The sequence below is a fragment of the Crassostrea angulata genome, chromosome 8, assembly GCF_025612915.1.
Source record: "Crassostrea angulata isolate pt1a10 chromosome 8, ASM2561291v2, whole genome shotgun sequence".
NCBI lineage: Eukaryota > Metazoa > Mollusca > Bivalvia > Ostreida > Ostreidae > Magallana > Magallana angulata.
In genome coordinates this window covers 2,078,699-2,215,729 of record NC_069118.1, presented here as the reverse complement: position 1 = coordinate 2,215,729, position 137,031 = coordinate 2,078,699, and the positions used below count along the sequence as shown (strand labels likewise).

Below are 137,031 nucleotides of genomic sequence, written 5' to 3'. Positions count from 1 at the left end.
CAGTAACTACTTAGTATCTTGTTAATACCTAATCATTGAATATTTTTATTTTCAGTTTTATCCCACATAAAGATATCTCTTAAAATATTTCAGCACAGTGAAATGTTCTGACCTTGTCATTTCATTGTTTTAAATTAACATTAATGGTATCCAAATACATTTAATTGATTTATAAGGATAAAAAATTACAATACAAAATTCACAATCTAGACCATTTTAATACCTTAATTTATTGAAAAGCATATATTAAGCAGGAAACAATACTTTTCAAGATACAGTAAAAGGCTAGCCATACATTAGATGGTTTTCAAGCTACAGTAAAAGGCTTGCCATACAATTAGATGGTGTTTGGAAATTCTTTATTGCACAATTTTATCAAAAACTAAAAATACTGATTCCTTGACAGCTTCTTCACAACTGTCATTTCCACTTGAACATCTTGGCCTCTCAAATAAGTTAGCTATTCTCCTTGATGACTCAATATTTCATGATTGTCTCATGGCTTTGAAGAGCTTTGAAGAAACTGGATACTCTTTCTTGGAATTGAAGTTGAGTAAATCTGTCTTTGTCTGGATAACTGTCTTTAATACTACCACTACATATCTGGCTAACCGGCTTCACTACAGACGTCCTCATATTATTCGTTGCCACAGCAATAGGACTGTACTTTGAATCCTGGAAAGAGGACCTAAAATGATTTATGAATATAAAATATAATATACCAATACAAAACTTGATAAAGATCTGATCTAAATAATATACAATGTATGTTTGGAGGGGGGTGTGATCAGAACTTTTTAAAGTTTTTACGTTGATTATGACTAGAGAAAAATTACAGAGTGGGTCTATACATCCCTTCCCTGCTCGATCAGCAACTAAAGTTAAGAAATATCAAATTTCATTATGATATAGGTGTTAGTAAAAGAGGGACAGAAATGAAGAGGTGATAAAGGGAAAGTAAATATACCCTTGTTAAATCGAAGCGACAGGAATGCCAGAATGATGAAGGCTACAGAGAGAATGGCCGTGAGATTGTAGGGCTGTATCCTCCGGAACAACAGGGCACTCAGGCGTCTGATGTAGGCCCACACTCCCTCTGACTCACCTATCAATTTAATTAAATTAACAGTACAAGTATTCAAACATTAACTGCTTCAAGAACAAGTTTTACTGTCTTCATTAAATTATACAACACTGAACAGCAGACACGCCTTCCCCTGATTTTTATATTTTTTTTCCTCTTAAGGCTTTGTTTTCTGTAAAAATTTCAATAGTTTGCCTTCTTGCCTTTAAAAATCGAAGGCAAAGGAGATTGTTGTAAATGCAAGCATTCTCTATACCTCTGAACAATCAAAATCCAAAACTTTGCTTTATAAACTTCTTTATGATACCTTTGTTGTCGGATATACATATTGTATGTACATACATATTGTAAGCAAAGACTAATTGATATAAACTTTTACAAATAATTCAAATTAATTACGGAGTTTTTTAGTTCATATTAATACAGATAATAATAAACCAAATGACATACACATACCTTCATCGGACTCTGAAATGGGTAGTCTCTTTACAGGTAAAGGTGACTTATCATCGTCTTCGTTAGTGCTAGTCTTTATTTCTTTCTCTATGACCACAGCATAATCCTTAAGATACATGCAACTTAATATTATAATAATAATATTGATCTACCCAACAAGTAGAGAAAATACTTCTTGTTTTTTAAAGGGGCATGGTCACGATTTTGGTCAAATTTTATTTTTCTGTTTTTATTATTTACAATGCTTTATGAATGCATTTCTAATAATCAAATGAAATTTGGGTGCCCGTCGATGAGTTTTAAGCAAGATACAGGGCTCACAATTCTTCGTCATGTAAACAAGGCTTGTGCCCTGTTTTTGTTTACATAGGTTCAATATACCAGTAAAAAATCTTTTTCAAGATGATTTGTCTATATTCTTATTCTTTTTAAGCATAAATAAACAGTGCGTAACCATAAACACATTCAATGTAGGTCTAAAACTGGAATTTTCACCTCAACATTCAAAATGTAAACAAAAGCTTTGTTTACATAGCGAGGAATTGTAAGCTCTGAAACTCGCTTATAACTCAACAAATGACACTCAAATTTTGGTTGCCAAATAAAAATGCCTTACTGAAGCATTATATACATTAAAATCGAAAAAATAATTTTTGACCAAAATCGTGACCATGCCCCTTTAACATTCAAGCATCTTTCAAAATTAGCAGATTTTTAGTTAAAAATTGATTAAATTTCATAACTAAATATGTCAAAATTCTTAATACTTCATTTCTTCTGTTTGATAAAATTTGAAAATAAAAGTTTTATAAAAGTTTTTTTTTTTTTAAAAATGATAAAACCTTGAACCCCTTCTCTAATCAAAGCACAGTAGATTTGATAATAGTTGATAAACTAAGTAATAATCTAAACTCTCTTAAGTCTCAATTCCAAAATCTATAGTAACAAACAGTATGTAAGCCATTTAAAAGGAATGTCATACAGGTTACATATTTGTGATACAAACCTGCATCATAAGCTGCCTCTGGGTAGCATCCAAACCGAGACAGGTGTCTAGAAAAGCTGGAACTAAACTGTGCAGTTTCCATGGAAACATCACACGCTGCACATAGATATCTACAATGTGCGGATACTCTGCGTCTGTATAGTTGTCACGGTTACGGAGCCAGATATTGGCAAGGGCCTGGCATTGTGGGTAATCTTGAAGTTTTGCAAAAAGCAGTAAGCTGTAATAATGATTACATCTACATCAATATTTCAATGTCATTGATATGAGTATAACCATGTAAATTAAAGACAATAATGTTACTGAGAGAGAGAGAGAGAGAGTTACATATTACATGTATAGACATCTTGTGAAAATATAAAATGTAATATTTTTCTGGGTATATTATCAAAAATATTAATTGTTAAAGAATGTTTCCAATTAAAAACAAATAAAAATTCTGATTTATTGATTTACTGTACTTGTATTTATAATCTTAACTGAGATTCAGCGCACTTAATGAATGGACCAACACCTTGACCATGTTCATACCTGTCCTGAGATTCTGTTACATAGAACATTTTATGTCATTATCAAGATATATTGTATGTCAAATTAAGTCAAGCTAAATCTCTGATGAGATTACTTGTAAACAATGTAGTTTGACAGTCTTCTGTATCTAATATCGGAGACCAAAATTATCTTTATGTACACTGGTATGCCACCATACATGTAGCACACAGCTTGTTCCACCCACCATAACTGGACAATAGCTGCTGGGGAATGTTCTATATCCCCATACACCTTCTGTACAAACGGCAGCACTTCTTGCCATGTGTTCCTCTCAGCGTGGGCCTGCACAGCGAGGACACACAGCTGTTCTGTGAACTCCTTGGAACTGTAGAATTTGAAACAAGAAATGTCATTTTAGCGCTGACAAAACAGCAAGTACAGTACTTGGGTCATTACATATCAACGATTAGCATACATATATTACTCTTCATAAGTGTCGAAGTGACTTTTTATCTGTGACAAAAATGTGCCTATATACTTATAAAAGAACAAACTGATGTGTTTTCTGCCAACAATTCAAAATGGGGAGGGATAACGTTATGTACCTGAAATTCTCACGATCTGTGCATAATTTAACTTGACTTAACCCGTTTTCACAATGTTCAATACATGCATCAAAATTTTTAAACAATAAGGCAGCAGTTGCGTTATCTAAGTGTTGCTTGAGCGTCGGCTGAACAGTTGAAAATCCTGTTTCAGCATATTCTTTTGGACGTGGAACTTCCTTAGACGCCATGTTTTGATCATGTGACCTAATTTTAATCAACTGTTGTATTATCGATTTTAGCGGAGCTTTTTCCAGGAATGGTGATTATATCATAGAAACATAAAAGAAGTCATCGTAAAAAAGGCATCAAGCAAACGTTTTAAGTTCAGAAAAATTATTTACTTTTATTGCAAGGATATAAAGAAAATTAAAATCAAAATTCTTATCCCGTGATAGCTCAGTTGGTAGAGCGGAGGACTGTAGCGGTATATTGACGTAGATATCCTTAGGTCGGTGGTTCAAATCCGCCTCGCGGGATGATTATTTTTGCAATTTTCTGAGTAACTACACAAGGACGTGTCTGGAGTGAAAATGTAAGCATTAGGTGTATGTTATTCAAAGGGGCATGTTCAAGATTTTGATGGAAATTATTTTTCCGATTTTAATGTTTACACAAGGCATTTATAATAGGCAACCAAAGTCCGACCGTCATTCCTTGAGTCATAAGCGAGTTACAGAGCTCTCAATTCTCAATTCTGACACTCAAAGTTCATTTGACCATTAGAAATGTATTCCTACGGCATTGTAAATAATAAATCAGGAAAAAAGAATTTGACCAAAATTATGCCTCTTTAACAAGTTAACTACAGAAAAATGGTCTTTTGTTAAATCATACTGTCTGTTATCCATTTATTGCACATAATGATGTTTTCTGATTGATCTCATCCAACAGTTTAGATGTCCACTGGCATCAAAATTTCTCATATATATCAAGAGATCGTTCAGCAACACGGAGAAGGCTTACAAAGTTACACAGGCATTGCATGCTGCCTAATTCATTTATGTAAATATATATTTGCATAATAACATATGTTTAAATCAAATCAAAACAAGAAGTTTACGATGCATTACTTTCCCCCTACTGTGCACCTGTGCATGTGCTATGATTTCTCACTGTTCATATACTTAGAAATATAAAATTTATCTACCAGAAAGGTGTTTAGACAACCTTTAAAGGTCACAACGACGAGACCAAATTAAAGCTGGTGTCAGACTGAGCTTCCTACGTGTAAAGGTCGTACTGTTAATCAAAGAATGGGGGCGTTTAACATCCCCATCCACCATTTCTCACTCCGTGTATTGTTAATTAGTGAATTTTAAATACATCAAATATATCTATACAACTATATAAGAATGCGCAATTTCTTTCATTTACCTTTTCACGCTGGGATTACTTAATTTAATCCATAATCTATAATTTTATGACGCATACTATATTTCCGATCCCCTTGTTTTGTAGACATAATAAGAGCACTTTTTTTAAAGGAAAAATTCAATTATTCGTATTACTGATTTATTAAAATAGAGTCGCAAACAATGATCTTTTAATCCAAAAAAAACATTCATTGATATTGTCAAATATCACATCTTCATTAATATGTGTTTTGGTACCCGTGTAAGGAATTACGCGCTTTTGAATCTTTGAAGTTTTTGTGTTTTTTATTAATATCAAGAAAATTTCTTTTTGATATTTACATCTTTTATCAATATAACCTTACACGTAAGAATGTTTTGCAATAATAAATATAACCCAAATCGTTGACGTCGAAAATGCAGGTATGAATTGTTATATGAAAACCACCGATAGACACTCAAAGAATAAGACTTTAATGGCTTCCATTTGTTATATATATTTTGAATGCAGGAATTTGACAGGCCTTCAGCTTGTTCTTTTAGTTAATGAGACGGTGTGCATGTCTGTCAGTTTCGTAATATGGCCATTACATGTATCTACATACATCCACTCGTTTCTCCTGGTCTACATTTACTCACACTTAAAAGTATGTTTATTTAGTAGATACAGCTGTATCAATCTATATGCACCCGTAAAAGCTAAATGAAATCAGCTGGTCAGCACACCTTCCTTTAAAAGAAATGAAATTGTTATTTTTTTTTTATAAAGAAAAGATTTGGAGAGAGAGAGAGAGAGAGAGAGAGAGACCACAATTACGCTACACTTTTGTTTCCATGTTTCGATCATCCAGTGATGGAATTACAGGTGTTACATAATCACATTAGATCACGGTAGACAATCCCGTGTCAGGTTATATAGTCGCCGGGGATCGATGGGGTACAGCGGACCGGGACACAGAGAGGGGGAGGGTACCCGGGAGGAGCCGATTTGTTGATACGTCACTATTGATCTCCGGATTCTGCCAGAAAATGGCAGTTCCACGCCGCCTTACTGCGCGCGTACACGGCTAGTGGATCAAGGCTGTCGTTAGTACGCCCCGAATACAGTGCTTCCAGGAACCGGACAGACTTCTGGTGAATGTGATTACAGCTTGTACCACGGAGAGTACGGGAAACATGGCAGAGGAAACTCCGGAGTCCAGGCTGTCCAAAAACGTCGTCATAGCGTACGACGGGAGCGAGCACGCGAAAAATGCCGTCAAATGTGAGTACTTTTTGAAACACTTTATAAATAGAACCCATGCATAAATATACACTACTTGCGTTACTATGGATATAAGGTATTACAGAATTGTAGTAGACATATGATATACGTTAAAGAATGCAACATTTGACAATATGTTTGAATTTTTTATAGTCATATTTAAAACGAAATTCTAAATGCTGTACTTTAAACGAGGGTATACTAGAAAATAATCAAAAATTTGTTCTCTCTCTTATAACTTTTATAATTGCGTTAGCTAATGTTATTTACTATTTAAACAACCGCAATATAGAATCAGGAAGCCACTCAATAAACCACTCAATAAAACCAACACGGGGCATTAACCCCGAGAAATCTAAGAACACGGAACATCCCGCCCGACCAATAGTGTGTGAATGATACAAATTAAAAGGCCATTTAGCAGCACGCGAGCGAAAAAGGCTTAAATTCTTCCCAGCTAGATAATGAAATAGCTTTGGTTGAATTTTGATGTTCTCAATAAATAAACCAAATAATGATAGCTTCCATGTTGCGCACTTTTCCCCCTTCTCTTTGTTTCCATGTTTGAGAGCAGGGCAGTGTTAGAAAATCGATGAAGAGGAGGCTGTTGATAACAATGTTGGTTGACGATTCTGCCAGGAGAAATATTTATGGAATCTCAAGACAAGCTTTCATTTCAGTATGAAAGTCATACTTTATCACTTGTTAGTATACCCCCACGTGACGAAGGTACCTCATCGGAACTATCGATTTTCTGCAGCTGTGAATTAAATTGTGGATTATGAGCTATAAGCGCGATGCTTATATACATTATAGTCATATATACATCGATACTTTATACCAAAGCCACGTCTAACGATGTTTGCAACGGATCCAGTCTGTATTAATCAAATCATACACATCGAATAACCATAAACAGATCGCGAATCCACGTGGGTTGGTACTAGAATATAGAATCTAATTGCACGCGTCGAATATACAAGGTGATTTATCTAAACACATTTAAGAGACATATGAAACCTTTTATCCTATTAAATCTACACACCCGGTAAATGACAGCATCCTCATATGATACATCTGATTTGAGTGTGTATTTGGATCGAACCAATCAGATACAGAACAGATTATATATATATATATATATATATATATATATATATATATATATATATATATATATATATATATATATATATATATATATATATATATATATATATATATATATATATATAAAACTACTTCTAAATTGAATCAAATACTTAAAATTAGGAGCGTATCAGACTTAATTCATATTATATATAGATATTAGATTTAAGTCTAGCTATTCAATTTCTGATTTAAAAAACCCCAAATAAACAACATTAGTTTTTCGCCAATTATTCAGCCATGCATTATTTATTACTAATATCCTACTTTCTTGTGAATATATTAAAACAGGTTTTATGAGCTACTTGATAAATGCCCTATCTAATTCATTTCGGAATTCCAATACCCCCTTTTTGATGGGGCCATCATTACGATCATATGAAAGCATTTCACCCTTAATACTCCATGTTCTCGAGAGAAATTAGCAGATCTCTGTATAGGGTAAGCTCAGAGGAATATGCGAAGGAATGGTCTTTTTATGAATAATAAATATAGGACCAAACACGGCGGAGCCCAGTAATCCGCAATCAATTGTAAGCCAGCGTAAGACGGCAGTAAGATGTTACAGACATTGAGGGGACGCGGAGACTAGAAAACCGAGACATCGCGGTGACATCGAGGTATACGCTAGAGTTAAAAGTGCTTCTTACATTTCCGCTGCATTTGCGAAACAAATAAGGAAAACAAAGTAGTGAGACATCTTAAGGGGGTTGACTATTTGTGAGGTGATTTATTGTTTGACCAATAAAGTTACGTTGCTGATCACGTGTCAGTTGTTACTTGTATCTGTAATGATAATGTCTTAATTATTCTTATAAAAATGTTCCCGCTATTCAGTACATGTATTTGAAAACTTAAAAAAAATGTTTGCCTCTTATGAATACAAACTCTACTTATAACTGAGCCTTGACCCGAGTTGACTCGCGTTTCAACACTGTGTGAGTATTTTTGAAGGGTTGGATTCAAAGTTTACAATGCTAATGACTAAGTCTGAAATATTTCATTTTTGTTCCTAGCAGGTAACATTTTGCTTTTAAAAAACATATTTTGAATACATTTTATGCATTCAATCAATTAAAGTAAACATTGTCGCAATTTTATAAAGAACCCATTTACGTAGCGGATTCATCAATCAAAAATTGTGTAGAGGTCCGCGCCACATAACAATCATTCTGAACGAAAAATTGCATATGACCATTGTATTAAATATATGCTAGCCCCTCCCCAACCTAAACTTCCTCATTCTATTTATTTCGTATTAAAACATTACGGACAGAATCTGCCAGAAATGCATGGAACAAAAAGTATTGTTCTCTGCAAATTCGCCAAATCTTCCACGCTCTAGATTGTAAAAAACGTATTTTTGCGTCTTATCTATAAGTCAATCTGCATATTCCAAAATGAAGATGACTTTAAAGAGATTTATCTGACGGAGGAAACCCGCTCGTGTCTTCCTTGAGATAATACAGATAGGTAATCGCGAACAGTAAAATAAACTTCACTGCTAACCCAAGAATCAGCGGCTTTCCGGGAAGTTCGCTTAATTAACATTTCAAGTATCAGGAAACAAAGAAAATTAAAAACGACAGAAGATTATCTAACATGTTTGGCTTCGACAAAACTATTTCGAAATGTTATTTTTAGCATTGATTTTGCGATATGTTGGACCGCGTGACATACAATGTAGCAGCTGCAGAGCTGTGGCTTGTTGTATGAAATTGTGCCCTAACCATTTGTATATGTATATTATATATATACAATAAAATACTATCAAATACAAAATCAAAGCTGTAGCTCTACAGAAAAAAACCCAGATTGACAGACGGTACGTACGAACATATTTGCCTAGAACTTGAATTCAGGGAAATTTCTACTGAGTCTATTTGGAAGTCCAAAACTAGCGCAAACTTTGGGCGCCATAAAACTCAAAGATTTTCAAGCATTTGCGGAATTCTAGTGGAATGGCTTGTTAATCCAATATTTTCTCGTTCAGCTACAGTTCAGTTCTGCAGCTATAAGCTGAGAATATTACAACTGATGGATGAGTATTACATACAATGTAGTACAACTGATTGGGGGGTGGGGGGGGGTGTCAGATAAAGCATAGGTGATAGAAGGGTCTGGAATAGTACCACTTTCATACGCCATCATTATGACGGAAAACATTCTGCTGCATGGGAAGTTCGAGATTCTGTGGTCTCATCATTGTTCACTGAAAACCAATTTCCCTGAATTTTGTTGGTGATTTGATCCACGAAATTAAATGTTCATTGAAGTGCAATGCCAAATTAAACATTGTATTGGTATGCTCAGTGGCCACAATCTGACGTTTTCTTAGAACAGTGTTTTACAAAATCAACAACGAAATCGATGCACAAGAATATCAATGAAACCACGATGATTAAACTGATCAGAGGTTTTGACATAGCGCAAACAAAATGAAATAGAAAACGTCAAAACCACCTGAAACACTCACAGACCAATCACCTACACACCCAGGATGGGTTCTTTGATCAAGGCTAGGAAACGCTGAAAATAGATAGCAAAAATAAAAAAGTTAAGTAAAATAAATATACAGTCGCCGACTTGTTTGATACCATATACCCCCCCCCCTTTAAAAAAATCGCGTTTTGTTTGTTCTCCCAAAAAACCTCTTGTTTGATACCACATACCCCCCTACCTTTAAAAAAATCGCGTTTTGTTTGTTCTCCCAAAAACCTCTTGTTTGATACCACATACCCCCCTACCTTTAAAAAAATCGCGTTTTGTTTGTTCTCCCAAAAAACCTCTTGTTTGATACCACATACCCCCCTACCTTTAAAAAAATCGCGTTTTGTTTGTTCTCCCAAAAACCTCTTTCCGTTTTTTTTTTTTAACTTTCAACACAATATCTTTCATCATTTTTATTTCTTTAAACTATAGTAAGTGAAAACGATAAGGATGTAACAGAAAGAAATTCCTCCCCACGGACACAATTTATTACCCGGCATATCAGGCACTTAGCATAGGGGGGGGGGGGGGGGGGGGCAGGGAGGCCCTTTTTTGGAAAGTTGGTGGGTTTTTTTTGCTTGTCAAGATATTTTGGATGAGTCTGACCCCTCCCCCAACTTTCAAAAACCATGCTACATGCCTGCATATATCTCTGTTGGGTCATCAGCGCGACCAAGAGAAGCCGTACGTCTTACAATAACATTGTTACAGCCGTACCTCTTACAATAACATCGTTACAGCGTGTCGTAATTACCGTGTGTTTATACCTATACATAACCCACAAGTCCAGTAGGTCTAAATCTGCTGAACACGTAACATCACGTGCACCAGACACGCAACCAGAGCTAATTACCAAGATATAGGCATACCCAGAGAGCTGTCTTACGTGTTAGTATAGGAAGGAGCTCGCGTTATGTGTCTGACAAACCAGAATATATAGCTTTCAAGAAACATAAACACGTAATCAAGTAGCGTGATTTAGCGGTAACATTATTTTCACGTTTTTGGCGTTCTTTTGTGCAGTCACGTCAATCAGCGAGGCTTTAAAAAAAATTACGATAAAGGCACTCGCAATTCAGCGTAAAGGCAATCAATAAATGTTATATGCACATGAAAGATTTTGAAAAGTAAAAGAAAACATAATATTTTGAAAGAAGAGAAATTTAAAGAATGAAAAACTCAGATATATGTTGATTTTTGTACATGTTTTTTTTTATTTTATCTTATTTATTTTTTATTTGCTATATTTCAAACTGCGAAACAATTAATGGAAAGGCAAGAGATTCTTGATGCATTGTTTAAACGAATAGCACGTGGAACCTAAGATGATTTCAAACAAGATAACTAGCAAGCTTGCAGAACAGGAGAATGGGATGCTGATTTTATGATATAAGAACTCAGAGAGCGCGGCATGTTTTATGTATCAGGGTTCCCCATTACTACGTGACGAAGTACGCACTAAACAGAGAGCTCTCCACTGTGGAAGGTCCCCGGCATGTGTATAAATATAAGACCGGTTGTTGAGATTCAGGAGATAAACTCGCGACTCTGACATACAGACAGGCGAAGTTTGTTTCAACAGTTTATACCAAGCAACACAACGAACGTGTAAACCACCGAAAGATTCTTGTAAATGTTTCAGCATTTCCAATTAATGATGTCTCTGCATTTCCAGTTAATGGACGGGGTGTGGTTGGGGGTGGGGGTGGTTGTTGCCAAGGTATTTTTTTTTTCAAAGTTTGAACTTCTTAAATAAAAATGAATAGTTTCTATGTTCTATGCTTATATTTTTAAAAATCTTGAAGGAAACCATATACTGAGTATCGAACTCAGTAGATTTTTTTTTAAAAGAATAACACAAAAACATCAGGAGTTAAATATTAAAGTTCTTCAAATTTTTCCAATGAATTTGGCAGAAATCATTTTTTGATAAATACTTTTATTACAACCTTATACTTTCGTCGGGAATTCAATTAATCTTAGAATACTTTCAAGGACTTGCTTAATTTTTTAAATAAATGGTTACAATTTATGACTTGTATTCTATCAATGACGTAATTTGAATTCCTTGTCAATTTTCTTTGCAATGGATATTCTTAAACTGCATTGTATTTTTTTACAATACCGGTTTTTATGGGTTTTAGAACAACCTTATCTCGCTGTTACTGTTTTATTCAGCAGTTTTCAACAATTTTTCAAACTTTAAGAAAAATGATTAAATTTGTCTTTAAACAAATTCTATTATAAGCATTAAATGATGCAGGAATGATTGTCGTCAGAAAAGCAAACAAATTAAAGGGACATTCAAATGTGTGTTTTATTTTTGTCTGCTCACCTGATGACAGGTTTGACGTAAAGACGTCAGAAATGAATCCTTTAGTGCATGTATTTATAGAAATGGCTGTAAGTCGGAGCTTCTTACTTTTACATAAGTTATATTTATATTTCTAGTTTACGCCGAGAAATTGCACATGCCAGGTGATCACGTGTTTCTGGTCTACAGTGTAGAGGTCAGTGACGTCATTCAACAAGGTAAAGTACAATCAGGTATAAAGCTAACCACAGGTACGGTATCCAGTGTCACGTGGTCCTGTTGTCATGTCTACATATCACGTGTCGTTTGATGTCTCGTCGTGTGGTTGTTTTATCTTTAAATTTAACCTTTTATCAATCCAAGGTTCATTTTCCTACCTGCTTAAAAATGATATATGAATAACAAGAAAGTTTCGGGATTTTCATTTAAAACTCATCAAGTTAAATGTTAGTTTATTAGGAAAGAAAGGGAACTGAAAAATACGTTGGTCAACTTATTATTTTTAATTAGGCCACGGAAAATTCCAGAATGACAATTTGCACATTTTACTAGTATCTAATGAGCTTGCTTTTGCAATCCAAATCTGTTTGATTATCTCAACTCAAATGCTTCAAAGTATTCGACCTACTCGCCAAAAAAAATATATAAAAAAAATAAATAAATAAAAAAACTTTTGGCACTTTCTACCAAACTAACAGCCATTGTTTACCTTCTGTCCTGTCATTGATTTGATATTTTATGTACTAATTTTGAAAATAAAATGCCACGCTGAGCTTTCTCCTTTCAGAATTTCTAATCTTGTTAATATCAAAAACATACTAGTAACTTTGTTAAGTTTGTTTGACATACAGGATTTTTCTTATGTTGTCCACCCAGTTTTACAAAATTTGTGTATTTGAAGCACCTTTTTCCATGGATCCGGAAGTGTTTAAAGATCTTGTTCAGAAAGAGGTGAAACGTATACAGGGAGAACTGATAGAGTTCGCCAAATATCTCAGGGCTATGAAGGTAAGGAGAAATTGATATAACATTCGTTTAAAAGGTAAGGGGAAATTGAAATTTAAGAGATGAGCTTTTAGTACACTATTAAGAGAAAAGGAAAAAAAAAAGTGATAGTAAGAGATCTATGGTGGCATATCTCTGCCCCTTGTGTGCAAGTTATTTTTCTTTCCAATATGTTGACATGCAAGATAAATATGTTGACATGCAAGAAAGTTTTGTCAACATGCAACATAACTATGTTGACATGCAAGAAAATTGCTATCAAATGAGAATTATAAAAAATTTCAAATATCGCCAACATGTGACATCAAATATGCTAAATGCAATTTATTTATGTCGACATGCAACTTATTTATGTTAACATGCAGTTTAGTTATGTTCACATGCTACTTATTTATGTCAACATGCAACTTAGTTATGTTCACAAGTAAGATAAATATGTTGAAATGCAACTTATAAGTTGCATTTCAACATAACTAAGTTGCATGTCAACATAAATATGTTGCATGTCACCAATTTATCTTATCTTAAAAATTTATTTAAAAGCAATTTTCTTGCATGTCAACATAGATATGTTGCATGTTAACCTAATTAAGTTGCATGTCTACATAAATAAGTTGCATGTCGACATAAATAAGTTGCATGTCAACATAAAGAAATTGCAAGTTAACATAAATAAGTTGCATGTCAACATATTTATCTTGCATATTAACATAAATAAGTTGCATGTCGACATAAATAAGTAGCATCTAGCATCTTGGATGTCACATGTGGACGAATATTAGATTTTTTGAGATATTATAAAAAATTTATTTGATAGCAATTTTCTTGCATGTCAACATAGATATGCTGCATGTTGACATAACTATCTTGCATGTCAACATATTTATCTTGCATGTCGACATATTTAATAGAAAAATAATTTGCACATAAGGGACAGAGATATGCCACCATAGAAATCAGAAGAACTTATCCTCTTAGAGATAAATAGAAATGTTAGTACATGTGTATAATAAAGAGAAATGAAAATAGATTAACTTTATGAAACTAAATAGGAAACGGTTAACTGTACGCGATAATAATACACCTCATATACCGATAGTTTATGAAAATAAAATGGATGATAATGCCGGATCACTACGGCATTTAAAAACATTAAATAAGCAACTAATAAATAAAGACATTATATTGGACAAGTCCATCTTTGACGACAACGAGAAAACCCCTTCGTGGAAAGGTCTTTTTTATGTATATGGTTTTAATTTGAGAAATTGATTCAAGATTTCCCAGATAAGAGGTTAAATCAAAAGATCAATGTCGGATGAACAGTTAGATGTGTATAGTCCGGGGGATGGGGTTTAGAGGGTATTATATACAATCGAAAAGTTTATGTCATCAGACATCGATAGTTACATTTGCATGAAACGACCATATTTTATAGGATACTTTGTTTACATTAAAAGCAATAAAATGCGTTTTATTATATAGAAATATGAACAACATAAATACATGCTAAGTACTTGATAATCTATCTTGATCAACATTCAACACATTTAGTTTTGTAAAAAAAAAAAGGTGGATGGGGTTATTTTTGAATTAAACTACAGTAAAACACGCTTATAACGAAGTCCCAGGGATGGGCAATTGTACTTCGTTGTAAGCGTAATTCGTTATATCCGTCAAGTTTACAACATAAAATAAAGTCACGGGGAATGAAAATCACTTCGCTGTAAGCGTCAATTCATTATAAGCGTGTTCGCTATAACCGCGTTTTATGTGAATTAAGTTTTTCGTCATGTATTTAACTTTTAATCTCGTCCCCAAGACAGCGGTGAATGTTAACCACTCACGTTTTTATCTTTTTCGACGCGCTGTTCTATTTCTGAAAAAAATAATAAACCAACACCCGATATCTAAAGAAAACTGGATGCGCCTAGAATTCAAATCTTACAATAATATCCTCTGTTTAAAGTTGAGCTAATTGATGCTGTGGGCAACTTCATAATCTTATCTTCAAATGATATATATGCATCAATTAATATGTCAGTTATTTATTATAACGTTAAAAAAATATACACGCCTAGGTAACAAAGAACTGTGAACGCTTACGCCCGTTTCTCGCCTACATTTTACATCCAAATATTTCGGAATTTCTGTCAGATATTGAAAAACTAAGTTTTCTACTAAAAAGTATAATCAAATCCTAATCAATTTATATCAAAACAAAATTTGTAATAAAATTATTTATTTTTAAACAAAAGTTTTGCTAACGCGGGGTCTGAAAAAATTTCATTGAAATCGATCTCTATGAGTGAGGAAAATTTTATTTAGCGGCAAATATGTGCATAAAATCTTCATGATAACATATTTACGATATGTATTAAAGTAAAATTTCATTTTAATTCATATCTGTTAATTAGTTTTCGAAAATTTACAAAGCAAAATTCTTTTTTTGGAATGTATTTCGGTCTGTAGACATATGTCCCGCCCCCCCCCCCCCCCCCCCCCCCCCGTGAAAGAACAAACCCTTTGGTGAAAATATGCTAAATAACAATAATTAAAACCCACCAAAAGGAATTTTTGTTTCACGGGGGGAAAAGATGTTTTAAAAAACATTTCCGTTTTCCTTTATTTTCTATTATGAAATGAGCTATTTTAACCCAAAATGCAAAGTTATCTCGCTTTGTTTGACCAAATCATTTATATTTAATAAAAATATACAAAAATGTTTACATTATTATAAAATATTAACTTTAATTAGACAACTTTAAAGAAAATAACTTTTAGTTAGGCGGCTAGACAATGCTATCGTTCGCAGTCCTTTGTGTTTGTGGTTACACAGCAGCATGAGGGAATACGATGCTTGGGATCAATCGACAGCTAAACTTAATCACCTATATCATTTAAACAACTTTCTATTGTTTTTGTAAATTAGAAATGAGTGATTTGACAAATTGCAACATTACTAAACAATCTTAGAATGTATCTTTTCTGTTAATGATTATACAATAAGACATTTCTAATGGTAATTAAAATGCGCATCATTTTAGCTAACTACACAGTACCAAATTTTAGCTGGACTCTCTATAACAATAGCTCTGAAATCCTTGCAACCCTTTATCCACTCTACACATTATCCTAAATAGAAAAAAAATGGGCATATACTATTCAAAACTAAGTACTTAATTTAATACATTATACAGCAAACTATCATCCTAAAATACATGTGCTAGTATATGTAAATTAATGATTTATCGGCACAGAACCTTAGTCTTAGCTTGCACAGTATATTCTACACCCGACGTTCATGCTTTTTTTGATAAACGTGTTTTTATTGCATATTCCTACACATCTCTTTCCTTGGGTACTGGCCAATTGTGAAAGTATCTTGATCGGACGTAAATCAAACCCTACAACAACAACAACAACAACAACGAGATATAAGAAAAATAACAAAAAATCAGCCATTCCTCAGTAAAACAGAACACAGTGTCTACTCAACAGTGCTATAGACTCTTTCAATTCTGCAGAAATCGGACACTGTCTTTTACTAGTATTCAGCGGAGAATATCGACCCAATTCGTTTCTTTGTTTGAGAAACAGATTGTTGCTGTCACAAGCTTTTTCGTACTCCATTACACTACATTATCATTTATCACTTTTATTGGCAACAGTCTGTTTAAGCGGGGCTCTAACAATTTAATCGATACTTTATATTTTTCACAGAGAACGTGATTATTAGTTTTCTGAAACTGTTAACTTCTCACTTGTCTGTTTTCCAGTCTCGCATGAGATTCCAATACACAAGCGCTGTAGATATACGGTTATAATACCTTTGCAGTGTACGATACATGCAAATATTCGGTTACAATACCCTGCGGTGTAACGTAAGACATGTAGATATTCAATTCAATACCCTAGCAGTGTAAGATACATGTGATTATTTGTTTACAATAATTGAATACCTTAGAATGTAGAATGCATGTAGATATTCGGTTACAATGATCTAGCAGTGTAAGATAAATGTAGATATTCGGTGACAATACCCTTGCAGTGTAGGAAACACGTAAATGTTCGGTTAAAGTACCCTAGCAGTGTAAGATACTTGTAGATATTTTGTTATATTTACATTTTCCAGTGTCTATGCCTATGATAACATTACGTATTGATTTTGTACTATATAACTCATAAAGCCAAATTGAGGCGCCAGCGGGGCTTGCTTATGCATATTTAAACAGTTAATCGTACGATGATTTAAAATTATATAAATATAAGTAATAAGGAATCATTCTTTGAATATTATGAAGTAATAATTTCGGTCGAGCCGTGATCAAATCTATCATAAAGCCCTTCGGGCTTTATTGGATTTGATCACGCCCCGACCAAAATTATCACCTCATAATACTCAAAGAATGATTCCTTATTCCTTATATAATACCCTAGCAATGTAAGATACATGTAGATATTCCGTTACAATACCCTAGCAGTGTAAGATACTTTAGATAATAGGTACTCGCAAAAACTTTCGACCATAAATATAATTATCATAATTGTGAATGAAAAGTGATAGAATACGAACCATAATATCACGTGACCTGTTGTATGACGCAACAAGATTTAAAACATTTTAACAAGACCTTGTTCTTTCGGTAGGATGTAATTTTCTTTTTCTTCTTGCATCAAATTAAGTTAAAATGATGCTGGTTTAAAGTGAAATATATATACACAGATTTCATGGTCGTAGCTTTAAAGCCAGACAAATCTCGTTAATTTCAAAGAACCATCTTAGCGTAGTGTTCAGCAATGAAATAGACAGACCTACGTCACATTTCTGTTTGACACAACTATCCAAAATTCAAAATGGTTCTAAATATCATTACTGTCGGTAAAATTGATATTTTGTGTATACCTATTGTAGCTAGAGGGTACAGTGAAGAGCACGCATGCTCAGAAACCAGGCGAGGGGATACTAAACATTGCAAAGGAAGTGAACGCCTCCCTGATCATCACCGGAAGTAGAGGACAGAGCAAGTTGCGCAGAACATTCCTAGGCAGTGTGAGCGATTACGTCATGCATCACTCTCCCGTTCCAGTTTTAGTTTGTAGAAGAGAAAATTGATGGCAACACATGTACGAAATTATTATTTATAAAATTTAAAAATGCAATCAAAACTAGAATCAGGAATGTGTTCATATTTGTCCGGAAATTTGTACAATGAAATGAAATAAATATATTGATGTGTATTTGTAAGTGAATGTTTTTGTTGCTTTGCTTGTACATTTACAATAAAAATGTTCATGTGTAGTTATAAATAGTTTTGGATCAATTTAAGAAATGGGTGCTTTCTTTGTTGGTTGGCTATTGTTAATTGTAGTAATTACATTTCAAAAAATCAATCAAATGGACATAATGGGATTTAAGTGCGCGAAAAAAGTCAAATCAATCGTTTTGCTAAATAACAATTCGAAACGTAATACGAGTGCTCATTTAGTCATAATTTTATTTTGCAGTTGCATGGTGTCTTTATCCAGTGTATACCGGTTAATATGTGAGCAACATTGAACAATTGGTTTTATCATATGATTGACCAATTACTTGCTTTCTGATTGATATAATAAAATAATTTTTGCTGTTTTTTCGATCAATACTATGATAAGTCTCGGTGAATATTGTACTTCTGGGGAAGCTAGGTAATCGTATTGTACTTAAAACAGCAAAAGTTGTATGTTCTTGCGATATCCAACGGATGCTTGAACGTTCAACTTGACTCTTAAAGAACTATTATTCTTCACCTTTTTGGATAGCTGTATCAAATTAGAATCGTGTCCTAGTTTCGATAATAATAATCTCTAACCCAAACAGGATTGTTGCTGAAACCTCAAAACATTAAGTACTAACAAGATGAAAATGGCTCTTCTTAATGAAAATGTTCGAACAAAAGGGTTTTTTCCAATGAAGATGTATGTCATAGTATATCATAAATAGAAAAAAAAATCTGAATGAGAATCAAAATTGATAAAATTAAATTCTCTGATTTTTTTGACGAGTGAGAAGCTGCTACTAACCTAGGGTTTGATTTACAGAAATAAGGTGAGAACGCTGAGCAGGATACCGACGCTTGTTATTTCCTTTTTTGAGTTTGACCTGGAATGTTAAATACGATTAAATCTCAGATTTCTTGTTCGTCATTCTATTTGAGTAGAACAACCACAGAAGGATCACAACATATGTACCGAGTGTAACTGTGAACCCTCCATTGGAAACATGGCGACGATTGGGCACAATAATAACCAATGGAAGCTCAACTTGATCTGTCTGCTCCAAATCTCACGATATCTGTTTCTGTTGATATATCAAAACAGAATAAGATCAGAGAATTTAAAAAAAAAATATGTTAGAAATGATCCGCTTGACATTTGTACACGATTAAGGTACCGGGTATCTCACTACATCAAGGATGATACTTTTCATGACACTACGTCACAATATGGCGATTTAACTGTTTTGTGAAAATATTTTTTCGAACAATTTGATTGAATATCATCATAGCGTAGTGGTTAGCGTATCGCAGAATTCGAGCTGAAGTCCGCCTGAGGCTTTTGTCGTTATTTATAAAATTAATTTTTAGAAAGTCATGTTTTAAAATACAAATTGCTTATTCTTTGAATATTTGAGTTACTTTTTATGCATAATACTATCTTTCATGATAACATCCTTTTCTGCTTGTTTGAGAAAAAAATGTTTTAAGGTGTAGGGACCCACCTTAAACGTTCACAGATCGTTGTGTCAAATTAACGGTTACATTTTGGATGTCCTCAGAACATTAAGTAATACTATAAAAAACAACAGAAATAACGGTTGCATTCCTGATATCCTCGAGTCATTTAACATCCTCAAGTCATTTAACATCCTCATGTCATTTAACATCAAATACAACAGAAATAACTGTTACCTTTTGGAGGTCCTCAGATCAATAAATGTAAAAATAAAAAAAACCCACCCCAAAATAACAGATATATTTTGATATCCTCAGACCATTGAACGTCAAAGACAAAAAAACAAAACAGTAGTCGTATTCTGGACGTCGAGTGTAGAAGAAATAACTGTTATTGTTCGGCGTCCTTAGATCATTGTGCCTCAGAATACAAACAATTGTGTTTTAAAGGAGTACATATTAAATTTTGTTAATTTTGGCTGTCAGAATATCAATACTTTAAGTCAATCAAATAATTCCCGTAATATTTATCTATCAGTGCATTTAGCCAGCTTTCTCTGAGCAGGGTTAAAATTTTAACAAAATATCTGATTAATTTATCAGAAATCAAAATTTTGCTTTCATGGATATCAGAAACCGCGTGTCTTGACTTTGGTTTGTCTGAATGAAATATCAGAGAAAATAACTTGAGTCATGCCGTATTCGGGGTTTCTTCATTTGGAAAAAAGTATTATGTTTACTTTGTTATTTAGATTCATTCATGTGAGTTATTTGTTGCCCTGATGGATGCTGTTGAAATTTTCGAGTTATTGCACTTGGATCACATACCGTTAAAGCGGATCGCCCACCCACAACCCAACGTAAAACAATCTCCACACTCTACTATTTGAGATTTTACAACGTCTCCATATGGAGATCTTACAAGTTTTTTTTACATTGCTAGAGAGAGAGAGAGAGAGAGAGAGAGAGAGAGAGAGAGAGAGAGAGAGAGAGAGAGAGAGAGAGATCTTGTGCAATGATCCTATATTGTACAATGTTTAAGGTAGTTTCAAATTGATAGTCAATGATTAATTCACGTAGACAAGCTCAGACAACAGGAATCTTTGAGTATATCCCCGGAAACAAATAAGCTTCTTTGAACAGTATTTGATGTGTTGTTGAACGTGTAGTAAAATACGAAAATTATACCGCGCCAGGAAGTGACGTGAAAAAGTGACGCCTAGGAAACGGTGACAGAACCGCACAATGAATACATACATAAATACAAAATTAAGTAAACAAAAAAAACCCCCAAAACAAAACAACACAAAACAAACCAAAAACAAACAAACACACAAATAACAAATAACCATAATTCATAATTTCGGAAATTTTCGAAAGTTTGGCGAATATTAGGGTCTTCTACGCGCAATATTTACTAACTTCTCCAATCTGGAGCAAGCTCTTTGATCTGTTGAGACGTTTTGGTGGACTGTATGCGTGTCGTGTCTTTGGGTTCTGAAACTTTCTATAATACTTGATAGAATGAATACTTCTTTAGAGCGTGTTAGAGTTCGGGTTTGTCTTCAGGGATTCTGAATTGCAAACTATTTCAGTCTTGTAGTGTGATATATACGTGAACGTTTTTGAATGATTGAAAAATGATGCGAGGTGTTCCGAGACACTTCTGATTTGAGAGAAGACGTCAGTTTTTTCAGATTTCGTGTATTTATATAAATCATCGTAAAAATTATTTATTCCTTATTGGCAATTTAAATGGGCAAATAGAGATTGGGAGAAATGCCCCCCCCCCCCCCATCCCTTTATATTGATTTCAATTGTACATGTACATCTTTGACAAGTTTTGTGTGTTTGCTAAATATCGTCAAAAAGTGGCGGAAACAGTAACCTGGGACTGACTTTCAGCAAATTCTAGATCCGGTTCCTGTTCTTGCTGTTACCGTCTCCTTCCTCTGAAGAAACACCCATCGAACACGTCTGGAATGGTTGGACTGCAAACTTGTGTCTGTCGGTGGACACTCACATCATATACTTATCTAGTGTTATAGCATAATGAACGTGTATACTACCTGTGGTATCCAAGGTTTCTATATTTATAGTTCACATCAAAACAAGAGGCTGTGTTTATATACTTATTAACGCTACCATAAAAGTGACAGTGACGTCAATACTAAATACCATAGATCGGAAACTGAACTTACCGTTTTATATGATGATGCGTTTCGCATATTCTGCAACTTTACTTGTTAGTCATGATATTGAATGATTATTGCATAAAGATAGTACATGCATTAGATATACCTTTAATCTGGATATATAAATACCAAAATCAATAAAAGACAGTAATTAATTGTAATGATAAATGTTGTGCTTTGGTTTTCAGGGTTTTGTTCGATTTGATTTTTGTGGAGGCAATGGTTTTTGCGTACTATCGTGGTTATACAGTAATTATCTTGTTGCTGATAAATTTAACACACTGGGGTTCGTCGAATTTTGTAACAAGGTCACCCAAGAAAGTATTTTTGTTGTAACTATTTTGATTTCATGATCCGCAACTTCAAAGATTTTCTATAAACAGATATACATATATACTTGTAAATCATGGAATGATGCTCAAAGTCGTCATGAATGAAAAAGCCGCTTGACTGACGACTTCAAAATGATCGTTATAGTATGTGACTATATACGCGCACTCCTCAACCCACCCACCCTCGAGGTGACCTACTTAACCACCACACACTTCATGCAATATCGTGTGTCAAAATAGATATCAGTGAAATTGAAAGCGAAACTTGGATTTCAATGAATAAGAGGCTTTGTAGCAATGAGTCAATGTACGGTGTATTGGGGGAGGGGGCCATCAGGGTACTCGGTGCAGCTGGACCCACACACTACGATGTATTGGGGGTGGGGCCATCAGGGCACTCGGTGCAGCTGGACCCGCACTATAAGTCAATGTACGGAAATTGGGTTCCTTATCAAGGGTGGAAAAGAAAGCTTATTCAAGTTTTAATGTTGATTCCATGATATACTTCAGAAATCTATTTGAGTGGGATGAGCGTTTACTTTTTTTGACGAACAACGGTTTAATCCTATATAACGCCACTTGTTTGTAAGTATTATAATGATAGATGAGAACTGAAAGAAAGCATGCAAAGTCATAAACTTTTGTGACGAATACGCAATCATACATGACTGTGTATTATTATTTTTGTCAACAACCTGCAACATTTTAGCGTATTTTCTTGGTAGTGTGGGAATTTTAACATGGGTGTTTTTGATAAAAGTTATTCCTAAGAAATACACACTTAGTACTTAGTATTACTCATCTTCAATCTGTTCTGATTCAATTCGCTCCTGTTTAAACCAACATCTACACGTCTTGAGTAACTGGAAAAGAAGTTAGAAAAGAAATGACAGAAAACAAATACATAGACTTGTTCATATATATTGTATAAATATATATCATTATGATACTTAATCTCGTATATGTAAATAATTTGAAACTCATATAATCCCCGCATCACGAAAGTCAACTCAAACGTATTAAAGGGACTTGGACACGATTTGTGATCAAAAATTTTATTTTTTGTGTATAAAATGGTTTACTGGTGCATTTAAATGATTGACCAAAATATTGAATGTTAAAATCAAGTTACGGGCGAGATACAGAGGTAAGAATCGGTTGTTATGTAAACAAAGCTCGAGTCTTATAGTTGTTTACAAAAAATGTAATGTAGAGAATTACCATTTCTTAGACAAAATGACATGTAAAAACAATTTAAACTAATTCAATATCTTTATAAATACTATTATCAACAAAAGAAAGATACATTTGATTGAAACTTACACTAATACAACGCATATGTAAAAATGACAATATTCGAGCTTTGTTTACAAAACAAAGAATTACGAACTCTGTAACTTGCTTATAACTTGATATTTGACTTTCAAATTTTGACATAGCATTATTAACTTCTATTTTTATCAGCATAAACATTGAAAATGGAAAAATAAGATTTGAAAATTTTAAGTCAAATCGTGTCCAAGTCCCTTTAAGACTGTAGCGTCTAATCAATTAACTTAATTTTTAAATCTATTTAACTGAAGTCCGTACCTAGTGTCTGCACCAGTGGCGGTTCCAGGATTTAGTGTTGATACCGGTGTGTATATATATATATATATATATATATATATATATATATATATATATATATATATATATATATATATATATATATATATATATATCTTCTTAAGACACCCACAGGGAAAATTCTGGATTCGTTCATGATCGATTGAAATGTTTATTTTAATAAACTTGCAAAAGGTATAAAGCTTATGCAAAATATTCAATGTGCGGCCTTTTTTCGTAAAACTACCGTAACATACACAGTACATTGTACGCTGACTGGTGCCGGGTTTAATTGAAAAATAACCTTTTCAAACTTTTGTCTGATATTATACAATATTACTTGAATTGACTAATTCTAGCTCACAATTTGATTTGCAAGAGCAAATTAGATTACTTCTGGATAATTGATTTAATGGATAGCATAAAAAGTATTACAAAGGGACCAGTACACCAGAGGAACACCTAGTCATTTATTTAAACTTTACTTCCCTTTTTTGAGGATAAAGTCTTTAATTACATTATTTATCATATTATAAATCATTTCAGTTAATTTATTCGCTCCAAACAATTTTAAACATGTGGTACATGAGGGCAGATATAACATTACAATATACCTATGAATCGGGCCAGAGGTACAAAAAAACCCCAAAAAACCAACACACACATATATAAGGATTATAAAAGAGTTATTTAAGTTGAAACTCATGGTGGACCATCCGACTGACAGACTACAGACTACTTCGTAATACAAATACAAATATATTGCCTGTGTAATTATTTAAACAATAAAATGCTTTCTTTGGTGATTCATACGGGTCATTGTATTGTTTATTACCAAGAACCATACGATTCAGAGGTTTAACATATAAACATAAGTAAAGTACACAAACATATGGTGACATTTAAAAAAACCCAAAAAAAACAAACCAAAAAAACAAACAAACCAAAAAAACAAAAACAACAACAACAACAACAACAACAACAACATTATAATCTTGTGTTAGACCGCGTGTGCACATAGCAGTGTGCAAAATGTACATGACAAAAAACAGGATAATGAAGAGTATAACAAAAACAATAATTATAATTTTATTGTAATTTTGAGTATTTACATAGGTATTTTCCCAAATTGCACAATTCTTTGATATTCTTTGTTGAAAGTAATTGAATAAGTTTAAAGATAGAAGGCTTTTCATAATAATATTTTTTTAATACAACTTTCTTATTTCCTTATAAAATGGACATAATAAAATCAAATGAAACACATCTTCAATCTGTGATAGTGAACATAGTTTACAAACTCTCTCATTTCTATGGATATTATAAAATCTGCCACGCTCAATCTCGAGTTGATGAAGGGATAAATGGTATTTACTTATAAATTGTACATATACAGTTGGTATTGGTTTTGTTAAATATTCGTGTACTTCACAATTATTACATAAGTGCTTATATATTATACATTTGGGAGAATTTTCAAAGTAGCCATGACCTTCTTGTATAAACATATCGGTCAACCTCTGCTTCACTTCGAGTAGGAATACATGTTCATTAAATTGTTCTTTACAGTTCCATATATATATATACAAAACCTAAATTGTTTATCAATTGTTTTATGCTTGAGAGCCAACAATTAGAGGCTAACTGTGTTTCACATTCATTTACCATATCTTGGTATATATTGCTTAAAATACAATTATCACTATTCTTTAATTTTATCCAATATTTCAACATTTTATATATTTTCTATCCAACAGCAGTGGTTTACGCCCCAATTCAAAATATACCATCATTGATGTAACACTTTTCTTAACACATAATAATTTCTTACAAAAATCTAAATGTATACTTTCTAATTCACTTGCTGGGTGCTGTCCCCATAATTCACAACCATAATGTACTATGCTACCAATATATGTATCAAACAGTGACAATTTTGTATTTCGTGAAGGTGGCGACATTGCAGAATCAAAGTACATTACCCTCATTAGCAGGTTATTTATTTATCTATTTAATTGTTTTATGCAGTGATCGCTACCTTCATAACCTGTATGAACCACAAGCATTTTATTGTTCAGATAATTACACAGGCAATATTTCTGTCTTTGTACAACGATGTATCATCTTAGGTTGCTGAAGGTCTCAACCAATCGATTAAAGGAGCGTGTAGATTTCAGTCCTGTCAGTTTTTTACAGAGCTATGAATGTACAATCAATTTCCGTAAGATATAGGGAATTATATTTGGTGGATGTAAATATAATGTTTTGAATTTATTTCGCTATTACATGGTTTAATAAAATCAGGTGAACACGTATGCATGATTATCCGGTATAACGTTGATGTACGTAAGTTCAGTAATACATTTGTAAAAATTACGGGCTTCCATCCTTCCAATGTATGCATACAGGCCAGTTCTTAGTGGTATTTAAAGTGTGTGGGGGCAGGGTTGGGAGTTGGAGGGGGTGCGGTATTTCTACTTTTTTCTTTTAAAATTATTGTTTGTCATGTTGGAAATATCAAGATTCAGAAACACTCCAGTTTTACTGCATTGCTGCTTCGAATAGGGTAAATATTTACCTTCATTAAATGCAGATTAGTCGCCACCAAACGAAGATATCAATTTTACGTTCTTTTTGTGATAAAGAACACAAATATTCATAAAATATGCTTGTGGACGGTCGAGGGGGATTATATTTGTTCTCGGCTCGTAAACAAGTTGACGGAGTGTCAACAGATTATTTTGATAGGATCTTATACATATGACGTATATAACCTGTTTACTGTCAACGCGTCATAAAAATAGGTCAAAATGTACATAATGTTATCTGACTACTAGAGATGTATCACCGGCTTCTATAGTTTATTCATTACTTCCGGTTTTTTTTTTTAAGATGTAATGAGGTAACTGGTAATAATTAAATGTTCATTGTTTCACTGAATTAAGGAGAAATTTGACATATTCGCTCATTAGCCCGTGTTAATAGGCCATCTTGTCAAACCTATGACACAGGTGAAATAAAAATGAAATTAGCAAAGACAGTATTAGCCGGTTATGAAAATAAATCTCGTGGTATTGTTTTTCTTTGTGTGTATGTGTATACATGTGTGATTTCATGTGTTTATTTGACATCAAAGTAAAGACTGATATGTTCGTGAAAACATGGGTTATCTCTTGACAGTCATAAGTTTACAAATATTTTGGGTGTAGTTTTTTGGGGTTTTTTTAAATATGTTTTGACATCCAAGTAAAGTTTGGTATGTCATTAATATCATTCCGCATTTCTCCTCATTAGAACGAGTAAATAAAAAGTATAGGTTAGATGCTATTTCTCTAAATTGTCTATATAGAAAAAAAGGAAGAAAACAGTTCTTTTAAAAGATTTTATCACGGATAACAATATAGAAAATATAACAACAACTTTGTGCGTGCGCTAGATGCACACCACAGCTCAACATAAAAAAAGGAATTGTGACGACTTAGAATGTACACATTGAAAGACGATGGCTTCATATACAATATATAAATAACAGACAATATCAGGGACTTTTCGTGAATGAGAGTAAAAGGTAGCACCATTCAGTAACAACAACTTTAACAGTCAGTATGTACCCAGTGTTACTTGGAGTACTCTTGTTGCGCAGCGACGTCTCGATCCGAGATCTAGTAAAATAATCAATGGCCTTTATATATACTCATGTATGTATATTATGTTCTGTCGCGATAAATCACTCTCTCCGACCAGGAAATGGATTGGAAAAATCGACCAATCACCGCCCAGTTCACAATCTCGTTTTCCACAATTAAATAACTATATCCAATACAGATCCGAGGATTGCGCGGCTCTTCACCGGTGCCAGGCACAAATCCGCTCCAATGTTTTCATAGAAATCAAATCAGGAACGGTTAAAGATTCCGGAAGGTCATTTTTGATGGAGATTCCTTGTGGGACAAAAGCGATAAATTGTTTTCGGATTGAACTGAGAAATGGTCGGGATTTTCTGCCCAGTAGTAACCGTTGCCGTTGTCACTCGGGAACATGTGCATTTTTTGCATGGATGAGGTGATCTGGGACTCCCAGTCTGTCCTTCTGTAAGGTTCAGAGCCTGGGGAGTAAAGAAATAAAAAAATTAGTTTTCTTAAAATCAAATAAATAGCCGAATAATTGTATGAATGAGTGAATCAATGATTCAGATAATCAAATAATTAAAAGAATTCCAAAAAAATATAATAAATAATTTTTTTAAAGTACATGCATATTGGGGAAATTTTTGACAAATTGCGAAAATACTTACGGATTTTGTTGACAGCTGAGATGTATCTGACGATCTCGGTGTGGCCCCTGCTTTGGGCGTCTTCCAGAGGTGTCCTGCATTTATTGTTGACCACCCTGAGGGAGGCACCCCCCTCCACCAGTAGCTGGACGATCAGGGAGTAGCCGCGGTACGCCGCTAGGTGGCACGGTGTGTCCCCACTCTTGGTTTGCTGGTTCACGTTAGCTCCGAACTTCATCAACAATCTGTAAAACAAGAACAACAACTGTTAAGGAGAGTCTTAAATTCATTTACATTTTGCATTAGCCTATTTACATTTTCAGTTCCCACTTGCTAAATTTTAACAATTAAAATATTTGCAGAAAATTCATAAAATTTTGATGTGATTAAGGAGATGAATAATTCGATAGCAATATCAAAATTAATAAATGCAAACAATAATTTCAATGAAATTAATAAATCATAAAAAAAAAAATCTTGTCATATTTTGTTTCAAATAAGCAAGCATGGAAAAGAACTCACTGTGCAACATCGAACTGGTCATTGTCACAGGCTGCATGTAGGGGGGAGCCCCTCCAGGCGGTGAGGGTGTTGGGGTTAGCCCCTTGTTCCAGGAGGGACCGGGCCAGCTCTAAATACCCCAGGCAGCAGGCCCAGTACAGTGCAGTCCCATCATTTCTGGCCGTCTGCGAGTTCAAACATGTAAATTTCCTCTGTGCTAATAATTTTTTGGCGAGTGTAACATCCCCACTTCGAATTGCTTCAATTAATGATATAGCCATTTCGCTCTCTCTCGTTCTTTTACTACAATGTAAACTATTCGTACCGGCTTTTAGGTATACTTATATATCGTGGTAGGCGGGGACTCGCTTTACGATATTCATTCGTTGTACCTTTGTCCAATGAAAAGCGAGGAAATCTGGGTCACAGATATAGAATGTCAATACGCCGTAATACACAAGACACCTCTTACAAGTGAGAGGACGGCATAATACAAACCTCTCAGCTCTTGTGGTAAAATGCATAATTGAACAAATAGTCCTCCAATGTATCAACATAGGCGCGAAAGGTCGGCAATTCAACTTCCATAAGGTACAAAGTATATATATATAATTATATATGACCGTGATTCCCGACTCTACGTGTTTGATCTGACGTAGAATATTCCAGAGTCCTCCTGGGTTTCCATGTACTGACAAAAACGTTAATAGTATGCAAATTAGTCCAGAAATGCTGCTTTTAAGAAATCATAATAAATCATCGGTCCGTGGTTAAGTGTTTATTTGTAGATCCACTCAGATTTGTGAATGAAATCAACAGTGACAGAAAGAAAAATGCTAGTACCTTGCTGAATAATCACTTTGAAAAAAAAAACCCTGGTCTTTAAATAAAAATAATTTATTTTGTTTTCACGGGTGTTTATATAAATTAATTAATATCATATCTGGAATAACATCAAGTATAAAAAAAATACCCAGAATCGATAATAGAAATATTTGATAATATAGAATTATTTTAAGAGATCCATATATTTCATAGAATACATTGATTTTATCGATCTGATTAAAATAAGATCTTGGTTACCCTCCGACATTCCTCTGATAGTCGCTGTACAGCGAATTTGTTGGAGCGGATCAAAGATCTGATTTAATCAGATTGGGATTGTATGTTCTTATTCTTACTCCGTTGCACACGATTTAACTTGAACAGAGTTGTATGGGACAAATATTAATGTTAAAAAAGAAAAAAAAAGTATTTTTTACAACTAAGAATGATTAGGGTTTAGATACATGAATTCCATGTAAAATTGATATAGGGCAAAATTTTGACTTAATGAAGAATTTTTAGGTGGATTTCAAAGTTTCTGCAATTCGATAAAATTTCAGATTTTGTTTTCAATAATAACTTCATTTAGGAAGGGAAAAAAACACCCTCTTCGTGTTAAAAGCATCGCAGATCTAAAACTATCAATGATAATTTGTTGAGAAAGTGTCTTGTTTTCCAAACATAATTGATGTCGCTGTCGGCGCTCTTTTGTCACAGAATGCTACTTCCTGGATGTTCAGCGAACGGACTGTGTCTGCCATCACCAACGAGAGAGAGAGAGAGAGAGAGAGAGAGAGAGAGAGGCAGACGACCAGCGATCGATTTCCCGCCATAAATTCCCGTTCTCTTTACAACACGGAAGAAAAGAACTATTGATTTAGCTGTGTGATATAATCATCAAGTTGTTTGTTTATACCGGAGTCGTTTGATTAGAAATGATTGCTTCGCACTTTCCTAAAATACGGTAAGACATAGGTTGAGATAGAAAACTTTGGACTTGTGCGGTTCTTTTGATCACGTGTCGTTTAAAGGTGAATTAAACTATTGGGGTCCCTTAGTTCAAAACTATCCGACGCGGTATGTAGAGGACGAGCCTCCAATGGAAACATTGGCTGCAATCAGATACTTCTTGGAAATGTCCTCGCTCGTGTCAATCAGTCCTTGTTCACCGCGGCCCCTCTTCCTGGTCAGTTTCGGATTTGAGGATTACACGGCATACTGACTCTGTAAGCTAAGTTTGGTTTCGGGAAAATGTATGCACTATATATACTGCAGTCTATTTAAAACTCTTACTGTTTATGAAAATACACCGCTCAAATACTTTCAGGATAAACAGCTGTTTTAAAACTTTATAAACTTTTATATAATTGGAAGATATTCTGGTCAACCCTTTAGCAAGGGATTAACGATTATGGGTGGTAAATTTCTCAGATAAATGAAAGTGACTTTTGTATTGAACAATGAAAAAAAATGCTTGAGGAACATGCGACGTGTAATAGCTTGATATGACTGGAGACTTTCAACCAGCCTCTTCTATTGATTTAGACTGTCATATTGTACATGTTTGCAGTTCTATTTATTTAGACTATCATTTTTTTTAAATATATGCACATGCACTTCTATTCATTAAACCTGATTACAGTACGTGCATTTATGATTTGCTTGTCTTTATCAGTATCCATTCACACGCGTCAATGCAGGGTTCCGATTGGTAATGAAGGTATAATGAAATCAAAATACACTTGTTAGTGAACTCATTAAAAATGAACTTTTTATACACGTTTCATAAATCATGCATAACAGATGATCATGACAGTTCATAGTGTCGACAATAAATTAATTTTTATAATTACGAAATGCATGGATAGAGGAATATCGATGTACCAACACAGGGACAGTAGTTAACCATTCGATAGGTGTACGGCCAGACAGACACGCTGATAACAGAGAGACAAACGATAAATACTGCTTAACAATTAGTATTTCTCCGTAACCAAGTTGTGTCTCATCAGCATTTTATTTTTTATTAATCAACAATTGTCGAAACCTATTTTAGCTCACGGAACAGATCACATTTAAATGTTGTCACCCAGCTTTTCACTGCCTGCAATATGGTACATGGCTTCCCGTAAACATAGTCACGTGATCAGCTATGTTCCAACCACGGATCGGTTTCCGTGTGGTATCGGGAAACGAAACCCAAAAATTGTAGGACTGTTTTATCAGCTGACGGCGAAACCAAAAGCTTTTAGGGCAGTTTTAACAACAGACGGTCCGTGCGTTTATTTTCATTTTTGTATGATGTGTGCATTCAGGAATAATTCATCTGTGATGACAATTAAAACTATATTTAATAGAAAACTATATCCCGACAACCCTTTTTATTTGAAACCAATTTATTCTGTACACTGATCCAAAATAGCGAAGTTATGAAATGTCAAGTTAGCTTATTGGCGCAATAGAACCCCAATCGGTTCGGATGACAAATCTACATCCTCCTAATTATAATACACTCATCAATTTGTTAAGCTGCCGGTAAACTGCCATTCGAATAAAAAAGACTGGAAACTCCAAGATGAGATATTTCGCATTTTTGAATTTTTTTAGGTTTTGTATAACTTTTTCCATGAACGAATAAATAAAAAAGGTTTGTTTTAAAAAGTTTTAAAAAAGTATACTCATTTACGACTTTCCTCTCGTTTTTAATCTTTTTTGATTTAGATTTAGATTATCAGATAATTGTTCAAATAGAAAAAAATTGTCAAAACACCCCCTCCCTTAAAAAAAAAAAAATTGCCTAAACCGTTCTTTACGAATTCCATTCATACAAATAAAAATGTGGTTGCGCGATAAAATACAGTGGTCATATTGGCGTATTTGTTTATTTGATCTACCGGAAAGAGGGGTTTTTTTTTTTGCTGAAGACAACGCTCATCATATAGCTCCGCAAGGATTTGTTCTAAACACGAACGTCGATCATCAGATTTTTTTGCTTGCCAGACTTTCAATGGAAAGTCAAAGGAAGAGACATTCGATTAGTACATGCCATAAAATTGAAATTATTCTAACACCATCACTTATCAATGCGTACTATGAACCGCAATTGAAATCATCGACTCATTAGTTTCACGTATAAGTTTCAGTGTTCTCCTTATGGAATATAATGCAGAGATATATAAATTATTATTAGGTTTTGAGGTTTAATTGTTATCTAACATTTCATGGACTTTATCGAATCTGCTGAACAAATTATCAGATAGTATGATTTAGTTCTATTTTGTGAATTTGGGATCGCCAGTTTTCCCAGTAAGACGTACGGTGGCTTTACCAGGAATTAAAATGTCGCCAGTCTACAGCCACAGGTACTTTGTGATCCAAATATAATGAAACTTTTATTGACTATAGCGTGGTCTCATATACTGGTATTTCAAAGCAATTTGAAAAACAATGAGTAGATATGACCCGTTTACACTCGTTATTTGTGAGCATAAAGGGATAAATATTCATGCTTATCCATCAATCAAGGGCATCATGTAGCACATACAATGAAAAAAAAACCCAATAATAATACATGTAATATAACCATGATTGCAACACAAGACGACATTTGTCTCTGCAGTCATTGTTGATAATATTCGATTAGACGTTACTTGTTAATGTAGACCAGGAAAAGTCCTCTGAAATCGTAACATTTAACAGCCTTATTTGCAGTGCTCTGCTTAGCACGCTTGTAGCCTTGGGTAGGGCCAGTATGACCACATAGTAAAAATGTCTGTACGTTCACAGTCGCGAGAGACGAACTAAATACCTTATTATTATGTCCAAAATATCCTGTTCTTAAATTGTGAAATCTACTGCTCACGGGGCAGGGGTTCAGTTTTTTTAAGGGGGGGGGGGGGTTAGATTAAATAAAAGATTGCAAAAGCAGTTAATATACATGTAGCTGTGGATCTCTAGCTCTACATGGCAATCTGGGTTGACATATCAAAGGCGTCGGAACCGGTGGGTGGGTGGGTGGGGGGCTAGGGGGTTCAGCCCCCCCCACTTTTTCTCGCAGCAAAGAAAATTGCTCCTAAATATACCTTAAAAAGATTGAAATATTATGAGTGATATTGAAAATTGTCATAGTGGGTATACTAGCCGCCCCCTATCCCCCCCCCCCCCCCCGCCATGGATTAGGATTTTCATGATTTTGGGAATTCTTGTCAAGATTTTTGACGATTAGTCTAGCCGCCCCCCCCCTTTCAATTTGCTTCCGCCACCTCAGCATATCGTACCGTTCAGCTACAGAAATGGTGCAATTTACGGCGCACAAGCCAGCGTATGATTTTTATGCGCGATATGTTGCAAGTGTTTAATGGAACTCCATAGCTCTACGGCCCGTCAACTCGAAATATCCCGTAGTTTATTTACATTGTAACATTGACATTTTGAAAAATGACAGTTGCTGAATCAAAGATAATCTTATAACACGTTCAGTGCCCACAAAAGAAATACAACTATTTAAATTTTACTGTATCAATCGTTTAATTTTTTATTAATTGGCGATACCAGCTTAATTTTCTTTCGAATTTTTTTTTACAATATATTTTTCTGTGTACATGTATATTTATGTGTACATGTATATTTTCATGATTTTTTTAAAAATCGAAAATCTTTGGTATCTTTTTTTATGTTAAGGAAAGCTGAAATTCTCCAGTGGGACATAAATAACATTTAAAAAATGCACCAAAAAATTTGATCTCACTGACATTATTTAACGTCCTTCTCTAGTTATTCCTGGATTTTTTCTTGCCATTCCGTTCTATAAATACACATATACTGCGATGTTCAAGTGAAATTGATTTGAATGCCGGGAATTGACTAGCTATAGACAACAACCAATATATTCCTTATACAGTATCGATTGATCTGTTTATATTATTTCTGATAAGTAAATCTAAAAAAGCCCTCGTGTGTTTTATCAAGTATTTATTTTGAGCCTGAATGACAGGTGTACTTTAAAATTACCTACATGTTCGCCCTTACCTGTGGTCTACAGGTAACGTGAGGTGTTCGCGGTCGGAGAATATTCTGTACTTTTCTTTTTCTGTGTCAGATTTTAGTATAAAATTTTAACCTTGCTTCTTGACCCCATTAAAACAACTCTCTTAATATTTTTTAATGCCCAATGTAATTCAATCTTCATCAAGCGAAGTTAGGGTGGTGGTGGTGGGCGATACAGGAGTACACGAGCGCAGGGGGGGGGGGGGGGGGGGATTGCATTGGCATTCATTTCACATTTCTACCACCTTTTGAAGAAAAAAATATTATTTCAACATAAATTAGATATCATAACAATATAAATGTAATTTATAAATTATAGCCAAGGATAGTTCATTAAAGTGTAAACGAAAGGAAAATATTAAGTCAGAAGAAATGCACTACATCCAGGATGTAAATAAGGGGCAGTACTAGTGTACTAACATGAGTAAAAACTATACACACTTTATGACCCGGATCATAGAATGCTAGTACTGTATTATAGGGGAAAACAACGAATAACTTACTTCCTTTTAAGCTTTCACAAAACGTAAGATGATGAAGAAGAGACATTGTTCACCATTGCTATCTCGCGGCGGTGTGCACTAACTCGCATCGCATTCATGATAAGACAACCCTACCCCCCCCCCCCCCCCACCCCCACCCCGCGGACTTGGAGACGTATGGAATCCATAAATCTATAAAATGTAATTTGAAATAGGAACGGACTCCACAACTTGGTAAAAGTTTTTTGACAAGTGCAAGGTAGATAGAAAGAGGCCAGCCACATCCCTATTCTTACAAAGTAGATTTATCCTGCCGAGAGACAAGTCATAAGTTTTAGTATTTTGTTCTAACCCCCCCCCCCCCTAAAAAAAAATAAATTAAAAAGTGATGGCAGGCATGCTCAGATCCAATCCGAATGACTATGTTTAATAATGCCCCCTCCAAACACTTGTCTTAAAATGAGTTAATAACAACAGCAATTTGTGCTTCTGCCTAACGGAAAGTAATATGACTTAACTTAATTCGTTATTTTCCCTTTTTTACGATTTCAACGTTGATATTTATACTGTGTTAACAGTGTAAAAATCTTTTTGTTCAAGTAAATTTTACACAAAAGTATATAACATGTACATATTGATTAGCTTACAACTGCGGTCTGTTCCCCCCCCCCCCCCCCTAAATCTTTTTGCATGTGTGACTTGAGCACTTAACCAACGTCGCTTACAAACTACAATGTGTACGTGACATTTATCTGTTATATAAATTCCTCATTACCACTTTTCTACCCAGATTTTAATGCCCGTCGATTGCATCATCAATTAATGCTTTTTAAATTTTTTAACCCCATTTTACAACGCCCACTGCACGGGTATTTCCCCGCGGAGTTGAGCTCCTTTTGGTCTCTTTACCTGTGCAGTCGACATGGTGCATTGAGGCATTGCGCAACCCGTCACTCACGATATCTCTGAATACACACTGCCTACAGAGGTTCAGCTCCATTGATCATACGCCCACTGGCATGGTTTCATTCACGAATTGGTGCAGAAAACTCGTCCGATTTCGTAATACGAGCTTTGAAATCAGCGGTTTTTGCCCTCGTTACACATTTCTTAAGGAATAGGTGGTTTTCTGGTGTGGAGGTTGATTCCTGATCCATGTACTAGTCATTTCCGATGAGCTGTCATTCTTTGGTTCTCATTGTTTACGATAGAGCTCGCATTCTCTCTCTCTCTCTCTCTCTCTCTCTCTCTCTCTCTCTCTCTCTCTCTCTCTCTCTTCATTCGCATAATTAAGAAACCATTGAACTGTTTCAAATCAAATTAGTTTTGAAAGGTTAAATAGAAAGATAAAATTTGATTAACTTGTTAAATCTAAAATATGAAATACGAAATACCCAGTCACAAAGGTTTATACAGGGCATTAGATTCATAACACTAACTTATTTTGTTATGTATATTTATATATTCAGAATTGGTTTTTGAGAAATATTTTTGGTTATTTTTTACAGTAATAATTACATTACGCATGCGTGAACATGTAGGGCAGTGATTTTTTCTGGCAGAGAGATTCTACCAAAAATACAGAATACAATGGACTTAGTGTGAAAAATCTTAGCTAAACATATGTAAGTACACTTTGATAGTGGTTTGTGGACAAATTGTCGTTATTTCATAAATCTGATTGATGATATTCTAAATCCTGAGTCCTGAGTTCAGTGCGCTTGGTCAGTACAACGGTAAACAACAGTGAACATAACTCATCTATACAACTTTGTAACTTACTAGTGTACACGTTAAGCGCCCAATGCTTTAAATGCCTGAGACAAAGAAACGTCCTCTTGATACAATGGAAACAGGTGAAAATTCCAGTGAGTCAAAAGGGGAACACGAGAAAGTACACGATTTTCAGATCAGGGACATTATGAATGGCATCGCTAACATTCAAAATACCTTAGCTAATTTTATGTTACGATTAGATAGCCAAGGACGACACATAGATGAAATAACGAAAGAAATAAGATCGAAAGATGGAATAAATGACAGATTAGAGTGTGTACAAGAACAAGCAAATGACACTTTATACACAATTACAGAGGTTGACCAAAAACAAAAAAAAATGGAACGAGAGATGGCAATGTTAAGAGACTATGTCGTTCGACTAGAATCCCAAGTAAATACCCAAAATTCTCAGATTCTAGAACTGCAATCACGATCGATGGAAAACAATGTTATAGTTAACGGTGTAGAAGAAAAGGCTCCCGAAAAGACAAATCCTGAGAAATTACCATTGATTTTGAAAAATGTATTTATACAAGATATGGGAATAGACGAAACGGTGGTAAATAATCTGCGCATCGAGAAACTGCACAGAATGGGAAGCTTTGATTCCCGCAGAAAATTCCCTAGACCTATACTTATCCAGTTTGCCGACAAACAAAGTAAAGATACAGTTATGAAAAACATAAAAGTTCTGAAGGAAAACAAATCAAGTATCCGCGTTGCACAGCAACTTCCTGAAGAAATGCGCGAAAAAAGGAAACAGCTTTACAATATACAGCAAAAGTATGCAGAGCGCAACATAGACACCAGAATAAAAGGAGACAAATTAGTATTCACCAAGAGTAACTCGGTATATAGGGACAAACTTGGACCCAGACCCACCGCCGATGAAGTTATTTCAGGGGAAGAGGTAAAAACCGTGTTCAGTGCTGGTAACTCTGTAGAAGATAACGGGAACCGCTTCACCGGTCACGCCACCGACGCCACATCGTACAAACAGGTCAGACGATCATTGGTCGAAGTCATGAGACTGGAAGGAGTACCGAGTGCTACCCATAACGTGTACGCCTACCGATTCGAAGGACAAGACGGCGCGATCCACGAAGGTTCGAACGATGATGGGGAGCATGGAGCAGGTAGACAACTATTACGAACACTGGTCGATAACGAAATAAAAAACGCGCTAGTTGTCGTATCGAGATGGTACAGTGGAAACAAACTGGGACCTCGTCGTTTCACCCACATATGCGATGTTGGACTCAGTGCTGTGAAAAACTTGCTCAACAAAGGCTGAATATAAACCCGAACGTGACATGCTCACTGTTTTTGTGTTAAACCATTCCCAGTTAAACGGTTAATTTTTCTTAAAAACGCTATAATGTTGTATCTGTTTATGAAGATGTAGGTAATTACTAAGTGCACGGAAACTTAAGCCTTTTTCTATATATGAAATGTGAAGTACCTCATATGTGTTCCTTTTTTCTCATTAGCTTTGTTTTTTGGTTTTTTTTTTCATAAATTTATTTATTTATATATTTATTTTATATATCACCCAAATTTTTCGTCTTTACCGAACCTACTGAGATTTACAATTCCTGGGTTCATCAGTATATGTACTTCGTGTCTACTATGTGCCCGAAAAGTTCGGCTTTTTTTTCGATATACGGTGCACGAATATTTCAATCATAATATTGTTTTATTTTATTTTTTTATTTTCTTTCCTAATTTGTTATTAATGATCTTCTTGTAAACCAGTTCATCTTTTTTACTTTATTTATTTTGAATAAGTTATACAGTATTCCGGAATTTATTTATCCACTACGCTGGAGCATTGAGTTTTTGATGTTACGTAGCATGGGTTTATATCCGGTTACGAATATTGATATTCATGGAAATGGTTTCTGTAGAAGGTAGTAATGTTTCCTTATTTCTTGTCTTTTTTTCCCCACAAAACACAGTAGGGGGCTAAACGTACTCTCTTTAATGTCAAAATTTTCTCGTTGTCCTGTATCTTACCCAAGAAAATTCAATTTACTGTTGTAAATATCCCGAGTTAAGCTATACACGAAAGAAGCACTTTTAAAAAGGGATCATACAGCAAATTAAATAATATATCTTTTTTATTTTAGACATATGAGCGTGCCTATGGCATCACCTACACCCGAACTGAATCTAGTTGTTATATAACGATACTTTTATTTCAAATTGATTACTATGATCAATACAGTGGTTTTTGGGGGGTTAATCTCGACGCCAATTTCACCAAGACATGCCTGCACTTTTTTTTCCATATGACTTTTCATTAGTTAATATCTTTCTTCTCTTCTTCCACACTGGGGCAATGATTATAGTTAAATCCAATGGACAACAAGGATCTTGATTATGGTTTAAGTTTTATATTCATATATGAACAATGCCCCAAACCTTTTCCTTGCTCTCTCCCCTTCATGTACTCTCTCTCTCTCTCTCTCTCTCTCTCTCTCTCTCTCTCTCTCAAAATTTACTTTCACTACATAAGAACTGTATAATATAGAATAATCATATACTTAGAAGCTTTTCAAGAAATTTATATAAATACATGTACAAGATAAGTCATGTATGTATGTATATATGTTGTGAAAGTGAAAAACTCAATAAAAAAAAAAAAAAAAAAAAAAAAAAAAAAAAAAAATAATTACATTTACAACAAAATAATAAAATTGAAATTAACTTACTCTGTTATTTATATCCAGAGTGATCAACTACATGTATTTTGAGATAATTTGTAAATTTATAGCTTAAAGGAGCATAGTCACGATTTGGGTCAAAAATTGTTTTTCGATTTTAATGTTTACACAATGCTTCAGTTCAGTAAGGCATTTTTAATAGACAACCAAATTTTGAATATCATTCATTGAGTTATAAGCGACTCACAGAGCTTACAATTCTTTGCAACGTAAACAAAGCCTTTGTTTATGTTTTGAATGTAAAGTGAAAATTCCAGTTTTAGACCTAAAATGAATGTTGTTAAAGTTAGGAACTGTTTATTTATGCTTAAAATTAATAAGAAGATAGGCAAAACAGCTTGAAAAAAAATTGTTTTTTACTGGTATATTTATTCTATGTAAACAAAAACGAACACGAGCCTTGTTTACATGACAAAGAATCGTGAACCTTGTATCTTGCTTATAACTTTACGACTGGCTCTCAAATTTCATTTGATCATTAGAAATGGATTTCTAAAGCATTGCATATAATAAAACAGAAAAGTAGAATTAGACCAAAATCGTGACAATGCCCCTTTAATAACTGTATTGAAAACGAATGTATTTCTTTTGTATCAAAAACGAACAAATCACATTTGATTGGGAAATATCTTGTTTTTAATTTTAAACTAAACATTCTGAACCAAAAGATGCTCAATTTATTTACGATATGTTATTTTTTAGATATGAAAGTTTAATGAATAAACCACTGTTTTGACCTGACATCAATCCGTCATAACGTTGAGTCAAGACTAATTAGGTTAACAGAGGAAAGTAATTAGAACGCCATTGGTCCGGGCTCACTTGGTGTAGGGCGTGGCACGAAAAGTCGACAGATTTAATGGATGGCAGCGCAGTCTCATGTCAGTTTAAGGGATCACTTCCTTCGAACAATTTTAATTTTCGGTACGCAACATAATATAACATCGGTAATAATTTACTTGTACGATGATACCCTTGCAATAAAGTAATTCATAGGTTGATGAACAATAAAATAAAATGGTGTGAGGAATAATTCCGATTAAAATGTCAGAGGCGTAGGAACCTCGGGGGGGGGGGGGGGGGCACTTTTTTGGCAACAAGATTTCTGATAAGTCTAGCCCCCTCCCCCCATTTTAATTTGCTTCCGACACCGCTGAATATGACTGTGAGGTACTCATTAACAGACTGTTTCTGGAATGCTAGTGAGTACAGTGCTTGTAAGAAGTCATTATCAATATGTATTACTACATGTACTAGTAGATTGTCTATTCTCGGCGCGTCCACATAAATGACGATGTGTATAAAGGATTCTCAAATTGATATGCTTGCATGTACATAAACAGAGAGTATTATTGTTATAAGTAATCAGACAAAATAATGATTTCACTCGGTCTCTGATTAAAAAAAACTTAAAACAAAATCAAGTGTAAAAATAAATGTTAGCAGAAACTAGGGTCATTGATAATTAAGTTACCGGAAACCACATATCAAAAAGTTTTTAGAAACAAAATCAGACGGAACGTCACCGGAAGTGTAAAGTAATTCCAAGCCGTTACTTAATCATTATCCGGATTCCAGAGAGAAATCAAACGATGTCTGAAATCTGCCATTGAGTGAGTTAAGCATCAATTAAAGAAGACGCTCAACAATATACATTATCTGCGTCCCGTGACATTTCATTTTCGTTGGCAAGCAGTCGTAGTTTTAGTTCAACTTCCTGAATTAAGTCACACACATATTCTCTATCTAGTATTGTCTAGGACACTTCATACAATTTTTATGAATGGCTCCTGTCGATCATATTTGATTTGATAAGAAACATCCGGCAAATTTAAATATTTTCGCGTTTTGTTTTTTTACTACGTGACAACTTCATATAAATATTTAGTTACATGTTTAGTACTAAGAAGTATTTTTTTTAAATATGCATTTGCCTGGGGATGTTAACATTTTGTTTATTTACATGTATAATGACGTAAGTTCTCTTGGATTATCACGATTTGTCTTGACGAAGAGTTACATACGATACCAACCAAGAACCCATCTAAATAAAAATAAAGAGGAAAAAATGGGGATGGATAGGCCACACTCTCCGTAAACCATAGAAAACATCACAAGACAGGCACTGGACTGGAATCCTCGGGAAAAGCGGAAGGTGGGGAGATCTAGGCAAACCTGGAGAACATCGGTGGAGTCAGGGGCAGAAGAGGTAGGATTAACCTGAGCCCAGTTAAAGAAAACAGTCTACTGGCAAGGAGAGGTTGCGGCCCTATGTTCCCCAAGGAGCGATAAGTCAAGTATATACGATACACGTATGATACTTTGGACTCGCAAGTAAATCAGATATCATTATTAAATTGTAAATATACCGTATATCGCCCCATTTCTTCAAATCTCGAATTATTCAAAATGAAGAGAATGCCAACAGTTTCCTAACATATGAAAATTCGAATTATATGATATACTTTGTAATTATTATAAACGGTGGGTTAAAAATAATAAATTTTAAGTCGTAATTTCTTTAAACATTTGGAGTAAGATGCAAGAACACATATTCCTTTTAACGGAATGATGGGCATGTGATATCAGAAGTCAGTATGAACTATTTTTATGTTATACAAAAAGTAAAACATGCACTACAAAGGATCAACCGTGCTGCTTTCCGAAATAGCAAAGATAAATTCACTTTTAACGTTTAGTTTGTTAGGTGTACTTCCGGACGAAATTCTTACGCATGGAAAGAAAAGCTATATAACTTTTTGAATCTCAAGTCAAATACATCAAACTATTGTTCCTGAGTTATAAAACTATTATTTAAAGATTAACACGAAGTTGAAACTGCCTTAGTTAACAAAGTAGTGCGAAGCGTATTGTGTGTGCCGGATACCTCACAAGGTCACAACCAACGCCGAACATAATAAGGAGGTGTTACCGTGTTCGTAACTTTTTATTACACGTCTGTAACTGTTGATTTTATTTTTTGTATAGAAATAAGCAATTAGCATGATCAGAATCATGAGAATGAAATATACATGTATACCGGTACTCCAGCTAATTCAGATATTTTCGCGACACCTTTGATTTGTACAATATTAAAGAAATTGTGTTCATCTACTACATAGACTGCTTGGCCTTGACCTGCTTTATGTCACTGACGACCCGGTCTGGTTATAAAGAAATCAATGCCTTCAGTTTACTATAAATATGTATGACAAAGAAACCCTCTTTGTTTCGTTACCAGTGACATCTATGTACGGTCATTGTTTATGATCGACGGTTTATATTGGTTTGAGGGAACAACCTAGATAAGCTGGTAAAAAAAAAAGGGAGCTATTCGTGAGTACACACAACAGCCCACCATATAAGTATATCAAACCTTCAATTTAAGAAAAAATATGTTTGACCTTAAAAAAAAATGTTGTTGTTCAGACAATCAGTATAATTTTGATGTTCCTTGGGAGAATGTTTGGCATTCAAGATTCCATTTAAAGGTTTCAAAAACATGTTACAATATGCTTATCTATTGAAAAATAAAATATGATTCAATAAAAAAAAATGTTTACATTATCTTGAAAAATATCCCAGATTCGCGAAAAAAAAAACAAAGCCCCATTTGCAACAACTACTGCATTATATGAAATATGACATCTTTTTTCTCTTGCCTTCCTTATCAAAAACCTGCATGTACAAGGTATCATCCTATAAGAGTAACTGTCATCTTTATATCCTATAACAGATGCTACAAACAAAGCGTCCTTGAACTTTGTCGTGTAGAGTTGATACTGCTCAATGATCTCTGCCTTCAACGATACAAGGAAACACAAAAGGCACATAATATCATTGATCATAAAAACAGCCAATCCTACGATATACTTATATCATCTAAAGCCGATTAATTACGCTCAATACATGTATCACTAGAGATATAACAACTCTACTCTTTCGTACCGTCCTGCTTTCAAATATGTAATACGACCTAAAGTGGTTTCCTCTCTAAATAGACAAGATACGTTGGAGTATTAAAAGCAATCTCTTCTGAGAAAAGTTGCAAAGAGTAATATCATCATGAAGACCATGCCCTTGTAGTATATTTACAATAAAAAAAAAATTAAAAAAAATTCCCAAACAATCAGCAAGGTTCTCTGAGAAATGTTGGCAAAGAACGAACTTTTCTGGGCTGTGACCGCAAAAACTACGCTTAATCTAGATTGTAATCTTAATGTAGATGACATGAAACAAACATACATCTATCCCATTCTTAGCGTTTAGATTTGGAACAATGAAAGACATTTTTAAAGTCAATAAAACAAAGTATTTAAAAAAATATTTAAATTAGTATTTATTTACTTTGTTTCAAAAAGTAATCCAAAATATAAAACACATCGATCCAAAGTGTTGTTAAAGAGAGTTCAAATAATGTTAGTAATCGGGGTCAAGTTTGAAGCAAGAAATTATAACAAATGGTGTAAAACATAGTTTTTACAAAATTACTACGCAAATCAGTCATTTTGGTTACAAATTTGGCATCTGTTACCATGGTAACAGAATGTGCTGAGAAAAAATGATGTCATACATTTTATACATATTTCAATCTCAAATGATACAATATGACAAGTTTGAGATATGCTGTGGTCATTCTATTTTGAATGTGTGTGATTTATACAGAAAACTGGTTTCAAAAGACAAAATAAGCAAGATTTTGGAACATTTACAAAAAATGTCTCTCTGTAAATCAAACTTTGTGAAGAAGGTATTCCATGGGTATATATGTTTACCTCATTAGCAAGCATTGACAAGTTAAAAGGGCATGGTCACGATTTTGGTCAAAAATTATTTTTCTAATTTTTATGTTTACAATGCTTTAGTTAGCAACCAGAATTTGAGTGTCATTCGCTGAGTTATAAGCGAGTTACAGAGCTTACAATTCTTTGCAATGTAAACAAAACGTTTGTTTACATTATGAATGTTGCAGTGAAAATTTCAGTTTTAGACTTAAAATGAATGTGTTAAACGTTAAAAACAATTTATTTATGCTTAAAATGAATAAGGAGATAGACTAATTAGCTTAAAAAAGATTTTTATTACCGGTATATTGAACGTATGTAAACAAAAACAGGGCACGAACCTTGTTTACATGACAAAGAATTGTGAGCGCTGTATCTTGCTTAAAGCTCTACAACTTGCCCTCAATTTTTTTTTTAATCATTAGAAATGCATTTCTAAAGCATTTTAAATAATAAAAACAGAAAATAAAATTTGGCCAAAATCGTGAACATGCCCCTTTAAAGGAAGAAAAACGTTTAGAAAAAAACATTTAAAGAATACAATTATCATCAAGCCCAACTCAACAATAACAATTTTTTAAGTATACGGAAGCTGCCCAAGTACAACCCATTCGCAAACTGCTTAATACTTCCGGAGGAAAAGAATGAGCATATTTTTTTATCCGTCAGTGCCTTCAATTGAAATTAAGACCATTCGATTTGAGATTTCGTGTTTAGATTCACTTGTGACAGGCGGCGTTTTCCGACGCAGAGCTAATTACTGTGTGCCCTGTTAATGAACCGCATGACGGAAATGACTGCACTGTTGTTTGTCGTTTTTAAAATAAGCGAACGAATGTTAAGTATTCGTTGGCACGTTGATAATCTGCATTAGAACATAAATGATCTTCAATCGTTAAAAATTATAACAATAAAAGGACTACTTTACATGTTTTAAACATTGTTTGAAACCTTTTATTTTCATCTTAGAGTGTGTACCTGCTTGTAAAATCTAAAAACAAGGATGAATGATATTTGTCCAGATATATCATCTCAGCAGGTTAGATTAAGACACATGTCGAGCCTGTTGTTAGCTTTGGTAGTAGATCTTCTCCAAAACATTCAATTTGTTCCCTTCTTCGGATGATATAAGCCAAATTCAACATCAATTCGTAGATGTTTCACTCCTATAAGTTTGATATAATTGCATGAGAGAAAGACTAATCCAATTAAAACATTTTAGCAAAAAATATATAGTAATTAATAATAGGTATCCAAAATCATGACTTGGATATTGCATTTTCATATGAATTATTCAACAAATTCTACACAATTTGGATTAGGCAAGTCTCATAGTGTCGATTGAAGACATTGTTATGGTCCAAAAAACTTAAATCTAAATACCCATCTGGGAATTATTGACATATACATGTACATCATCCGAACAAAGGCTAGTATCATGGACTCCCAGATTCATAATTCCTGTTAGATTGGGCCAACAAATACTTGGGAATGAAACCCGCATGTCAGCTTAAAAACCTGATTCAAAAGTTTAACCTTGTCTTTCAACCTTTAAATATTGATTTGAAACAAAGCAGTGAAACAAGTCATGAATAATGAAACCATCGATGCACTATCAGTGGAATGCTTGTTCGAATAAGTCAGAGCTACTTAAAAAAAAATGTCTAAATGATCATTTGCATAACTCTTAAAAATGTTTAGTTGCTCGACAAATGCAATCAATTAAAATAAAGGAACTGACCAGATGTTATGATAAATTGATCATTGTTTTGTAAGATCAAGGGAATATCTTGTTGATAATGCAGATTTAACTGAATAGTAGTGCCCTTTACAAAAATTTAGATTATTGGGAATCAAAATTTGTACATGACAAATGTACAAATTTTGATTCCCAGTGCTCTAAATTTTTGTAAAGGAGAGTAGTATTAATTTTTTTAATAGACTTCAATTCATAGTACATGAACATTCTGATTTGCGCTAAACATAAAGTATATTTTTATTGATTTGAGCAAATCAATGATTTGTATGTGTAAAACCAATCTAATTAAAATTCCATGCTTAGATCATAATTAGGTATCTAATTTTTATTAGATTGGTATATGTTTGTCATAATATTTCTAAAAGATGGCCGATATTAAGTTTTTTGCATGCTACAGCGATAAATTTGTGGAGAAATGTATGCTATTGTTTTTGCTAACGTCAAAGTTACATATGCATCGTAAAACATTCATTGGAGAATAATAATGAGAAGACACAAGAAGGCCTTTTGCCAGTCAGTCGACTCAATAGTAAAAGTATCGTCTTGGAAAGGGATTAAAAAAAAACCAAGCATGTTATTCAGTTCCATTTTATCCCTAAAACATTCAGTCACTCAGAAGAATTTCATTTTTGAAAGTTTAAAGTAAATTAAAAGACGTACATGTAGATTTTTCTTTCTATCTAAATCACTACCTTACTCTCTCTTTTGTTAATTTGTTTCACTATTTCCACCGTGCCATGACAATTTCATACACGTGAAGAAATGGCAGAACACCAGTGTTCGCTACCAATAGTCACGTTGGACGATAATTGTGTGATTTCTTATTTACAAATGTCTGCATCCCACGTATATAATCTATCAACGAAGAGGTCTTCATCGCTTGATTATCCGACAACGTGGGATGTAAATGCTGTTGGTGCATATAACCAAATGTTTTATTGAGATGATCACACAGGACTTATCAATTTTCTATACTTTACTCTGTTTATTACACAGGCATCTGACTATATAAATTCTTGTTATAATAAAAGTAAATACCCTATATTTACTAATATTAGGTATAGAGTATTTATTTTTATTATGGCAAAAATGCATAATAATATCAGGTATAGGGTATTTTTAACCGGGTTTTCCAACGGAAAAATCCGGTTATTAAAATGGTGAAAATGGCGGGCGGGCGGGCGGCTGCCAAAAGGGTACCCTCATTGTACGGATAAGTCCTCCTACAGTTTTCAAGATAAGTTGTTCTTTTGCAGATCAATTGTACATATATAAGAGGTGTGCATATTACTAGGATTTTGATTTCCGATAATTTATGAAAAAAATATAAGCTTTTGAACTTAGTCATTTTTTGGCAAAATATTGCATATAGGGTACCCTCATTGTACGAATAACTCCTCCTACAGTTTTCAAGATAAGTTGTTCTTTTGCAGATCAATTGTACATATATCAGAGGTGTGCATATTGCTAGGATTTTGATTTCCGATAATTTATGAAAAAAATACCAGCTTTTGAACTTAGTCATTTTTGGGCAAAATATTACCACCTGAAGTTAATAAAAATGTTGATAATTGCCAATTATTACCACCCAATAATAGTAATATAACGTGAAGAAATGGCAGAACACCAATGTTCGCTACCAATCGTCACATTGGACGATAATTGTGTGATTTCTTATTTACAAATATCTGCATCCCACGTATATAATCTATCAACGAAGAGGTCTTCATCGCTTGATAATCCGACAACGTGGGATGTAAATGCTGTTGGTGCATATAACCGAATGTCTTATTGAAATGATCACACAGGACACACTTAACAGTTTTCTATACTTTACTCTGTTTATTACACAGGCATCTGACTTTATAAATTCTTGTTATAATAAAAGTAAATACCCTATACTTACTAATATTAGGAATAGAGTACATGTATTTATTTTTATTATGGCAAAAATGCCTAATAATATTAGGTATAGGGTATTTTATTTTTGTTATGACAAAAATTTAAAACGTCAGGTGCCTGTGGTGTATTACTTTTTATTGTACACTCTGGTAAACTGCAAAGCTTAAAGAAATATTGAATGACAACGAATTAAAAACGATGGCAAGATTTCATTTAATTATGTACTAGACCTGTCTGGAAAGGAACCTGCCGAACAAATAAAACAAGAAAAAAATTATATTTATCAAATAACAGTGTTATAAAAACCAAAAATACCACCTGAAGTTAATAAAAATGTTAATAATTGCCAATTGTTACCACCCAATAATAGTGTGTGTGTATATATATATATATAGAGAGAGAGAGAGAGAGAGAGAGAGAGAGAGAGAGAGAGAGAGAGAGAGAGAGAGAGAGAGTACAAACAGGGGCTAAATAAGATAAAAGACTTATTAGGCATTGTAAACAAATTGATGCTTAATAACACCTTGGTGCATTTTAAGTTACTTGGCGAACAAATAAATCAAGAAAAATATATTTATCCAATAACAGTGTTAAAAAATAAAAAATACCACCTTAATTTAATAAATAGAATGTTGATAATTGACAATTATTACCACCCAATAATAGTATTGTAGGACACAAACAGGGACTAAATAAAAGACTTATTTATTAGACGTTGTAAACATCTTAGGTAATATCTGAAACGCTGGGGAGAATTTGCGGTAGAAAACCATGGACTTACAATGATTGGTACTTTAATAAATTAAATTAATAATAATTCATCGATACCTTTATTTTGATGTAATTTACTGAGTTCTTAATAAACATATTGATGCAATATGACCTTTTACAATTTGTTTTGTAATAGATGATAATATATTTTGAGAAACGTGACGGCAATGGTGACTTTTGTATAGGAGTGTTCTTCCCCGTCGATTGTTATTTGTTTTGTTAACGTCTAACATCAACTGTTCCAGACCGCTACAATTTTACCTTAATATTTAAGACTTTAACTATAGGAAGGGAGATCCCCTATAGTTTTAAAACTATTGATTGCACATTTACCTGGAAGTACTAATATGACTGATGGATAGAAAGTCAATAATCAGGTCTGGCTAAAAATTTTAAAATATAATATAACTGGTAAACAGATTAGTAAACATAAGTAAAGAATTAAGTAGAAAACAAAGCCAAATGAATCGGAGATAGAATTTGAATATTATCCTATAGCTTCGTACACAGCTCTTCATTTAAAGGAGATTTATAAAGTCCAAATGTGGTCATGACCTTCGAGTTCTTTAAGGAAATTAAGAAGAAAAAGAAATTAAAGCATTGTTTGTACTTCAAGATAAATATACAGTGTTTATTCCTAAAAGAAATACTGCCGATGCGCAAATTAAACATGCAGTTAGATATTTTATTTTTTTAACACAAAGGAGTGCTGACATGATGAGCTTATTATATGACTACTTTACTTTAACACGCATCCAACCCTTTTAAGGAACTAATTTTATTTGTAAAGGTAAACTATATCAATAAAACACTTTTATTAATGTTTCTTGATGCAATTGATTGTTCATATTTTACTTTTAGGGATGGTTCATTCAGTAAACAACTTTATTATTCACTGTATAAACCTATAAAGAACGTTTTAGAAAATTGATTGGTTACTCTGTTCTGCATTAAATTCTCTTAAATATTTTATTCTTTTTTCTCGCATAGAATTATAACATATTGTTTACGAAATTCGTCATGAAATAAACTGTTCATGATTATGATAATTGAGTTAACTATGAAGTGTACATATAGATGAAAATATGTTTACGTCAAAATACACAAAGGAAGAAAGCATATAAGGTTAAAGAAAATGTACCCAATGGCAAAGGAAAAAAAATCGATGACTCTAAATGAGTTTGAGTAAATATGATGTATCGATATTGAGAATATAACTCTTTGGTGAATTCATATAAACAGATAGGGCAAAGTTGTCTTGTATTGGAACTAATTTAGAACGAGACTTGCAACTCTGAATTTGATGCATTAGCTTCCCATTAAGTGGATTTTATATGCAAAAGAGCACACGGCGGTGCAACCGGTCAGCAGAGGATGCTCACTCCTCCTAGGCACCTGATCTTACCTCTATCCTTTTGGAGGTCGGTGTTGCTCTGCCTTCAATTTGTGTATTTATTGAATACAGGAATGTATTTCGTTTTATGGATTTTTGAGATGGTTGACGGTTTGTTATTGTCATTTTTTCATGCATTAATTCCTGTTTTATTTCTTATACTACACTTCAGACGATCTTATTCATTTGTGTAAATTTTTTCTAATCTGACATAATGTCTTTAAACATCATTTGTCCACTAAAGTTCTCGTGTCTATACACTACCGGGACTCTAGTGACGTCATAAGTTATGAATTAGTATTGTGCACTGTTGCTTGTATAATAATGTTCTCCCTTGATTGACAGTGACTTTTGTGCAACAGTAAGACTATATGCGTCTTTTCATTAGCCTGTCTAGACGATGTAAAGGGAAACTACCGCAATTGAAAATCTATTCATTACTTGGCAAGATAAAGAAGGTATGGATAAAAAGGAAGGGAATATTTGTGAAATAACACAGCGTATTGTTTACTTTGTTATCAAGATTAAACGCAGTGTACAAAATATTAAAAAGTTACACAAATTCCCGCTGTGTTGAAACAAGGGGAATTTGTACCAATTATTTGGTAAGTTTAATAGCAAGCTCAGCAAAAAACAACATGAGGTAAAATGAATACTCTTATGAGGGTTCGAGAGTCGTGGCCATTTTTATACGGTATTGGTCTCCTTAAGAAGAGAGTGTTATCTAAAAATATAGAAAACACCCAAATTTAGAAAATAAAAAGAATATTTTGCTTAACTGAATAATATGTTTTAGCTATACTGCAAGTCATACCCTAAACTTTTGGTCAGATCTGATAGTTAATCTGTTGACTATGATCTGATAGTTAATCTGTTGACTATGATCTGATAGTTAATCTGTTGACTATGATCTGATAGTTAATCTGTTGACTATGATCTGATAGTTAATCTGTTGACTATGATCTGATAGTTAATCTGTTGACTGTGCAGCCTCTTTAACAAAAACAAAATAATGAGCTCATGCGTTAGCAACACAGAGTAAGAAAAAAAATGACTGCAACACAGCATGAATAATCACATGCATAGTAAAATTATCATTTATTACAAGGACAAGAGATGCGTGGCCATTTGTAAGCTATAATTTAACATCCTTAATTAAGACAACGAGCTCCTTAAAAAGATAAAGAAAAAATGTTCAAAATAATTATACTGGCGTGCGACCAGTTCTTGCCGAGTGCCATTTCTCTCACCAGTACATTGTGACGTCATATCGTCATATTCGTAATATAATTTTATGTGTTGATAAAATGACGTCACAGTGTACTGGCGAAAATTGGTCACCACTAAAGCTAAAATATACGGATGTTTTCTTTACTTGATAATAGTTTATGATTACAGATATCATCGTTTAGGCATTGTAATGGTTGACCTGTTGACCACCTAGCCGTCTTTTATAACTAGCAGTTAAAGAATTGTGTTCCAAGATCAATAGGACAAAACATCTGTAGCAATCTCAGCAGCACAAACAATATTGTCAATAAACACGAGCAGCATAAAAAAGAATAATGAGTTATTCTTGAATGGCTAGAGTTGGGTCAACTTCAAAACAAAGATTGGTTCCTTGTAAGGTCGCGATTCATCACTTGTCATATCCACGTCAGCAACGTATAAATAAACACCTTAATCAACAATACGTGAACCTGTACTACTGTTAACCTGTGTCACTTGTGTTACATAAAGAGCACCATTCGCTCACGACCTTAACTGTTTCTTCCTAAATGAGACGAATATATGAATTCCGGTTTATGGAATTTATCATCCAATAAGAACATATCAAAACTTTGAAAATGAGAGACCTTGAATTGTTATAAAGGATACATCTATTTTTTTCCTTGCAAAAATATGTCATGTTTGTAAATATTTTGAATATAGCGGATGATAATCAAATTAACAACGAAAAATGTAGTCATGATTACTAATATCTTATTAAAAATAAAATAATAAACTCTTTACCTTGTAAGTATACTGGCACCAAAGTCGCATTTTTGCATTCGTTGAATGTCAATATAAGTTAATTTTAACAATTCTAAGAAATAGCTTCAAATTGAAAACTAATAATTCTTAAGTGACATATATTTGACATGTAAATGTAAAGTTCCGATTTACTTCGAGAATATTTTTTTATTTTTTTTTAATTTTCTATAGGATATAAGTATCTTAGATATTTTTTTCTTTGGGGAAAATTTGTATTTATCTAAGCAATATAAAGAATGTATGATGTGAAATATTTTGTAAACTGTGACAAAACGCTGACAAAGAGTAAACTTTTCTATTATTGACGTCTTTGAGCCTTCAATTCTTTAGTCGTTCAATTTCTGTCCCAATCAAAAGTTCTAGTTCTGTCTTATTCTAATCAGGTGTTTGCATTAACGATATGAGACCAATAAATATCATAGGCGAGAAAACGCTGAAGATCTGATAAAGATTGGACTGAGATGATAGATTACGCACACTGAAAAAAACCCAAATAAAATTCATATAGCAATCATAGAATCTACATGTGAGATGAAAAAGTACAATTAACTCTGACGCAGTTTTTCTAATTTAATGAGATTTATGACCTCTTCTAGAATAGGTTGCGCCTGCCTTTCTCGGCGTTTGCCTTTGTTTTTATTTCTTGTTTTTTATTTTTGATCAAACCAAAGTGATATACCTCTACGTTTCTGTTTTTGAAAATGTTTTGCAGAAGTGTGTTTTTTGGTCAGACAGATACCATAGACACTGAGTGATTATTTTAGTATCTTTTTGAAAATGTATCAACGATCAACGATATCCGGTTAATAACAAACATTCTTATCCATAACAAAAGTTTGTTAAATGAAACTACATGGCAAGCATTTTTATTCAATTTATGTTTTTCAAAAAAAAAAAAGATTTTTATCGATGGAAAGTAAGGAGAGTCTCCTAAAGAACTTAAGTTCAAAATTTCAAAAAAATCAAAAAGAGATTTGAACACCAAAACACGCATGGACTATATCTACAATTTTTGTGAAGTGGCAATGGAATACAAACCTTACACTATAATACCTAACACTAGTGATTGGCTATCACAGGCTATTATGACGTTATACTACATCTCTTTTAATTTACACCTACACACATAATGCAGCCTGTCATTCCACTCAATGCGTTTGGCAAGACGTTCTTGTGCCCCAGTTTAAATTGAGTCAATGTTTGACAACGATCCTAATCTGCACGTTCTATATTCGTAATCGCTTTTATTTTTGGTTTTAAATGTCCGTAATATTTATACAGTCATTTCAGCATGAGCATGATTCAAGGCCGGTTAACTTATTCCAATGACGAAAGACGTTTATATCTATAGATATTTAAACCGTGATTTCAAACAAGATAATCATGTTATTCAAGGATTTTTTAAAATGATTGCTCAGATGATCATTAGTCAAACTTTTTTGACCTATTTGTGTTACTTAAAAAGCTATATTCTTATCGTGATATGAATGTTATTTACGATTATTTTAAACTATGTTTTTGAATTTTGTGCTTTGACGTAAGAAATCACTTAGATTAAGGTCCATAAATAAATTTTATTAATAAAATCATTGGTGTTATAGAATATGTTGAAAGCAAATAACAAAATTCTGATAAAATATTAGAAGCAATAAATATAAAATTATTCTAAAATAATAACCATACACGCAAAACTCAAAATTTATTATATATATATTATTAGTTATGTAAAATTAATGATGTTTGAATTGATCCGGATGAAGCTGTCTATTCCTTAACAATGTCTATAAATAGTTTCTGGGGAGTGTTTTGCAGTTAATTGTGATGCACTGCTTACAATTGTCGCCCGTCGTCTTGCAGATGAAAGCCTAAAGCACAATTTGGATTGCAAATTTAAATTTTGATTTTTTTCCAATTTTTTTTATTTTAGAAATGTTCATGTAAAAAATTGTATGATATTATAATAGCTGATGTAATATCTTCCATGGGCTGATTAATATGTTGATTAAGTAGCTTTTGCTTTTCCCCGCGGGGACACGTGTCAAATCTCCATTATCGACAGTGATGGGGGTGTCCCCCTTGGACTCCTGGGTTTGAGTGACCCCCTTGCGCTTACATGTGTGCCAGCGAAAGAAATTGACGAAAAGTTGTTACAACGTTTTGTCAAAAGTAGTAAAACAAATAAAGTCAAGTTTTTAAGATTTCAATTAATGATATTTCAACAATATTGCTTCACCTTTTATTCGACTAATCAAGTTGATATAAGAAAATTACTGTCCCCCATTATTGTAGATAAAAATCCTATTTAAATCAAGAATCAGATTTAATTAACATTGACTTTCTAATTTTTGACACGATTTCACAGGTGTTTAATGGCGACGATGGGCTGTACTGTTCAATGATTTGTCAAAAACAGAACCACAGCATGGTCTCATTCACGAGTCAGATGAATGTAGAACAAACAGTCCGTTTTACTGGAAGGAGATTCGTCGATTGATATTTTGTATTGCTTCAACAATGTTCAACTCTTTGTAAAGGGCAAGTAGACGAATTAAACGTCTGCTTTGTTCTAGTAGCAATACATACACAATTCTATTTTGTCGTAGATCAGGCAATAAATAACGCATTAACAAGCATAAATTATCGTTCTCTCCTACTTTTACAGGTAATAATTGGTGAAGAGATTTTAAGACAGAATTTGGCCCAGGTGAAACCACAACTTAATCTTTTTCCCACCTCTAGGGATGATTGATGACACTAGCAATAGTCAGCTCAGGAAACCACTGATGTTACTAAAACCATCACCAACGAGAACTCGAACCTTCTCATTCATACATGTTATAAAAACAGTTTTTATTTTCATTCGCAGTTAGTTCCAGAATTATTTTGAATTTGTGTCCCGTCTATAGTTTGATAATCTTTTTAAGCACCCATTGTACATTTGCACCAGTTCGAATCTTTTAACGACACCTCACGCGAGAAGCTATTGTTGAACTGTTCAAACATCACTGAACGTGCCTGATAAACGTTGTTTGTAAATGCTACATGTTGGCGTCAGTGTCTTAATAAAACAATATATATTTTTGAAAGTAAAATTGCTTGGTATAACATTTAATAGTCTGTAATACATATAATTAAAAGCCTAAAAGCATGTGTCTCCTATAGACAAATGTTTCTGAAGTCTGTGGTAGATATTGAACTATAGCGATGCATTTCTAATTACTTCTACAATATATATCCGAGAATCTTTAAAAGGCATATGTCTCTTGGCATACACATGTATTTACTATTCAGCAGTCCATGTTTACATAAAATATGATTGATCTAAATCAGGATTCAAATGATTTATAAAATTATGCTGAACATTATCTTCGCAAAACAATATTAAGCAACTAACAAATCGGATGTAAATAATTTATTCATGCAAGTATCATTTCTCCCCCTTTTATACTGGGTATGGGTTTGTGGGTTACTTTACATCGTTCGTTTTCTTTTATTATATATGAAAAAATCCTCTTTTCAATAATATGAATGTACGGTATCCTGTCGTGTTAAGTCATGTAAGAAAAGCAAACAACATAAACACACTTTTCATATTTGAAAAGAGGTAGCTGGTTTTTCTAATTGGAGGGAAAATGGAGTTGTTTAAAATTTTAATTAAACGTAAATGTACATAATTCAAAGTTGAATTTTCGACCTTGAAACGAAGTTAAGTTATATAAGCCATGCTTTCATTGCTGAATGCGAGCTGTACAAATCATGCTTTCAATTCTGAATGTGAACTATCAAATTCAGGCTTTCGATGCTGAATATGACCGATAAAAGTCACGCCTTAGATGCTGTAAAAGCGTTCGGATCTGTATGTGACCTATATACTATGACTGATTGAACATGTTAATCAAGTTTTTATAGCAGGTTGTATCTCAGTCACCTCGTTGGTGGATGTGTAGGGTAAAGTTTTACATACGATCACTCTTAGAGATAACTTGTACAGTAGTCCATGAAAATAATATGACGTCAAAAATTGGTTATGCTCTTGTGCAGATTAAAGATATGCCAACGCGTTCAATTTCTTAGAGAAAGTGTAGTTATTTCCGTCATTTGGGTCATAAAAATGAAAACACAATTGTTTGATATCAGACAATAGCCTCTGTCACAAATAGGTCTGAAAAAGAAATCTCAAATCGAACTTTCTTTAATTTGAATAAAAACTTTTTTATTCCACCGGAAGTGTTAAAGTGTATTTAAATAAAATGTACTCCAGTGTTTCTTGTTACCTTGATGTGGCTTGAGTTGAACAATAGGGATAACATTTAAGTAGAAGAGGGCAAAAGATAACAACATCTACCTTAAAGATTTTAAAATAATTCTCCAAATACTTGATATCCTTAAATCAAACTGATTTTTACCAAATATTAATGAATCTTTAATCAGATAAAAGTTTGTAGCGATTTTATGAAATCATCTTAATCAATTTCCATTTACATAATGATTTAAAGGGTTGGATGGGTAACAAATTACCCATCAGATTTAAATTCTATTTGGGATATACTTTTTAAAGCTATAAGCTATCATTAAGTAAAAAATCTGTACATTAAGTTTAAAGCAATATGACCTGCAATTTTCATGTTGAAATTTTTTTTTAAGAAAATGTGTTTTTCTTATTTCTTCTTGAATTCTTTCAAATACAGATAGATTTAAGAGTCAATAAATGGACAATTTATAAAAAAAAGATTTTAACTGCAAACTTTGAGTTCTGGATGGGAGTAAATTTTTGGTTGTTTTAGTTGTAGCTAACAATGATGCGAGGTATGTGTAGTGTCTGCTGTTGCTCGCCACAACGGTCACATCGTAAAACATATTACCTCAGTATACATTACAAAGCACCCTTTAGCACGCTCATTTGATTAGTTATTGATAAACAAAACTTTTAACTTCAGATGAACTGACGTATTCATTATACTTTGGCCTGCTTCAGATAGCATACGTGTTTCATGCGATTGGCTACATTATGCTCAATGAAATTTTGTCTATCAGTTTTCCTGTTAGTTACATTAAATATTATCAGTTGTGTAAGAGAGAGTTCAAGATTACATAATGTTTATTGCACGTATTTTGGGGTTTTGTGCTGATGGTGACACTGATCGGCTAATTTACTAAGAACCCGAAAGAAACAAAGTTATAGACAAGATTTGAACTGTAGCATTTTCACCTGTACGTTTCTTTAACAAATTACTTACTTTTGATTTTGAACACTATTCGTTATTACCTCTTAACATTGCATACAATTCCTTGAATTGTGTTCTATATTTCCGAAAAAAGTTAACATAATTTAAGTACAGGTAAAATAGGCAAGGTCATATAACAAGTCTCAGCTCTCGAATTTAAACAGCGTTTTGCGTAATAACCCGGAGAAGGCCAAATTTAATGATATCTTAAATAACGTAAATTTCATTCTAAAAATATCAATGTAACATACATGTATTAACAATGCTAAAACTATAGGTCGGCAGTAAATACTATATTTGTCAAAAATGGACTTTTCTCGATAAAGGCAATTAATCTATTATTGCACAAAAATGATGTATATAAATTGAGTATATTCCTGTATATTGATGGATTCTTTGTTTCGTTACAAGCTATTCTAGGTCGATCCTTGTCCACTTATAAATATGACCGTCCTTAACAATGGACAAATATAAATGTGGCTTGTAAGAAAACAAAGGCGATCTTCTTGGCGATACTTGTGTGTGGTGAACTGAAGACACAAAGCTCTAAATAATCAGTGACGACGTCTTAAGGGAATCTATTACTGCTTGGCCTTGACCGATAGCCCAAAACCTGACAAATTATAACACATTGATAAATATGACTGTAAACACGAGGAAAAGTTTAAAGTAACAGAACTTCGACAATAAGCAGCTGCTTAAACTATTTGTAATAAAAGATAACACATGGTTTTAAAATTTACGGACTCACAGCTATTACTATAATATATTGATTATTGAATATTTTCTGACTAATATATGCTAAATGAACAACTTAAAAAAATGTTTGCTTATCCTTATCTAGGAGAAGACCAAACTTAGATTTTAACAGACTCTGATCTTTTTTAAGAACAGTTAAGGGGACATTGGAATTTCATTGACAATATATGGTACTTAATACTGCGGATCATGACAACCTTCATGATGTAGTTTCGATGAGGAAAAGAATCAGTATTCTTTAAAAGATATCACATATTTAGTTTTTATGTATGTGTGTGTGTTTAAAATCAGTATTCTATAGAAGATATCACATGTTTAGTTTTTATGTGTGTGTGTGTGTGTGTATGTGTGTGTGTAGAGGGGTGGGAGGGAGGGGGATGAGAAAGGCTGTTGAGACTAAAACGTTCTTGGAATCCAGTTTAATAAAGAATATTACAACAGCCATAATATCTATTCAGTCAAGCACACAAATTTTGTCGTTTTAACAGTATTGATGAATAAAAACCATCACATACAAATGTAAAATCTTAAACGGAATGTAGAAACATTGTAACTGTGCCTCATTTTCGGGTTTATCCAATTCTACATCACAAAAACTGTCATTTGTTTTTAATTTGCCCTTGCAGTCTTAAATTAACGCTTGCCTTTTCGATGTTACCCTAGTATTGGTTTGATATTACAATTACTACAATACTGTTCCAGTGCTTAATATCCGTCAAAATCGTATCGTCATAGGTAAAACAATGATTAATTGCTAACTAATACAATTGAGATATTATGCTTTAGTCAGATAAATGCTTTATATATTTCCGTTTGAAAATATTTCTAATAGTTTTTCTTCCATACAGAATTGTAAACGTCATGTATCCAACACACATCAATCAAACAAACTTTTGATTATTTTTAGAATTATAAATGACACCGTTTACGGTAAAAGTCTTTAAATAAACACAAAATTAAACTTTTATTTAATGTTACGACAAGGTTTTAAAGCATTTGTAAGAAAATAAATAATGATAACTTTCTATCATAATTTTTCTACAACTTATTTCAGAGTTTTTTACAACTACTTTGAGAGTACTACGAAATCAGCTTTCTTATCTTTGTTTTAAAAGCTACAACTGTTAAAGTTTAAGAATTATGACGCGGTAATGTAAATCTGTTCAAGATATGTATATTCAGCTACATTAGTTTTGTTTTTTATGAATAGCACTTTCTATTAACCTTATGTTGTATTTATGTAATGGTCTGCGATAATGTGATGTAAATGTGTCAAGGTCGCATCAAAACTTTGACTTGTGTATATTTTCATTTCATGACTTTTATTACACTTTTAAAATTGTTCTAATTAGCAAACAGGGATATCACATATTCAAAATTGTGTTGATGTTGTTTTTTTCCAACGTTATTTTAAAAAAATGACAAAGGAAAGTGCTCCTTCCATATTAATAAAGAGAGGAAATGAGTGAAACTTTAAGTATGATTAGTTCATATCTACACAATAACGGAAAGGAACAGTGATGGGATGAAGAGGTAACCATTGACACCAGTAGGAAGGGAAGAAATCGTATTTGCATTATTGAAGGATCTACAATCGCAAATTTAATTGCTTATTTGTATTTTACAAAAACTACACTATGCACATTTTTAGAATATTACGAATTTTGAATGAAGATCAATCATTTTTGTTATGTAAACATTGACTGCTGAATAGTTATTGCGAAAGACCGATAATTATGCTTCACATTTTTTTTTGCTTACAAATATATGTCCATAAGAACACATGTCTATTAAAGACTTATTGGACTTATTGTAACTATAATAAGAGTTTTATGTATGCATGTAAGAGTCCAATTTCCACCAGAGACTAACGTCTACAGAAACATTTGTCTATAAGGGAGACATGCTTATTGAAACTTAAGACTTTTGGAGTCTTTTAGAGACACATATCTATTTTAGAGTGATATCCATAAAATATTATAAAGCTGTTAATCAAATTTAACATTTATAAAAATCCTTATACAAAGCAACTTTTTCTTTAGACACTGACGTCAAGATGTATCATTTAGAAAACACTCACAAGACACAGGCTGTTATGTTATGGATACCATTAAACAAAAAATTCTCACGTGGTGAGCGCTAAATGGGGTGAGTGCCTTTTAAAGGTAAGAAATGTTAACAGACCTGGTGCAAATTAGTATTGAATGATTTGAAAATTATAGATATATAGATACAGGATACAAAGTCAACATGATTCTAGAAACAACTACGAATTAACACAAAACCCGTTGCTAAAACAAGGCTCGAGTTTTCTTTGGTAATGGTTCTGGTAATATCAGCGGTTTCCTGAGTTTGCTTTTGCTGTAGTCTTCAATCATCCCAAAAAATATAAAGAAGATCAAATTGTGATTATATCTGAGTTAAATCCTGTCTAAAAACCTGTTATCTTCAATTATTATCTGTGAACATTGGATAGAATGATGATTTATGTTAGTTATCCCACTATTTATTGCAAGCATCACTACAAAAAAACAGAAATTGTTTGTATCGTTACATAAAGACAATGTAAACATTTAATTCGTCAACTAGCCCTTACATGATGTTATTTAGCATTATTTAAACAATAAGAAATATCTTTTTCCTTTCATTTGAACAAAAACTTAAGTAATCAAAGGTAGTTTAATTTATTTCTAAGTATTTGTAAGAATCTGTTCTAAATGGCGTAGTAATTATGCTATACCCCGGGATTATTATAAAATATAAGAAAAAGTTATAAATATAATGTACACTCAACTCCATATTTTGTACCTGTGTGGAGTCTGACTTTTCCCCCATTAGTCACACTAGACTATTGATTCACCCGCCGAACAAGTGTGCCATACAACTTTGTTATAAGATATTGCTAAGCTGTGTACAACTTTGACAAGATCATTTCAGACCCCATCGTATCGCCTAATCTATATACATATATAAAAAAGAATGTTGAAATGAGTCTTAATGGTTAATACAATGCTATGTTTTATATTTTGCTTCGAGAAATATGTTTTCTTCTAAATTCTTAACGTGGTAGTTAATAAACATTTTGATTCAATGAATTAAATTCATTTGTATTATGTTGTCGGTCTATCTGATGCAATATGAATGTTATTATGAACACACCCCACTTTTAAATAAAATGTACATTACCTCTAAATTTTATATGGTTCAGCGTCACACAGAAACTTAACATTTTTTGCTCTGGCTGAACTAAGTTAATATTTCAGTCAAGTTTAGAAAATAAACACTTATTTAAAGTAACAAAAAATAAATTATAGAAAGTTTATCTCGTTTAAAGACGAGCAATCTTTTTCAACCTTGATAAACGTGATCATTAGGTTTTATCAGTATATTGTAAATATGTGATATATAAGGCATAGGCGTCGGAACCGGGGGGGCTAGGGGGGGCTTAGCCCCCCCACTTTTTTTGCCAAGTTATACCTAACCATTAGAAACATAGCATGATAGAGAGTTCAGCCCCCCACTTTTTCTCGCAGGAAAGATTATTGTTCCTGAATTTAGCTTGAAAGATTGAGAAGTTAGATTCAGAAGGATACTAGCCCCCCCCCCCCCCCCCCCCCCCCCACGGATTAGGAATTTAATGATTTTGGAAGGGAAAAAAATATGGGTAAGGAATTTTTTTTATTGGAAGCATAGGTATACTCCCCCCCCCCCCCCCCCCGGATTAGGATTTCCATGATTTTGGAAGAAGAAAAAATATGGGTAAGAAATTTTTTTTTTTGAAGCATAGGTACAGTACCGTCAACGCGGATCCCGTATTTGACCGCGCTCCCCCCGCGGTTATTTAATCCTTTCCGCGTTACACCATCGCGGTTAATTCATCGCGGTCCTCGCTGCAGCCATGTTTTAACCGCGGCGGTGTGACCTACCGTTGAACAAGGTGATCGGAGATTTTTACCTGTATGCTATTAGACAATAAGACGGCCACCTAACACTGAGAGTCATTCTATACTGGCCATGTCTGATGTATTGTTTTCATTTCACATATTAAAATGATTACGTATTTTAATGCACGTTTTCAAAACTCCTTATCGATTATTTTAGAGATGTTTTAATTAAATAATCATCTGCACCCGTAATAATTTTCATGTAACTGTTGATATACCTATTATTTCAAAAATATTTAATCATTTTTATAATGTAATCTACATGACGGAGAGGGTTAGAACTATAAAATATTATTTTTCGATTTTTTAATGATTTTAAACATTTCCGACTACAAAAATGTTTCCAAATCAGTTTGTAGCTCGTTTTACGGCACTCTCTCGATGCTCAAGACAATTAATCTAGTCCGTGACAGGCACATGCTACACGGAGAACGTTAACCTACGGTCAACGGCATGATATGAAAATTTTACTCAACCCTTAAAATACTAAATTATATTGACATAATTTTATGTGAGTTCAATATGAAGCTACAACACAAATGTACATGTAGTATCAGCTGCGAATACCGTTTTTCGTAACCGCCCCCTCCACCTCTTCAACGTTTTAATGACTGTGAAAGTACATGTAAATTGTAATTGACTTTAGTCCCAATTGTTTAACACAAAGGTGTGAAACCATCGCATTGACGGGAAATCACTCTACGCTTGAATGCACAGAATACACTGGTACATGTATATGAGACAGGCGGATAATCCGTGTAACGAGAGACAATCGGGAATTTCATTTGTTTTTCAAACAATTTTACTAACAGTAATAACAATAAATAGTTATTCATTTTACTGTTATCTGTTTAACTGTTAAACGTGTTTAAGATGCACCCCTCCGCAAAAAAAACTAAAACCTTCAATATAGACTAAGAGAGAGAGAGAGAGAGAGAGAGAGAGAGAGAGAGAGAGAGAGAGACTGTCGATACTCAAGACAATTAACCTAGTCCGTGACAAGCACACGCTACGCGGTGTACGTATACCATACGATCAACGGCAAACTATGAAAATTTTACTTTACCCTTAAAATATAAAAAGATATTGATATCATTTTGTGTGTGTTGAATATGAAGCTACTACACATATGTCGTATCTGTAGCGAATAATAACGTTTTTTGTACCCCCTTTACAACGTTTTAATGACTGTCAAAGTTAACTGTATTTGTCCCAATTGTTTTACACAAAGGTGTGAAACCATCGCACTGACAGGAAATCACTCTTCGCTTGAACGCACAGAATTCACGGGTATGAGGCAGGTGGATATTCCTTGCAACAAGTGACAACCAGGAATTCCTCCCGTATATCAAACAATTTATCTAACAGTTACAATAAAGAATTGTTTCATTTTACTGCCTTCTTAAAATGTAAAAGGTGTTTAACATGTCTCTTCCCCCGAAAAGAAAGAGAGAGAGAGAGAGAGAGAGAGATAAATAATTAGTTTTCTTTTTAATTATGATGTATACGAACTAAACTTCACAAACACGGTGTCAAGCATTAAATTAAACATCATAAACAGTGTTAAATACTATATTGTAAGACGAACTTCTTTTTTTCCTTTACCTGAAGACTAATAGAACGAAACTGTATTCCTTTATCAAGGAAGAAGCACGTGGTGCAGCTCGCGGGCTGATTTGATTGACAGGTGAAGCACGTTGCATATTGGATTCAATCACAATGTCTTTTATGAATACTAAACTTAGAACATTTTTATATTATTATATCTCAATTAAATGCAGTGGCGTCGTGAGGGGGGGGGGGGGCTAAAGAGCATTACTCTCTCTCTCTCTCTCTCTCTCTCTCTCTGGCTCACACACACACACACATAAAGATTGTAGATAAACTCAAGATCGGCGACACTCAATCAACTTGATCAAGAAACCTCCTCTGTAAGATAGGTGTACGGTTAGACGAAGCCGTACGCAATTTGGAGATTTTCTTTTGTCATAAATAGGTGTGAAAACCCCTAGAGCATGTCGTTTTCTACCCTAGGTTTGTGAATCACTATACACAGGAAATGATCGCGACTTATAATTAATATACACAATGAAGGAAATGTGTACAAAAATAGGTGGCATTTGAATTTTTTTTTAAAGTAACTCAAGATGTATGCATTTAATAACATGTACAACTTCCCATGTTGTTTTGTGATGTAACAACCTCATTCCATTTCTTGTAAAGAAATGTCTATCTTCACGCACACCAGAACCCCTAGCCATTGTTTTATGAAAATCACAGAATATACGTGTATATACACTGTATCTTTTCAGGACACACTTTGTTTAAAACTTAATAAAACCCATGCGATGTGAAGAATCATACAATTTTAATTATGAGTACCTTTTTCCTTTGTGTTTTAATTAGGAAAACTGATTTTTCTTTGAACATTTAATTGTGAGCAGGTGTTTTTATAAGGCTACAACTAGTCGGTCTACAGAGCTGGTTGAAATCAATTTTCCTAACAAGATATAAAATTTTTATCAAAATAATGACGCTTGTTACAGCAATTATAAAGTGATTTTCCGTAATATGAGCGATTAAGCCACTTTTAAAATTTGAATGAATTTTTAACGGTTTCATAGGATAAAATGATATTGAAAAATATACGTACCTGAATATTCATAAAGTAAAATATTTAATTTAAGTAAATAAGTCTTATTTATTTTACATTTTTTTGTTAGATTTTAAAATTTAATTTAATCGTATATCGATAGATCAATAAGTTAGTAAAGCATGTATTGATTTTTCAACCACCTGCGGGCATGGCTCATTTCACCTTGGATTGTACAGATAACGGCTTTAAATGATTAGAATTAAAATATTACCACAGTATTACCAAATAAACAGCAAATATTAAAAAAATATATTTACCTTCAAAATATGTGATTTACTATAAAAGTATCATTATTATCTTTATGCATTTATTAACTTACATTTATGTTTAATGCATGTTATATTTTTTTTTAATCGAGGGAGATAACTCGTGTTCCTTTTCGATACTTTCTAACACCTGTAATTGATCGTTCAAACCGCGGGGGTGTTGTCAATATAGGTGATTGAACCGCGGGGGCACGCGGTTTTTACCTGAGACAGGTGTTTAAACCGCGTTGCAATTTGGACCGCGGGGGTGCGCGGAAAATACGGGATCCGCGTTGACGGTACTGTATACTCCCCCCCCCCCCCCCCCCCCCCCCACGGATTAGGATTTCCATGATTTTGGGAGTTTTTTTTCTCAATATTTCTGAGGATTAGTCTAGCCCCCCACTTTCAATTTGCTTCCGACGCCTATGTAAGGGTAAAGAAAAGCAATACCACCTACAACATACTTCAATGTGAACATTGTGCTTGTTGGTTTGATTGAAATATTTTTAATCTTATCTATTTCACTTTTTTCAGACTTTCGTCATCGAATCAGGTAATTCGGTCTTGAATCATGCACAATATGCCCCGGATAAATAGTTTTAGACATATAAAACGAAGAATAAAAGAAGTTATTACGAACCCAGAACGTGCTTACGTACACGACGGCTAAGAACACTCGTCAAACATTGATTCAATTTAACCTGGGCCTTAAGAACTCGGTAACAAACGATTGCGATGGAATGAAAGGGCTTATGTAAGTAGACAGGCATAGATTAAATAATTGTTACGTCATAAAAGACCGTATTACCCAATCAGCATAGTTCGATATCATACAACAATTATGCTATTGTTGAATGGTATTCTTGATATGACATAGCCATTTCTATTTCTGTTTTATTTCTGTTTTGTAATTTTAAAATTTTAAGAATATTTGATTATTTTTATCAATTTAGATTTTTTGGAAACTTTTGGAATTTTTGGTAGATTCACAAAACACCGAGTTAGTACCATATTTAATATATATGGAAAATTCTGAAAATCACGATGGATTTTATTTGTACGAGACTTCTTGTTTTACCATAATTTTTTCCGTAAGTGAAAATATCTCACCTAGGGGCCGAAAGTCATCTGGATAAATTAATTATATCCTTTTTCGGCAATTGTTAGATTATTCAACTTTATTATTATGATAATGAGCCTTAGTTCAGTCTCATTCGAGTACGGTTCTTGGTGACCACCATTAAGTTACATTTATTATTTTGTATGAACATTAAATTTCAACAATATTTTATTATGCATCATATAAATGGATGGAATCTGCCTTTATAAATCCTCTCCGAGACCAACATTTTTTTTTATTCTACAGGTAAGCAATTCATGCCAAAATTTTTTTTAGCTTTAATAAACCATTCAAAAGAGCTTACGTTTTGCGATAACAGCCCTGAAAAGCACGTCTCTTGTACCTTGCAAAACACATGCTTTTCCCGTCTTTTCTACAATAGTTATTAGAAACGCTAGCTATTTGGAATCGAAAAAAAATATTCAGTGCCTGTTGATTGTGATAGCAATTCAATTGTCCGTTTCTTGTAATTACTTTTTTCAGAAGAGTTTGAAAACAAAAAACCTTGCTTTTTATGAATACCAGTCATAGGAGAATTTGCTGTATGTACCCCACTTTATTTAAATTCATTATGAGGTGATAATTTTGGCGAGCTGTGATCAGATCCAATAAACCCCGAAGGGTTTTATAATAGAGTTGATCATGTCCTGACCGAAATCTTATTATATTCAAAGAATGATTTGTAATACATATATTTATATAATTTTCAGTAATTGTACATTTTAACATTCAAATATAAATTAAAAAAAAAAAAACCCGTGTGCGCAATTATATGTCATTTGATTTTATTGGTATGTATAGTACAAAATCGATATGGAGCGTTATTACAGACAAAGGCACTGACAAATGTGAATATATGTTTGTCATTAGAGACCAGCCGCACGGATGAACTACAATATTACACCAACGTATGACATAACATTTTAATGAATAATACTTAATTTCAAATACATTGTCGTATCGAGTGTACTCGGGTCTGCTTCAGATTATACCAGTATGTCGATTGGCTGCTGCATGTTCAATGAAACTATGTATATTTTGTTCCTTGTTTCCTTGCTTTGCTGGAGGTAGATTTACATCAGGCAATTAGACATCAGTAATGTTATGGAGAGTTCAAGATTACTTAAGGTTGTTTATATGTATCACGAACTACGAGATTTTCAGATAATGGTGATAATGAAAGGCTTAAGATATAACATATGATTCGATCTTCATTTTGTTTCCTTTTGCGTTAAAATTTATTGCTGAACACATGGACACTGTTTCTTGAATGATTCTCTGTTCAAGGTCAAAAGAAGTAAAATAGCATCTTAGTTTAAATCATAAATACCTTTAAAAAAACCCTAAAATAAGGATTAAACCTTGAATTCGGTAACTTTATCAAAAATAGAAGCTTTTTGCTCTACATGTTTAATGGAAATAGAAAAACTATAGCTCTAAAAAGCCAGACAATATCAGTGACGTCGTAATAAAAAATATACTTGACATTGAACCTGACAAGTAAGGCCAAATTGTCCTTATATCCAGAAACCTTTCTTTTATGTATGTTTTTGTTTTTCGTTACTTGTTTTGTATATTTTTTCTGGTTGGGGCTTTATTTAAGGTGAAAAGGGGGGGGGGTATATATGCATGAACAGCAAAAGCAATTAGAAAAACCTCTAAATTTATTAGAAGGAGACAACAGTTATCCTACATGTATACAATTTATTTTTTTTACGTTATTTTTTAATGTTAAAGAGTCTAAGATGTGGCTGGCGGTTGAAACCTAGTAAAGTGTTACTACTTTACAACTTTCGTGCGATCCAGTTGAAACGGTTAAACATTGCAATGGGCTTTTGCGTAAATCTCAATTTTCAGGAAATAGTTTAATCTCTATCTTACATCTTAAATCAATCTAGTGTAATGTACTAAAGCATCATGTGAATTTCATTAATGTGAATTTGCTTGGTCTTATATAGAGAGTTACATACGGGTGTAGAAATAGTAATAAAAAGAAACCCATATTTTGATGTCAATTTTCACATTTACCGATAATAGTGATTCTTTTTTACAAATATTTATTTCCCACGCTAATGATGTGATAATGGAACACACAATATTTCATCTCTTGGTTGTATATACATTTAAAGCTACTCCATAGTCAACAAGAAACTAATAAAGCTCTTTTTGATCTTTTCCAGGGACTAATCCTGCTTATCCCATTCATTGTTTATCATAGATTTTTCCAAATAGAGATGTTTGTTTGTTTTTGTCACTGGAAACGCATGGAAATCTGCGAAAATCAACTTACTGTGCTAAACATTCTGAAACATATCCATGTACATGTGTATGAATAAATGACGTGTTGGTTTACAAATATTAAATTATCTAATGGTTATATTTTGTATGAATTTGATTTTAAACGTGTTGCATTCATGCTATTCCTAACTTCTAAATTTTCGCGAAATAAATTACTGAATAGTAATACATGTATCTAATTGTGCAAATGCCAACTTTGCATTCCTTGTCAAATAAATATATCCAAAAGGTTTGCATGTGAAATGTGTAGAAAGCTACTGCAAATATAACACCTCAACACACACAGGGTATGTGCGAACAAATTGTCATAACGCGCTAATGCGCTTTACTCAATTTGCACACAACGTCGCAAAAAAGTTTTAAAAAAATAATGATTCATTACTTGTTAATAGTGTTAGAACAATTTTTTTCTGTCATCATATTATCCTCACAATACTTACATTTGATAAAAAAATATTAAAATTGATTGTTTATCTCAGCATTAACCCGTACATATGTACACATAATTATGCATATCACTATTTGTTATCATTATTGGAATAAATTGTATTTGTATGAAAAAGCTAAACGCTAATACATTGATAAAGGTAAGGTTGGGTATATGTCTAAGCTTGCCTAGCATGTGATATAACAAACAAATAGTATTTGTGAAGTATGTTACATAACAAATATAATTTATGGAATAAAAGTATCTGTCAACTTCCATTAATCGCCATGATGATACTAACTACTCCCACGCTATATCAATACAAATCAGGACTTTTGGATAAGTCTGTTAGGCGTCGTTAACTACCGATTGATTTGACAATTGGCAATGATTGACAAATGCTGGACAGCAGCTTATCTTAGTGCGTATACCCTAAACCATTTTCTTTAGTCTATTTTCTGTGCACTATTATCTATTCGAATTACAATGCTTCATACTTTAATAAAATAGAATTAAATTAAGTATTCATTTTCTTTGATATGAGTTCTTTTGTATAACTAACAATCTCAGCGACACGAATGAAAATGACCATCGTCAATGGTGAGTTACTAGCAAGCTATCCAACAAGAAGTTTTGTATAAACTCTCCTGCTCTCAAATTGTTGTATTTCTTAAAATTTGAAAAATTAAATTGTAAGTCGCCAATGATTTTGTTATTATTATGGAACAAAATGAATTGCACACTGCATATGACATTTTAAAATATTTTGAATTTTGTTTTTTTCTGTATGCAATAGGAGTGTTTCAATCTAATAAAGTTAAAGGCATGCATGGCTATCGAGTGGCTGCTCAACGAATATGAATTACTTTATAGCTTGTAATGTCGCGATTCCTCACTTGCCAAACATCCATATAAGAAGTTTACGCAACCAGAAAACACATTAATCTACCATATATGACCCTGTATTTCTGTTTACCTGTTAACTTGTGTTACATAAAGATAATTTTACTTTAACGACACTAGTGAACTGTTCTCCTTACAAGAGTTATAATTTAATTATAATTAAGAGCACAAAAATGATAACGAGAAATCATGGCGTAAGTCTAATAAAATTAAATCTATTTTTACGCTGACATCAGAAGACAAAAAATCTGGAACCATTAAGAAGCATATACTTTCTGATCGTCTGGGAAATCTGCGAAGATCTGTCATTTTTGGAAATTTAAGAGATGACAGTAATTTAAAAAGTTACACCGACAACACATAGTCATTACTGCTGTATTTGTGATTATGAAATAATTAACTCTTTACCTGGTAAGTATGCCAGCGCCATGGTGCCATTTTTGCACTTGTTGAAGGCAAACTTTGATGGAAATCCCTATATTATATAGAGGACCACTGCTTGGAGAGTTTGAAGCTAGTTTTGCTTCAGTGTGTCAGATATTTACATTTAAATAATGATATTTAATGGGTAATCAAGAATTAAATAAGAACAAAAGAAATAGTGTTCATGAGTAAATGTAAGTATATCCTGAGAAATTTCTCCCAAAGAATGACATTATTTCATGTCAACTAGTTTTCCTTCAGAAGAATTACATTTGTAAAAGATCTACATGATTTTTTTTTCAAATACTATAAAAAAATTTAATTCCTGCAGAATGTTTCAATCGATAAAGAAAAAGCAAGAAAATTTATTTTCAACCGGAATTCCTGTTTCTATTAAGAAGAAATATTTAAGCTGACTGTGAAAATCATCTTAGAAAAATTCATTATCAAATCTTTTAAAAATATTCTATCAAATAAAAGATTATTATTTTAAGGGCACTTTTAAAGGATGATCACATACCGTTTTTGAACCTCACAGTGTAAATTAATATTTAGAAACTATATTCGTTTCTTTGATTTCTTCGAAGTCAAAACCTCCGAGCCTCAAACTGTCTTCGTTGACAACTTCTGTCCCAATTATTAGCTCTATTCTTGCCTGATTTTAATTAGATTCTTGAATTAAAGCAACCATTTAACAAATATTTATGAAACAACATTAAGGATCTGATAAAGATTAGACAAAGTCGTTTGATTACGCACACCGTAAAATTAATCAAAATTCAAGTCACAAACATGGAATATACAAGTGAGATAAGAAATATAATTAACTCTGACGCAGTTTGTAAAATTAGATGATATAACAGCCCCTTGCTCTATGATTCGTGACTTTCTCTAGAAAAGTTTACCTTTGCCTGTCTTGGCAATTGTTTTTGTTTGCTTTTGGTCTAGAAAAAGATAAACAACCACTCTTGTTTTGCTTACAAAAATTTACCAGGAAACGTTGTTGGTTCACACATAAGCTCTAAACACTGTTAAATTATTCGTGATGTTCAAACTATTCAGTATATTTACGAATTCACCGATTTTAATGAAATATTGGCAATTGCAATACCGTATAGAGGGAAATTTCGCCCCTTTTATTTCCGTTCCTTTCTCACTTGTTGTCAGTGGGCGAATTTAAGACTGGACGAATTCCAATGTCTCAAATTGTCTCTATGTATACAACTTTTTTTGGGCGAATTCAGAGCGGGGCGAAGCCTTTTGCAAGTGAAGATGGCGAAATTGACACGGGGCAAAAATAACCCGGTATACAGTTTATAGTATCCATATCAAAGGCTTGCAAAATGAATTTATTTACAGTACCAACAACTTCAGTAGCATTTTAAAATCCATATTACACATAGCAGCTGGTTACCATGTCTTCTTGTTAGAAAATAGGGCAGGTGTGAAGGCGAAATTCAGTGTAGGTAAAAAAAGTCTTAGTTTTAGATTATGCAATATTACTGGATAAACCAAACTACCTATTTATATCCCCACAAGCATGATATTTCTTTTGTATCGATAGAAAGTATGGTTTAATGTATAGATGGTTCCTTTAAATCTAAATCTAAAAACTTAAGGTATTTGAAATCTTTGAATTCTAAAACGGACAAATAAATCTAGCATTTGCGAGAAGAGGCAAGAGAATACAAATAATCTAATTGATCAATTTCATGACATATATAAGAGCCAACAATGATGATTGGATATCACAGCTATTATGACGTAATAATACGCCTCTCCCTAATTTCCACCTACACACATAATGCACCCTGTCATTCCATTCAATGCGTTTGGTTACACGTTCTTGTACCCTAGTTTCAATTGGGTCAATGTTTGACAACGATCCTAATCTGCACGTTCTATAATTGTAATTGCGTTTTTATTTCCATGATATTTTTCAGAGTAACATGAGCATAACTAAGATCAGTTAATAATTTTCTTAAAAAGTCTTAAAACGGTACGTGAAATAGATAGGTAAGGACCATTTCAAAGAATAGAAAAAAATTCTTGCATTGATATGCATGTAGTTTGTGTCTCCAAGCATTTTATATATCTGTCTTTAAATATTGATATCTATAGATATCCAAGTCGTTATTTATAAACCATGAAGATGCTATTTAAGGAATTTAATCATTGCTCGTATAATCAAATTTTTCATGAAAATATTTAGTTGCTTAAAAAGACTATATTCTTGATAGATTTGTCGTTGAATTTGAAAAAAATTCTTGCGCAAACACATTCATTTTTATTCGTGTAATCATAAAGTGAATTATAGTGAATTCTTTCAAACCGAAAAAAAAAAAAAAAAAAAAGAAACAAAGAAATATTATACTTACAACAACCATTTACACACACTTTATAGCATATTAAATACATTGTACGTGTGCGTCTATATATACAAGTACTAATAATATAAATGGTGTTTGGATTGATCTGGTGTAGGTTATACCTTAAAGAACAATGTTGCTGATTAAAACTTCAGGTATGTTTGAAGGACTTCACACATATTTATGTCAGTCGCATAAATAGTCTAGTGTGGGAAAGACTTATTCTACGCCACCTCAAATCTGATTTTTACAGAATTTTAATTGTTTTAAAAATCCACAAAACTCGCAGGTACATGATGATGGATTTGTTTCCCATAGGCTAGAAATAGGCTAGATATACATGTAGTATCAAAACAACCGTATTGCATCATCTTTCATTTGAGAATTTAGATGTCACGCACTTATGTTGAACAGTAACTTTCCCATTGCACTATAGAGCAAACTCTGTCCTATAGAATAAGATTTAATTGACATTGACTTTCTAAGTTTTAGTTTTGTTTGACAGGTGTTCATTGGCGGCGATACATTGTGGTTTGGGCTGTGTTGTTAAATGATTTGTCCAAAACAAGACCACATCATGGTCTAATTCACCTGTCTGCTATATTGTAGAGAAAAAGCAGGGTGTCCTAATGGAAGGAGATTCGCCGATTGGTATTCCTAATTGCTGAAATAATGTTAAACTTTATGTGAAGGGCGAGTAGACGAGTGGAATGTCTCCCTTGTTTTTAATGCAACAATGAATAAATAAGTTTGGTTATTTCGTCGTAACACAGGCAATAAATAACGCATTAACAAACATAAATTATCGTGTTTTCTTACGTTCACAGGTGCTAATTGGAGAAAAAAGATTTTAAGACAGAATTTGGCCCAGGTGAAACCACAACTTAATCTTTTTCCCACCTCTAGGGATGATTGATGACTGTAACAATAGTTAGCTCAGGAAACCACTGATTTTACTAGAACCCTCACCAACGAGAACTCGAGCCTTCTCATTTGTAAAGATGTTACAGGATTGGGATGATTTTTATTTGCAGACTGTTTTCCCAGTAATGTTGAAGTTGTATCCTGCCTATATAGTTCTTAAAGCATTCATTACTAATTTGCACCAGGTCTTTTTATTTATTTATTTTCCAATTAGCTTAAACATAATGTATTCAATGAAATGGTAATATCTATGATGTATCCAGTGATAGGGACCAAGAAAAACAAGGATGAATTCGTATAGCTGCTTAATTTAGATCACACTTCAGTCTCTAACAGACATTATACTAGTCTCTAAAAGAGATTTGAGTCTAACAATTATGATTATTTGATAGGCATTTGTCTCTACTAGACAATGTTCTCGGTAGGCATAAAGAGCCGTATCTTTAGCAGACATCGGACTCTTAAAGAAATGGTTTTCTAATAGTATGTTATAAATAATTTTCTATCAAACACTTGCCTCCAATTAACAAACATTTGTAAGTTTATAATAGGAATGTCTAAATCTAACGTACAGACAAGTATATTGCAATTTTCACTTTTTAAATATATACATAAAATATCATTCACCTTTTATCTATAAAAAAGTGAATAATGTTAGAAAATGTGCTGAGAACAACCTTTGTAAGATGAAATATAAGCTACAAACATTGCGGTCGTAGATCCTTCATTATGCAAGTATTCTGTCTTCCTTTGCGATAGCTGTTTGTGGTTAACTCTCGTTTCCACCTCGTTCCCTGTACATGTTTTATTAGATATAGAATAACCCTATTGTTAGATTCACTCATTTCCTTTCTAAATTGATATGGAAGTGGTAGTTTCCTTTTTGTAAGCGTCATCTTATTAAGTCATTTAAGAAAAACAAACAACATTAACTCATGTATGTTGTTCCGTCTTAGAAATGGGATGTCAATTTCTTACGTAGAGGAGAATAAGATATGACAAATTGCTGATTCGACCTTGACACAATGACATCATATTCTGTGTCTTGTTGAAAATAAACCCAATCAGCACAAGAGTATACACTTTACAAAATGTCAGTATGGAGCCAAAATTATCATTCACAGAAATAACATTTAATCAACCACAAAGTAGCTGAATATAAATAACTGGAGCACATTAACATTATGTTTATTAGTAAATCAAAATTCAGCTCTTTTTCAGCCCAATCACGCAAATTCAAACTCAGAGTATATGAAAATATATGTAAATGAACTTGACGAATACCAAATATGACCATGCCAAACCAAACCAGGTTCGACATAAACACGTGTTGTGTATTATCAGGTCCAATAGACTTGCATGCAAGCTATGTCCAGTTATGACAGTTTTGGAAGTTTTCTCTTTATCGTCAAATGCACTGTGGTTTGCATTTATTGAAACGTTATAAAAACAAAGTTTTAAATGGTCTTGAAATGCTTAAGATATAATTTTGGGTGACATCAAGGTTATTCTTTGTTCTACAAATACACTTATATTTGTTGGTATAACGCGTTCCCTTGATCTTGCATTAGCTTAATTCCTACTCCATATATAAATGATAATCATTGTAAATATCCATGCAGAGTAAAGGAAGTTCACTTACTCTTTCGTCACCAAATGCCATACAATGTTGCACGGGTTATCGAACTTGTGTGCAAGAAAAAGAGAAGATCATGTGTTGACATTTAATTCAGCAATACCAAATGTATCATGTCTTTTATTCTTGCATCTAATGATTAAAACTGTGTGGTTAACTTGATATAAAATTAACTGTTTCGCTAGAGTAATCGAGGACAAAGTCGATCTATTACTAAGAAGCTAAGATCTAAGATTCTTACTGGGGGTTTTTTCAGGGTTGGTTTCTCCTGTGCCTCACCAGCAGTCGCTGTTCACTATCTTTTCCCCCATTTTGGTCGCATCCAGGCTTATTTCATATCCCAAATATAATCACTCCAATTCAAAATCAGAATAAATCCAAGACTTCTTGGACACACCAGTGTTCTTAATCAGCTTATCAGAGAAGCAACAGAGGCCAAAAAAGGAACTTACAGTTGTCTGGCTTGACCGTGCTGATACGTGTGGGTTGTTGTCGCAGAAGCCAACAGAGATTGGGTTCTTTTAGCAAGAACCACTGCATGTGCAGATGATTGTCAGAGACTACTATACCATTGTGGAATTCCATATAGATTCACCGTTGGAGAGTTTACAAAAGCATGACAACAACTGAAAAGGTAAGTTTTGAGAGGTGGCACAATTTTACCAATAGCATTTGTGGTTGAAATGTAGGAATAAGCTCAGTTCAAACAGCAGCAGAAGGAGAAAGATGAGAATCAAAGAAAGAACCAGCCACCAATAAGAGGATTAATGGATGACCTCGCAGTGACCATCATGCATATGGTACAAGCTAATGAATGATTGAATCAATGGAAGATACCATTACATGGTCATGCATGAAGTTAAACCACGGAAATCTAGGCAAATAGGACAGGTCAGCAAATTATTAAAGATAAGAGTAGAGAAGAGACTTGTGAACAACTGAATACAATGTCTAGAAAATTGGTAGAAATGGCACAGAACAATGGCTGATAAAACATAAAGAAGGAATGTAGTTTCATTAGAGATTGAAAAAATCAAAGGATCTCAGGCAGCAGAATTCGGCAAGCATATAGAATGGATACGATGAGAGCTTCTAAAACGCAACATGACATTATTATCGAGGCTATGAAAGAAGGATCATGCTGGATTGTGTTTCTTTTACAATTAGTGTACGATACCCTGCCATCACCAGCTAATCTACAATATTGGAAATCCTGCATGTAAGCTGTGTAGAAAACAGTGTACCATTCTCGGCATTTTTTATCCGAGTGTTCACTCACTTCAGTTAAACTGACACAAGGACAGTTCAAGTGGAGACACAGAACATTCTTGAGAGAGCTTGCGGACGTGGCGGAGACGGATGGACCAAGAAAGAGGAACAGCAGTAAGACGGCAGGTGGTATCCGTGTTATCATGAAGGATGTGAAACCAGAAAATAAAAAGTACATCACATCAGTGTTCGACACGGGAGGGCGAGACTGGGACCTTAGGATGGATCTTGACATGTAGCGTATATTTTCAGACATCGTTGAATTAAATCTGCGACCAGACGTCTAAACAAGCTGAAACGATAGTCACTATTGAGCTGACAATATCATGGAAGGAGTCTGCGAAGAGGTGCACCAGAGAAAGAGCCTGAATCGCAGACTGCAAGGAAAAGAGTTGAAAGGTTTTGTCCTTTCCTCTCGGGGTTGGGTATTTGGGGTTTTTCAGCTCAATCGATGTGAAAGCTGTTTCGGACGTTGAAGATAATGTCGACAGTGCGTGGTTCGGCAGTACGACAAGTACAGGCAGTAGAGAAGTCGTCCTGCTGGGTATGGCACAAACGAGAAGAAAAGAGTGGAACCAACACGGATATTGTCATATACATGTATCAGAAAAGTTAAATTTACACCAACACAATGTATTCAAAATTTATATTATGACAATAAAGTGGTTAACCACCATTGCTGGTACACGAACTGGAGGATATCATGGTCTAGGGTCGAAAATTCCGAGGAAAGTTGGCGACCATTTAAAGACATTGGAACCAGGCAGAGAATATTACAGACTCACGTACATATTTCATATATGAACGCACTGTTATTTATAAACATACACATTTAAGCTTTTAAAAGTAAAAGTTCAAAGAATCATATCTCATCTTAATATAGAATGCATAATTTTCTATTTTATCATCTTATAAATAAAGATGCAGTATTGTTTCACTCTGTATAGAACTTTTGGACATTCCTGTAAAATATCGTGCTTTTGCACCTTTTAAAAACATGGCTTTGACATCTTTAAGAATTAAACACAAAAAATGAATACAAAATATTCCGATTTTGTTCAAGATAATTTTATTTCTTGAACGATTTTCACTTTGTTTGGTTAGCATTGGCCGCCATTTTGCTTTTGTGAAGTTATGATAAAATGAAGCTTTGAGGAAATGTACGCTGTACGCACTTGGAAATATGCATATGTTTTTAATAATCAATCAAATAAGACACCATTTTTAATCATATGTATTAAACTTAAAAATGTTTACATGTAATTGTTTGTGTTAACAACTTTTTAGATTACAAATTGGTCTATAAGTTCATTAAAATTTTTACTACAATCAATCAGCTTATAACCCCGAGAAAACCATTGTCAACCGACGTGAAGTAGGGTTGACAATGGTTTTTGAGTGGTGTCAATTTCAACTTTTTCCCTCCCAAACAGGCACTATTTGTTTTATTATACTGAGTGTCTTAAGGATGACGTTTACTCAGAATGAAAAAAAATTCCACTGATGATAATGAAAAGCCAACCATTGTGTGTTATAGACCTTACATGGTAGTGTTATTCTTCACTTTCAAAAAAGTAGGTCAATGACCTACTTTTCGAGTTAATGACCATTGAATATTTTTGGGAAATTCAAGAAAAATCCATAAAAATTTTACACTTTGATTCAGAAAATAATACATTGTCAAATTGCTACACTCTTTAACAAATGAAATACAGTTTATGAATGGTAGTGACATTAAATAGATACAAAGCATTAAGTTTTCATTCACAATTTTTATAGATATTCTAGTCCGAATTTCCTCTATCAGTTTTCAAATTACTACCCATTTTTTATTCAATATAATAAAAAACTGAATGATGATAATGCTAAAACATTTATAGTATTAAACTAAGTATATTGACCTCTCTCTGCTGGTATAAAATTTATATGAGGTCAATGATCAAAATTTTGAGATATGGTGTCTTTTATCATTATTAAGCATTTATCAATGTTTTTGTAGTGTGTGCCATACGATTATCTAAACGAAAAAGCAAGATAAAACCAACAGAAAATATGCAAAATGATGTTGACTAACAAATAAAATCTTAACTTTAAATATCATAGTACTACCAAAAATATTTCAGTGGAAAACAAAATCTGAGAAATTTAGTCCGAATTTCCTCTGTTTTGCTTAAAGTCAAACTGTGTCAGATCAGAGCCTAATTCCATAATTTAGTAAAAAATATCGATTGTTATATTAATAATAATTCATTTCATAAATACTTTTTGTATTTAAAAATGTAATTGAACTTTTTAACAATCCGGATTTGGGAACTCAAACCCTGAGTAAACAACGTCCTTAATTTTAGATGAAATTTTTCTGCACTCTATAAATCTACGGCGAACCGTACGCGCATAATTTACGCACATTTTACAAATTCGTTGTGTTACCCGTTGCTAAGTGTGTTGCTAACTATGAGGGTAATAGAACAGTTTATCAACTGCGTCTAAATCAATCAGATTTCAGTATTTAACATGAAAGTGTGATAGTGTTGAATTTCGTAAATATTATTTTATGCATTTTTTATTCTTTACTAATTAACGTTTATCATTACAATAATAAAATCATTCATATTAAAAAGTTGTGTTATACGTGTTATCCCTTAAAGTTAAAAATAGCAAATGGTCAGTTCTATATTTAATTCTGGTTGTTGATTGGCTGAGAGAATTTTCGCGCGGTGCGCGGCAGGTAGTTTTCGAGTGAGGGCTAGTTTTTTGTCGAGCTCAGGAGAGGTGGACATAATATGTCTGAGATTATACGTCAAATAAATACGACTTCTGACATGACCTCATACTGTAAGTTCTTTTACGTTTTAATTCACAGTTAAACTCTAATTAAATAGCGTAATATTTTTGATTGTCTATAGTTTTTACATAAACACTATTCAGTGAGAATGTTAAGTGTGAAAGCAGATAATGAAATTATTATTTGTTGGTATTTATAAAAAATAGTGTTCTATACGCATACATTATTGTTTAACAGGATCCTGACTTGATTAACAGCATTTGTCATAATTATTTGAAGTGGACCCTGATCCACAATCAGGTATTACAATATTTTGTTACCTAAATAAATCTATAAATTGTTGTTATTATAGAGATGCATATATATGATATATCTCTAAATGTATAAATATATGATTTAGTAATGTTGCATATGTACGTGTAGAAATTACATGGATGAAGTAATTGTTTATGTAAAAGCGATAACTCATATGATTATGTACATCGTATAAATTGTTTATATCATTATCATGTTCTGCATATTATAAGGCACACTCTCATTGTATATTTCAGGGTTGTTCATTTTAATACAGAATATATATATATGAAAATCCGAACCATCAGTATTGTTATTCTTGGTACAACGCCCAATAGTAACGCTACTTCACTTGCGTCCTTCACCATTCTCTTTACGAACAACATATACTGGTATGTCTGGATTCGGTCGATCCAAAACAACATAAGGTTCTTCCTCCCACCGATTTGCCAACTTGTGCTTTCCTTCAAAAGCTACTATTTTGACCATAACTCGGTCTCCAACCTCTATGTTATTTCCTCTTACCTTCAGGTCGTAATAATTCTTTTGTTTTCCCTGAGCTTCTTTAGTTGCCTTTGAAGCTAAATCATAAGCTTTCTGCAGCCTTTCCTTCATTTCTGCAACATAAGTTGTCATAGGTTGTTTGGTGATTTCCTGATCAAGTTCAAACGCTTTGTCAACAGGTAATCTCGGCTGTCGTCCAAACATAAGGAAATAAGGTGCCTGACCAGTGGTTTCCTGTCGCAACGAGTTATAGGCGTGAACCATCGGGCCGACATATTTTTTCCAGTTATGCTTTTGCTCTGTCGTAGCATTTGGAGAAGAGTGCGGTTAAACCTTTCAGTTAGACCGTTCCCCATAGGGTGATAGGGAGTCGTTCTGGATCGTGCAATACCGCAAAGACTACAAAGCTCCTTGATTATTTTGGATTCAAAGTTTGCTCCTTGATCGGAGTGTATCCTTTTCGGAAGCCCATAATGTACAACAAAATTATTGAAAAATGCCTCAGCAGTAGTTTTTGCTGTCTGGTTACGAGTTGGCACAGCAACAGCATAGCGCGTGAAGTGGTCGGTAATGACCAACATATTCTGGTAACCCCCTTTTGACGTTTCTAAGGAAAGGTAGTCTAAACAAACTAGCTCTAATGCTTCTGAGGTTTCAATACTAATTAAGGGTGCCCTAATGTTGGTAGGTGACTTTCTTAATATACAATTCTTACAACCCTTAATCCACTCATCAGCATCTCTAAACATCCCAGGCCAGAAAAAACGTTCTCTAATAAATGCTACAGTTTTATCCCTACCCGGATGACCGATGCTGTTGTGTGATAGCCTTAAAACCTCGTTTACAAGACTAGGAGGTATTACTAGCTGGTGTACAACTCCAAACTCTGTCTGAATAATTCTAAATAACTTACCTTCTCTTATTTTAAATCTGCTGAAGTTCTTCCTAAAAATGCGCGACTCTTGAATATCTGGTAGCTCGTGCTGTTCTGGACATTTGTCGTTCTCCACGAAGTATATCCATTCCTTGATTAACGGATCTTGTCGCTGCTCTCTTTCAACATCAAACTGGTTTATCTGCTGACATGGTAATTGCACCAAAGGTTGAAGCGCATCGCTGTCGATTGAGAGACTTTCAACCAAAGGTAACGGAGTCTGTACCATAGAAATACTGGCAATCGTCTTAACGCTGTCTAAGGAAATTGGAATGCGGTCTTGCTGTTGCGATTCTGGAAGTCTGGACAGCGAATCTGCATCTGCATTGTTGCGCCCAGGGCGGTAGCGAATTTCAAAATCAAATGCTGCTAATGCTGCTACCCAGCGATGCCCTGTAGCATCCAATTTGGCTGACGTTAAGACATACGTTAAAGGATTGTTATCGGTGACAACCGTGAATTTCTTACCATACAGATAATCTTGAAACTTTTCTGTAACTGCCCATTTTAGAGATAAAAACTCTAACTTATGTGCGGGGTAATTGATTTCAGAACGATTCAATCCACGACTTGCATAGGCAATTACACGGTCCTTACCGTCCTGTTTTTGATACAGTACAGCCCCAAGGCCTGTCAAGCTTGCATCGGTATGCACCTCAAACGGCAAATCAAAATCTGGATAAGATAAAATAGGAGGGGATGATAAACGCTCTTTCAGAATTTTGAATGCCTCATCTTGCTCCTTGCCCCAATTCCAGTCAGGAAACTTTGTTTTCTTCTTATTTGTTTTCTTGGATTTTGTGGTTGTTGGAATTAGACTCGTAAGGGGTCGAGCTATTTTGGAAAAATTCATAATAAATTTCCGATAATAACCAACAAAACCAAGAAATTTACGGACATCCTCTGAGTTTGAGGGCGTTGGCCAATTCTTAACCTTAGTAATTTTGTCATCATCTGGTTCTATACCTTCTGCAGACACAACATGGCCAACATACTTAACTCGCCGTTTGAAGAGAGAGCACTTGCTAGGGGATAGTTTGATACCACAATCCTGCAATCTCTGAAACACCATCCGTAATCTGTCTACGTGCTCATCAAAGTTGTCTCCCGAGAAAACAATGGCATCGTCTAAGTAAATAAAGCAGATTCGATGAAGAAAGTCCCATAAACACTCCTCCATCAACCTCTGGTATGTGGCTGGCGCATTTACTAGGCCCATGGCCATTCTGTTGTGCTCGAAAAACCCCAAAGATCCAACCGTAAAGACTGTCCTTTCTTTGTGCTCTTCGGCAATGGGAATTTAGTAATATCCGGATTTCATATCTAATACGGAAAACCACGCATTCCCTGCTAACGAATCTAAAATTTCGTCTATGCGAGGTAAAGCATAATTATCCTTTTTGGTCTTACTGTTTAAGTGTCTATAATCAATACATATACGAAGTTGGCCATTTTTCTTTCGGACGAGCACAACATTAGATGTAAAAGGCGAATGCGACCTTCGTATAATTCCAGCAGCAAGTTGTTGCTCAATGTGCATCTTAACCTTATCCATCATAGATGGCGGAATTCTGCGGAAACGTTGCTTAAATGGTGTTTCGTCCGATAACTCTATGCGGTGCTCCACAAATGGACAATGGACAGTAACCAATATCATCGTCTCCTTTAGAGAACAGTGATTCAAACTCGGTAAGCAACCTTTGCACTTTTTGCTGCTGCTCCTCATCAAGTTCATCCTTAGGTAAGTCAATCTCTGAAAGTATATTTGATGTATCTGCAATAACTGAGTTTACAGGGAAATTCTGCACAGTGACATACTGAATTTCGCAAAGCAGTGAATGCGGGTTCACTGTGACTGTGTTAGTGGTGATATTGCTAATACGCACAGGTACCACATCTATCGCCTTTGTATCATACGTGACCAATATAGGCTCTATATCCAGATCATTTGGTATTTTTGAGTTCATGGTCGGTGTAAGCATTCCACATACTGGATGATATGGTATGGTATCACACATGTAACCATTGATCGTTATATCGGAGTTTGGAGATATTGTGATTCTGTCCTGTTCTGCAGACCTTATTCGGGCTAGAACACTATTACGATGAGCAATCTCCTTTTCTCTCAACACAAGGCATCGAAACGCAAGATACCAAGGGGTATGTAATTTAGCTCTTTGTAAAAATCTCACCCCATACCTCTCCTTAGTATCATTCATCAGTGTCGACAAAATATTTGTTCCAATTAAAACGGGCACTGTTTCATGATAATTGGTTTGATTGACTACAAGAAACAAACATGTACATGTTTCTGATTTATCGGGAATGCCATTAATCTGCAACTCGCATACGATGAAACCATGATAAGGCAACACTGTGCCATCTGCACACTCAAGTGTTAGCAACTTTTTCAACTGACTGTAATGGAATGTCAGACAAATGAGTCTCATAAAACTTTCTGCTGACCGTTGAAACTGCTGAGCCAGTATCAATTAAAGACTGGGTGGGGATACCCTGAATGTACACTTGAGCCTCATTTGATGAGCCAACGAGCGTTGATATCTGTGTTGGATTTCTCTTTCGTTCATTAAAAGGTTGTATATCATAATCAAATCTCTTGGAATGATCTAATCTGACCCTGCACTTCCAATCAGGATGACCAGATTGACCACATCTCTCACACTGTACATCATTGACAATATTTACATTAACGGGACAATTTCCCTCTGTGAAGCTCCCAAGCTGTCCCTCATTAGAAGCTTCTAACCGTTTAAATCCTCATTGGTGCGTTTATATTGTCTGTAACCTCTGTAATATTTGCCTCGTTGTGTATTGTTTCTAAATCGTCCTGTACCAAATGATCTAAAATTCCGACCACGATTCTCTGTATTGGTGTATGACCTTGGTCCCGATTGACCATTAGATTCATTCTGGGTGAAAGGTCGGCTATTGCCTCTTGACCTTTTAACCTCTTTCTCCACTTCAATCATCCTTTTGTCCATATCCTCAAGATTCTTAAGTATAGTATTTAAAGACGAGTCAGTATCCGATATACCTATTTGGGATATTTGCGACTGCTTTTTGTTTCCTGTGGCAGTACCGGAAGCAGAGGCGGATGTTCTCAAATCCAACTCGATAGTACGTAGTTCCCTTCGCAGCTCTTCAAAATCTCCTATGGTGTCATACTTGTAACGGCTTGCGTTTCTTAAGTCTATGTCACTAAGTCCTGACCATAGCTTTGTTCTGAGCATTTCATTTCTGGAATCAGAGTTGAATGTTCCTCTGTCAATGCATGTCTGTATAAGATTTTCAAGTCTCATTCCATAATCTGCGACAGTTTCTCCTTCTTTTTGTTTTGCCTCATAAAACTGTTGGATTAACTTTTCACTGGGATAAATATTTCCGTAAATACCATCCAATTTTTGTAATATTTGGTCTGGAGTTGCATCAGTTGGTAACGTTAGCAGCGAACTCCTAGCCTTTCCTTTAAGCGACGAACGTATGGCTTGTAATATCAAACTTGTTGACGCTGAGCCATCTCTTATTGCGCATTTAACGTCGTTTTTCCACACCTCAAAAGACGTCTCAGATTTTTCTTCTCCAGAAAAAATTGTAAATCGAGGCCTTACATTCGTTGCATCATATAAGACACTTGTATGCCCTTCTGTAAACTGATTCTGCATTTGCGACTGATCTTCAAATTTGACGTTACGAATTTGATCTTTTGGTCTTGCACCGCCACTCTCTCTTGCGGCTGAGGGTGTACTGTGTGCAACAGGTTTCAGTATTTGATACTCATCATTAGTCAATATCTTGTAATCGGTATGTTCCGTTAGATAGTCGATCATGCGCATAATTTGCTGTTCGTTCAATTCTGCTTTCTGATCACCTCTATTTAAATGAACACTTTGATCGCCAGTTGCCATCTCTATATGCAACTATGTTTCTAAGTACACACAGATCTAAGTCTAACTTAATAAACTAAAAAAATTCTAAACTCTAATAAACACGCCTTATTCTAATTATTCTAACTACAACTTATTGCTGCAAATAAAATGTTTGATTATCAAGCTACAAAAAAAAATTTTAATTAACTTGATAAGCTGAAAAAAAAAAAATTGGTAAGTAAGCTGAAAAAAAATCCAAGATGAGTAACTCGTACTAAATCAAGGACAGGTAACTCTGCAAACTTTCAGGTGAAGTCAACCATCCGTGACGGATTTTCAGACAGCACTGGATTCAAACTGTAATTTTTTTTTTAATCTAACTAATTACTAAATAAGCTAACAACAACTTCACATAAGCAATAGATCCTTAATAGAATAATACAAATACTATCTACAGTTGCAACTTAGATTACCTGCGAATATGATCAAGTTAGCACGCGAATCTACACCGCTTCTAAAAAAACGCGTATATAATCGCTAGTTATCCGAGATTTACATGTATATATTTATTTAGATGACTGACAGACTGGTCAAACCCTGTATGATTAAACTTTTTACTCAGAAGACTCAATGTTCTGCTATGCGCTGGTCAACATGGAACAATTCAGACAACTATAGATATTTAAATGAAATTCTGAACTGAATGACACTTCTACAACAACAGACTACTCAATGGACGAGACAGACAGACACACGGTATTATGTAATCTTCAACTGTTCAAACATGTACTGTCATAATGTCAACATCGTCTTGTATAAAACGTGCAAAGAGATGATATTAAAGGGAAGAGTGGATTGTTAGTCTGCACTTTCAAATTCACACACCCACACGGATTTAACTATGAATTCAATCTTCTTTGACAAAATGTTCCCTTACAAAATAAAATTGAGCTCACAATCATACAGTTCTTCACAAATTGTTTTTTTTTAAACGTGAACAATAAAAGGAAAAATAATAGTGCACACAGGTAAATTTGACAACCTTACCGTACGCGTACTCTTTATATACTACTACATGTACTGGCCAGAAAACTTATCAAACACACTGATGCATCGAAATGAGCACTACGTCACAGAAGTGGGTCAATGTTCAGCTGTTAGAATCACAGGTGTCCTTGCTTGTTAACTCGTCTCGGTTCACTACTTCCGATCAGCCAGGTATCGACGGTATTTCATTCAGTTCCGCGATGAGTTGAAGTTATGACTGCAGGGTCCCAACGTGGGCGCCAATGAAGTAGCGTTATTATTGGGCGTTGTACCAAGAATAACAATACTGATGGTTCGGATTTTCATATATATATATATTCTGTATTAAAATGAACAACCCTGAAATATACAATGAGAGTGTGCCTTATAATATGCAGAACATGATAATGATATAAACAATTTATACGATGTACATAATCATATGAGTTATCGCTTTTACATAAACAATTACTTCATCCATGTAATTTCTACACGTACATATGCAACATTACTAAATCATATATTTATACATTTAGAGATATATCATATATATGCATCTCTATAATAACAACAATTTATAGATTTATTTAGGTAACAAAATATTGTAATACCTGATTGTGGATCATGGTCCACTTCAAATAATTATGACAAATGCTGTTAATCAAGTCAGGATCCTGTTAAACAATAAGGTATGCGTGTAGAACACTATTTTTGATGAATACCAACAAATAATAATTTCATTATCTGCTTTCACACTTAGCATTCTCACTGAAAAGTGTTTATGTAAAAACTATAGACAATCAAAAATATTACGCTATTTAATTAGAGTTTAACTGTGAATTAAAAAGTAAAAGAACTTACAGTATGAGGTCATGTCAGAAGTCGTATTTATTTGACGTATAATCTCAGACATATAATGTCCACCTCTGCTGAGCTCGACAAAAAACTAGCCCTCACTCGAAAACTACCTGCCGCGCACCGCGCGAAAATTCTCTCAGCCAATCAACAACCAGAATTAAATATAGAACTGACCATTTGCTATTTTTAACTTTAAGGGATAACACGTATAACACAACTTTTTAATATGAATGATTTTATTATTGTAATGATAAACGTTAATTTGTAAAGCTAGAATAAAAAATGCATAAAATAATATTTACGAAATTCAACACTATCACAAAAGTATAGTAAAAATCATTAATTGTTGTTGTTGTAACAGTACCAAAACTTACTTGAAACGCACCTTTACATGTTACCTGCTAAAACACATTTGTTCGTGGATTATTTCTTACCCATTCCTTACTGAAACCGTATCTAATATTGAACCTTATTCACCTATAATATTTCTAATGGATTTTTCTGGATTTTTCTTGCCGAATGAACGCTTAGGAAACTTAAAATGGACAGGTTGATTAATACATGTTAATATCTCCATTTTTGAAATTAGAATGCAGAATTTGAAATTACATGTTATTGCCAATTATAATTAATTGTTGAAAATATAGAGATTTTATCTATTTTTAGTACTATGTAATAATTCAAATGCTCATACATTGTAATTTTCTCCGATAATTGTTTAATTACTTTCATCTCAATTGCAATCATCAAAGCTGGAGAACATCGATATTTCTTTAATGCTGAACCTATCTAATTAATGCCCTGTTAATTGTCAATACGCGCCTGGATTGCCGCTTCAATAAACAAAGAATTTTATTTCAATTTTTTTTTTTACAAAATTATTGGGGCGGCGAGCGCTGCCCCTGCCGTACCTGTTCCGACGCCCTTGATAAGGCCTAAACATCATGTAAAACAGTCGTGATATATCCGGAAAAATAGAGTTGCGTGCATTCCAACTCTATTTATTATTGACCATTGATTATTTCCTGTAGTGACTTGGGATTTCCCAAACGTAAACATTTGTCAACATTGTCCAATAACACATGAAGATTGTAGCCTTCCAAACATTTGACTGATGGGTTTTTGATGCGATGCCACCGCGATGAGTTAATATGACAATGCTATGAATGCATAAAGGTAAGTAGATCATTTATCATGTTTATAGTGGTCGTGCATTTCTTCACCAAACGAAGAGACATATGCCATTATTTCCGGTGTATGCTAAACTGATAATCGATCGGAAACATTTCCTTCAAACCACTCTAAAACGATCTGAAGTTCAATTATTTTTAGGAAAGAATTCGCCATTTAATCAAATGATTTCATTTTTTATCTTCCTTGTGACCCTCATCAATTTGAAAGCGAAATCTAGCGGGAAAGTGACATACAGAATAAACAGATAAACATCAGACACTGTCAAACGTCAAATGGATTGCCGATTATTTTCATCTCTATATCAAACTGCATTTTTTATCAAATATGTTGAAATTGTTTCTTTATTGCATTTTTATCGCAGGCTATTATTTATTTTTGATTACGGTATTTGTGAATATTGTTTTACAGTGCAACTGTTGGGTGAGCGCAGCATATCAGTGATTAAATAATAAGTAATGATGGATTAATTAGAAAAATTATTAACGTAAATGAGTTTAATACAAAATTTAAAACAATACACCCTCTTTCCAGTAAATTCATTATTCTAACGCCACAGTCAGTATGTAGGATTTTTATTTATCGATTTATCAGTAGAACAATTGAGATTTTAACATAATGTTAAATGCAGAGTTTTTCTCTTTTTAAAGTGATTGTAACATCTATTCACTTTCATAGTAGTCCCTGAAAATCAAGGGTCACGAATAACCAAATTATGCAAAAATTACCGTAAATTTAGGTAATAAAATAAATGTGAGCATTCATTCAAATGAATGCAGGTTTAAATTGTTTCCGATCTCTGAAGGAATGCCCCTGTTTGTTAGCTTTTGCAAGATTTTGAGAGAGTTTCTGTAATTCTGGCAGATTTTGGTTTTTCAATTTACAGTCATTACAGTTACTGTCGTGCGACCAGTTCTCACCGAATACCATTTCTCGCCAGTAAATTGTGACGTCATTTTTCGTATATAATTTTATGTGTTGATAAAATGACGTCACAATGTACTGGCAAGAAATGGTACTCGGCAAGAACTGGTCACAAGCCAGTAGAGTTATTTCCTCTTATTTAAAGTGATTTTGATGTCAGAGTGCATGTTGGTTAAGTCTTGTCTGGCTCTTTTAAAACTCCCTTGGCCTGATCATAAAAACTAGGAGTAATATACTTAGTATTGTTTTTTTTACCTAAAAAGCATGACATTCTTAAAACTATACATTTTTTTCTGGTTCTCAAAAGTTTTACTTTTTACATTTGAACACCATATGCAATGCTTGGAATTGCATTGTGAGTCAAAATTTACTGATGCCAAAAAATCCTGACGGATCATTGTGCAAACCATTGTGACGTCACTCGGTATTGTTTTGCCTCATTTAGGCGTAATTTTACGTACACTCATTTGAAATATACTAATATTATATATACAGATAATTAGTATCCACAAAAGAATATAGTTCATTGTGATTGAATCCAGCATGCAGTTACAGTCCAAGTCCACGTGTTACCCCTGTTAATCATATGAACGCGCAAGATGCACCACGTGTTCTTTCCAAGATAAGGGAAAAATGTTTCGTTCTAATAGTTTTCATTTCAAGAAAGGAGAACATAAGTATGCCTTACACTAAAGTATTCTACACTGTTTGTGATGTTTGATTTCAAGTAAAGAGAAAGGAAGCATGTCTATCAATGAAGTATTCTACACTGTTTGTGATGTTTGATTTCAAGTAAAGAGAAAGGAAGCATGCCTATCAATGAAGTATTCTACACTGTTTGTGATGTTTGATTTCAAATAAAGAGAAAGGAAGCATACTCAATAAAGTATTCTACACTGTTTGTGATGTTTGATTTCAAGTAAAGAGAAAGGAAGCATGCCTAACAATGAAGTATTCTACACTGTTTGTGATGTTTGATTTGAAGATTGATATACTGTGTTTGTGAAGTTTAATTCGTATACTTCTTTTTTCTCAACAAATCTCTCTCTCTCTCTCTCTCTCTCTCTCTCTCTCTCTCTCTCTCTCTCTCTCTCTCTCGTTCGTTAAGACTATGGACACAATAAACACATGGACTTAATTTTGCTATTTATTTTGAATTTGCAGAGAACTCAAGTTCAGTTATATGGTACCAGTTTTAATGATATATATAATATGGCTATTGTTTGCATCATATAAAAGTTTTTATGTCAATTCTATCTATTTATTTTCACGCGTGACACTCTTATCAGATTGTAAAATAAGTTTTACTTTTTACATTTGAACACCATATGCAAAGCTTGGAATTGCATTGTGAGTCAAAATTTACTGATGCCAAAAAATCCTGACGGATCATTGTGCAAACCATTGTGACGTCACTCGGTATTGTTTTGCCTCGGACTAGAATGTCTCGACGTCACTGGATGAATCGTGTCATGTGATTGCCTTATAAATTTCTTTAAACAGTGAGCTTAAAAATTTTTACGGCAACTTGTCAGACAAAATTATATTTAGCTGATTTTTTACACAAACGTTCAACCATACCTTTAATTTTTAAGCCCCAAAATATTTAGAGTGAACCCCTTTTCATGTGATGTAATATTATGATCCTACAATAGCATCCAGGTTTGCACAGACAACTGTCGAGGAAGGTATAAAATTAGGGAATTAAGCTATGAATTTAATTGTTGTATATTATGTTTTGTTTGTTTACATATCAAACTTAGGCGACCCCATAAATTTCTGTAAACAGTCAGTAACAAACCTAATAAGTAATAGTAATTTGATTGAAAGTGTACCAATGTTAAAGGTTGGGTGTTTTATATCTGTAAATATCATCAGTACACACAATGTATTTAAATAGTTGTTATTTTATCTTGGTCCCATGAGAGTGTGAAATTGGAAACCGTATTAACAGGGAACTACTGGTACAATAAAAACAAGGAACTGTTGGTCTGATGAACTGACGCCAAACGACCATAGGATCAATGTGAAGTTTGGTTCAAATTTCCTCTTTATACATGCCTTGCTGGTAGAGCTTGCTTTGTTATTATACCTCTTCGTCAAACCTAAAGGAAACCAACAAGAATGAAAGAATCTCAAGATAGAAGATTTCGTCTTTGTAACTCCCCCCCCCCCCCCCCCCATTTTTGTCATTTATTTTGTTAAAATTAAAAATTAAAACAGATGTTATTGTTAAAAACTTGCAAATATGTTCAAAATATTTATGTAAGGATCAAATATGTCAAGAGAAAATGATGCAGAAAATGATGAGACATAGTACTCGGTATATATAATTATAGTAAACTTGTCTACATGATTATATTTCTTCTTCAAAGTACTAAGCACTAAGTGCCTAATGCTCAGGTGCTTGTCAGGCCAGTTAAAAACCTCTTATTTACAATTTTAAGATAAAAGTGAAAAGCTGTGCTAGTCATTTGTTTTGTAAATACTTGTGAAGTTAACACTAGATTATGATATCCATTTGTAGCAGTTAATTGACTTTGAGATGTCGGGTGATGACTTTCTTCCCCTACGCCAGTCACAGAATTATCTGTGGGATGTCACCAAGGTTCTGGGACAAGGGGCCACAAGCAAGGTGTACAAAGGACGAGACAAGGTGAGTGATTACTGGTTTGTTATGCAGCAATATCTAACCTGGTTCTTGAATTTATAATATAAACATTGAGATTTGAAGGATTTCATTATCTCAGTTTATTTTAGAACAGAACCACAGAACCAACTTTGACCTCTGTGTTCTGAATATGTTTCACATTTATAGATGTATTACTATTGTCAGTCATATACAATATATAACTAGCTCATTTATCATAACTATATCTTAATCTGTATATTCAGTGTAGTTACTGTAATTGTTATATAATATACATATATGTGCAGGGTTGTCTCTTAAAATGATGTAGAAGGGAGAAATAAAAAAGTAGAAGGGGGTCTGGAGGTCTAGCTTATAGCTAGATTGTGTAAGAAATGAAAAAATAGCCCGGTAATTACGCCACTTTAGGCGGGGAAATTCCCCGCCTCCCGGGTCTTAGAGACAACCCTGTATGTGTATGTAAATGAATTCTAATGCTGTTACTAAATTACCTGTGCATGTACGACTGACCGTAAACTATGGAGAAAACATTAATATACAATGCATGCTGTCCCATCAATTTATGTGTTTCATGATAAAATATTGTTTAATTATCTGAATACACAGATAACACGGTTTACTTAAGGACCCTCTTTACTCTCCGTGCTAAAGAGCTCCGATATTGAGGAGTAGTTCAAGTGACCTGCCATTAAAAAAATGATATAAAATCATTTGTTACTGGTATTTGATGTACTAAATTCAAGTATGCCCAGTATTTAAATATTAACATTATATTAAACCAAAACAGAGATTAAAATTTAATTGCATGAGTTTCCTCTTATATTCAGTCAGATTTCTAGGATAAATATAGCTCGTTCTTAATGGTGAAAATGAAGTGGATAAATTAAAATTTACACCATTAGGCATTGAAAGTTTTCATTAAAGCATTAAGAGCTGCAATTTTCATGCTGAATTTTTTTTACGAAAAATGTTAAATTCTACTAAAAGGACAAAAATATCACGGTTTTTAAAGTTCTGTTAGCCATATTTTTATTTGAAAAGCGGTGAAGAAGCCTTAAATGAAGCAAAATTTAATTATTGTCGTCCTCTACAAAAATTGATCTGCTATATACCGGTATTCCTTAGAATAGAAATCTTTCTTCTTAGGAAAATTAAAGATTCTTTCAAACCTTTTTTATCTTGAGAGTTTAATTTACATGCAGACTTAGCATGCTAGCAGGTTTTTGCAGCAAAAAAAAATTCGAAGAAATAAAGCTCATATTGCTTTAAGGTTATTATAATAGAGGGTACTTGATATTAAACATTTGATTGTTTACTGTGGTTTTAGTGTTGCAGTCTTTTATTATTGTGGGTATTAATCTAAATGTACTAAGTAAAAGTAACAGGTAAACTTTCAAGGATACATAAAGTGGTGTGCAATGGTTTTATCATAAACATTTGCATCCACATATCTTACGTGAGGACATATAAGTTTGATTTCATGGCAGTTTAGCAGTGAAATCCACACAAAATTATTGTTCACAAATTTTTATGAACTATTAATAGTAAATGAAGCTCATCAGTAAAGTTTATAATTTTAACCTTTGATTTATAGTGATTACATGTATATATACTGACCTGGTGCTTTGCAGAGAAATGGAGAGGAGGTCGCTGTTAAGGTGTTCTCCTCAGCGGCCATGCAGAGAAGTCCTGAGGTTCAGGTCAGAGAATTCCAGGTCATGATGCAACTCAAGCAGGAGAATGTGGTACAGCTACTGGGTATAGAGGAAGAGGTGAGTGTAGAGAGAATGTGGTACAGCTGTTAGATATAGAGAAAGTGTATGAGTGTATAGAGATGTGGTAAAGCTGATAAATTGAGAGGAAGAGGTGAGTGTATAGTGAATGAGATACACTACACAGTATATTGGAAATGTTGTGTGTACAGAAAATATAGGTATAGAGGAAGACGTGAGTGTATAGAGAATGTGGTCTAGCTGTTAAATATTGAGGAAGAGGCGAGTAGATAGAGAATTTGTCACAGCTTCTGAGTATAGAGAATGAGTTGAGTGTATTGAGAATGTGGTACAGGTACACAGTATAGAGGGAAAGGTGAGAGAATGTGGGACAGCTATTAGGTATAGAGGAAGAAATGAGTGTATAGTGATTTGATACAGCTTCTTGGTATAGAAAATGAGGCGAGTCTATAGAGAATGTGGTACAGGTATTGGGTATAGAGGAAGAAATGAGTATATAGAGAATGTGGTACAGATATTGGGTATTGAGAAGGAGGTGAGTGTAAAGAAAATGTGGTACAGCTGTTAGGTATAGAGGTAGAGATGAGTGTTTAGAGAATGTGGTACAGCTGTTAGGTATAGAGGTAGAAGTGAGTGTATAGAGAATATGCAACAATTTCTACTGTAGAGAATATGATTCAGATGTACAGTTTAATTTGTAACTTCTGTAAAGTGGAGATTCACTTTGAGTTTTGCTTCTTTTACTATGAAGTTTTTAGGAGTTACTTTACATTTAACGAGATAAATTGGTTGACGTTTGAGGTATATTGTTTATTCATACATTTATGTATGTGAATGTTAATTTTTCAGGATGTAAACAACCACAAGGTGATAGTTATGGAGCTGTCTCAGCACGGCAGTCTGTACACCCTACTGGACGACCCCGAAAACTCGCTAGGGCTGGAGGAGGAGGAATTCGTCATCGTGCTCAAAGATCTCAGTATGATCAAACAGTATTCTAGATATGATGTGTTGTCAGAGATCTCAAAATGATATTTCAAAGTCTACACATGATGATTGTATGTCAAAGATCTCAATATGATATATCAAATGTCTACATATGATGAGATGTCAGAGATCTCAAAATGATATTTCAAATGTCTACATATGATGAGATGTCAAAGATCTCAAAATGATATATCAAATGTCTACAGATGATGAGATGTCAAAGATCTCAATATGATATATCAAAGGTGTACACTTGATGATGAGATGTTAAAAATCTCAATATGATAAATCAAATGTCTACACATGATGAGATGTCAAAGATCTCAATATGATATATCAAATTTCTACACTTGATGATGAGATGTCAAAAATCTCAATATGATAAATCAAATGTCTACAGATGATGAGATGTCAAAGATCTCAATATGATATATCAAATTTGTACACTTGATGATGAAATGTCAAAAATCTCAATATGGTAAACAAAATATCTACAGATGATGAGATGTCAAAGATCTCAATATGTTATATCAAATGTCTACACTTGATGATGAGATGTCAAAAATCTCAATATGATAAATCAGATGTCTACAGATAATGAGATGTCAAAGATCTCAATATGTTATATCAAATGTCTACACATGATGAGATGTCAAAGATCTCAATGTGATAGATTTATATCAATTTTCCATAGCTGACATCTTATTTTTGATATTAGTTTGATACATGATACATGCTTCACATGATGACAACATTTAAATGAAGGGCACTCAAATATTATAGTAGATATGTAGGTTACAAAGTCAGATATCAGTTATTTCTACAATGATTCTTACACCCCTGTCCACTTAAGTAGTAAATGGTACCAGGTTTCTTTAGATGATTTCATGGACTATATACTGACAGAATAAAAACAAGTCCTGAATTATACTTTGTTTAAAGATGATTAATTAGACTAAAACTTGTAAATGCTTTAAATTTCTACAAAAGCTATTATAGTAGTTGAATTATGATAACTAAGTTAGTATTTAGTATAGAAATGACTTATTTCTTCAGCGGCAGGGATTCAGTACCTCAGGGACAAAGACATAGTACACAGGGACATCAAGCCAGGGAACATTCTGTTGTTCAAGGACGAGGAGGGTCGGTAAGTGTACAGAGTAACTCAATGAAGATCAGAGCGCGTATGTACTTGTGTGTATGTGTGGGTGGATGGAACATCAATTACAACAAATATTTCCTTGTCACTCACTAATTGGAAAGCTTGTGAAATGTGATAAAAATAAAACACATTTCAATATTCTCATGTTGATACATTAACATTCATACAGAACAGACAGTGCAAAATATTTACCCCATTTTATTGCCCCTTTCACCGTCATTGTCAGCAGGTAAATCTAGGACTAACCGATTTCCGATATCTCATCTTTCTTTTTTTTGGCAAATTCAAGACGGGGGAAAACAGTTTGCAAGTGCAGAAGGGTGAGAATAACACATGGCTAAATAACCCTATATACAGAGGAAGTTTAAGAAAAAGGTTTATCCAACTGGGGGGGGGGGGCACCTTAGACTGGTTACCAGAATCACAGAATGTGGCCAGACTGCAGTGCAGTGTTTATTTTCATCAAGATTGGGGAGGAGGGGGGGAGGGTAAGCAGGCAGAAATGTAATCTCTGTTTTATTATGTCGATGAACAAACTGACAGACTTTGACACTATGCTTGGTAGCCATTAATCAGGGCTGTGTGTTATTTCTAGGTCTGTGTACAAATTGACAGACTTTGGGGCGGCCAAGCAGTTGGAGAGTGAGGATGAACAGTTTATGTCACTGTACGGAACAGAAGAATATCTGGTAAAGAAAAGATTTTGAGAGCATCTCACATTTAATGCTACATGTATTATTCAACCAGTTACGTGTATATTGTAGTTTAATCAATATTTGTGGTCAGTTTTCTTGGATTTGTCAAATGCACTTATTTATAAGGTACATAAAATTTGACAATGAGGACATTGGCTTTACCAATACAAATTGTTGTCGTGTCATACTTTATTGGACGTTGGATTTTGTGAATCCGCTCAACAATGAAATCCACGATAATTGGCTCTTAAAAAATCATAAAACCACTTAAGAAATTATTTGTTTTCGTAGACTAGAGTAAGGAATTTAGTTTTAAATGTGTTAGAGTAGTGTACTTTAATATAAAATCTTTGTATCAAGTTTAATTGATGCAATATAATATTTGTGCTAGGTCATTGTTATCTAATGCTGTTGACAAGATATTTTCATGTTTAAAATGTTCTGTTTTTGATTACAGCACCCAAACATCTACGGTCGGGCTGTAATAAAGGATGGTAATACCGGCCCTTTTGATGCCACGGTTGACCTCTGGAGCCTAGGGGTCACCATATATCACGCAGCAACCGGTCAGCTGCCCTTCAAGGCCTATGGAGGTCGAAGAAATAGACAGAAAATGTTAGTTATAATGTCTATTCATTATTCTTTCATTTACAAAGTGAGCTCTTGAGTTTTTCCAGTTGGTTTGTGTGTCAAACTCGTCTGCTTGTTTTTGCATTAAATGAATGTTTTTACTTTTGGCCATGCATCCTTGAAAAAATGTTTGTTTGGAATTGCAGCCTGGAGGTCTTTAGACCCAGGAGGGAGGGAGGGAATTTTTTTAAAAAATTTTAGTTTAACCACCCTGCAATTAAAAATTGGTTAAAATTAAAAATCTCCACATTAAAAAGAAAGTTTTTATATTTTTCTTTTGAAATTTTATCAGGGGGGGGGGGGGGGGGGGGGGGAGGGGGTAGGGTATTTTTTTATTAGACGGGGCAATTCCAAACAAACTATAATTCTATTTTGGCCTAATCAGTACATTCATCCTATGACACTGATTATGTGAAATTCTTTACAATGCTGATATAGACCATAAAATATGCTTGATACTTTATCAGGGTCATTTCATTGCCAGGCACATTTTAAATTTCATCACAACTTATTTCCTCATTAATATCGTTCTGCAGGTATGAAATCACCAGGACAAAGGAGAGCGGGGTGATATCGGGGATACAGAAGTATGAGGATGGACCAGTGGAGTGGAGGAAGGACCTACCCCCCACCTGCCTGCTGTCAGCGTAAGTTACGGATCGACCATAGTGAGGCTGTTTTGTACTGTGTATGGGACTAGAAACAGGGCAATATGATACAATTATTGCTGTTTTTGAAGTCAATACAACAATTAAGCTACCCGAGAGGTACAATGTTCATTGAGCCGAAGGCGAGGCATATATTATACTTCGAGGGTAGCTAAATGAACATATTGATAAAAATACAGCAACGGCGATATTTCAATGGACAATCTTTTTTTAGTCCATTGTAGAGAAATTGAATGTTTTATTGACCTCTTAGGTGAATATAATGTTTTATATTTTCTAGATTGTTGGATATCGGCCAATAAGAGAGCTAGGAATGTATCAGTCATATGATATTATATTATCCTATAACAATTAGTGACCAAAGAGAGGCCAGCGAGGCTCAACAAAAGTAGGGCTGTGAATAGGGTGTTTCTGCCATCATTGTTTTTTGCTCCGTACTGATACAGTTAATCATTTATATTGCACTGGAGTTACTAACATCCTTCTGTAGTTGGATACTTCTGACATTATCAGATAATTAGTCTGCTTAGACACAATATAAATCTTTTGCTGTTAAAGAAATCCTTGTAATCTCTCTTGTGATGTTGTTTAAATTCTACTTATACAGCATACACACGATTTAAAATTTAGAAATAATTTACTTCAGTGTGCTTGCCATTTTACGTATATGAAATGTCTATGTAGGTAGAATAGAGAGACAGGATGAGAGATCATTATTCCACAGTATTTTAAAAGTTAATTTCTGTATACTGGAAATTAACGTATTACATTAGGATGTGTATTCTTTTAAGGGTTTATTATGGAAAGTTGCTTCCACTAAATTAAGTACATTGCTAAATGCTATCTATATATGTATAAATTGAATTTTACAAATACGCTAATTTAAATTAAAACAACTTGATGAAAAATCATTTTTTACTTATTAATAATATAAAACGTTCACACAGAAAGGTCCCAGAAAATGTTTTCTAGTATCATCTTCATGTGTTACAGAGGTCTGAAGAAGTTCCTGGTCCCAGTGCTGGCCTCATTGCTGGAGAGCAACGAGAGAAAGAGGACGACCTTTGACCGATTCTTCCAGGAAGTTGCCAACATCATATCCAAGAAAGTCCTGAATGCATTTTGTCCTGTGACCTGGTCAAATATGAAAATCTACGTTGACAAAGACACAAAGTAAAGCATTAAATATCTATGTCCTTAAGTAATTTCCATGCTGATGTGATCAGTTGAAGGACTCTAGCTTGAATAAGTCACCCTAATTATTTCTTGATCAGGGGGTGTCATCATTACTTGTTAAACAATGCGATACTTTATCAATTCATAAAAATTAATAGCCACTAATACTAATGAAGCTACAGTAATTTAGAAGAATTGTTCATTGCAATCAATTTTAAGGGAAAGATGGCACTTAGCTTACAATGTATTCCAGTAATCTGTACAACTATATTTATTAATAGTACAATTTACACAGTTTAATAATTCATTTAGTTGACCTTATTTACACTTATATACTCCAGGAGGTAAGGGACTAAACCTGCTTAATAATTAATTGATGTTGACCTGTTTTATATATTATACTTGTATCCCCTTTACTTCAGATTGTCGCGTCTACAGGAAGTGATCGCTGAGCAGTGTGAAGTGGCAGCTGTCAATCAAATTCTGGTGGTGGACGGGGAGCTGTTAGAACACACGGTCGATCCCCTCGCCCCGGTCTCAGATTACCCAGCATGCATCACGGAGGGTAATCCGATCTTCGTGTTCCTGAAGTCGTACCCAGATCATCGATATTTCCCGAATTGTGTCTATCGTAAGTTTCTCTTACAAACATTTTTCGGGTCTATCTGAACATATATTTTATCTTGTGAATCATATCACTTAAAAAAGTATTAGACATTATCATATGGAGAATCTTACAATATAAATTAAAGGCAAATCTGTATTCATGATATAAAATGCTGTTTATAGAGTATTTTTGTAGACATATTTGGTGTTTTATTTATCAAAAAAGTGTTATCTAAGTACCAAAATTTTAACAGTTTATCTTTTATGAATAATAATGTAAACTTATGATAAAAATGAAATAAAGACCCGAAAACTGATTCAAAACTTGGATCACTGTTATGATGTTCTCTGTCCTCTGACTGTTTTTCCCCCGTGGTTTGTAGCGGAGTTTCCACGGTTCGGTAGCTCGGTCCACGTGAGCAATGACTACCAGCTGACCAAGCTGTGCTGTACAGTGATGGCCTTCCACCTCAGACTGGTCAAACAGTACCACAGGAAGCTACAGCTGCTGCAGAAAAGTGTGAGGGGATATGTGTGAGTAGATACATGTAGAAATTGTAGAAAAGAAAATGGACGTCATATGTGCTGGTACATGTGTACTCTTAAATACAAATCACACACAATAGGTTTACAATCAACATTTACAAAAATTTTAAAGATGCAGATTAGGAACAAAATATGATGCATATATTGTTCCTGATGTTATTGAATGACTTAAAGTTATAAAAATAAAATCGTAGCTCTTCTTACAAAATTAAAATTGCAACTTTTTACCCTTTCTATGTCACTCTCTTCAAACCTTTGCTCTTATTTTTGACATTATTACAAAGTTTTACAAAACTCTCAAACAAAATGTGTCAAATATATTCAAATTATTTGCTATTAACTGTGTTACATCTTTCAATATGTTAACTGTATCCAATAAAATACTTTGTCTTAAACTGTGTATAACCTGTAATATAATGTGATGTGGTATATCTTTGTGAGGCATGAGCTTCACCATGAGATAGTACACCTGGTGGATTGCCTTAAACACCAGAAACAGCACAACCAGGTCTGTTCTCTGTGGACCAAGAACTACGGTCACTCGGCTGCCCAGAACATAGCACTAGTCAGGGGGGTGGATCAAGGCACCGGGGCCAAGGAACGCGAGGTCCTCCTAGAAGGGAACCAGAAATTTATCAGAGACCTAGAGAAGCAGGTCAGAGGTTGTTAGTTGAAATGTAAAAGAATGGGTATTAAAAATATTCCCAATAACAACAACAGCCCTCACTCTCTAAAGCTTCTTTATATCAGTAGGACAGTTTATCCTGTAATTCTATTAAAAAAATTAATTTAGCTTTAATATTGCTTGAAATTTCTAAACGAATATCGCAAATAAATATTAATTCATATATGATCTTCCACATGCTATAACTCTGGTATTAAATATGTGAATTAAATATCCCAAAGATTTGTCGTTATCCTCTGCTTATATACCGGTATATGTATTGATGTGAACAAGACATCATCTGATTAAAGGGAAACAATTTTTTGTTTTTCACTGTTTAATAGGTGGACAACATCATGAAAAGTGCAGAGGACTTACTGAATCAGATCAAGAGAGATGAGCTACAGAACAGACGTCTAGAGAAGTACTGGAACGACGAAAACATGGCCTGTCATTCGGACACATTTAGATGGTACTGTATTACATTTTGATATTTTAGTTTATTAAATACTGTGGAATCATTAAATTTCGTGGTGGCTCAATTTTCGTTGAATATGTGGTTACCTCTCATCCACGAAATAACATCCTCCACGCATTGTTCATTAGGGTAATAAAGTCATATTTCTGTATTAAATTTTAATATTTTAGTTTATTAGATAACATTATAATTTCAAATATAAACACAAATAATGTTGCTGAAACTTCTTCTGAAATTACATTGGGTATATTATATTTGACTAGTTTTTGATTATAATTATTTTTTGATGATTAATATAATTTTAATTAAAGAAGGATTAGAAACAAGTTCTATTAACTAACAAGTTGTTCCCCTTAATGTAAGCTAGTCTTTCAATATCATGTTTTTGTAGTGGAGAGAAAATTTCCATGATGTTGGACAGTATGAAGGGAATCATGGCAGCTTTTAAGGAGGACCGACACAGGGTAGTCCTCGGCAAGCTGGAGGAAAACATCCACATGGTGGAAAAGTAAGTACCATAAACATAATAAAGACATGTACCTGGTAATGGAAATAGCCATATGGTGGAAAAGTAAGTACCGGTACCCCAAACATGTGATAAAGACATGTAATGGAAATATCCACATGGTGGAAAAGTACCACAAACATATGATAAAGACATGTAATGGAAATATCCACATGGTGGAAAAGTACCACAAACATATGATAAAGACATGTAATGGAAATATCCACATGGTGGAAAAGTAAGTACCATAGGCATAACATTGACAGGTCATGGAATTTGCAGGTGTAGAAATTAAAGTAAGTATCTCATGCTTACAAGAGGCATAACATTGAAAATGTCCAAATGACAGAAAAGTAAGAATCCTATGGATAAAAGAGATGCTAAGAAATCCACATTATAAATAGAAAATACCTGTACACAATACAGATAATGGAAATAGTAATAAAAATGTCCACTTGTTAGAAAAAAAAGTTTTCCATATGTTAAAGAAATATCTCCAGGATGGAAAAGTAAATATCCTAAATATGATAATGGATGGACATTTTGAAAAGTAATATATTCAGGGTGGAAAAGTAAGTATCCCAAAAACAATGAAGTTACATGTAATGGAAATATTTATATCATGAAAAAATTAAGTAACCCTACATATAGTGAAAAGGTAAGTAACCCAGAGTGATATATTTACATGGAAGAAAAAATATAATATTTCTAGATTGTGTTGAATATCCCATTTATATCAGGATGTAAGAAAGTATCCCACTCATAGTAAGGACATGCAAGGAGTGCCTTATGGTGAAAAAGAAAGCAATGAATCAAAATATCCATGTAGTAAGAAATATAATTATAGATACTTGAAGAAAACGTAAGTGTCCTATTTCCATCAAGATAACAGCATTGATTGTCTCAATTCAAATACTACATGTTTATGTAATTATGGAAAAAGTAACAAATCCACAAGGAGGAAAAATAAGTTCCAAATTTATAACAGACATTAAGAAAAAGTCACATGGTGGAAAGGATTTATTGCATTTTACAAACTGTAGAATATTTTAATTTATCCAAGGAAAAAGGGGTTAGAAGTAAAGATCCATAGGAACTTTTACAAGAAATGAGAACCACCAGAAAATTCAAAAAAAGTTGTGCTCATTATTAATACAGTGTATAACCTAGTTTTATTCTACATCTGGTGTCTGTAAGGGGCATAATCACGATTTTGGTCAAAAATTATTTTTCCGATTTTAATGTTTACAATGTTTCAGTAAGGCATTTTAAATAGTCAACTAAAATTTGAGTGTTATTCGTTGAGTTATAAACGAGTTACAGAGCTTACAATTCTTTGCAATGTAAACAACGCTTTTGTTTACATCTTGAATGTTAAAGCGAAAATTCTAAATTCCAGTTTTACACAACCTAAAATGAATGTGTTAAACGTTACATGTAGGAACTCTTTATTCATGCTCAGAACTAATAAGAACATACATGTAGTCAAATCAGCTTGAAAAAGATTTTTACTGTGATATTGAACCTATGTAAACAAAAACAGGACAAGAGCCTTGTTTACGTGACAAAGAATTGTAAGCTCTGTATCTTGCTTATAACGTAACGACTGACTCAAATTTCATTTAATCATTTGAAATGCATTCCTAAAACATTGCAAATATTGAAAACAGAAAAACAGAATTTGACAAAAATCGTGACCATATCCCTTTAATTAGATTTGTGTTGTATTTTAGTAATCTGTGTTGTATTTTAGGAATCGGCTGCAGACGCTTTGCTCCAAGTCGCTGTCGATTCTGGAGAGCTGTAACCGCTTCACGGAAAAGCAGTACAACGCCTATTACACGTGGTACAAGTGAGTACAGTCTGATAGGGACGTTAATTAACTTGTACGACTAATCAGCGTACACTGAAAACATTATAGTTTACAAGGAAATAGTGTGTCATTGTGAACTAGAAATAGTTAGCCTAAATTAAAGAACTGGTTTATTTAATTTGTAATTAAAACTTAATACCGTTTTACGTGACTGTTTATAGGAAAGAGGACTTAATATGTCAACATTTTATAGCTTGTTCTTTCGTGTGACATTTTTAACACTTTGATGTCTTGAAGAGTTATATTTTTCATTAAGATTACAAAGAAACAAAGATTATTTCGACTCACTTCTACTACATGTACAATAGTGAACACAGAGAACAATATTTTATTACTTCTTTATAAGCCTGGTCCAATATTCCTAAAGAATTTAATAATTAAGTTAAACTTTTAATTGTTCATAAAGAAGTGCGTATTAGGTTTATGAGATTGATTCTTGAATTCAATTGTCGTGAACGTGAAAGGGAAAAACTCTTAAATTGCAGTTCAAAAAAACATATAGAGAAACTTAAAATCAATGGACTGTTTGATAATATTGGGACCTTAAGATGATGACTACGTAATACAGAACAAACTTATAGGGGTTAAATGAGAGTAATACATAAAATCATATGAATGAAAAAGTTTTATCAAAAAAGATGACAAACATCTGTATTTACCCGTTAGAATAAAATTCTATTTCTATTTTAAGATTTGCATGTTTTATTAAAAAATCAAAGTCTGATTTTCTCTGCAAAAATCAAACGACGCAACATCATTTTATAGTTGTTATGCTGCAGTGAATGGCCTTGGTTCAGTTGTTTTTGAATTTTTAGTCAAGCCGTGGACACAAGGAACAGGTGTGATAAAGTGAATCTTAAACTCGGACACCTGGAGAAAAGACAGACCGAGTTTGTCACCAAACTGGACGAGGTTAGTATTACCCGTTGTATTAATTGATGGCTTAATATGGATACATATAGTTTAAGGGGGGAAAAACTACATGTATTTCCTCAGACATATATCCTCACAAAGTTAATGAATATCATGTGCAGATTCCAATTAATCAAATGAAATATTGGTCCGACTTTCTGATACAAAGCAATAAACATGGTCTACTGCAAGATTTTTAATGAGAGTTTGAGCCAGTACTTATGAATTAATTGTGTTACAGCATTTGCTTTTGAATGCCAATATAAATTGGGATTTAATTTACTTTTGAATTCTAAATATAAATGTATTCTATGCTATATCCACAGTCATCTCAATATGTCAATTTTTTATTTTATGGCACAATTTTTTTCTTCAGTTTTCTAAAGTGATGATCGGCAGTATGCACGAGGTTGTTTGTGAACCTAACGTGACGTCACAGATCAACCAGTCCAGTAACAACAGACGTCCCACCAACCTCCTCAACACCCTCAACAACAAGTAAGCCCCGGGGGAAGTACTACTGGGGGGGGGGGGGGGGGGGGAGTATTACTGGGGGGTGAAGGGCGTTCAAGTTTCTCACAGTTCAGGGTCCTCCACACCTTTGGGATAAGTTACACATACACGCCCAACTTCTATAATCACGGATCGATGTCAAGGGCCTTTAAGGTGGAATGTTTCTTCAAAATCTCATGGGTCGTTTAAGATTTGAATTCCAGAAATATTTGTTTATTTTTTAGATTAAATGCTGTAGAGGTGGACGTGATAGAACTCAAGCAGAGCGTGGATGCTAATTTTAAAATCCTCCACAGGTATGTAGCTCTTCCTGACAGGTAAACAGGTAATCAAAAATCCATGTACATATACATGTACTTCCGTAGTACAGTATCGGGAAGGAAATGTATCATATCAAAGTACCGTATCTAGGAAGGAAATGTAGATAAAATCTCGATCATGGAAAATATTTATGTTTAAGGTTTAGTTAATCAAACAAGAGGCCCATGGGCCACATCGCTCACCTGAGGAACAATATGTATGATAAAATCAGCTTAATGGAGTCATAATACAAACTATCTGGACAATGTACAATAATACATGTAGATCCTGTATAAATAAAATCCATTTTTCCCCTGGATATTCTTATGTTTATAATCATTTGTCCCTTTTCTAACCGGATGATTTTGTAGTAATATCATATGTTGAGTATTGCAGTTCTCAAAAAGATCCTTAACAATAGTTTATATATGGGATATAAAACCTACATCAAAGTCTGAACCTTCTTGTGAGGCCAAAGAATTGTCCTGGGGCCAAAGTCTTAACAATTATAAAGAATCATCTGGCTGATTAGTTTCTGAGAAGAAGATTTTTAAAGATTTACCCTATATATTCCTTTGTTAAACTTTGACCCCCCCCCCCCCCCCATTGTGGCCCCACCCTACCCCTGGGGATCATGATTTTCACAACTTTGAATTTACACTACCTGAGGATGCTTTCACGCAAGTTTCAGCTTTGCTGGCTGATTAGTTTCTGAGTAGAAGATTTTTTAAAGATTTACTCTATATATTCCTATGTAAATCTTCGATCCCCCATTGTGGCCCCACCCTACCCTCGGGGGTCATGATTTTTACAACTTTGAATCTACACTACCTGAGGATGCTTTCACGCAAGTTTCAGCTTTGCTGGCTGATTAGTTTCTGAGAAGAAGATTTTTAAAGATTTACTCTATATATTCATATGTTAAACTTCGACCCCCCCCATTGCAGCCCCACCCTACCCCCGGGGGTCATGATTTTCACAACTTTGTATCTACATTACCTGAGGATGCCTTCACACAAGTTTCAGCTTTCCTGGCTGATTAGTTTCTGAGAAGAAGATTTTTAAAGATTTACTCTATATATTCATATGATAAACTTCGACCCCCCATTGTGTCCCCACCCTACCCCCAGGGGTTATGATTTTCACAACTTTGTATCTACACTACCTGAGGATGCTTACACACAAGTATCAGCTTGGCTGGCTGATTAGTTTCTGAGAAGAAGAATTTTAAAGATTTACACTATATATTCATATGTTAAACTTCGACCCCCCATTGTGGCCCCACCCTACCCCCGGGGGTTATGATTTTCACAACTTTGCATCTACACTTTCTGAGGATGCTTCCACACAAGTTTCAGCTTTGCTGGCTGATTAGTTGCTGCGGAGAAATATTTTAAAGACTTACTCTATATATTCATATGTTAAACTTCGACCCCCCATTGTGGCCCCACCCTACCCCCGGGGGTCATGATTTTCACAACTTTGAATCTACACTACCTGAGGATGCTTCCACACAAGTTTCAGCTTTCCTGGCTGATTAGTTTCTGAGTAGAAGATTTTTTAAAGATTTACTCTATATATTCTTATGTTAAACTTCGACCCCCCATTGTGGCCCCATCCTACCCTCGGGGGTCATGATTTTTACAACTTTGAATCTACACTACCTGAGGATGCTTCCACACAAGTTTCAGCTTTCCTGGTCTTATGGTTCATGAGAAGAAGATTTTTAAAGATTTACTCTGTTTATTCCTACGTAAAATTTCGACCCCCAAATTGTGGCCCCACCCTACCCCTGGGGGTCATGATTTTCACAACTTTGTATCTACACTTCCTGAGGATGCTTTCACACAAGTTTCAGCTTTGCTGGCTGATTAGTTTCTGAGAAGATTTTTAAAGCAATGTGAGCTGCAATTTTCATGGTGAATTTTTTATTACGAAGATGTTATTTTCTTCTAAAATGACAAAAATACCATGGTTCTTAAATTTCTGCTAGCCTTATTTTTGTGGGAAAAGCCGTTTAGAAGCCTTAATTGAAGCAAAATTGAATTATTGTCGTCCTGTACAAAAATTGATCTGCTATAAATTCCTTAGAAGAGAATTTTTTTTTACAAAAATTAATGATTTTTTCAAATCTTATTTATCATAAAAGTTTTAGTTACATGCAGACTTATCATACTAGCAGATTTTTGCAGCAAAATAAAACTCGAAAAAATACAGCTCATATTGCTTTAAAGATTTACTCTATATATTCATATGATAAACTTCGACCCCCCATTGTGGCCCCACCCTACCCCCGGGGGTTATGATTTTCACAACTTTGCATCTACACTTTCTGAGGATGCTTCCACACAAGTTTCAGCTTTGCTGGCTGATTAGTTTCTGAGAAGAAGAATTTTAAAGATTTACTCTATATATTCCTATGTAAAACTTCGAATCCCCATTGTGGCCCCACCCTTCCCTCGGGGGTCATGATTTTCACAACTTTGAATCTACACTACCTGAGGATGCTTTCACGCAAGTTTCAGCTTTGCTGGCTGATTAGTTTCTGAGAAGAAGATTTTTAAAGATTTACTCTATATATTCATATGTTAAACTTCGACCCCCCATTGTGGCCCCACCCTACCCCCGGGGGTCATGATTTTCACAACTTTGAATCTACAACACCTGAGGATGCTTCCACACAAGTTTCAGCTTTCCTGGTCTTATGATTCATGAGAAGAAGCTTTTTAAAGATTTCTCGAAAATTTTCATAAATTCCTAATTATCTCCCTTTGCAAAAGGGCGTGGTCCTAATTTTCACAACTTTGAATCCCCTTAGGCTAAGGATGCTTTGTGTTAAGTTTGGTTGAAATTGGCCCAGTTGTTCTTGAGAAGATGTTGAAAATGTGAAAAGTTTACAGACAGACAGACGGACGACACAAAATGTGATCAGAATAGCTCACTTGAGCTTTCAGCTAAGGTGAGCTAAAAAGGGATGCGTAAGATATACAACGATTGTGTTCATTTTATACTTTAATTTTTGTTTTTCAGCACCGAGAAGCAGATACTAGAAAATGGCATTTGACAGACGATAGTATTCACTGTAACACTGATTATAAGAAGTCAGAATAACCAACCTCCTACCTCAGTTTACCAAGTCCTCGGTAAAATGGTGGCCGCTAAATAAAAAGCATTCCATTGGGTAATGGAGAGACATGTGTCCATTGTACATGTGTACCACTGCCTCTGTCCTCAACAAAGACCCCTTAATATCGGGAGGGTTCGTGTCCAGTGTAATGTGCCTGAATGGTAGAGCTGTTGTTGTGGTGTTCTTTTAGTGAAGGCCCGTTATAACAATCACCCTGTTGGTAATAAAAATGTACGGTTACCCGTAATGTACAGGGGTCAAGGTCGTTGTTGTACACCAGTGGTGCCAGCTCTGACCTCCTGTACTGATGATCGCTGGTTGTAAGCATTGTGTACTATTGTGTAAAACCCGTGCATGGTATATTAAGAATACATTAATTCCATTATGCTCGAAATAAAATATATTGATTACGTTTGAAAAAATCTTAACGTATCTAAAGTGATTATTGTACAGACTTAGATGTCTGTTAGGTTAGGTTTTTAACCACCAGAGAACTTTTTTTTTTCTATTTTATTTTAAAATTTTTGTGAAGGTTGTGTGTATGAACTGTGATCTTTATTTATGAATGTTATTGGTTAATGATTGTTGAAGTATTACATGTACACCATAATGTGTATATCTGGCAATAGTGCCACTGTCTTCCATGAAATTAATTTAGATGCCATAGTTACGGGAGTTCTGGAATTCTACATCTCTAGATACTCCTGTTGACCAGGGTGAATAAACCTTTGTTATCAGAAGTGGCTGTTGTTTTGTGTTTGTTTGACAAGTTGTGATGACGCACCTTAAAGATGTCACCATTGTCACATAAAACGTAAAATAGTCAAGTAAACAGAAACCATGTGTTGTGTAGTTTAATGTTGTTTAAGGTAGGCAATAAAATTCCACATTGAAACTCGCTTTAATTTAAATAAATTTGGTTACAAGGAAATTTTTGTTGTAAGGAAGTTATATTGTCCTTATCATCTCATAACTGTAAAAATTGCAGTTATATCAAATCACGGGACTTCCCAATAATCAAGTTTTACTGTATTTCTGTTTAAAGTACACGTATAATGTATTAATAGATAACTGGTTTTGAAAATAAAGCAATGTGGAAATGAACAAAATTTACTTGGCAACATTTTATGCACCGGTTTGTGGTTAAAGAATCATTTAAAGAAATACATTGTACAACTTTCTCGCTTGCACAGCTTTAAAAGCATCGTATATTTCTTGATTTAAAGTGTGTGATGCACAGACGTAGGTTGTGTACATTATTTTGTAGCAAAAAATAAAATTGTTAATTTCTGTTACTAGGTTTACACCCCTGAATAGGCGTCAGATTCACTTGAAGACTACTTGATCGTTAGCATAAATTATAAAAGTGGGCAATTTGTAGATGCACACGCCCGAGATAACTGTCTGTATGACTTTAAGGTTCCTTGAATGTCTGGGAAGTCCTGTTACTCACTAAAGCACACTCACTGCAAGTTTCCGGTAGGTGTCGTCCCCACGTGGTGGTTGAGGTGGAAATAATTGAATTGTGTGGTTTTTTTTTTAAACAAAATAATTAAAAAAGTCCGCCAAATCTTAACATTTCCTGTTTAAAACACAATTGTCCTTGAAACTCTTAAATGTGTCACCAACTGCATGATCATCCAAGAAGGTAATTGTCTTAAGCCTTGTACATAATGAGGTAGAAATGTTGATCAAATTATATAGTTTTTCACAATGTTGAATTGTTTATTTCATATCACAACCGTTTTAGATTAAGTAAATTTGGCGCTATCGCGGTAAAATTGTCACCTATAAATTATCCAAATAGAAACGTTTCGTCTCCTATATCGTCAGCTTCCGGACGGATCACTTCCGGTACCGTCAGGTTTTGCATGTCTGATATAAGATTTATCAACCTGGAAAATAGTCTTAACCATTAGAGGCTTGTTTTTCATATTGTATTGATATAGGAGAACCAGACATTTTTTCCTCATATATGTATAAATGAATATATCGGAGAGTAAGCAAAAATCAATTAAGCCATTTTCAAACAGTGTTGGGAATATTTCCTTTGTTTTGATATTATAATAAATGCCTTCGTTACTCAGACTCTTGAGTTATTTAAAAGCACAACTAAAGGGAAAAAAAGTTTGGTTCAGTAGGATGTCAAGGTTTCCATTAAATTAAATGGCTTTGGAAATCCCGCTACTTTCAAATATATGACTTCATGCTTTGATGCATGAGTTACAACATGTTATTATGCAATCGCACTGTTTGATGGCGTGTCTTTTAGAAGTATAGGCAAGAAACCATTAAAGAGGGGTCATCCTTTTGTAACCTACCTGTCTGAATTAAATCTGTGTTCCTGGAGAATCTCTGAAGACATCATCTTACTGAAATAAGAACAGAGCACCTCTTCGTTAACATCACAGGCTTGATATTTTCACATGTATACAAACTATTAGTGTTCTGAATAGTTTCAAGTAGATTCAAGTGTTATGAGTAAACTCTCAAGTACAGAGATTTGGGATAATTTTGATTCAGCGTTAATCTAGGAATCATGAGACCAAAGCATCCAAAAGAAGAATAAGCTTTACAAGACATTTCTAAGTTCTAAACATTTGTAATACGGGCGTACATGTTTTATAATTTAAAAGAAACGATAGTGAAAGGAGTTTCTAATCAGGCATCCCTGAAACTGAGGTATTTCATCATGATGGCGTGTGGATGTGGCATTAACGCTGACGTATGTACCCCAAGAACAAACTAATTAAGCTAGTGACGCCTGGATGTTATCTATCATTTAATTGGTCATTTTTTCCCAGCAATATCCAAGCGTCATATGCTTTACCTTGCTTTGCTTTGTGTATAATCAGACTTTAGGCTGTAAGCGGAAACCTGCAAACACAGAGAATAATATATAATGTAGGCTTATTTAAGATTAGTTAGGAAAAAGTAACATTCAGTGTTGACGTTTGAGTCATGACTTATAAACAATCATAACTTACAAAAGTTATATCTTCAGTAAATTTTCGTCGTATATTTTCTATATCTTTCAACTTTCTTTCCAACGTTTTTAGTTTTTCTTGACAATTAAAGTAGTTCCTACAAAACAGAGGTGAAATTACATTCCAGCTTTGATTAAATACGATACATTGAAGAATTAATTAGTTCTTGCATTATGTACATACCTAATCCAGCTCTTGACATGGTTTGTGAATTCGTTTCTGTTCGGTATATACACTGATTGCCAGTCATTGACCAGGCTTTGGGAGAGGTTCACCAGCTGCAGCCTGAAATAGACCGGAGTCAACTCAACCAAAGGCAACTAATCAGGATTTTTCTTTCTATTCTATTCTACTTGTTTACTGCGTGTAGAACTAACTTTTGAGAAATAAATGCATGAGCTTTAATAATAACAAAAACATCTGGAAATTGCACGTTTCAAAAACAAATGTAACAAATCAGACTTATTATACAATCGTAAAAAGGGCAAGTTTAGGTCAAACTTTCAGTTTCGATAGGGTTCGTGTTTTCGTTCAGTGTCTTTTTTGCCATAAGCAATGGATAGTATCTAAACATATCGATTAAACTTTTGCCTCTTTGCATTCCCTGCACTAATGCCTCTGTTTATTCTCTCTTTATTCACTCACATTCTATTCAAAAAAGCAATCTTCTATTCAACCAGTTGCAGTTTTTACTGTTAGAACATGTACCTTAAAGACCCAGTTTTCTTGTATCGTTAGTCTGACTATGCTCACTATTGTATCTTGGCTGCTTGAACGCTTGGTTCACCTTGCTGTTTCCCATATTAGCGCTGTGTGTTTCTCTGACGATGTACATGAAGTTACCTTTCCAATTGGTTTGCTGTTTCTTTTGCAACTCCATTTCCTTAAATATGTTTTAGTTTAATGTAATTTCTATTACAATTTATAGTTTTTACCTCTCTGTCTGACGTATTACATTTTCTCCCTCGCTGACATTTCCTGCCTTTCTTTCGCGCACCTGTTTCCAGATCTTCTCTAAGTCACGAAAATGACCACGTACTTTATTTTTTCTGTTAAATTTCAAGAATGTTGTAAATAAATTTGCAAGAAGGTGATTCCATAAGTTTAAATTCGATAATTATAATTTGAATAATCACTTACAATAAACATATTTTAGACTCGCAAGTGTTCCAACAAACCGTGTCCTGAAGAGTCTTTATTGCAGCTCCCAGCATGCTGCAGTCTGACGTCATCTCCTGCTTTAGCTTCCCTATCTGTTTTAAACAATCGAGTATTGGTATTATCATTGATTTAATTTAGACAACTAAGTGAGTGTTTTTTTTTTCTTTAGATTTATAATAAATATTACAGGTAGGTGAAATAACAATTATATAAATGCATCCCTTTAGAGCCTAAAGTTAATTCTAGTTAAATAAAATAAAGCGTCTCGATATTCTACATTAATTTTTTATAGATTGTTGTTTTCTTCCCTTCGAGACTATTTCAATTATTCACGTCGCAAATGCAGTAAGTGATCTAAACTTTATTGACGCATTTTGACGCCAAGTGTAAGCAAATTGCAGGTAACCTTTCACTACGATAAGGGTTGGACCATTGTATATAGTATATTACCGAGATCAAGTGACTGCTGTGTACAAACCTCCTTTTTTCTGTAAGAGGCGCTTTGTCTCCTCTCCGTGACGTAGTCGGCCATTTTTGGATCTAGCTGAAGCTTCTGACTCAAACTCAGACGGTCCGAGTCTGCACTGTGAACCTCGTGACAGCTGTGAAGCTTAGACTCGTAGAGAGTACGGGTGTTTATCAGTCTTTCTCTACAACGCAGAGTCACCAACATCTATAACATCATTTGTTTCTTTTTCTTGATTATCAGTTTTGGTATACATGCATTATCATGATAAACAATAAATTATATTTTTTAATATAACATTTGAATCATTTTACACCGCTGACCCCCTATGTACCCATATGATGTTCAGTGATAAATAGTCTTGAGCTATGATTTTTACACGATTATAGTTTTACACATCCTAGATACTTGATTAAGTATACTTACACCTGAGATTGGCTTGTCTGTCGAATTATATCAATGCCCAATTGAATTTCTTCTACATCCCTACTGAATGACCATGATGACGTCACCTGTTTCTTGGCCACATGGCGATCGTCTGCTACACTGGTGGATGAACGGTAGACAGCAACAGATGCTGTGTGAGAAACCAGCAAAATATTGGCAACATTAGGATTCTAATATTGATTTATCAAACTTTTAAGTCTTTTGTAATTATGATGTTCGATTGAATTTTTTTACTTTTATTTTTTTACGCAAAATTGACACATAAATCCATCTATTTTAATCAATGTTAAACTCAACTAATCGATATAACTAAGCTTACGTGATATAAAATTAAACTGAATTGAGGAAGTGTCTGGTGATGACATCACAACAAGTGGCCTCTCTTTCGATGTAACCGGAAGTGAGTTCACACTGTTTGAGGATTTTACAATATCTTCTAACGAACGTCCATCATAAAAAGTACAGTCGCTTATATCAGCCTTTATATCCAGTTTACCACATATCGCTTTCAGGAACCTATCAATGCTACAATCAACAATTTGAATAATTGAATCAACTGACATTTCGACAAATTAGAATTCATGGACAATGAATAGCCATTTTATGATGAACATTGACATATAATTATGTTAGTACGTTTGGTATGGCTCGGCGTAGAATTGGCAGAACGCCAGAGACTCCGCCAGGAGGACAGTGTGAGGGGTCAACTTCTTCACGTGGTTGGCCTCCCTCGTGTAGGTGTCCAGCGTCCATTGTGACGCGTTCCCTCGCAACAGACCTCTAATGATCGTCTCCAAATGCTGCCTCAATCCTCTGTAAAAAAATATTTTTTGATCAATTTCCTTCTTATATATATCTATATATAAGAAACTATTAACAGCGTTTCTTAAGAGTTAGATTCGTGTGAATACAGCAATATTGATAATCCATCAAGAAATAATTTTTGGGAAAATCATATCGATATCAGAAATACATGTATCAGTAATACATGGGTGTATAGATTCAACACGTGTCCGTCCTCACTTACAATGAAATGTTACAGTGACTGGGTATTTCTCTGTAGTATTCTATTTTTCCGTTTGGGGTACTCTGGCGACCGTATATGTCCTGGTCGTGTTTTCGTGAAATCATTTTGAACCTGAAAAAAAAAATTAAATTACCTTTTTAGTAAGTTAATAGACTTAATAGAGAAGATGCTAAATAAGTTAAAGAGAAAACGGTCAAGATATATGTGTTGGGAACAACTCTTTGCATTTTCTGATAATCCTTTAGATATAGACCCCCCCTCTCTCTTTAACACTATAGATACATATATATTAAAAGACAGGCAAGCTACTGATGTACGAACAACATAACAGTATCAACAACAAAAGAACAGTATCAACAACAACAACAGAACAGTATCAACAACAACAACAGAACAGTATCAACATACATCTCGTTACGATTCTTGCGGGATCCCTCGAATGGCCGGAAGGGGACCTCGCCAAGGACGGCGTGAGCCAGGGTGGCTCCCAGGCTCCACAGGTCGGCCGCTGACGTAAACTTTCCACCTAAATTCCGGTCAATAAACGCCCGCTCATAAAGGTGGGGATGCTGTTCAAGAAAATCATGTTAACAAAGGAAAAGTGAGTAAAATTGTTTTGTTTTTTAAAAAAAACTGCATGATCTTATACTTGTATGATATTGTATATCATGCTACGTACATAAACATATCACGTTAAAAAAACATTCTCTCTCTTATTCTCTAACTCACCAAGTATTCCTCAGTTCCTGTCAAAGACTCGTACTCTCCCGTTTCTTGAATGAACTTTGATGACCCGAAGTCACTAAGTTTGAATATATTTCTGTAATAAAATAATGAAATTGTATAACAAAACGTTTTGAAAAATCATTATTAAAAAATTACTAAATATGTTTCGCTCCTAAGTAAAATTGGGAATCTTTTAATTACTTTCCTGAAAAATTAGAAAAGTCCCTGATAAAAAGATCGACAGGTATTGCCTTCCCACTTCTCTGTTCTATAATTAGATATCTACTCACCTTCCTACTTCCGTTTCAGACACCAGTATATTTCCGGGTTTGATGTCACGGTGGACGAAGCCAACGGAGCACAGATACTTCAATGCGGAAGCTGTAACAGAGCCGAGGGTATACAGATGATAATACATAACCATGCAAGGATGGTGAACGAGAGTGTTCGAATGATAAAAACATTATAACCGAGGGCGTGCAAATGAAAAACCTGTAAAATACAAGTTACCAGAAAGCGAAAGACTCATGTTTGTAAACTTGTGGAAAGTTAATGGGCTATTGTTTTACCAACCAAATGGTTAATATGTTTAGATTCAGGTTGAATGCAGTTCATGGTTCTATTTCAGTGCAAATTTCATCCGTTATTTGTTATTTTTACTCTTTAAATTGATACCGGTTTACCGTTATATCAAATGTCGATATCAGAGTAGAATCCTTTGTCAGATGTTAAGTTATCAGAGTGGTATAGCTATGATAAATGAAGTTATCAGAGTGGTATAGCTATGATAGATGAAGATATCAGAGTGGTATAGCTATGAAAGATGAAGATATCAGAGAAGAATTCATTTTTCTATGTTACATGTTAATACCAGACTAGGATACCTATGTTACATGTAGATATCAGAGAAGAATACCTACGTAACATGTTGATATTAGACTAGAAAACCTGTATTACATGTTGATGTCAGACTAGAAACTCTGTATTACATGTTGATGTCAGACTAGAAACTCTGTTACATTTTGATATCAGAATAGAATACCTATGTTACGTGTTAAGATATCAGATAAGATACCTATGTAACATGTTGATATCAGAATAGCAAACCTATGTTACATGCTGATATCAGAATAGAAACCGTATGTTACATGTTGATATCAGAATAGTATACCTATGTTACATGTTTAATATCAGAATAGTATACCTATGTTACATGTTAATATCAGAATAGTATACCTATGTTACATGTAAATATCAGAATAGTATACCTATGTTACATGTTGATAGCTGAATAGCATACCTATGTCGGAGAGGAGTGCTATGATATCCCGGTCGTGGAGACCGTTATGGTTTTCCGGGTCCTCCAGGAGACTCAGAACCGAGCCTCGCGAACAGAACTCCATCACAAACACAGGCATACCGGAACCGATCTAAATAGGACCGTAAAATACACAATGAATGTTCATAATCTTGATTAATAGATACAATCTTTAGTGGAACCAGAAATGACATAATGAGGAGCCAGATCTGAATTACCAGATCGAGCCAAACATACAATGGGAAAGAAAATTACAAAAAGCAACACAAAAACTTGAAGGGAAATCTTAATAACTGATCCTTTATATTGGGACGCAACTAAATTCGGGCCAGCTATTCTTTTCAAATTTACCATTTTTTCAATTTTTTTTTTAATTTTAAAGAGCGAAATATAATTTTGGTCGGTTTATGAATTATTTCATACTGATGTCCTTGAAAGATAGAAGTCGAAGAGTTTCTAAAAATATAGCTAGGACTTTTCTCCGAGCAGACTGTATCAATATCATCTTTCATTTAAAACTTCCTTATTTTTCATCATAATAACTAGCTATAGCCCTCCACATAGTGTTTGGCCGAACTATATGTCTCATAAATTGGCATATTTTGCAGTCGATTCTTTTGATTTATTATTATAATAATTTTAGGGAACTGTTTCGTGTCATCTGACTTACTTCATTCTGAATGTCGTACAGCCGGACTATGTTTTCATGACATAAAGAAGTTAGTGCAATGGTCTCTCGCTCCAATTCCTGCGCTGAGTTACAAGATCTCGGAACTTTGATAGCGTACGGTACACCGGATTCCTGTGTTGAATAGAACAAGGAATTAACATGTTATGAAACTGGACATTTTCTTATTTTTTACAAAGGTTTGAAAGGGTTTGTTGTATGTCGAAAATTGATTACCAATCTGTCAAAGTAACAAAACAAGCAAGGAAAAAAAATCTCTCTGGATAGAAACTGTATCTTACTCTTAAACCATTAAACCCCTTATTGATCATAGGTGCGTGATGTAAAAAGAAACCTTTCTTATGAAAGATACATTACACTATGTTCGTATGAATAAGCATATACGCATGCACAGTAAACGTCTAGTGAATAAGAATAATAACATATTTAGTCCCACACAGGACGCGATTCTTTTTTATGGCATCCTATTGCACAAACGGGCAGCATCTATAACGTTCTGTAATTTCGAAATGTAGTCACGTTTTCGTGATCAATTTAAAAAAATCCATATTATAACTTAAAAGCTAAAAGCATCAACGTAAAATCATCAATTTGAACAAGGAAAATCATAAGTACATTATTCATTTATAATGCGGATACTTGTATATATTAATGAGGTATAATACTTAATATACTTAAATATCTTTATAGCAATTAATATTCAATTTATTTATGATACCTTTGTGTTGTATCTTTTTTAATCAAACTTGAGAGAGAGAGAGAGAGAGAGAGAGAGAGAGAGAGAGAGAGAGTGAGAGAGAGAGAGTGTGTGTACCCTGTGGACACCGCGGTAGACATTGGAGAACGCCCCCTGTCCTATTCGATCCCTAGTTCTGTAGATATAATCCCTGGTACTCTGGATCAGGCGAGAGTCTCCCATGTCTGGCTCCAAGTCTATAGAGGAAGCAGAAACGGTTATCAAAACCCAGGTCCAGTGTGTTTCTCCAATACTTTAGTACATTATTAAATGTGTTCGTTTTAAATAATTAAACATGAGTTGTAAATATATATAGCTTAAGCTTGTTCCTTGTACACACATATATATATATATATACTATAGTATATTCATTTGGTGCTTATGATATATTTGTTGTGTTTTATTCTAGTAAAATGTTCTAAATATCAAACAGGGAAAATTTATAAGTGCACATGATCAACTGAGTTACAAATACTATCTAAGTTTGTGTGGTACATCATAGAAATGAATGAATTCAATTTCAATATTAATTGATAAAAGTAATTAAGGTTTTTATTATTATAAGGGAAATACTACGTCTTTTTGGAGTAAAAAATACAGTCAATTTTCATAAGAAATATTTCTTAATCAAGGTCGTATACATACAATGACTTGCAATTTTTCAAATACATATCTATATGATTTCTCTACCGCATACCAGTTTATATACAAGCGCATGTTTATAATATGTATTTTTAAAATTTTAAATAATCAAAATGAAAATGAAATTATTTCAATTATTTTTTTTCAATTTTTGTTGATCTTTAGATTAAAAAAGAAAACCCGTAGCTATTGCAGAAATAAACAGCTACCTACCTGTACACAGGTCTCCAAAACAAGAAATGAAAATATGGGGAAACCCTTATCTAAAAATAGAAACAGTAATAAATTTTAGCCGATTGCAATGCGTCAATATTTTATGACATTTAATACCGTCTTTGTTTTAAGTATTTGAGGGGCGGAGGGTGCTGGGTATGTAGGGAGGAATGCAGGAAACTATGTACAGACTTTCCCAGTCCTATACAATGAATGAGATGACAATGTTGGTTAAATCAAGATACTGACGCGGACATGTAAGAGGTAAAATCTAATTCCATTATAACGTCCTTGTCTATATATTTCTGACCACCTTTTGAGAAGTACAACTGTACCTATTAATTTTATTAATTAACGTTGGGTGTGTGTATAATTAGAAGTATTAATATCAAACACTAAACTACTCTTGCAATAAATTAAAAGTATATGCTTGGTCTGTGTTTTGAATTTTTCGCGGTCAGAGAGAGAGCGAGAGAGAGAGAGAAAGAGAGATTCGGGGGTAGTGGTGACATACTAATTCTGTGATACGCGCTTACGTTATTCTATACTTCGGTTTTAATGTATAAAGCAAGTTAGGAAGATTTTGCGTTTACTCAAAAATATTTGACATCTGGATCACTCGGTAAATCGATCTCATACAAACATCGAACAGAAAATGAAACTCCTTCTTTTCCAGGAACAAAGTCTGGTTTAGCGGTTTTTGAAATATTAAAGCGCGTGTTCTATCAATATTTGACGGTTTTTCAATAATGCAAACTTTGGTCTGAAATGTTTAAGTGCCTAAATGAAATTCGATCTGAGGAGTAAGAAACATGATCGACCAAGAGCTAAAAATAACGAGACACCATTATTAAATATAAATTTCTAACGTATGGTATGTTGTGGTATATATTCCTTAGTCCGAAATATCTGACATTTTCCTGGCCTTTCCCCCCGATTTTGATATCTGGCAAGTAATTAAATTACAAAAATCGTTGAAAAGCCAGAAAACGTCCGATATTTCGTACTACATATTCCTTACCATAATTGAATAATATTTAAAATATATGATTAATTAATAAAATTGTTAACAATGATAAAACAAAGTAAAGATTGGTTTAATGGAATTGATTCATTACTCTAAGTCATATATTTAAGTGACGCCCGAACTTAAAAAAAGGTGATACGTACCTAAAAATGAAAATAAATAGCACGTCTTTAAAATTGTTGGCAAAATGAAAAACTAATGGTCCTATCTTTCGCTGAGATTAGCTAGCCGATTTCATCCGATTTCAATGTAAAATGATTAAATCGACACAATTGAAAAATTCCTGCACATGTATAAATCCACCAAAGATGCCTAGTGTGCCGTCAGAAATCATAAGACTACGAACGCTTTTATAAGCTTCAAACAAAATAGTTCTGAGATAAGCGGAACATATTTTTATTTCTTACGAACCAAGCTAGCCAGCTCCATTTACAAAAGGTTGCCAAGTCATTTTAAGAAAATGGTTACAAAGGTTAACCTCTGCTAAGCGGTTCTTTTTATGTTGTTTCATTTTCGGTTTATCTAATTAGCAGACGTCACCCCTCACTGACATAGGAGAGCGTGTCGTTGAACCCGTTGGCTTTTGGCCGATATGTCTACCGCAACTGAAACTCCTGACTAAGTCGAAACAGAAAACCTCCCACAGCTGTCCAGTTGTGGCCGAAGTCTGTCATTCAGGACCTGAGCTATTGTTTCATACAGTATTTTAATGATTTCAGTCCAGGTCAGTTTTAGGGGACGTGGTCATAAGTCTTTAAGAGGCTGTCCATGAAATGACCAGACAAGCTATTCCAGTAATACATGTCAGCTTCCTCCAAAATAAATCTTTATGTAATTTATTACACCTCCAAAAATTTGTTTATGTAATTTATTACATTATTACTTCACCGACACAAATTCTTATCACAATAATGATTTTGCTTGAATTAAACGAATAAATAAGATATATAATGTATGTTTAAACAACCAATCTTAGTGCTGATGCAAAAGTTATTTGTCCTTTTCAAAGTTAATATAGAAGCTTTCTTCACACACCATTTTTCTAATAGAGAGTTAAAAATGGTGCTATTCATGAACATTACATGTAGTTTTAAAAAAAAAATGGGATCCCACTCATCCCTGAAATAATGTTCCACCTTCTGCCTGATTTTTTCATGGACACCCTCTAATAATGAGGCAAATATCTAAGAAAAAACTGTGGGAATCATAAACATAAATAAGACTTCAACAGCTGTTGAAGCCAAAGAGAACATTCACCATATGTATTAGACATCTTAATTGTACCCTATGTTGGAGGTATCTTTCTTTCTTTTTAAAATATATAAATTTTGTTCTTTTCAACAACAATAAAAAAAATGGATACAGTACAATTTCATAAACATTGCAATAGAAAAATACTATTTAAAATGGTTTTTTTTAATCCAAAGGCTTCCCCTTTAAGTTTTTAAACTAAAAACTGTTCTTTTATCAGCTAAACTACAACAGTTAGTATTGAAATACAAGAACACTTATTTCACAATTTATTTCAGATTGCTGCCCATATTCATCTGATACCTGTACATGGAGTTAACACATAATATATTGTACATCTATGAATTGGTACATTTAATATTCACATCTTAGGTCATTTCATATTTATATTCCTACTGCTACAATTATCAGTAGAAAAGTATATCAAGCACTTGAACAAAAATGGTGTCAAAATTTTTCAAAGCACAGAAAATAGACAAATGATTGCATTAACAGACAGCGTCACTGTCACAGAAGGGGCTTCAAGGGTCCAATAGAGTCATGATCTTGTCTCATTGTCAGACTCAAGGCATATAGTCTGACACAAGAACCATGGGCCTTCTTCCCCGACACAAAAACTCCCATCATTTCCTACTTTCCCTTCATAGGTCCTATTCCCTAACACAAGAGTTCACATAATATTTGTTTCTCTCCCCCTTGCTGAGCCTCGTTCTCTGACACAACAGTTCACATAAATTTGTTATTTCCCTTTATTGAGTCTCGTTCTCTGAGTTGAAAGTTCACAACACTTTTCTTTTTCCATTTTATTTTTCCTCTGTTCTCTGACACAAATTTCACACAATGATTTTTTCTTTCCTTGCTGAAGCTTCAGTCTGTGACACAAGAGTTCACATCATTTTTTTCTTCCCCCTCCCTGGGCCTCGGCCCCTGCCCCGCCCTCGGCCACGCTTGGCTGGTTTCTTGCTCCTCCCCATACACTTGGAGCAGTACCAAGACTCCTCCTCTGCTGGCTCCTCCTTCACCCCAACACAAGGCCTGTCAATCAAAGACAATCAGGTTATAATCAGGTTATATAAACCCAACATACCAACAAGTGAAAATATCAAACTAATATGTATTCTCTGCAGCTAAAGATAGATATACAAAGAGTGTCTTTATGGACTGTTTTATGAAAACAGAAGCATGAATGTTTGATGAAATGGGACATAACAGCATTTGTTTAATAAACATCAATAAATTATCTGCCAATTAAAAATTTGCCAGACTACATTAATTTGCCTTCAAAAAGAGCTGTAATTCAGTTATCTGATAATAATCATGATATGGCTAATTGATGCATGACTGTATTATAGTTTGTGTACTGAAAGCTTTGTTTTTAACCGAATTAGAGAGAAAAAATTGACTGACCAATGATACCAGTCGTCACAGATGTCGCAGCCAATCATTGGACTCCCGTCGTCCGGCATCTTACAGGCCGGACAGATCCACACCTTCTGTCCAGACTCGTCCTACAATCAGAGACCATCAATTCTATAAATTTCATAATTACAATTTTTTTACCCAGTTTTCTGTCATTAATTCTTTAGACAAATTAACTCAGTAATACTGAATAAACTAAATTAAAAAAATACACATGACATTGTTACTTTTTATTCAGAAAAAGAAAATGGACACAAATTTTAAAGCATAAAATGTAAAAATTAACTTTAAATAACATTTTCATTTTTAATGAAATAAACACAAGTTAGTTCACAAACAAACCACATTCTGTTAAGGACAAAACATTATAAACAGACTGTGGGTGATACAGACAAAAGCTGATCAGACTCACGTAGAAGGTGGTGACTGTCTCTGCTATCACTGTCCTCTGTACTCCTGCCTTGGCGGAGGCAGCTCCTGGCATGCTGGGGGGTGGCATTGGAGGGATAACCTCACTCTTCACTGTCATAGGGGTGGGTGAGGGGGAAGGAGATGATGGGGAGGGGCTCCTAGAGGTTATATGACCAGGGGTGGATGGTTTTGTATTCGATGGTGACACAGAGGCTCTATAGGGGCTAGGGGAGGGAGGGGGTGAGTGCTGTGGGGAGGGGGATCTTCCAGGGGAAGGGGTACGGACAGGAGACTGGGAATTAGATTTAGATCTGGCATAAGATATAACCGATTCTGCTGAGGGAGACAGAGATCTAAGGGGAGAATTGGAGGGGGACGGGGTGAAGGTTTTACGGGTGGAGGCAGGAGAAGGGGTAAATCTCTGTAACTCCTCCTCCTCATCTCTCACCACTGTCTCGTGATCAGAGTCGGGTTCAAAGTCAGTCTCAGGGGTAGGGGCTCTGGGTACAGGTGTAGGGACTTTCGGGGGTGGAGGGGTGGGGGATTTTCTTGAGGGTGGTGGGGTTGGCTCTTTCTTTGGAGGAGGAGGTGTTGGAGTTTTTGTGGGTGGGGGTGTGGGGGTTTTGATAAAGGGGGCAAAGAGACCTTGTGGAGATGGCTTCTTTGGTGGGGGAGGGGTCGGAGATTTCGAGGGTGAAGATGAAAATGGTGTTGGTTGTCTTGATATAGGCAAAGGAGCAAACAGGGGCTGATCTACACTCTCTTGCTTGACAGGGAGGTACGGGGAGGCTGCCTTAGCTTCTCTCTTCTTTTCTCTTTCTCTTTTCTTCTCCTTCTTTCTCTCTTTCTCTACATCCCTGGGCGTTGATCCACCTCTAGATTGTGGAGATGCAGAACTCCTGTCTGACAAGGGGGGTAATGCCTTGATCACCCTGAAAAAACAAGTTTATGTATATTGTAGGTAGGTAATTAAAACATGTTAATTATAAATCATTAGCATGAAATTTAATGATGGTTTGTTTGTCCTTAGACACATGGCTTACAGTTTTAGTTCTGGTCTGGGTGAACTCTGGGCACTGTCGTTGGGCGGAGACTTCAATGACCCCTCGGACATGTAATTCACCGTGGTCGATGAGGGAGAACTACCAATCCTTATCTTTAGTTTGGACACATTTGGAATGTAGCCAGGCTGGAAAAAGAAAGATTCTTTTATACTTATAACAATTTGACAGGAACACCCTTCTTAAAAGTTATTTCTTACAACTTCAGAAACAATATAATTTAAAATGTGCTGTTTACCTCTTTATTTTTCTCTTTGTCCTTTTTTCTCTCCCTGTCTTTATCCTTATCTTTATTCTTTTTTTTCTTCTCCTTATCTCTCTTCTTTTCTTTCTTCTTTTCCTTGTGTTCCTAAAATTAATGAAATATTGAAATTTTTTACCTCTGTTAAACACTGTGATTAATCCAAATATCTTTCAAATACAAGAGGGGAATTAAAAAATATATATGATTATCTACCGGTATATGTCTTTACTGGATCCTGTATTGACCTTAGACCTATCTTGTTTTGACACCTACCTTTGACCTTTCTTTATCTCTGCTTTTTTCTTTCCCCTTCTCTCCCTCCTTGCTCTCCATATCTTTATCTACAAACTCTACACTAAACATCTTCTGTGGGGACAGGGTTACCTCCTGTTTTACCGGAGCCTTGGGACTCTCGGGGAAGTCGTACACATTGGGGGGACCTGCGACCTCATCTGGGGGCTCCACTTTAATGCTCTCACTGACTGGCTCCTTGGCTTTCAGTTTATCCTTCAGTTTGTCTCTGACTTCTACCTTAGAGTCATCCTTTTGCTTCTGTGTCTTTTCCTTCTTCTTCTTTTTCTGCTCCGGTACATCAAACAGAGGACCACTATCCTCAATCATCTCCTTCTTCACCGACACAGATGGAGGACCATCACTGCTGTCCTCGATGGCCGGGTTAGTGTCCTCCTGCTCCGATTCCACCAGCTCTGAAATCTTCTCCGCCTTTTCTTCCTTGTCCTTTGCTTGTTCCTGTTCCCCTTCTTCTAATGTCTTTTTCAATACCGCCTCAATACACAAGTCAATGTTCATTTCCCGAGCTCGCTTCTTCTCTGGGCTCAGTGGTGGTCTTCCTCTCCCACGGTTGGATTTAGAGGCAGACTCTTTGCCTTTACTCAGGTCCAGTGGTAGATCTGCATCACTGGATTTCTTCTCCATGCTCTCTTTTGGGGCTGAAGTTGGGGGTGGTTTTCTAGACAAATCCAACACATCACTGGCAAACATCTCCTCCATGGTAGAGAGTACAGGAATATTTTTTGTCTCTTTCTTTTTTTCGGGAGTTTTTAGCAGGCTTTTATCCTTTGGGGGTCTACCACGGCCCCTGGGGCTGCTTCCTGACTGGGCAGGACTTTTACCCTGACCTGGTGACTTTGGGGCTCGGGGTGACTTTGACCTTGACCGAGGTCGTCCAACTTTCTTTTTCTTTGATGGAACTTGTAATGATGAACCAGAAGCAGATATTTTGTTCTTTGGCTTGGTGGGTGCTGTGAAGGATTTGGAAATGGATTCAGACCCTGATACCTCATCATCCTTCTGCTGAGGAATTTTCTCACTGCTGCCATCTGGGAAAATCATTATTTCCTCCACTGTCTGGGATTTTTCTTTTCTTGATGTTTCAGTTTTACCAAAATCTCCAGCATCTGTTGTTTTTTCTGATCGACTCACAGGAGTAGCTGGTCTAGTGTCCCCTTTATCTTTCTTAAAGATTTTACTGACTGAAGGTTTGTCATGGCCTGCCTTCTTGAATCCCTGGGGTGGGGTTCTGGCATCAGGTAACTTTCCTCCTTTGGTGGGGGTCAGATCCCCTGTGTTTGTGATTGACACACTTTTCATCTCATACTGAGAATGCATGGCTTCTTCTGGTAAAGCACCATTCGTCAACCTAAAATTTAATAAACACAATTCAAAATTGCTTAGTTGTAAAACAATCTATATTTATCTAATATATCCAACATATGATTTGTATCTCTAGATTTTAAGAAATCACATTGCTTATTAGCTTTTGATATATATACAGTTATCTGATGTAAAGTGTATGTAGTATACTATACACGGGGATTGTTATACATGTAGCTTGTTGGTTCTTCAAGCAAATTACCTGGGTCTTTTCTTGGGAAGGCTTCCTTCTATTGGACTTGTCATCATCCTTTTGTCACCAGGAACCGAGAGACTGTCTGTGACCTCTCCTTGACCTCCGACCCCAGTCTGACCTTGATCTGTCTGCATGGCTGTGGGCCCCTCACCCTGACTCTGGAGCTGGTCTGCTTCATTCTCTACTTCATCTACAACACCAAATAAATGGTCTAGGATTAAAATGGATCAAGGTGTGACTTTATTTGGGTAGGAATAGAGGTTTAACCCTCCTTACCCTCAGGGGTAGGATAAAGCAGAGGCATATAGTCCTCAATGTGCTCCTCACGAGACAGGAGCTCCTTGTGACCAGGCTTAGGGATCTGGAGATTGCTCTTCTTTGGAGCTGGAAATTGGACAATTTCATGAGCAAAGGGCAGCGGTTCTACATGGCGGACATATTCCTCTAACTCACTCAGACTTATTCCCATGTTTCTGAAGGCCAGACCCACATCATCCAGAGTGGGGGTTGTTCTTCCAACTGTTAACAGAACAAATATTTATACAGTCAGTAAATAACAAAATTACATCCACTCACTCAATCATGAGGTATCTGGGATAGACATTAACTTTTCAATCCACTTGCCTCAAAAGTGAACTGGATTTCTGACTTGCCAGACTGTAAAAATTGGTAGGCCAAATATAACAATTTATATTAACTGATTTTATTTGAGCAACTAACGAATATGATGACCAAATATTTTTATTTCGTAAGCTCAGTTGCTAGATAAAAATTTGATAACCCAGAATTTTGGGCATATTAAACCTCATTCAATTTCAATAACATGTCTTGTTACTTTTCAATGGATGCTTCTCCCCTAACAAATTATTAACAAAAAGACTGCATGCAAAGCCATTTGAAACTACGTACATCATGTTATACAGTTTCATCAAAAGAATGTACTAACATAATTATGAGATGAGGGCATAATTTATTTGAACTAGCAGGGAATGTAGAATTAAATTTTATCATTGATTAAGCGATAATACTGGTCAGGACAATTTATCTAAAATTAACACTGAGAGTTTCAATATGCAAATTAAGTTGTAACGTGTAATTTTATTTTTACATTAATGAATTATTTTCATTAAATATTTCTATAAAAGTTTTCACTTGCCCGGTCGGACAAGTAAGTTCATAATTTCACTTGCCAAAAATATAATGTTGATCCCTGGGTAGAAGTTGAATCTTTTGCATGGTGCTTTTAAAATAATTTTTAAAAAACCCTCAAATGAATGTACTGGCTTTTAAGTCAAAATAGAAATATTGCACCCAGATAAAAAAATTCAGTTATAAAGTGTTTAAGTACTGAGCAGTCAATGCATTAGGAAAAATTGAAAATTTTAATCAAATCTTGTACCTATTAAGTAGATTAGGTAAAAGTACTTTTGGAATAATGACTTTTTTTTCATAAGTTAATTTTCACAAAGAGTTCCTATTCCATACATAAATATACAAGAATAAAATTCCTGGGTCCCCCGCCGGTCAAGCAGTATACTAGTATACTGTATATTGGAATATTTTCAAACATTCAGGGCTGTTCCAGAATTAAATGTGTGGGGAGGTTGGGAGGAACATTTTTTTACCCCCACCACCCATTTTTTTTTCTATTTTTCCTGTCGCAAATATATCCAAAATACTACAATCTAAAAGAACTTGACCAAAGTATTAGTGGTATAAACATTTGGTATAAATTTAATGAAAATCCTTCAAAATTTGTAGGCATGAGAGCGCTTACAAGATCACAAAGTCCCATAACTCCAACAAAAAGTATCGACCAATGCTGATTTTCGAACTTGACCAATGTATTAGTGGTATAAACATTTGGTATAAATTTAATGAAAATCCGTCAAAATTTGTAGGCATGAGAGCGCTTACAAGGTAAATTTTTTGATAAAACGGAGTCATTATTGTGATCAAAGTCCCATAACTCCTACAAAAAGTATCGACCAATGCTGATTTTCGAACTTGACCAAAGTATTAGTGGTATAAACATTTGGTATAAATTTAATGAAAATCCATCCAAATTTGTAGGTATGAGAGTGCTTACAAAAAAGTGTGACGGACGGACACACGGACGCACGGACGGACGCCCGGCATTTCTATGTCCCCGCTCCGCGTTGAGGCGGGGGACAAAAACATTTATTTCATCATAACTAGCTGTTATTGAATGACTATGCTATGAAGTTTAAACTTCGTATTACTACTGATTCAATGATTCATGACATACACTGTTCGGCATATCTGTGGGTGACTTTAGCGAGCTGTAACATGTAGCGCCCCATCACATCCGTCAACAGTTCCAGTGGAGTGGACTGGGCGGCATTCCAGCCGACACTCTGACATAACTGTGCCAGAGCAATTCTGAGTATACCCTGGCAATACTCTTCCGACATCTGAAGCAAGAAACAACACATCTAATTATATTATAGTCTTGTTGAGATTAAGTAATCATTTTCTTACCAATAGGATTTTTAAAATGCTGCCCCCCCCCCCCCCCCCATTCTCTTTTGAGAAGTGGACAGGCATAGGCATAGCCTACATCCACTTCTCTTCCCAAGCCCTCATATTTTAATTCTGGAAAACGTGTAAATGTCGGAACCAAAGATGGTTTACGCTTTGACCTATGTATCGACTCCAGTTTCCCTGAATTTTCGTAACAGACCTACTATTTCTACATTTTAAACATCAATGTATCCATATATCACAAACAAATAACCACTAACCCGCTGTCATATCATTTTCTCAACTTCTACATTCCGTGCAATTCCCGTCCACTTCTCAAAAGAGAATACCCCCCTCCCCTCTGCATTAACAATAAGATAAATAAAAGAATATGACTGAGTACAATGATATGAAAAAAATGTTGTAGTCTTTAGGTATTGCACGTTTGGTCAAATGTTGAATAAATTTATTATCTTTGATACTATTCATACAAGCAACATCTAATAATTAAAACATTAACTTCATCATGTTCATGGTATGGACATGATTTTAAACAATAGACAAATATAGCGAAGTTTTTCAAATTGACACATCTTATAAATGCAAATAAAATGTGTATCACTATGTAACATACACTGTACCTCTAGTTGATAATTCTTAGGTCTCGAATAGTGCAGTTTTCAGGCCATCACTTGGCTGACTTCATTCTAAAGAGCTTCCATGTGGAGTTTTCTGATTATTCTAATTTTTTCGCTAATTCTTTACGTGTTAATTTCAAGACAAAGCAAATCATTTTGTAATGAATTGGGGGCAAAAAAATGAAAAGTAAAATTTATTCCATTTTTGCATGAATCAATGTTTAAAAGACTCTTTAAATTTTATATATACCGACCCCGAGTTATAAAGGTTTTTTTTATTTAGAAATTTGTTTATCTTATTGTTGTGTCATTACTCCCTTCAATTTTTATTCTTATATAAATATTTCTCAACGCATATAAAAAAAATTAATGAAATTAATTGATATCCAGGGTCATTTAATTTAAAATATATTTTTTTTTTTACATCGGGTGTGATATTTTGTCTTAAAACATAAACTTCACTAAGAATTAAAGGAATTCTGGGACATACTTTCGATGGTGACGGAAGTTTACACACACATACGCTAGTTCAAGTTGTGTTTCAGGTAAAAAACAGACTATCTTAAGTTGTGTTACTGTTATGTATTTTTTTATTTAGTCCTTGGATTGCACTTTCAGATAATGTGTTTATTGACAATACTTGTCTTTATTTTCAGAACAACAAGGGCACCGGCATGTCAAAATAGAAGTTAGACAAATTATATCTTGTTACTTAATAAATCGTCAAAATGGGAATATTTGACTCTCTTGCAAAGTGGCTGGGATTGAAGAAGAAAGAGGCCAACGTTCTTGTAGTAGGGCTGGACAACAGTGGAAAGACTACTATCATTAACCAGTTAAAACCAGCAGAGTCCAAGTCGCATGACATAGTACCAACTATTGGTTTCACAGTGGAGAAATTCTCAGGAAAATCCCTATCCTTTACGGCCTTTGACATGTCAGGTCAAGGTCGTTATCGCAACCTTTGGGAGCACTATTACAAGGAATGCCAAGGCATAATCTTTGTCATCGATAGCAGTGATCGGTTACGCATGGTGGTCGCTCAGGAAGAATTAGAACAGTTACTCAATCATCCTGACATTGTGGGAAAACGCATACCCATTCTTTTTTATGCCAATAAGATGGACATGAGAGATGCATTGTCCGCTGTAAAAGTGGCCCATCTCCTGAACTTGGACAAAATCAGTACAAAGCCGTGGCATATATGTGCATCTAATGCATTGACAGGAGAAGGGCTCAGTGAAGGGGTAGAATGGATAACGGGGCAACTGAAAGAAATTGTCAACGCCAAATGAAGTGTTAGTTAGTTGATGTACAAAGCACTTTATAGTGGTTGTTTGTTTGGCCAATGAAATATTGTTATTGACCTGTTCATGAACATGTACTTATTTACTTTCAGAGAACTGCATTGGAAACATGACCTAAATGTGCACACACACTTATCTTAGTGATTTCTGTTATTGATGCCAGGTTATTATAGAACTCATGTCACTAAAACTCTCGTTAATATTGGTACTTTTTATCTTGTATATTGTTGACAAAATGAAAAGGTTATCATTAATTTTTTTGTATTGACATTTAAGCAACTTCCCTATTTCATGGTGTACCAAACAGCCAGTATACATACTACCTGCCAATTGATCTAAAATTGGCCACTATTGTAGATTCATCTAGAAATCATATATAATTAAATTAAACAACTTTGTTATAATGAAGTGATGATCTGTCGCAGATGAAGTTCAAGGTTATGTTCATCAGAGCAGGTGCTCGTAAGTGCTCACCTAAATTCCCTATCCCTATAACATACAGCTGAAAAAATTTGATAGATGGATTCCAAATGTGTATTGAAAGGGAATTTATCATCAAAATAAGGATGAGAAAATCTGTTTCCTATACAAAGCTTACAGTTGATATTCCATCCAAAAGTTATGTCCGTCCCGATCCTCACAAACATATCAATATCTGGTTGTTATCTACATTTTATTTTTCAGACTTGTATTTTTTCAAGATCACATGATATGTATGGATGGTAAATGTACTACAAAGCATGAAATGAAATAAATATTCTACTGCATTTACATGTAATTTAACTGAATTTTTTATTCTTTATTTTATCAATGAAACAATTTATTCGTGATCTGAAATGTTTGGAGATTTATGATATATTTTACAGTACTGATATCTAGGAAAAATGAAGAGATATTGATGCTTCAGCTTCCACACTTTGATAAACATTTCATTTGACTATGATGTGTTCATTTTTATTTTCGACATTTAGTTAAAAATATGTTAACCTGACATTTTTTCCCAATGAATTATTTTCATGTTAGGTTCACATATCCTTCAGTGTACTTTTTAAGGTACATGTATTATTGTGAGAGATAAGACTAAGTCTATTGACCCTAAAGTTTAATGGGCCTTCAGTTGCTAATACACATGACCTTCTATCTTTGGAAGACTTGTTTTCATTCAACAAAAGGATTTTAACTTGCAAAGATTTAAACCATACAAATATACAATTTGCTCTAAAATATAAATATGCCATAGTATGCCCCAGAACTTTTGAAACAATATTTAAGTATGGTAACCTTTGATATGAATAAAAAGACTGCATGAGTTGTTATCCACTTGTCATAGCTAATAGAATGGAACATACGATGTTTGTAAAGCAAATGAAACGTCCCCAAAAAGTGGCATAATATGTAAAAATGTGAAATTGTTATTTAAACGAAGTTGTAAGTATGGTGCATCCTATTATATTTTTTCTTTCAGTACTAGATTTGTTCGCCAAAGCAAAGGTTAAATTTTTCGCTCCCCAAAAAGAAATAATGTACATGTATTTATACACACGAGAGAAAAAAATGTACTACTTTATCAGGAGGATCTAACATTTATTTCCTGGCGACACATTTTCAGACAAATTCAAAATAAAACCACAAACTTCATGCCGAGATAAGACATTGGCGAGATAAGCACAATCCGCCATGGAATTTCGAAATGAGACGGTCTCCAGAAAACATCGCCGAACCCCTCTAGATCTATCACAATGCACCGCTTCCTTTCAATAGGTAACGTTTCGAATTCCATGGACTGCGTATTTGTAACACGTACGCGGCCGATTTACTAAAAGTCTCGGATCTCTGTATTAATTCCTATCTCAGATCGTATAATTTTACATGTACATGACTGTTTGATGCACAGATCTTGCGTCTTTGGTAGTTATTTCATATATTTACAGTTATTCTTGGAATTTCTTGGAACCTGCCAGCTGTACTGGGTAACAAAACTTGTTTATATATGTTACTAAGTGTTAAAGAGCAAAGGAACATTACACTGTTATTAGTCGGATAACGATGCTATATTTTACATCGAAGTCTGTTTAAAAAGCGTCGGTAACTAACGGTCCTTCTCCTATACGTTTACCGCTAGTTAACTCGCTAAATTATTGCCATTTTCATGAATAATTATATATTGTTTGCCATCTACCAGTGATATATTTAAAAAGTGATCCCATGGGTTTTAGAAAAATAGAAACGAAAACCATTATATAAATGTATTCAGAATTAAGGTGACTAAGTGAAATTTTCTTTCCGAAAATGTGAAGGAGTCAATCGGAAAATTATTCATCAAAACGAGAAAAAATTCAGCGAGTTGGCCCACAATAAGCGTATGCGAGATAGACGGTTATGTTTTACAATGCTCACGAAAGGTGTACAACAAAAAGAAAAAAAAACAAACCCAGTAATAAGAACTCATGGTTTTAACGAAACCTGTTTCCTTTTTCCAATGACCCTAAAATGTTATCTTTTTTTTCAATCAAGCGATTATAATTTGCCAATGAAAAAATTCTTAATAAATACTTGTACTTTTTTTTTTAGCATTTACATGGTTATGAATACATAATTTTTAATTTACATGCAATTTTGATTGAAAATTAAGTTATAATTATTTTATGTGACGTATTTATAAAAATTACATCTCAATTGAATACACCTAATGATAAACTCGACTGTTCGATCTATTCACGTGAACTGTAAAGCTTGGCCCTGCCGTTTCTCTGTTTAGGGGTGCGGTGCTTGAGATGTGACTCTATCACGGAGCCCCGCCTCTGTACCCAGTTGGAGACCTGCCACAAAGGAGAGGTAACCAACCTCGTTTACTTACATACCGTATAACTGTTTAAAATTACACATTCTGAACAATATTTCGCCATTTACATATTAACTAAGTTTATTTGGACCAATCGCTCCAAAAATAAAAAAAAAAGTAAATCGATTAAAAGAGAAGAATGTAAAGGGTAATTTTATTTTACACCCTCCGTCTATAGTTTTCCTAATAAAAACCCAAATAACTAGACATCACTGATATGGTGACCATCTCAAAGGGCCCCGCTTTGATAAAGGACATAGGATGAAAAGCATATGAAAGAAGTCTGTTTTGACAAAGCACCTGATTTCACAATAAGATCACTGCACATCCTTTTTCGAGAAAGCACTGTATTGATATTATGCAAACAGGACAAAGAGAAGGCAAAAGGGGCTCAGACACAATTTTACTCAGAGATATGCTTTCAATTGACCTTGACCCTTGACCGAGAAACTTTGTTCAAGGTCACTGCACGCCCTTTACCTAAAGGCACTCTGTGGATGAAGTATGAACCAGTCCAAGAGGCGAGAAACTATATATACTTTGGACAATGATGTTAAACAGACGGACAGACAGACGGACGGATGGACAAAATGATCAGTATAGAAAGGCCACAGAGCAACCGAGGCCATAATAAGCCGTGTATTTCATACATCATATTGCTACGCTTTTCTTCACTATATCAAAGCATTTATTAAAAAAAAATTGGCGAGTCCTGAAACGTGACCAGTATTCTTGTGTCGATTTGAAGTAGTCATACATGGGTTTCGTTGGCTCATTTGTCTCCACTATGATGGCTCTGTTTTGTAGGTATGCGGCGTGGAGCAGAAGAGATCGGATAACGGAGACATTTCCTATTGGACGGGATGTATCTCACCAACAGTTACGTCACCATATTCATTTTACAACTTAACTTCTTAACACACCACTTACTTTGGGGGGGGGGGGGTCTAAATTTTTGAGTGACTACTTTAAATTTTATGTATTTTTTTCAACTATTTGCATGATTGTATAGATTGTATTGTATAAATATATCATTATAAATAAAGATATTTATTTGGTGTATTTGCAAAATAAATTTTGCGATTGCTCGAGCCATTTTCTTGTCCGATTAGATTCTTCAATCTAACATTAATCAAAAGGAGACAAACAAATAAATAACTTCGTAAACGATTGCCAGGTCTCTACATCTAGCACTACTGGCTACTGGCAGACACACGTACGACATTCGACAGTTATATTTAACGCGGGCTTGCATGCATTTAACGAAATCCATTGTTTATTTTTGTTTAACAGAGCTGCATTTCAGAGGACTCAATTGTCTCGGCCAAAAGGACCGGTTACTATGACAACGAAGTTATCTGTCGTCACTGTTGCTCCAGTGACCTATGCAACTCCAAGGGATGCGGTGCGATAGGTATATGTACACAAAGCATTCTGCAGACAAACTAAACACTCGGGGACCGCCGACCTGTACACCCGAGCGTGATGTCATAGAGAGATAACGTGCACATTGGAGGCTTTGAAACAGTTCTTTTTTTCAATCTGCTACATGTTAAAAACGAAAAAAAGATTTACAGATCGAGGATTGCGATACACTGACATTTAATTGTCCTCGTTTTTAATTAAATCTTTATGGAAAAACTTTAACTGAAGGAGTTGTTTCGAGAATTAATATATAAGTACAACTAGCATTCATACGGTCGTTTGTATTAAAAAAATGAAGTTTTAATGTTGTTCAATCGCAATATTATAGATAACCATTGTGTCCAGTGTCTAAATGTCTACTATTTCTATGCTGTATGCTAAAGTACTTTTGGCCTTAATAACGCCTTTTATTGCTGGTTCTTATAAATATATTGAGACTAGCATAATTGTAGATCTGACCTCTCTTGTGACCCTTTTTCAGGCTACCCAGCTGACCGTGGGCCCTTGTGTTACGAGTGTAAGAACTTGGCCGATCCGAGCACCTGTCACACTATCGCCTTCTGTACCCACAATGAGGTATGTATACTAGGACCCTCTGTAACCACAATGCGGTATGTACACTGGGACCCTTTGTTACCACAATGAGGTATGTACACTATGATCCCCAGTAACCACAATGAGGTATGTATACTAGGACCTTCTGTAACCACAATGAGGTATGTACACTGGGACCCTTTGTTACCACAATGTACACTATCACTTCTGTAACCACAATAAGGCATGTACATTATCGCCTTTTGTAACCACAATGAAGTATGTACATTATCGCCATTTTTACCACAATGAGGTATGTACATTATCGCTTTTTTGTAACCACAATGAAGTATGTACATTATCGCCATTTGTTACCACAATAAGGCATGTACATTATCGCCTTTTGTAACCACAATGAAGTATGTACATTATCGCCATTTGTTACCACAATGAGGTATGTACATAATCGCTTTTTGTAACCAAAATGAGGTATGTACACTAGGACCCTCTGTTACCATTATGAGGTAAGCACTAGGACCCTCTGTAACCTCTATGAGGTATGTACACTATAGCCTTTTGTAATCACAATGAGGTATGTACACTGTTGCCATCTCTGACCACAATAAGCTGTGTACATTATTGTATGTAGGCGCCTTAAATGAGAGCTGAATATATTAATTTTAATAAAATTATTAGAAACTCTTCAATGATTGGATATTGATATAACAAAATAGTGCTCCCTTTTCTAGAAAAGTAATCACAATTGATACAGTTTTCTCAAATCGAATGTTGTTTTCATTGTAGAAATGCTTCGTTGGATCAGAAGCACATTTTGGACAACTGTACTATACAACACGTTGTGAGCCTCTCCACGTAAGAATACCAAAATCAGAGTTATCTGTCCCCGTGTTTTGAGATTTTATTCAATGTTCATATAATTACACATCACGCAAGGAATATTTTAACCAACAAACGCTTAATTTAATTTGCTGTTAAGAAGGTGTACACCAAAGATTCTTCATCCCTTTTGTTTACTGGCAAAAATAACTGTAGAAAAAGTGACATCGCCTTTTGACATTATATCCCAGTTATCTCTCTTACCAGAGGGGTTACTGTACCTTAAGTCAAATGTATCACAACTCCTTGCTGGATTTCCATAAACTCGGTAGGAAGAAAATACATGTATATGTAGTGCTCACTGCCTTTTGTTTGCATTCCTCAGGCATGCACGGCACTGGATGTGTCCTCTCCCCTCGGAAAGCGAGCCCTGCCCTGTCGTCACTGCTGTACCGGGGATCTCTGTAACAGCAGCTGTAAAGTGTAGAACAGGACAGTTGGCGGCTGTGTTTGGTGTTACTGACCCTTGTTGTTTGTATCGTCACAGCAAATGTGGTAAATGTGAAAATAAATCTAGAAGTCAACCTAAAATTTGTAATTACGACAGCATATCAGGTATGCAAGATAATGACCATGTGACTTATATCTGGCAACCAAGTTCAAGAGGAGTGCTTGAAACTTGTAGTGAATACGTCGTCAGAGGAAAAAAGTTGATACAAAATCAAATTAAAAGTCAAAAGATAAAGATAAAAGCATGATATCTTCGGGATTTGGAATTTCAATTTTTTTTAGAATAACCAAAGATCAGCAAAGCAGAGACGTTTTCGTTGAAAAATATTAATAAAGGACAAAAAGTTTTAATATATATACGAAATAATTCTATAAAATTTGATATTCTTCATTCTACTCGTCAGTGGACGCATTCAACATGTTGTAAAGTCACAAGTATTCTGAGCCAATTAATGAGAAATAAATGGCAACACAGTCTGAGTATTTCATAGATAGGGTTGTTTATCGTTTTCGAGGAAGTAAAATTAATAAGCTTCGGTAACAGGTGCTTTAAGAGATTAACGCACAATGTAAAAACGAGTCCGGTGA

General features: G+C 34.3%; 8 protein-coding genes, 1 long non-coding RNA gene and 1 other non-coding gene across 13 annotated transcripts; 6 read left to right on the top strand and 4 right to left on the bottom strand.

Moving 5' to 3' along the window:
* Window positions 1-209: 209 nt before the first annotated feature.
* Window positions 210-3,860, bottom strand: LOC128159830 (peroxisome assembly protein 26-like). 2 transcript variants are annotated; one of them, XM_052823024.1, is made up of 6 exons: window positions 3,644-3,860; window positions 3,283-3,423; window positions 2,547-2,766; window positions 1,541-1,646; window positions 968-1,105; window positions 210-688 (listed from the first exon to the last, which is right to left on the bottom strand). In XM_052823024.1, the coding sequence occupies exons 1-6, from the start codon at window positions 3,832-3,834 to the stop codon at window positions 633-635; spliced, it is 852 nt and encodes a 283-aa protein (XP_052678984.1). In that variant the 5' UTR covers window positions 3,835-3,860; the 3' UTR covers window positions 210-632. The 2 variants fall into 2 exon arrangements, with proteins under 2 accessions (XP_052678984.1, XP_052678985.1); XM_052823025.1 differs by having other exon boundaries at window positions 210-675.
* Window positions 3,861-4,031: 171 nt separating this feature from the next.
* Trnay-gua (transfer RNA tyrosine (anticodon GUA)) lies at window positions 4,032-4,122 on the top strand. Its single transcript is given in 2 exon segments — window positions 4,032-4,068; window positions 4,087-4,122. It is a non-coding gene; the product is annotated as a tRNA-Tyr (tRNA).
* A 1,805-nt stretch (window positions 4,123-5,927) lies between these two features.
* LOC128157887 (universal stress protein in QAH/OAS sulfhydrylase 3'region-like) lies at window positions 5,928-18,530 on the top strand. 2 transcript variants are annotated; one of them, XM_052820548.1, is made up of 4 exons: window positions 5,928-6,262; window positions 12,353-12,448; window positions 13,117-13,223; window positions 18,136-18,530. In XM_052820548.1, the coding sequence occupies exons 1-4, from the start codon at window positions 6,175-6,177 to the stop codon at window positions 18,334-18,336; spliced, it is 492 nt and encodes a 163-aa protein (XP_052676508.1). In that variant the 5' UTR covers window positions 5,928-6,174; the 3' UTR covers window positions 18,337-18,530. The 2 variants fall into 2 exon arrangements, with proteins under 2 accessions (XP_052676508.1, XP_052676509.1); XM_052820549.1 differs by having other exon boundaries at window positions 5,933-6,262; window positions 12,353-12,433.
* An 8,906-nt stretch (window positions 18,531-27,436) lies between these two features.
* LOC128161709 (ankyrin repeat domain-containing protein 1-like) lies at window positions 27,437-29,163 on the bottom strand. Its single transcript, XM_052825074.1, has 3 exons — window positions 28,864-29,163; window positions 28,363-28,586; window positions 27,437-28,173 (listed from the first exon to the last, which is right to left on the bottom strand). Exons 1-3 carry the CDS (start codon window positions 29,121-29,123, stop codon window positions 27,974-27,976), a joined length of 684 nt encoding a protein of 227 aa, XP_052681034.1. The 5' UTR covers window positions 29,124-29,163; the 3' UTR covers window positions 27,437-27,973.
* Window positions 29,164-36,746: 7,583 nt separating this feature from the next.
* Window positions 36,747-38,657, top strand: LOC128157669 (uncharacterized). The gene has a single exon (XM_052820243.1). It carries the CDS (start codon window positions 37,009-37,011, stop codon window positions 38,266-38,268), a length of 1,260 nt encoding a protein of 419 aa, XP_052676203.1. The 5' UTR covers window positions 36,747-37,008; the 3' UTR covers window positions 38,269-38,657.
* A 47,581-nt stretch (window positions 38,658-86,238) lies between these two features.
* Window positions 86,239-87,135, bottom strand: LOC128157672 (uncharacterized). The gene is made up of 3 exons (XR_008239844.1): window positions 86,836-87,135; window positions 86,586-86,648; window positions 86,239-86,334 (listed from the first exon to the last, which is right to left on the bottom strand). It is a non-coding gene; the product is annotated as an uncharacterized LOC128157672 (long non-coding RNA).
* Window positions 87,136-87,849: 714 nt separating this feature from the next.
* LOC128157668 (serine/threonine-protein kinase TBK1-like) lies at window positions 87,850-108,912 on the top strand. Its single transcript, XM_052820242.1, has 19 exons — window positions 87,850-88,008; window positions 91,475-91,603; window positions 93,229-93,369; window positions 94,180-94,309; window positions 95,374-95,464; window positions 96,075-96,168; window positions 96,632-96,789; window positions 97,341-97,451; window positions 98,466-98,645; window positions 99,071-99,279; window positions 99,638-99,788; window positions 100,242-100,455; window positions 100,809-100,936; window positions 101,334-101,450; window positions 103,201-103,299; window positions 104,136-104,232; window positions 104,609-104,730; window positions 104,970-105,041; window positions 108,076-108,912. The coding sequence occupies exons 2-19, from the start codon at window positions 91,493-91,495 to the stop codon at window positions 108,107-108,109; spliced, it is 2,259 nt and encodes a 752-aa protein (XP_052676202.1). The 5' UTR covers window positions 87,850-88,008; window positions 91,475-91,492; the 3' UTR covers window positions 108,110-108,912.
* Window positions 108,913-109,281: 369 nt separating this feature from the next.
* Window positions 109,282-129,026, bottom strand: LOC128157671 (uncharacterized). The gene is given in 31 exon segments (XM_052820246.1): window positions 109,282-110,067; window positions 110,494-110,544; window positions 111,003-111,049; window positions 111,160-111,256; window positions 111,343-111,444; window positions 112,095-112,208; window positions 112,300-112,412; window positions 112,799-112,970; window positions 113,213-113,363; window positions 113,553-113,758; window positions 113,870-114,046; window positions 114,261-114,371; window positions 114,669-114,829; window positions 114,990-115,080; window positions 115,277-115,367; window positions 116,287-116,416; window positions 116,975-117,106; window positions 117,807-117,925; window positions 118,584-118,605; window positions 118,607-118,634; window positions 118,715-118,785; window positions 121,743-121,896; window positions 122,269-122,369; window positions 122,693-123,623; window positions 123,735-123,880; window positions 123,991-124,101; window positions 124,270-125,656; window positions 125,873-126,056; window positions 126,143-126,385; window positions 128,136-128,301; window positions 128,992-129,026. Coding segments are annotated over 30 exon segments (5,709 nt in total). The 5' UTR covers window positions 128,992-129,026; the 3' UTR covers window positions 109,282-109,967.
* On the top strand, window positions 118,711-131,233 carry LOC128157670 (ADP-ribosylation factor-like protein 6). 2 transcript variants are annotated; one of them, XM_052820245.1, is made up of 2 exons: window positions 118,711-118,847; window positions 129,645-131,233. In XM_052820245.1, the coding sequence occupies exon 2, from the start codon at window positions 129,717-129,719 to the stop codon at window positions 130,281-130,283; it is 567 nt and encodes a 188-aa protein (XP_052676205.1). In that variant the 5' UTR covers window positions 118,711-118,847; window positions 129,645-129,716; the 3' UTR covers window positions 130,284-131,233. The 2 variants fall into 2 exon arrangements, with proteins under 2 accessions (XP_052676205.1, XP_052676204.1); XM_052820244.1 differs by lacking the exon at window positions 118,711-118,847 and adding an exon at window positions 129,445-129,533.
* A 722-nt stretch (window positions 131,234-131,955) lies between these two features.
* LOC128160053 (uncharacterized) lies at window positions 131,956-136,524 on the top strand. Its single transcript, XM_052823315.1, has 8 exons — window positions 131,956-132,056; window positions 132,227-132,265; window positions 133,054-133,130; window positions 133,945-134,016; window positions 134,431-134,551; window positions 135,044-135,138; window positions 135,901-135,969; window positions 136,319-136,524. The coding sequence occupies exons 1-8, from the start codon at window positions 132,035-132,037 to the stop codon at window positions 136,418-136,420; spliced, it is 597 nt and encodes a 198-aa protein (XP_052679275.1). The 5' UTR covers window positions 131,956-132,034; the 3' UTR covers window positions 136,421-136,524.
* The last annotated feature ends 507 nt before the right edge of the window (window positions 136,525-137,031 follow it).

What these genes read in the sequence shown, in the direction of transcription:
- LOC128159830 (XM_052823024.1), bottom strand. Translation starts at nt 3,834, where the DNA reads ATGGCGTCTAAGGAAGTTCCACGTCCAAAAGAATATGCTGAAACAGGA. An exon ending in CATTTCAGAGTCCGATGAAG is followed by an intron (nt 1,106 to 1,540) that starts GTATGTGTATGT and finishes TTAAATTGATAG; the next exon opens with GTGAGTCAGAGGGAGTGTGG. An exon ending in GTCGCTTCGATTTAACAAGG is followed by an intron (nt 689 to 967) that starts GTATATTTACTT and finishes AAATCATTTTAG; the next exon opens with GTCCTCTTTCCAGGATTCAA.
- LOC128157887 (XM_052820548.1), top strand. Translation starts at nt 6,175, where the DNA reads ATGGCAGAGGAAACTCCGGAGTCCAGGCTGTCCAAAAACGTCGTCATA. An exon ending in ACAAGGTAAAGTACAATCAG is followed by an intron (nt 12,449 to 13,116) that starts GTATAAAGCTAA and finishes GTGTATTTGAAG; the next exon opens with CACCTTTTTCCATGGATCCG. An exon ending in AATATCTCAGGGCTATGAAG is followed by an intron (nt 13,224 to 18,135) that starts GTAAGGAGAAAT and finishes TACCTATTGTAG; the next exon opens with CTAGAGGGTACAGTGAAGAG.
- LOC128161709 (XM_052825074.1), bottom strand. Translation starts at nt 29,123, where the DNA reads ATGGCTATATCATTAATTGAAGCAATTCGAAGTGGGGATGTTACACTC. An exon ending in GACCAGTTCGATGTTGCACA is followed by an intron (nt 28,587 to 28,863) that starts GTGAGTTCTTTT and finishes CTTGTTTTACAG; the next exon opens with ATTGTTGATGAAGTTCGGAG. An exon ending in CTCAGCTGTCAACAAAATCC is followed by an intron (nt 28,174 to 28,362) that starts GTAAGTATTTTC and finishes TTTACTCCCCAG; the next exon opens with GCTCTGAACCTTACAGAAGG.
- LOC128157669 (XM_052820243.1), top strand. Translation starts at nt 37,009, where the DNA reads ATGCCTGAGACAAAGAAACGTCCTCTTGATACAATGGAAACAGGTGAA.
- LOC128157668 (XM_052820242.1), top strand. Translation starts at nt 91,493, where the DNA reads ATGTCGGGTGATGACTTTCTTCCCCTACGCCAGTCACAGAATTATCTG. An exon ending in AAAAGTGTGAGGGGATATGT is followed by an intron (nt 99,789 to 100,241) that starts GTGAGTAGATAC and finishes TATCTTTGTGAG; the next exon opens with GCATGAGCTTCACCATGAGA. An exon ending in GCCTATTACACGTGGTACAA is followed by an intron (nt 103,300 to 104,135) that starts GTGAGTACAGTC and finishes TTGAATTTTTAG; the next exon opens with TCAAGCCGTGGACACAAGGA.
- LOC128157670 (XM_052820245.1), top strand. Translation starts at nt 129,717, where the DNA reads ATGGGAATATTTGACTCTCTTGCAAAGTGGCTGGGATTGAAGAAGAAA.
- LOC128160053 (XM_052823315.1), top strand. Translation starts at nt 132,035, where the DNA reads ATGCACCGCTTCCTTTCAATAG. An exon ending in GAACCTGCCAGCTGTACTGG is followed by an intron (nt 132,266 to 133,053) that starts GTAACAAAACTT and finishes TTCTCTGTTTAG; the next exon opens with GGGTGCGGTGCTTGAGATGT. An exon ending in CACGTTGTGAGCCTCTCCAC is followed by an intron (nt 135,970 to 136,318) that starts GTAAGAATACCA and finishes TGCATTCCTCAG; the next exon opens with GCATGCACGGCACTGGATGT.